Raw genomic sequence first — 128209 nt, 5'->3', positions numbered from 1 at the left:
CTATATTATGGCCAAAATTTCTTCCCCAGCTAATCATTGTCTCCTTTACCATCTCTTCCTCCATTTTATATCTTAAAAGAAAATTATATAATCTAGTAATCATTTTTCCTCCTGTTCCTAATAATATTTTATCTAATTCCATTTGTTTCTTGTGTATTCCATATTGTTCCTGATCATTTTTGGATCTTTTTTTAATTTGTAAATAGGGCCACCATTCTATATTTATTCCTTGTATTTTCAGATCTTGTACTGATTTTAGTTCTCCTTTTTCATCTAAGAGTTCTGCATAACTTACCATTTTGCTAAGATGTATAGATATGTCATTGCCTCCATTCTTGATAGCCAGATTGGAATTTTCACATAATGGTTATTTTTCCTCCAGACCTTAAACAGGGCATCCCTTATTATGTGTCTCTGGAAGTAGGAATGAAATTTATTCTTTCCCTCCCAGAGGAAGCCATGCCAGCCTAGTTGGAAGTCATGGCCTTCTAGCATAAGAACTCTTTCATTTTTTAGTTGACTCCAGTCTTTGAGACATGTCAGGGCTGCCATCTGATAGTAAAGTTCCCAGTCTGAGAGGCCAAAACCCCCTTTGTTTCTACTATCTTGTAGAAGTTTGTATTTAATACGCAGTTTTTTCCCTGACCAGATAAATTTGGATGCCATTTTATTTAGTTGTTTGAAAAAAAATATCTAATTTAATCGGTATTGTTTGGAAAAGATAAAGTAGTTTGGGTAATACATTCATTTTAATTGTTGAGATTCTGCCAATTAGTAATATCTGTACTTTAGTCCAATTATCCCAATCTTTTTGTATTTGTCATAGCAATTTATTGTAGTTATCTTCTTTTATTGTAATACATTTTGCTGATAACCATATTCTCAAATATTTAATTTTCTCAGCCAGAAAATTCCCAGTTTCTCCTCCAGTTCTTCATTTTGACTTTTGGTTAAATTCTTAGTTAATATTTTAGTTTTCTCTTTATTTATTTTAAGCCTTGTCACTTTACTGAATTGGTTTATGTCTTGTAATAATATTAATCCAGTTTCTAGGGGTTCCTCTATGATAAATGCTAGATTGTCCGCAAATGCCTGCACTTTATATTCCTGTGTTCTAATTTTCAATCCCTTTATGTCCTTATTCTGTCTAATTTGTAATATCAATGTCTCTATTGAGAGGATAAATAACAGGGGGGATAGAGGGAATCCCTGTCTTACCCCTTTGGTTATGCTGAAACTTTCTGTTGCTTCCCCATTTAGTATTATTTTTGCCCTCTGACTAGAATATATTGCTCTGATCATCCCGATAAATTTCTCTCCAAAGTTCATTACTGCTAGTTGGTTTATAAGAAAATCCCAATTCAGGTTATCAAATGCTTTTTGTGTATCAATCAATGCTGCTTGTTTTCCTGAGTGTATTGTAGTATTCGTATATTGTTTTTTATGTGTCTCTTTGGTAGAAATACATTTTGGTCTGGGTGTATGATTCCGTTTAGTATATTTTTAATTCTTTCGGCCATTATTGTGATAAATATTATATAATCAGCATTTAGCAACAAGATTGGCCTATAATTTTGGATCTACGGCCCCTCCGGGTCAGCGGCTCGCGGAGACCCCCTTGGTTCACCGAGGAGCTCCGCGAGATAAAGCGCCGGAGACGCCTAGAGCACCTGTGGAGGTCCGACAGGTCCGTATCGAGCCGAGCACTGTTGACAGCTTGCACCAAGGAGTATATTCAGGCATTGAGAACCGCCAAAAGATCACACATTGCCTCCTTGGTAGCGTCCGCCGAGTCCCGCCCAGCCGCCCTGTTCAGGATAACCCGCTCCCTCCTAAATAGGAGGGAGACGGGGAACCCCCTGCAGGGTAAGGCTGAGGAGTATGGTCAGTTCTTGGCGGACAAAGTTGCTCGGTTTCGATCGGAACTGGACTCCACTCCCGCAGATCCAGCCGAGACACAAGGGAATGACTTGGTAGACCATCTCTGGGTTGAGTTTCAGGATGTTGCCTCCGGGGATGTGGACAAGGCTATGCGAGCTGTGAGTTCCTCCACCTGCATACTGGACCCGTGTCCCTCTTGGCTGACTGCCAACAGCAGAGAGGTGACACGAGGCTGGATCCAGGTGGTTGTTACCGCCTCTCTTCGGGAGGGACACCTCCCCACCGCGCTTAAGGCGGTGGTGGTGAGGCCCCTCCTGAAGAAACCGTCCTTGGATCCAGCAGTTCTTAATAACTATCGTCCAGTCTCCAACCTCCCCTTTGTGGGGAAGGTTGTTGAGAAGGTGGTGGCCTTACAGCTTCAGCGTACCTTGGAGGAAGCTAACTATCTTGACCCCTTCCAGTCTGGCTTCAGGCCCGGTTACAGCACTGAAACCGCTTTGGTCGCATTGACCAATGATCTCTGGAGAGCCAGAGATGGAGGCTATGCGTCCATCCTGGTTCTCCTTGACCTCTCAGCGGCTTTCGATACCATCGACCATGGTATCCTTCTGCGACGACTGCGGGAGGTGGGGGTGGGCGGCACTGTTTTACAGTGGTTCTCCTCCTACCTCTCGGACAGGTCGCAGTCGGTGTTGGTGGGGAGGGAGAGATCGTCCCCGAGGCCCCTAACCTGTGGGGTGCCGCAGGGCTCGGTCCTGTCCCCCCTGCTATTTAACATATACATGAAACCGCTGGGCGAGATCATTCGGAGGCACGGGATTAAGTACCACCAATATGCGGACGATACACAGCTGTATCTGTCCGCCCCGTGCCAACTCAATGAAGCGGTGGACGTGATGAACCGGGGCCTTGAGGCTGTTAAAGACTGGATGAGAGCTAACAAACTGGTGCTCAACCCGGAAAAGACCGAGTGGCTGTTTTCCTCCCAAAAATTCGGCTAACGTTCCATCAATCAGGCTGGGGGGGCAAAATTTATACCCCTCAGACAGGGTCTGCAACTTGGGAGTCCTCCTGGATCCACAGCTGAGTTTTGACCACCATTTGTCGGCTGTGACCAGGGGGGCATTTGCCCAGGTTCGCCTGGTGCGCCAGTTGCGGCCCTACCTGAACCGGGAGGCTCTCACAACAGTCACTCGAGCCCTTGTGATCTCTAGGCTGGAATACTGCAATGTGCTCTACATGGGGCTGCCCTTGAAGAGCATCCGGCGACTTCAGCTAGTTCAGAACGCGGCCGCGCGAGTGATCATGGGCGCACCACGGTTCGCCCATATAACACCGATCCTCCGTGAGCTGCGCTGGCTACCTGTTGATCGTCGGGTGCACTTCAAGGTCTTACTTACCACCTATAAAGCGCTCCATGGTAGTGGATCTGGCTATCTGAGAGACCGCCTCCTGCCAATTACCTCCCTGCGTCCCATCAGATCGCACAGGGTAGGCCTCCTCCGAATTCCATCCGCCAGTCAGTGCCGACTGGCGACTACGCGGAGGAGAGCCTTCTCAGTTGCAGCTCCGACGCTATGGAACAACCTCCCCGTGGAGATCCGTACCCTCACCACAGTCCAGGCCTTCCGCACAGCCCTCAAGATCTGGCTATCCCGTCAGGCCTGGGGATAGGATTTATTCTCACCCCGCCCGAATGTTGAGTGAATGTTGTGTTTTTATGGTTAATTTTTTTTATTCACATTTTTTTTCTTTTAAGTCTTGTCTTGCACTCCCTTCCCCCCATTGTTGTAAGCTGCCCTGAGTCCCCTCAGGGAAAAGGGCGGCATATAAATGCTCATTAAAATCTAAAAAAATCTAAAAATCTTTTGTTTTTCAGTGTTATCTTTGGGAATTAATGTTATTAGTGTCTCCATCCAGGATTTTGGTGTCTTAGCTCGTTCTAGTACTTCATTATACATTTTTAATAATATGTTCTCTAATGGTTTTGCAATTCTTTATAAAATTCTGTTGGAATTCAATCCGGGCCGGGTTTTTTGTTATTTTCTTGTTTTTGATTTGCCCTTTTTAATTTTAGCAATAGCAATAGCAATAGCAGTTAGACTTATATACCGCTTCATAGGGCTTTCAGCCCTCTCTAAGCAATTTACAGAGTCAGCATATTGCCCCCACAGTCTGGGTCCTCATTTCACCCACCTCGAAAGGATGGAAGGTTGAGTCAACCTTGAGCCGGTGAGATTTGAACAGCCGAACTGCAGATAGCAGTCAGCTGAAGTGGCCTGCAATACTGCACTCTAACCACTGCGCCACCTCGGCTCTTTAAAGCCTTGTTATTCTCTCATTTAGTGTTTCCTTTGTTGTTTCTGGTAAGGTTGGAAGATTCCTCTTCTATAGGTATCTTTTAATATTCTCCTCTTCTATTTTCTCTCAGCTATACAGTGTTTGAAAGTATCTTACTGCTATTTTTTTTCTTCCTTTTGGTAGTGTATCACCCCTTATTCATCCTCTAGTTGCTGTATTAACTTCTTTTCTTTTTCTTTTTTAGTTTATAAGTTAACCATCTCCCTGGTTTGTTGGCATTTTCGAAGTAAAAGTCAGCAGCCATTTTTCAATCTCATTCCTTGGCTTCTTCTGAATTTGCATGTTTAAACATGCTGACCTTAAAGAGGAAGATTTTGGTTGCCTTATTAATCAATGGACCTATAAACGCCATGGACTGTTTAACCTTTATCCTTTATGAATGTATGTTTGATACTGAACCATTTACTTCACCTCAGAGGGTGAATTTGTTTATCCTGTGCAAGAAATGTAATGAAACTACATCATTTAATATGATAGGCACCACATCTCTTCTGGACCAATTTGGCCAGATCAAAACAATGTCAAGAGGGGAAGACAAGTCAGGACATATGCTTGGACTATGTCCTACCATTTGGGCGATTATGGATTTAACATAGCAGTCCTTGCCAGACGTGTCCTGGTGAACAGACAGAAGCACATCGCTCTCAAACATTGCAGGAAAATAATTTTCTACTGACACAATCCAAAAATACATTAAAAATCCACAGATGATCTCTTTACGTGTTACTTTTTAGAACATAGGTTACAACTTGGAGTGAAGGCTTTGCTAGGGAGGGATTGGCATTGAATTCAAAGTTATTATGATGTGGAGAGCCAATTTGGTATAGTGGTTAAGGCATCAGATGGGAGACTGCTTAGGCACAAAGCTAGCCTAGTGATTGGCCAATCAGTCTCTCTCAGCCCTAGGATAGAGGCAATGGCAATTCATTTCCAAAAAAAGCTTGCCAAGAAAACTGCATTGATGAGTCCAGGTAATCCCCAGGAGTCAAAAATGGACTCAAAGCAAGACACATGAATTTTTTAACCTTCTTTCTTGTTGGATCATTCTGTTGTGTGGTACACTTACCATTTTGACTTTTTAAAAACCGCTACCCTCCTTCAAATGATAGTGCCAAGCCTATGTCTACAATTTAGTTGGAAAAGCATGGCTGTGCTCCAGCCACGAAATCCTCTTACCTTTGCTACTGGTTCAGAACCAGGAGCATGCGCAAGGCACTTCTGCACATGTGCAGAGCTTCCGTGATGACGTCTGGGCAGGTGGGTGGAGCCTCCCACTGCCGCCACTACCGGTTAGCCTGAACCGGAACGAACTGACAGAATATCACCTCTGCTGTGCTCTCATTTAATAGTGATAGTTCCTGATATTATAAGTCAAATGCTTTGTAAACCAAACACATAATTTGCATGTTCAAACAAGAACCAGGATGATTCTGAATCAGGGAATTGTGTAGCAAGTGTCCACAAACTTGTAGCTTTATATAAATAAACATATTTTACATTTATATTTACAACAGACAAGATAGTTAGGAACCCGTGAACATCATGAGGTAAATCTAACAACATACAAAGCACACAGAAAAGAAGGTGGGAAACTCCCCCTTTATACCCACAGCAATCAATCATAGTGTAGATTGCCTCATGCGTGAGCCAGCACTCTCCAACCAATCAACTACAACTGTGTGTTCTGGCCCATTGTACATTTTACCGTTCCAGCTTCTAAATTAAACATCTTAACATTATGATAGTCAACATGCCCACTAATCAAACTTAACCTGAAATCCAAAAATTTTCAGCAGCTAGATCCTTTAGAGGATCTGGATCATACAAATGTGCCTTAAGTCCATGCAGGTTTTTTGTTTTGAGTAATATGGTCCCTTTTAAGCTTGTTTTCCCTTTATCAAAAAAAAATATTTATACCTATCCTTATATTAAAGGCTGAGATTCTAGATTGCTAGAACAAAGCTGATGGATATTTTGAGCTGCATGTAAATACAGATCTGTCTTTTGGGCTCTTGAGAAATGTAACTGACACCTCCTTATCTAATGAAGCAGACACATGTTACAGGAAAGCTGATGGCATAATGAAATTATGATGCTGTGAAATGCATTTCATTTTATGTAACTGGCTAACGTGATAACCTATGATTTGTATTTCTCTGAAAAGGAGAAAGCAGGCTTCACGCTTGCATTCTTCTTAGGAAGAGAAGAGGCCTTCAATTTCTATTTTATTAATTATACCATTTGACTCATATGCCATTCCTGGAACTAGGTGGAACATTCTTTCCAGTAATGATAAATGAAGTCACTTCCATTTTCAACATCTTTAGACAGTACCTGTGAATTTTATTTGGGGTCTCCATATGCCTGAATAAGAACATGTATTTAGTGAGGACATAATGGTAGGAATTTGGGACACTACTTAGCCAAATGAGCCAAACAGCCTCTAAAAGTGAAAATCTGGATTCCCATATTTTGGAGCAAAAGGTCTAGCATATTTATTAAGAACTAGCCAATAACCCGGCGTTGCTCAGGTATTTATTTATTTATAGGGGAAAATGTCGGGACCAAACCTAATTTCTAATGTTGGATTTTCCCCATACCAGAGGGAGCCCCCTTATGAAGTACTATGAAGCCATTACCATGGCAACTCCACTGCGCAGTGTAGTAGAAACCATTTTAAGGCACAACAGGCTGCATCTTAACAGAACACAAACCCCGAGGGGCTTTAGGGGTGTCTTACCCCCCATAGTATTTGTTTCCAGAGAGTAAGTCATTTGTGTACCAAGTTTGGTTCCCTGAATGTCCCATTTTCTCCCAGAAACATTCTGATTCAATCCTCTGGCAACATGTAATGCTCTAGAATAGACCAGTGTTTCTCAACCTTAGTCACGTTGAGATATGTGGACTTCAACTCCCAGAATTCCCCAGCCAACAGAATGTTAGCTTTATGATAAAAAGAGAGAATGGGGAAAAAAGGAATAGCCACACAGATAGTTGCATTATTATACATTATTTATATTTCTTTGCTGTTGCTTTAAATGAAATCTTTCTGGCATTCTCAGATTGCTAACATTTGGCTGAAGAAGCTAGTAGTTGTGTAATTAATTGCTGCTATTTTCTTTGAAATTAAAATGCAATGGCACTTTTGTCATTCTAACACAGGGGTGTCAAACTTGTGTTGTCACAGCGGCATCACGTGAAGTATCAGAATTTTTTCCCCTTCCCAAAGCTGGGCGGGGCAGAGCCAGCACGTGACACATCTGGCCCATGGGCCGCGAGTTTGACACCCCTGCTCTAACACATTTGAAAAAAATTCTTATTGCTTGTTATGCTCCCTCTTTTGTTCCCAATCATGTACTGCAACATACAAAAAAAATCCTATTATAATTAACTTACCGCAGAAAATAACCGGATTTTTTTTTTTACTTTCCAGATATTTACTCCAGGTTGATCAAATTCATGTGTATGTTCCAGCATAACTCTGGAACGCTTATGGCAATTTCAACAAAACTTGGTACACAGATGACTTACTCTCTGGGGGAAAAATACTGTGGGGGTAAGACACCCCTAAAACCTCTCAGGGTGTGTGTTCTGTTAAAATACAGCCTGTTGTGCCTTTAAATGGATTCTACTGTACTGCCGTAAAATAGTTTCTACTGTACAGTGCAGTGGAGTTGCCATGGTAACAGCTTCACAGTACTGCACAAGGGGGCTCCCTCTGGTAAGGGGGAAAATCCAACATTAGAAATTACGTTTGGTCCAGACATTTTCCCCTAATAAAAAAATACTCATTCAATGCTGGATTATCAATTAGTGTTCATTAAAATTTAGTTTCCCCATTTCAGTGTAGAGCTCTCTCAATTATGTACTGTATATGACAGAAACGTTTAAAAGATAATATGTGATGCTAGACAGTGGGGGGGATTCAAATAATTTAACAACCGGTTCTCTGCCCTAATGACCATCTGGGTAGGTGGGGCTCAGTGGTCATGTGACTGGGTGGGCGTGGTCAACTCAAGGTCACTCAGGTCGATGGATGATTCGCCTTAGCTGTTACAATGTAATAAGGGTTAACCGGAGAGGCACTTTCTGTAAGCAGGTCAATAAAGATTAGGCTAGAAACAACACTAGAATGTTTCCTTCCTGCCTTCCTTACAGGATTAGCCCTGTAAAGTGGACAAAAACAAAAGGAGATGTCTTCCAACAATCGGTTCTCTGAACTACTTGGAAAGTTACCAACCGGTTCTCCCGAATAGGTGCGAACTGGCTGAATCCCACCACTGATGCTAGATAACATGCTAATATACATCTAAGTTTAAAATATAATGTGATCAATTCATCAATTGTTTAAGAAACTCATTCTTGATGGATGTTATAAAATTGCTAGTAGTTTCAAGAAAGGAGAATATTTATAGCTTAGGGTTGAAATGAGGGGTCCTTGGTACTCTCTGACCTTGGTTGTTTCCTTACAGATGTTTTATTACACAAATTAGGTAACATCATCAGAGCTAGTTAATATCACTGCATTGCCCTCATTGATAGTTGTATGAAGTTAGGAGAGATGAGGTTATAAAATTTAGCTTTACCTATCATAAATCTCATATCATTCTTTCTTCAATATATGTCTACATATAATACTCACAGAGCTATTACTTTAAAGGGTTGCCATGCTGGGACATCAGCAATAGTCACCGACTTTTTTGGCCCTTCTCCTTATTGATGTGCCTGCATAGTGCAGTTTTTTTCGTGTCTACTTTCTTAGCAGATTTTTTCTTGGGGAGAGGTTAAGAAAAAAGAGAGAACAAGGAATAGAAAAATATAGCTTAGAAATGATATTTGTACAGCATATACCTAATTCAAACTATCCTTACTATTTGTACTTAATATATATCCTCTCATATTATATTTACAGTATTTTCATTTAAATAACTTTGACCAACTTAGGTGCTGCTTCCAGAAATCTTGCTAAGAATTTCTCAAACTCATCGATTCAAAGTTCTATGACCTCAGCAATTCGACTTTCTCCACTCATCCATCTGGAATTCTCACATCCTTCTGCCAAGTTAGTGAATCATTTCTTTGCTCTGAGCTGACGTTGCAATCATTTATATGCAAAGTGACCTCTATGAAAAAGTATGCTACAGAAATATTTGATCAGCTTACTAAAGAAAAGCTCCTTTGCTGATTGGTGGTTGAAGGTTGTTCTTTCAGGAGTTGCCCAGATCAACTAATAAGAAGTCAAACCAAGTTTCATATATTGTATCTCCTGGGACATGTTTCTTCTCATCTCTATCAAATTCATAGACTTATCAAGGCAGGTATTTGTATGTTTCATGTTATTGTTGTAATCCATAGTACCAGAAGCCAGGAAAAAAGATAATGGATACTTGGATAGAAATAAATATTTATCCAATCTCTTTTTTCCTTTAGAGCAGGGGTGTCAAACTCAAGGCCCACATGCTGGATCCAGCCTATGGGGTGCTTAGATTTGGTCCACGGGCCTACCCTGGAAACAGCGAAGGACCGGCCCGAGGTGCCTCTGCCAGTGAAAACAGAGGCCAGGCACTGTTTTTGGCTGCAACAGCCTCCTGCAGCCCTATGCCAGCAAAAATAGAGCCTGGGGAGGCCGCAAACTCTGTTTTCGCTGGCAAAGGGCTGCAGGAGACCGTTGCAGCCAAAAACAGAACCCGGGTGAGCCATGCACAGCCTCCCCGAGCTCCGTTTTTACTGGAAGAAGGCTGCAGGAGGCCATCATGGCTGAAAATGGAGCCTTGATGAGTGACATCAACTGGCTATGCCCACCCTGGCCACTACCCTGCCCCTCCCCGAAGTCAAACACAACCCTGATGTGGCCTTCAATGAAATCGAGTTTGACACTCCTGTTTTAGATTGACTTGTGAAGAATAGACTAAAATCTAGTGCTGGCCCAGGTCACTTAGCACCATAGCCTGGTAAAACTTTGAATCCAAGTCGATCCCTACTGATCTAGCACTCTATAACTAATCTGCACAATCTGAGTCTCAGGGCCACAGAAAAATCTTAATCCCCTCCCTCAACTCTCTCCAGAAGTCACAACCAAATTGTAACTTCTAATGTGATGTAAGAATAAAATTGTTGAATACGAGCAGAGCATTTCCTTTTGTCCTGCTCAGCCCTCGAGCTTGGTCCTGGCCTTCTCTATTTTTTAAAGAATGTCCCCTGACATACTACCCCGAAGCCAAGCATAATTGTCATACTGGAAAATGTTACATTCTCTTGCTTTACTTGGTCTCTTGCCAAGAGTGTGAACTGTATCTTTCCTTCTGTTGATAAGGAAAATCAGTGAGGTCTCCCCTGACTCCTGGTGACATCACGGATTTGACAATAGAAGAGGATTGCCACTTTCAAGAGTTAGATAGGTGACCTTGACAGAAATGCATAAAGAAGAGCGGGCTAAAGCATTCTTGATGCCCAGAATGACAAGATAACTTTAGGAAGCACCTGAGGCAGATGCTGCCCTAACTCCATAATTATAAGAAGGCAGAGGAAATATAACTCATCAGACTTGCAAAATTTTATAATTTTATATAACTAAAGCTTATTGGTTATGCTATTGACTTCCTGGTTAATCTAGTACTGAAGGCCTGGTGTGTTAACTTTGATCCAATGAAGGGACTGGTTAGTGAACACCAGTTATTGTAATATTTATTTATTTAACAAAGACTCTCAGTTTGAACTATGCTTTAAATTGCTCCATAAAAGCTTAAACTGGGACGTTCAACTTTGGTAACTTTAAGACTTGTGGACAATGGCTGGCTGGCTGGGGAATTCTGGGAGTTGATGTCTGCAAGTCTTAAAGTTACCAACCTTGGACAACCCTGGTTTAAACAGAAGCTTTTTGCAAAGATTCAGTAAGGCAATAATTTAGATTAGATAAATGGAAGCTTGCCAGCAGATGTTAAACCACAGTTAAGAATCACCTTTGGTGCTTGCTAGAAACTAGTGAAGGCAGAGAGGAGGCATTGCTTTAATGGAAAGATGTGGTCTGAAAACATTTTTTTAGTGTTGCAAGGGGTGCATTACTAAGAGAAAGATGACATATAGCTTACAGCTATGGGCATAAATCCAGGCAGAGTCAGGAGGTGAACAAATCTGGGAAGGATCTGGAGGTCATTAGCACACTAAAACACAAACCCTAAGTATTAAAATAAGCAAGTCAGAGTTTATTCTGATCATGCTAAGAATGTTCTGGAGAATATGTGAGTGTGTGTGCGCATCCTATACTCAGGAAGTGGTAAATAACCAATGAGTGAGATTGTAATGTTGGGCTTCTTTGTAAAAACAAGTAAAAAAAGCCAGTTAAAATTAGACCTGTGCACAGATTTGAAGGGCAAAATGAAATTTAGGGAAATGTAGGCAAGTGTATAGCATCTTGTAGGGACATGGTGGCACAGTGGCTAAGATGCTGAGCTTGTCGATCAGAAAGTTCAGCAGTTTGGCAGTTCGAATCCCTAGCACCACATAACGGAGTGAGCTCCTGTTACTTGTCCCAGCTTCTGCCAACCTAGCAGTTTGAAAGCATGTAAAAATGCAAGTAGAAAAATAGGGACCACCTTTGGTGGGAAGGTAACAGCCCTCCATGCACCTTCAGCATTTACTCATGCCTGCCACATGACCACGGAGACATCTTTGGACAGCACTGGCTCTTCGGCTTTGAAACGGAGATGAGCACTGCCTCCTAGAGTTGGGAACGACTAGCACATATGTGCAAGAGGAACCTTTACTTTATATAGCATCTAACAAGAGCATCTTAGAGAGGCTTCAAGGCCTGACAAACCTAGAAGTAGATGTTTCCAATGCGTTCGATGAACATGTTTACAATCATATTTTGTTCTTCAGACCTCCACATGGGTTAATATAGTTAATATATTAAAATTGTTAAGCAGAATTGTAACCTTATGCCAGGGGTGGGTTCCTGTCATTTCTAACCTCTTCTATAGAAGAGATTCCACAAATCTACAGTGCCGTTTAGAACTGGTTCCAGCCCCCTCCCCCCACCCATCTGCACATCATCAAGATGAAGAGCGAGAGGAGGAATTCTGGGAGTTGAAGTCCACAAGTCTTAAAGCTGTCAAGTTTGAACATCCCTGGGTTTTTTTTTTTCCCTAAAGGGTTAGGAGTGCAAGGGTCTTGTCACTTGACAGCTTTAAGACTTGCGTGCTTCAAATGCAGGAGTTTCTGAGGCAACATTTTGGTTGCTAAGCAAGAGCATTGTTAAGTGAGTTTCACCACATTTTACAAGTTGGCCACACCCACCCAGTCACATGGCTGGCAAGCCACTCCCACAAAGCAGGCCACACCTGCAGAAGAGGTTCTAAAAAAATCGAAACCCACCACTGCCTTATGAATACACTTCTTTTCAATGCCTAGCCTCACCAAAGCTGCCCTTGAAAAAATAAGTTTCAAAAAGGGATGCCAAAAGGAAATCACACACACACACAGAGGGAGGGAGGGAGGGAGGGAGAAAGAGAGAATGGAACATTATATATTATTAATATGATATGATATGATATATTAGAAAAAGACTGAGAATTGAAATATTGGTGACTTAAAATTAGGGTTTCCAGGACTGAGTGAGTGATTATGTGCCATCAAATTGGTGCTGACTGTTAGTAACCACATGAACAGACTTTCTTCAAGAAATATGTCCACAACCTGACCCTTTAGCTCTTCCTGAATAGTTCACCCATTGGTGCTGTAATCAAGTCCATCCATCTTACTACTGGTTTTCTTCTTTGTTTTCCTTTCATCTTATGAGAGCTTAGATTTAAGTAAGCAAAATATAATTTTCTGTCATTTGTGCCTCATGTGAAAACTTTGGGTTGATTTGTTTGTCGACGGATTTCTTTGTTTCCTTGGCTATCCATGGAACGCTTACCCATCTTCTCCAGCATCAACATTCAAACCCACCAGTACTCTTTTTATCCTGCCTCTTCAAAGTCCAATCTGTATTTCTGTAGAGTATCCGGGCAAAATCATTGCCTGCAAGTTGTATTCTTGAGAATCCTAATATATTTCCCAAAAATCTACCCACATTTTCCTTTGTAATGAATATCATAATCTATATCAATTCTTGTGTTGATGCCATCCCCCACCCCAAATCTATTGTTCTGGTTCTGGTTGTTGCTGTTGCTTCTACTCTTTCTTCATAATGCTGCTAACGTACCTGCCTCCCAACTGCGTTGCAGCATCCCTCCCCTCGCTCCTCGAGTCAGTAGCTGAGCTGGCAGTTGAGTTCCCCAGGCTTATAGTTCTGGGGGACTTCAATTTGCCATCGCTCGGTGAACGCTCTGATGGGGCGCAGGAGTTCATGGCTTCCATGACAGCCATGGGCTTGACCCAGGTAATTCGGGGCCCAACCCATGCAGCGGGTCACATGCTCGACCTCGTATTCCTCTCGGAGCAGTGGATGTGTGATCTTGGTCTGAGGGGTAATGAGATCATACCCCTGTCGTGGTCAGACCACTGCCTACTGAGGCTTGACTTCCCGAGGCCAAACCCCCACCGTAGGGAGGAGGAACCGACCAGGTGGTTCCGCCCCAGGCGACTTATGGACCCGTTGAGGTTCCAGACGGAGCTTGGGGTTATTCCTGATACTCTCGCCCACAGTTCGGCGGAGACTCTGGTTGCCGCCTGGCATTCGGCGGCGTCGGAGTCTCTTGATCGGATTGCGCCACTACGGCCCCTCCGGGTCAGTGGATCCCGGAGGCCTCCTTGGTTCACCGAGGAGCTCCGGGAGAAGAAACGCCGGAGGAGATGCCTAGAGCACCTGTGGAGGTCCGATAAGTCCGAGGCGAACCGAGCACTTCTGACCACCTGCACCAAGGACTACGTTAGGGCATTAAGAACTGCCAAAAGATCTTACATCTCTGCCTTGGTCGCGTCCGCCGAGTCACGCCCAGCCGCCCTGTTTAGGATAACCCGCTCCCTCCTTAATAGGAGGGATGCGGGAGACCCCTTGCAGGGTAGGGCTGAGGACTATGCTCAATTCTTGGCGGACAAAATAGCTCGGTTTCGATTGGACTTGGACTCCACCGCAGTAGATCCAGCCGAGACACAGGAGGACTACTTGGCAAATCACCTCTGGGTTGAGTTCCAGGATGTTGCCTCTGGGGATGTGGACAAGGCCATTCGAGCTGTAAGTGCCTCCACCTGCATTCTGGACCCGTGTCCCTCCTGGCTGGTTGCCAACAGCAGGGAGGTGACACATGGCTGGATCCAGGCGGTCGTGACCGCCTCCCTTCGGGAGGGGCACTTCCCCGCCGTACTTAAAACGGCGGTGGTGAGACCCCTCCTGAAGAAACCATCCTTGGATCCAGCCATTTTAAACAACTTTCGTCCTGTCTCCAACCTCCCCTTTATCGGGAAGGTTGTTGAGAAGGTGGTGGCCTTCCAGCTTCAACGGGCCTTGGAGGAAGCTAGTTATCTTGACCCCTTCCAGTCTGGCTTCAGACCTGGTTACAGCACAGACACCGCTTTGGTCGCATTGATCGATGATCTCTGGAGGGCCAGAGATGGAGGCTATGCGTCCATCCTGGTTCTCCTTGACCTCTCAGCGGCTTTCGATACCATCGACCATGGTATCCTTCTGCGACAACTGCGGGAGGTGGGAGTGGGAGGCACTGTTCTGCAGTGGTTCTCCTCCTACCTCTCGGACAGGTCGCAGTCGGTGTTGGTCGGGGGGCAGAGATCGTCCCTGAGGCCCCTAACATGTGGGGTGCCCCAGGGTTCGGTCTTATCCCCCCTACTATTTAACATATACATGAAACCGCTGGGCGAGATCATTCGGAGGCACGGGATAAAATACCACCAATATGCGGACGATACGCAACTGTATCTGTCCGCCCCGTGCCAACTCAATGAAGCAGTGGACGTGATGAACCAGGGTCTTGAGGCCGTTAAGAACTGGATGAGCGCTAACAAACTGGTACTCAACCCGGACAAGACCGAGTGGCTGTTGTGTTTCCCTCCCAACAATTTGGCTAATGTACCAACACTTAGGCTGGGGGGTCAAATTTTATACCCCTCAGATAGGGTCCGCAACTTAGGAGTCCTCCTGGACCCACAGCTGACTTTTGATTACCAGCTGTCAGCTGTGACCAGCGGGGCATTTGCCCAGGTTCGCCTGGTCCGCCAGTTGCGGCCCTACCTAGATCGGGAGGCTCTCGCAACAATCACTCGAGCCCTTGTGATCTCTAGGCTGGAATACTGCAATGGGCTCTACATGGGGTTGCCCTTGAAGTGCATCCGGCGACTACAGTTAATCCAGAATGCAGCCGCGCGAGTGATAGTGGGCGCACCGCGGTTCGCCCACGTTACACCCATCCTCCGCGAGCTGCACTGGCTACCTGTCGGTCTCCGGGTGCGCTTCAGGGTACTGATGACCACCTTTAAAGCACTCCATGGTAGTGGATCTGGGTAATTGAGAGACCGCCTCCTGCCGATTACCTCCCTTCGACCAACTAGATCGCACAGACTGGGCCTCCTCCGAATTCCATCTGCCAGTCAATGTCGACTGGCGACTACACGGAGGAGAGCCTTTTCTGTTGCAGCTCCGACCCTGTGGAACGATCTCCCCGTTGAGATTCGTACCCTCACCACCATCCAGACCTTCCGCGCAGCCCTCAAGATCTGGCTCTCCCAGCAGGCCTGGGGATAGGTTTCCAAGTTACCCGCCCGAGTGTTGATTGCTGAACGAAAGTTGTGTTTTATTTTTTTTTTCTTTGTTCACATTTTGTTTTGTCTTTTGATACTGCACCCCCTTCCCTTGTGATTGTAAGCCGCCCTGAGTCCCCTCAGGGAAAAGGGCGGCCTATAAATCTTAATAAATGATAAAAATGATAAATGATGATAATGTACTAAGATTGCCAGATAAGGTCCTTGGTTGAGTCTACATGTCCAGATTAGATCTATAATTGTGTGCTCAAAATTCAGTCCCTTTTTATGTGCGGCATGCATGTTAAAACGAGGCATAGTTGTGGACTCAATCTTAGCTTTTTCACACACACACCACACACACACACACACACACACACACACACGATAGACACTCCTGGTTGGTGTTACTGAGGGCAAGCAAAACTAATTCAAAATGCACGGCAATATCTTCAAGCTTGAACTGATGGTTCTGCTAGGGTTGACTGCCAGATGGTGGTCCAAGGCTCCTCAGCCTGAAAGTGCCCTGCAAAGTGGTCCCCCAAATCAGACCTGCATGTATCTTTCTTTTCTTTGTTTTTCCTTTCTTCCTCTTCTCTTCCCAGAAGTTATTTGAAGACATGATTGTGTTGTGACAGAATCTTGCTCCATAGCAATATTAACCCTTCAAAAGATGCATACTTCTTTCATGGGGTAAGACTGGAAAGTATATGTACAAGCTTGTAAAGTTAAGAAAGACTCCTGTTTGTGCCTTTTAATTAGCTTCATGAATCAAATTGGTTTCCTAATGTCTAAAGTATGGGCTGACTCACAGGCATTGAGCAAAACAAGGTAAGTCACAGCATTTAAAATATAGTCTCCTGTGATAAAGTGTGTGTTAATGCAAACATTTTAAGACTAGTTAGCACATTAGTTCTCTAGGAAAAAAAGACTACATGTTAAGCTATGAAAGTTCCTTTCCTCCCAGTAAGGCTTGCCTAATTTCTTTCGTCCAACAAGGAAGAACATTAGAGTAAACTGGGCTCCAGAATGAATCAAGGAAACAAACAAAAGATATTTGGGTAAGTCTTTGCAATTTTTATGATGCTGTCAGAATTCTTTCTTTTTTTGTAAATACAGATTACCATATTTAACATTATTTACCATTTACCATTAATAGAAAAATATTTCTTGGAAAATGTAGCCTGCTGTGTGATCAAGGGTTTTTTTGTGCATGAAAAGTAGTAATAATTTGGCAATAGTGCAAAAGAAAACAGAAAATACTAAGATTGTGTGAAGAAAAGTAAAAAAAAAACTAGCTTGGAAGAGATAGATAGATAGATAGATAGATAGATAGATAGATAGATAGATAGATAGATAGATAGATAGATAACATTTATTGTCATTTTTAGTTAAAAAAAGGATATGCACTAGGTTCAAATTCATCATTCTGTGTTGATTATGGGCATTATTTTTTGAATGTAAGCTATTCTGAGAAATTATTTTTAAATATTTAGCATAACATTTATATACTCCTCTTTGGGGTAGTGGGGAAATGGTTAAGTTTCTTATTTTAAACTGGAAGATGTTCAACTATTCCCTTTGTAGTATTTGTATTAGAAGAAGAAAAAAAAGGAAGTATTAGTTTGTTAGACTGCCAGTTTTGTGCTCATATGATGTCTTTCTATTGTTAGATACCCATAGTGACAGTTGCATGCATTCACATCTTTCCTGTCGCTGAATACTTCTTTTGATTTCTTTTTATAAAAGCACCAGTTGGTGGCCAATAGTTCTTTTTGTTCAAATTACTTCTTCTTACACTAAAACTTGTTGGGAGGAGTTTATAGAGAAAAGACACTGCATGTGAAAGATACAGCAGAAGTTTTCCCTTGTATGCTTCGTTGGGGGTGGGGGGGATGCAGCACTAATGAACTTAATAAGGAAAATCTCCAATATTTCTTCATTGCTATTGTCTTCTGCTCTTGTGCATTACTAAAACCTGAGGTTGTTAGCTAACTCAAACAGGGATGCATCCTTACAAAGGATATGCCTTCTCCAATCTTGGGCTCTCCAGTCATGGGGACTACAAATCCCAGGATACTGGAGAATAATAATTTGGGACTAATTGGAATATATGGTGCTAAATAGTTACCTTAAAGAAAGGCTTTTTATTCATTTCAAGAATAGACCACCAGCTGATGGTTTGGGATCATCTAAGCTTTATGGCATAGAAGTATGCCCACAAGAATAGAAAAAAGGGCAATTTACATTTAAAACTATAATGGAAATAAAAGCACTGAACCTGTATCTGTTATTGAAGGAAACCAAAGGATCGTGGAAAAAGATTCCACTTTCCCATCCCTAATCCATATTTTCTAAAATTCTCTCCCAGGGGGATAGAATCAAAATCATGTGAAGTGTTAATACCACTTTAAAATTCCTTGGTAAGGCCACACTTCAAATACTGCATCCAGTTTTGGTCACTACGATGTAAAAAAGATGTTGAGACTCTAGAAAGAGTGCAGAGAAGGGCAACAAAGATTATTAGCAGACTGGAGGCCAAAACATATAAAGAACGGTTGCAGGAACTGGGTATGTCTGGCTTAATGAAAAGAAGGACTAGGGGAGACATGATAGCAGTGTTCCAATATCTCAGAGGCTGCCACAAAGAAGGAGGGAGTCAAGCTATTCTCCAAAGCACCTGAGGGTAGGACAAGAAGCAATGGGTGGAAACTAATCAAGGAGAGAAAAAACTTAGAACTAAGGAGAAATTTCCTGACAGTTAGAACAATTAATCAGTGGAACAACTTGCCTCCAGAAGTTGTGAATGCCCCAATACTGGAAGTCTTTAAGAAGATGTTGGATAATCATTTATCTGAAGTGGTGTAGGGTTTCCTGCCTAAGCAGTGGGTTGGACTAGAAGACCTCCAAGGTCCCTTCCAGCCCCTGTTATTCTATTCTATTTTAAAAGACCACCAAAAATAAAGACTTGATTCTAGGAAAAATTGTGACATTGTTTATGATTCACTTAGGAGTATTCTTAGTTCTTAAATCTCTGCTTTCTGCCAGACATTGTAGCCTAAGAAACAGCATAGCATCTTTTTCAACACTGATACCCCAATTAAATATATTCTTCTTGCACATGGATCTTTGCCTTAGGACCACATATCACTCCTAGCTTAATTTCTTATGAAATAATATGCTTTCGAGAAGAAAGCATGAAATTGCCTTGCTACCAGGAATATGAATAAGGAAGGTTATTGTGAAATAGCCTTCCTTACTAATATATGGCTGACAAACCGTACTCAATGAGTAGTCCTTAACAATACTACATCTACATGGAAGGAAGGAAGCAGTGGGGTACTACAAGGTTTCGTCTTAGGCCCAGTACTTTTCAATATCTTCATAAACAACTTAGATGAGGGAATAGAAGGGGAACGTATAAAATTTGCAGATGATACTAAGCTGGCAGGAATAGCCAACACCCCAGATGTTAAGCTCAAGATCCAGATGGATCTTGACAGACTTGAACACTGGGCCCTAACTAAAAAATGAAATTCAATGTAGAGAAAAGTAATGTCTTACACTAAGACAAGAAAAACGAAAAGTATACATACAGATTGGGAGAAACCAGGCTTAATAGGGGTGAGAAGGATTTTGGAGTCTTAGTGGACAACCAATTAAATATGCGCCAACAGTGTGCAATGGCAGCCAAAAAACCAATGCAATCCTAAATTTCATTAACAGAAGGATTCAATCAAGATCAAGGGAGGTACTAATACCACTCTATAAAGCCTTAGTAAGACCACACCTAGAATACTGCATACAATTTTGGTCATCTCACTATCAAACAGATGTTGACACTCTAGAAAGAGTGCAGAGGAGAGCAATCAGGATGGTTAGGGGACTGGAGGCTAAAACATATGAAGAATTGTTACAGGAACTGGACATGGCTAGTATAGTGAAAACAAGGACCAGGGGAATCATGATAGGAATGTTCCAATATTTGAGAGGTGACCCCAGAGAGGAGGGGGTCACGTTATTTTCCAAGGCACCTGAAAAACAGACAAGGAATAATGGGTGGAAACTGATCAAGGAGAGATTAAACCTAGAAATAAGAGAAATTTTCTGCCAGTGAGAGCGATCAACCCATGGAACAGCAGTTGCCTTCAGAAGTTGTGGGAGCTTCATCACTGGAGATTTTTAAGAAGAGATTGGACTGCCATCTGTTATAAATGGTCGCCTGCTTGGTCTGGGGGTTGGACTAGATGACCTACAAGGTCCCTTCCAACTCTGTTATTCTGTTCTGAAATGTCAATGCATTTTAAGATGTAGATGCTATAACTGATAATGTTTTGATAGATGCCAAAAGTATCTTCTTTTTCTAAATTCCCACACAATTTTCATGGTCAGCTCAGGCTATCCATTTGATAGCGCTGTTCATTTGTGATACAGAAATATTTATGTTATTCAGAACATACTTATACCTTAGCAACATCTTCTATTTAGATGCCTACCGCTTTTGTGCACGTATGATACCTTTTTATTGATAATGTACATAACTCAGACATATTTCTTTGTGCATAGAATATAAATACCTATGAAGTGTCCAGGCCAGATTATCTGACACATTTTTGTATTACATGAAGACAGACCTGTGCTTTAAAATATAAGAGAAGATCCAACCCCATTTCAGGAAACAGATTCAGATTAGGTATCCCTTCCATGCTTTCAAAAGTATGCAGATCAAAAATGCAATGAATGCCGGCATTGCCCGGTTATTTCTTTATAGAGGAAAAATGTCTGGACCAAACACAATTCTAATGTTGGATTCTCCCCCTTACCAGAGGGAGCCCACTTGTGGAGTACTGTAAAGCTGTTACCATGGCAACTCCCATGTACAGTAGAAGCCATTTTGCGGCAGTGCAGTAGAAGCCATTTTAAGGAACAACAGGCTGTATCTTAACAACACCACCCCCCAAGGGATTAGGGGTGTCTTACCCCCACAGTATTTGTTTCCAGAGAGTAAGTCATCTGTGTACCAAATTTGGTTGAAATTGCTCAAGGCGTTCCAGAGTTATGCTGGAACATACGCACACACAGCCATTTATATATATATAGATCATCTTCCCCATCCAAATTGTCCTGATCCTGCATCTTCCTTCGCTAATAGGCTCACACTCTTGATGGGCTACCACATCATTATTTGATAGGCTATTTGAAGTGTGGTTGAGTCAACAAAAGATGCATAAGAATCTGTTCCCCCAACATAACTGGGCTACCAAAAGCCCATCAAAACAATGATGCATATTTCAGAATATAATTGGAAGATTTGGGCAAATGGAATTCTGAAAACATAAAAGTGGAGAATGGACCTACTGTACATGTTCTTTCTTTTCTTCTGTTCATTTGTTTAGAAACAATAGCCAGCCAAAGATTTGAGATTTGTTTTTAGGCAAGGTATAGTCAAAGAAAATGAATATCTGTTCTTGCACTTAAGTAAGCTAAGGCAGAAATCCTATTCCTATTACATATACTGTACATAGGTAACTTGGGACTGAAATACAACAGAAATCCCATTTCTCTGATGAGAATGAAGAAAAACCAGGCAGGCATGCTGGTCTCCAAACTTTTGGTTATAGACTGTTAAAGATATAGACTGTTTCTTTCTATCAAGTCAATAAGTCAATTTTGAAGTGCTTAAGGGTTGCAGAGAAGACTATGGGGTTAGATCTGGGCCCCAAGAAAAGAATTCTTATGCATGCTCAGAGTCCAGGATAAAGTCTAGAAGAGTTCCAGAAGTGTAATTATGCTCTATGTCTCTATACTGCATCAATCCACAATTATGACTGCCACATTATAAGCATGGCATTCATCCTATCAAATAAGGATATTTCTTCCTTTTCAATATTTTTGAAACATTCAAAATATCTACTTACATCTATTTTCTTTTCTATTAAATCTATTCAAAGCTGCTAGTAGCAGAAGTAAAACACCATCACAAAAACCAATAAAATCTCGTAACTGAAATCTGGCTAAATAGAGATTGTCTCAATTCCAAGTTCAGGTGCAGGTGTCCTTCACGTATGACCATAATGGAGCCTGCTCAAAATGGTTGTAAATTGTGACAGTCTCAAAGTGGGTCATGACCATGTAGCCAATCCAATTTTATGATCTTTTTTTTTTTGCAGCAATCATTAAGTGAATGCTGCAGTTATTAAATGAACTCAGTGTTCTCTTTGGAACATCTCCCCCCCCCCTCAAAAAAACTGGAAATAATTTCTAGTTTTCAGCAAAAGCATTTAAATCATAGTCACGTGACTGCAGGACACTGCAAACTGCCATAAAAGTGGGCCAATAGACAGGCACCCAAAATAGTCATGTGGGCAGCCGTTGAAACTGTAACCAGGTTGTAAGCAGTGGTGGGATTCAGCCAGTTCGCACCTATTCAGGAGAACTGGTTGTTAACTTTTTAAGCAGTTGGGAGAACTGGTTGTTGGAAGAAATCTCCTTTTGTTTTTTTTCTACTTATAGGGCTAATCCTGTAAGGAAGACAGGAAGGAAACATTCTAATCTTTATTGCTTTGCTTACAGAAACTGCCTCTCTGGTTAACCCTTATTACATTGTAACAGCTAAGGAGAAGCATCCATCGATGTGAGTGATGTTGAGTTGGCTATGCCCACCCAGTCACATGACCACCAAGCCACCTACCCAGCTGGTCATTAGGGCAGAGAACTGGTTTTTAAGCTATTTGAATCCCACTACTGGTGGTACTTTTTGAGTGGGGTCTGCCATAACTTCAAATGGTTGCTAAGCAACCCTATGGGTCATTGTGGATTACCTTTATATTAGAATCCTCTTGAGAATTCAAATATGGTATTTAGGATTAATCACCCCAAAAAACCACTTGGTGATTCATTTATTCACTCCCTGTCCCAACAATCTCCCTCTGTTATTGTGCAATTCAAATAACATTAACACAACCTCTGAGAAAATGTGGCATTTTGTACTGTTGCACATTCAAAGGACACTTGCTATTCTGCTACTTCCTTCCAAAGAGGTAGAATAATTTATAAGCACTCACCAGTTTTCCACTGTTGGTCAACTGTGAAATAAGATGTTGGATTGGTTACCACTCCGTCCTGGATTTGAGGACACAAATACATACAAAAAAGTGAATCCTGTTTCTTTTGATAATGGTTATGACTTTATTATTTCAACATATAAATGACCTTCCTAGACTATTAGTTATATTCACATGATGAAAAAAACACAATTTTCTATACAATTTAGAAACCAAACAGGGAAATGCTGATTTCTTGGTGAACCTCAGAATAGTATGATACAGAACTCAATAATATTATGTGTGTAGAAAGAAATTAAAGGATGATCTTAAAGTTAAAGGATGTCCTTTCTTCCATTATAGCTTTAAAGTTTTAAAAAGTAAATAATTTAGGTGGCTAGATTCTGCTTCATTATCTAGCTGTTCAGCTGTTGTCTTGTTCCAACATTCCTGACACTGGTGTCTCCTACAACAGCACATTGATGATGGGAGTTGTAGTCTAATAACCCTGGAGCTGTAAAATGAGGGATGGTATCCCTACATGTATCCTCTCACCTTTTTATGAATCAATAGTCATCTGACTTTGCCCTCCACCTCCATATAAAAGTATTTCTTCTTTCTATCAGGGATTTCCTAACCTAATCATCTACTGGAAAGCCGATTGTCCAGAATGGTATAGAGCAGTGATGGTTAGCTTTTTCGGCACCGAGTGCTAAAACTGGAGAGCATGCACACTGGAGTACCAGAACCTGGAAGAAAGCATGCGTGTGTCAGCCAGCTGCATTTCCAAGTTCCAGCACATGTATGTGCACCAGCCAGCTTATCCAGTGCACCTGCACACTGGCCAGCTGCTCTCTTCCAGCTTGCTGGAACCCGGAAGAGAACAACTGGCCAGCATGCATGCATGCAATGGAACCCGGAAGAGCAACTGGTGATGGTGCACATGCCCACAGAGAGGCCTCTGCGTGTCACCTCTGGCATGTGTGCCATAGGTTCGCCATCAAGGGTATAATCTTTTGTTTTAGCAAAGGGTTGGATGGCAAGACTTCCAAGGTTCCTTCCAACCCTACTATTCTACAATCTATCTTCACTGTCATCCAAACAGTCCTCCTATCCTATATTTGATTCTCAAGAAATTTTCAGAAAGAAAGATTGGTTGGGGGGGCGTATATAAAAAAGTTATATGTAGCAAACGAACGGCAAGTTCTAGGTTTTACATAACCAAGCATCTGTTCAAACAGTGACACTTGGAAAATTACTTGTGTTTAAAGAAAACGGATTACATGCAAAAAAAATTTCCAAATTATCTGAAATTCTGCATAGACAACATACTCCAGACAGGGAACAAGCATGGCATCTAAATCTATCAAACGAAAGCAATACCAATTAGAACCATTCATTTCATGTTTCTATTGCCGCTGTTAAAAGACCATGAGGGAGGGAATTAGATTCCTAGCCTGATGCCCACTTGATATGCAGAATTACTATGTGGGTCATCTCCAAACAATGAGAGCATTGCCTGGGAATAATTGACTCATATTGCAGCCCAACCTAATTCATTTGAAGGGGACCAGGTTGAGGGAAGCAGGATTAAAAGTAAGAAAAGAAATGTGAAGTTAGAGTTGAGGATACTCAATTAACAATTAAGTAGTCTATCAAATTAGTGTAGCCTTAATTGACTCGCTGCCTAAACCAACTTCATTTTTCTGCCTCTGTTTTTAGTTGAAATTATTTCCTTCTTTTTGTATCACGTGTTCTTGCCCACCATGGGCACAACACTGCTGCATTTGGACCACTCTCTCGCCTGTCCGCCCATTACAGCAAATCTGAAATGTCCATCTCCCCTTTCTCTGGGATGCCTAGTTGCCTATCCCCAGCCTTCCCACCTCAAAAGACCTTCTCCCCACATTTCTGCTTCCTTTCCTCAATCCTTCCCAGATCACTGCAGCACAGTGCCTTGCACCTAAATGGTAAAAATCTGGAAATCTGAACAGAAGCCAGATGAGCTCACCGTGAAGTGGCAGGATCTGCTTGCGCGTGAGCCTGTCCCAGATCTTTCCTCCACGTTACCTCTTTGCAATTCCTCTCAGCAAACTGCATGCTTCCTGGCGTGCAGTCTTGACAAACTAGTAAGGAGGCTAATTTTAGGTTACTTCATCACAGGGCCGTGAAAAGATAAGGTGTCCTTTCCAAACCAGTGGTGTTGGCACTGCTGTTTTTCAGAAGACCTGGGGCCCCACCTTGATCTGCCATTGGACGGCGGTTGATTTTTTTTCCCCAGAACACCATCACTCTGCTAAACAAATAATTCCCTCAACACTGTCAAACTATTTACCCTGTTACTATTACTATTTGTCTTCTCATCGTTCCTATCACTCATCTCCTTCCACTTATGACTGTATGACTATAACCTTGTTGCTTGTATCCTTACGATTTGTACTGTTTCCTAGTATGATTTGATTGCTTATTTGTACCCTATGACTATCATTAAGTGTTGTACCTTATGATTCATGATGAATGTATCTTTTCTTTACTGTGCACTGAGAGCATATGCACCTAAGACAAATTCCTTGTGTGTCCAATTACATTTGGCCAATAAAGAATTCTATTCTATTCCATTCCAATTTATTCTTGTTCTATATTCTATTCCATTCCATTCCATTGATAATTCATAGAAATATGCCTAAGCATACAGTACTTGTCATCTGCCTTAGAGGAAAATGGTCAGGAAATAAGGGAACTACTTTGGTCCTTATAGAGACTTTATGCCCAGTTTCAGTATGCTTACTTTCATAACTAGATGGCCATAGTTTGATCTTCCTTCAGGAGTGTCCTCACCATATGATCAGACATTCAAGATGGGGACCATGATGGTGGGATTGTGACCACCATATTGTCTTATTTGATCACATACACATACACACATCCTGATATGCTCTTATGCATTACAGGAAGTCCTTGACTTACAACCATTTGTTTAGTGACCGTTCAAAGTTACAACGGCACTGAAAAAAGTGACTTTGCTCAGTTTTTCAGACTTGCAGCATCCCTGTGGTCATGTGAACAAAATTGGGACACTTGGCAACTGGGTCAATTTATGGCAGTTGCAGTATCCCAGGGTCATATGATCACCTTTTGTGACCTTCTGATAAGCAATGTGAAGCCAGAGTCACTTAACAATCATGTTACTAACTTAACAACTATTGTGATTCACTTAATGACTGTGGCAGGAAAGCCAATAAAATGGGGCAAAACTAACTTATCAACTGCCTTGCTTAACAACATAAAATTTGGGCTCAATTGTAGTTGTAAGTCAAGGACTACCTGTATAAACCATGCCTGTGTTCCGTATATCTCTGTGTTTATATTTATGTGTGTTTAAGGATGTGTACTTATTCGTGAAATTTCCAAATCAGGTTGGGTGGTTTCACAATATTAAAAGACAACATTTGAATAAAACAAAATATTATATAAAAGTACAACAAGGATAGGAAAGGAACAAAAAAAAATGACAGAACCTATCATTGCATCACTCCATCTTAAAGGGATGTGCCCAAACAACTTCAGCTAAATCTTGGGGAGAGAACAAACTTTTTGAAGGTAGGCAAGAGGGCAGGGGAAGAATCTGGATCCAGGGATTAGTGCAGTAACAGTAACATCACTATGACCAAAATAAACAAACAACAGCAACATATGCATATACATCAGGCATGGCGGAAAATCCACATACCGTATTTTCACAACCATAAGGCGCACTGAAAATCCTAAAATTTGATCAAAAACCGGCAGTGCGGCTTATAACCCAGTGCGCTTTATATATGAAAAAAGTTTGAAAATTTACCGTTTATATGAACCTTGAGTATTGAAGGGATCTCAAAACAATTTGTTTCACATTGCGCAGCAACAAACTTGAAGCTCGCAATCGAATGACCGCGAGCAGGCACGCACACGTCCCTCGGGTCTGTCCCTCCCGATTTTACGCTATTATCATGACCTTTACCTCCTTTTCCCGCCGTAAGGACAAGCAAGACGGTAGTGTTTCAGTTGAATTCCACCCTTCACCTTCCTAAAAGGTTTCACATTCCCCTTCCATTCGGGAAATTCTTATCTCATTGCTTCCGAGTTTTACTTAGCGTGCGCGCGAATACGCCTTTGTCCGGCTTCTAGAACCGCTATTTCTCAAGGGGAACCCCGGCTTCCCCTTGAGAAATAGCGCACTGCTGGCGCGCGCGCCTTTCCAAAGTGACTTCGAAATGGCTCCACAAAGGAGACTTGCTTACGAGGCAGATTTTAAATTGAAAGCAATCAACCATGCAAAAGAACATGGAAATAGATCTGCAGCTAGAGAATTCAACATTAATGAGTCCATGGTGCGCAAGTGGAGAAAGCAAGAAGATGACCTACGTCTTGCAAAGAAGACGAAGAAAAGTTTCCGCGGCAATAAAGCTAGATGGCCGCAACTAGAAGACAGACTTGACCGATGGATTTCGGAACAAAGAGCAGGTGGCAGAAGCATCTCAACTGTCGCCATTCGGCTAAAAGCCAAAGCGATGGCAAATGAAATGGATATCAATGCCTTTAAAGGAGGGCCTTCTTGGTGCTTCCGTTTCATGAAAGGACGGCAGCTCTCTATCCGTACAAGGACGACGGTGTCTCAGCAGTTGCCGGCGGATTACGAGGAAAAGTTGGCCAACTTCCGGAGTTACTGCAAAAGCAAGATCTCTGAAAAAAATATACAGGCCGACCACATCATCAACATGGACGAAGTCTCCCTCACCTTTGATATTCCGGTGAACCGAACTGTAGAGAGAACCGGAACATCAACGGTATCAATTCGCACCACAGGAAACGAAAAGGTATTGTTTACTGTAGTTCTCGGTATTTTGTCAAATGGGCAGAAATTACCCCCAATGGTAATTTTTAAAAGAAAAACGTTGCCTAAAGAAACATTTCCAGCAGGAATAATTGTTGAAGTGAATCCTAAAGGCTGGATGGATGAAGAGATAATGAAGAATTGGCTATCAGAAGTTTACGTTCGGAGACCGGATGGATTTTTTCGTGCGTCGCCGGCATTGTTGGTGTACGACTCCATGCGTGCCCACAAAACAGAAAATGTGAAAGCCCTGGTGAAAAAGACCAACTCGGAGCTTGCTGTAATACCGGGTGGTCTGACCAAAGAAGTGCAACCACTGGACATAAGTGTCAATCATTCCTTCAAGGCGAAACTGCAAATCATGTGGGAAAACTGGATGATGGAAGGAGAGCACTCCTTCATGAAGACCGGGAGGCAACGCCGGGCCAGTTATGCCACTGTGTGCCAGTGGATAGCGGATGCCTGGCATGAAGTATCCGCCAGAACTGTCATCCGAGGGTTCGCGAAGGCCGACATCATTCCTGGACTGACCAGCGACGGCATCGAGAGTATCGAAACTGATGACTCTGACGATGAAGATACGGGCCATACGGATTCGGGTTTGCTGGATGCCACCATCGCCCAATTGATGATCTCCGATACGGAGGACGAAGAGTTCGAAGGTTTCATGGAAGATGAATAGAGCCGACTATAAAAGTTTAAAAGTTTTAAAAGTTTAAAAGCTGTTTAAAAGTTTAATAAAAGTGACTGATTTTTCTCTGTATTTTTTTAGTGTTTTAATTCTTTTTAGGCTGCGTTTAAAGGCTACGCCGATCCGTGAAAAATGTTTGCAAATTGAGCACCTGCCAGTAAACCTCGCGATCGCGCGATTTCGTTAGTAATTTGTTTGTTTGCGAAAGTTGTGCGCGGATGAATGTTGCAAAAAAAACGTGCGGCTTATAATCCGGTGCGCCTTATATATGAAAAAAGTTTGTAAATTTACCATTAACTGATAGTGCGCCTTATAATCCGGTGCGCCTTATGGTCGTGAAAATACGGTACAATTTTTACAGCTCCAAAATGGTTTATTTAGAAATGCATGTATTGCATATACATTTGCTAAAAAATCATGTTTAGCATCTTGCATTCAAAAATATAGTTATTTTTATAATAATTATAGTTTTTTCAGCAGGTGGCAGCAATAGGCAACTTCACCTGGCTTTCTAAGTTAAGCAGAGTTGGACTGGGATTAGTATTTGGATGACAGACCTCTAGGGCAGTGTTTCTCAACTTTAACAACTTTTAAGATCTGTGGTCTTCAAGTCCCAGAATCCCCCAGTCAGCCATGGAATTCTGGGAATTGGAGTTCCCACATCTTATAGTTGAAAAGGTTGAGGGACACTGCTCTAGGGCAGGGGAGTCAAACTCGCAAGGTCATGGCATCATCGCATAACGTATTGAGATGTTCCCCTCTTTGCTAAACTGGATGTGGGTGTGGCCAGCGCATGACGCATCCAGCCTCTGGGCCGCAAGTTTGACAGCCCTGCTCTAGGGAATTCCATGACTGTGGACCAGACTGGGAAGGTTAAAAATATTCCTGAAATCAGAAATAAATCGCTTTTTGTGTATTGTTCCTTGTGTCCCTATAGTTCCCAGGAACCAAACTCGTCGAGGTTTTTCTGACATGAAGAAATAAATAAATATCTATGGAGATTCTCAGTCATAGACATTTATCATAGATATTTATCTACATCCTCCATGTCAGAAAATGTGTCAGAAAAATTTCAATGGTCGTGTGAAAAATAGTCATGTTACTTTTTTTTCAGTACGATTGTAACTTCAAACAATCACTAAATGAACTATTGTGTCGAGGATTACCAGTATACCTCTACCAATTTTCACAACGTTAAAACTCAAGAGTTTATATTGTTTCTGAAATGTGATTTTGAGCATTAAATCTGAAAATAAAATTTGAAAGGAAATGGCAAGCAAGTTCGTCAGTGACAAAGAATGTTATCACAATGTATTGGTCCTTAAAAATGAAAAATAAATTGTGTTCACATCTACCCTTAGTGATGGAATCTCATAGGGCAGTGATCCCCAACCCCCGGTCCGCGGACCGGTGCCGGGCCGCGGAGTACCTGGCACCGGGCCGCGCAGCGGCCGGGGGCCATGATCGCTGCAGCGGCCGGGGACCATGATCGCTGCAGCGGCCGGGGGCCATAGTTTCTTTCTGTATGCAAATTAGGGCTAACTGGCACAAGGGGTGTTACTGGACCGCTGGTGGCACTCTGACGTCACCAGCGGCCCACCGCCCCCCTGTGTCCAGTGCCGCCCTTCTCATTCCTTTTCAGCGCTTCAGCGCTGGCCGATTCCTGAAAAAAACCTAAGAGCGCCTGCGCAGCTACGTAGGGCTAGCGTAGACAGCGCTAGTAGCGTAGCCTTGCACTTTATATTTATGTAATTGTATTTTATTTTGTAAAGCATGTTTAAATACAATAAAATAAAAGTTGTTTAATCAAAACAATCTGATATATAAACAATCAATGTGTCGTCGCGAACAACGCCCCCCCACCCCTGCGTGCGCTCAGCGGGCCACGGTAAAATTATCAAAGGCTGACTGGTCCGCGGCGATAAAAAGGTTGGGGACCACTGCATTACAATACTGGACAAGTGGCTGTCCAGTCTCTTCTTAAAAGCCTTCAGGGATGAAGTACCCACAACTTCTGAAGATAAGCTGTTCCACTGGTTTATTATTCTCAGGGTCAAAAAATGTCTTAGTTCTAGACTCTCTTTGATTAGTTTCCATCCATTGCTTTTTGTCTTGCCCTCTGGTGCTTTGGAAAATAAGTTGACCCCCTCTTCTTTGTGATAGCTCCTCAAATATTGAAACATTGCTCTCCTGTCATCCCTGGTCCTTCTTTTCACTAGACTAGTCATATCCAATTCCTGCAACTGTTCTTTATATGTTTTTAGCCTCCACTCCCCTAATCATCTTTTTTGCTCTTCTCTGCAGTTTCCAGATTCTCAATGTCTTTTTTATATTGTGGTGACCAAAATTGGATGCAGTATTCCAAGAGTGGTCTTACCAGTGCCTCATAAAGCAGTATTAACATGTCACATGATTTTGATTCTATCCCTCTGTTAATGCAGCCTAGGATTGCATTGGCTTTTTTGGCAGCTGCTGCAATCATTGTAGCATCCCTATGATCACATGAACAAAATTCTGACGTTTGGCAACTGACTCGAATTTATGACAGTTGCAGTGTCCTGGAGCCATGTGATCATTTTTTGCAACCTTCTGACGAGAAAAGTCAATGGGGAAGTCAGATTCACTTAACAACCATGTTACTAACTTAAGAACTGCAGTGATTCACTTAACAACTGTGGTGAGAAAAGTTGTAAAATGGAGCAAAATTCACTTAACTGTCTCACTTAGCAACAGAAATTTTGGGCTCAATTGTAGTTGTTAAATCAAGGATTACCTCTACAGCTGACTATCAACACGTTATCATGCCTAGGGTGTAAGCACATTTCTCTTAGTCTATGTTAAGTCAGGGAAAGAACTCAATTGGCAAAAGGTATTGTGCACTGACTGTTACCCAAATATGTTTCCCCATGCACACAAGAAAGAGGAGCCTTTAGGACAGGGGTCTCCAATCTTGGTAACTTTAAGAGTTGTGGACTTCAACTTCTAGAATTCCTCAGAGGAATTCTGAAAGTTGAAGTCCACAAGTCTTAAAGTTGCCAAGGTTGGAGACCCCTGTTTAGGGTGCTTTATGATGGTCCAAATGATCCCCACCCAGTTTAAGAGATCTGAAGATTAGGGCCATACTTCAGTTAGAAGCAAAATTGTTCTTGCTATTATGATGCCCTCCGATGAGTCCCCATATCCAATACACAAGAGTAGGATTACAATAGATAGGTTGATCATTGGAAGGAAACATCTCTTCAAAATCATGCTTCTAGCTTACAACTTATGCTTGCAAGATACCATTTTCATCTGATGCAAACCTTTCTCAAATTTGGCCACCTTAAGTTGGCTGGCTGGAGAATTCTGGGAGTTGAAGTCCACACATAGCTTTTTATGGCCAAGTTTGAGAAACACTTTTAACAAATGTAGAGATGTTTTATCGCTTGCTTGCAGTCACCCTGGAATCAATCATATCTCCTTCCAAATGAGGTTGACTTCCAAGTGAATTTTTTAAATCCTATGTAGAAAGTCAGTACCTGCCCCTCCCAGAATGGAATAAATAAATAAATGTAAATAAATAAATGAAACCTAAATGGAACACCACTATCATTGGTTGAGTTTGGGGTGACAATATTCTCCTGGAGTATTCCCCATGTTCAACTCCAGTGGGAAACCAACTTTGCTCAGCAGTCGGCCCCATCTGAAGCTACATTTATTTATTTTTATTTTTGTTTTGTCAAAAATGTAAAAGGTAACAGTTATAAGTATAAACATAAATATGAGCACAGTAAATGGGTATGAATAGAGACAGTAGGACAGTGAAGATAGGCACGCTGGTGCGCTTATGAAAAACCCTTACAGACCTCTTAGGAATGGGGTGAGGTCAACAGTAGAAAGTTTAAGGTTAAATTTATGGGGGTCCAGGCATTGACCACTCTGTTGCTGAAGTCGTATTTTCTGCAATCGAGTTTGGAGTGGTTTACATTGAGTTTGTACCTATTGTTTACCTGTGTATTATTGAGCTTGAAGCTGAAGTAGTCATTGACAGGTAGGACGTTGTAGCAGAAAATTTTGTGTATTACACTTAGGTCAGACCGAAGGCGGCGTAGTTCTAGGTCAGTGATGGGAAATCTTTTCGGGACTGAGTGCCCAAACTGGAACATGCGTGCATGTGTGTGTGCCGGAGCACTGGAAAATCGAACACCAGTTGGCCAACGTGTGCATGCGTGGTCTTTGCTTGATTTTAAGGACGTTTTCAGGCAGGTTGTTTGGGCTGTTTTCACGGCCATTTTCAGACGTTTTAGGCCATTTTCAGGCTGTTTTCTGGGCCATATTCAGCCTGAAAAACAGCCTGGATTTCAAGCTGTTTTCCAGCGCTCCAGCACCCACAAAGACTAGCTGGTGGGCATGCTGGAAACCAGAAGAGCAGTGTGCCCACAGAGAGGGCTCTGCGTGCCACCTCTGGTATGCGTACCATAGGTTCGCCATCAGGTTCTAGGTTCTCCAAGGCCAAAATTTCTAGCCTGGTGGCATAAGGGATTCTATTGTGAGCAGAGGAGTACTCTTCTCGTGAAATACCTCTCGACTCTCTCAATTGTATTAATATCCGATATACAGTGCGGATTCCAGGCAGACGGAGGCCCGAGTGTTCCCTCCACACAAGCCACCTCCGTAGCGGGGTGGGCGAGACCAGCGGACCGCATGACAGTTCGTCCCCCACTGGGATAATCCGGTAAAATCCGGCGCACGGCCACGAACCGGATAAACCCTAGAGGGCAGCGAAGAGCCAGCTGGCTGCTTCTCTGGACCGGCACCGGGCGATTGGAAGGGCAGTCCGGTTGGGCAAGAGCTGGCTTCCCGAAGGCCGGCTTGGGGGCTCGCTGGGGCTGCCCGGCCCTCAGCGGAACCCAGGCGGCGCCCGAGATCCTCGCCGAGCGAGCCCCGCGGCCAGAACCACCGAGAATTGCCCCGGTAGAAGCGGAGAGAGACGGCGCCCCATGCCGCCTCTCCTTCTGGCGAGCTAGGAAGGTCGGCCTGCCCCGCGCAGCGCCTCCCGTCCTATCGGGGCCCTCCGCGAACGGGCAAGGGCGCTTGCGCGTTATACGCGCCGAGCCGGCGCTTCTGGGGCCTATTTCCCGCCCGCCCTCCCGCATTTCTAAGCCTGGCCCGGAAAGCAACCTCGCCGCGGTCACTCCTGAGAAAAGGGAGGGACGCGTAGCGGCCACGGTGAGTCCAGCCCGGGAGGGGTGCTTCCCAGCGCGGAGAGGAGAGCAGGCCGCGGTCTGCGAGGGAAGGAGGCGCGGGTGGAGCTGGAGAGGCCGTTTGGGAGGACGGCTCGGCGGGGCGTCTCTCCTTCTAGCGGGTTCGGAGGGGCAGTTCGGGGACAGCTCATCGCCGGGTGCTCCCCTCCTTTCCGCCCGGCGGGGAGGCCTTCTGGGCAGAGGGCAGGTCGAGCCCAGGATTTCAGGCAGCTCCACTCCTTCCTCCCTTTTGATTTCAAAGGGGAAGGAAAGAGCCCCTTGCCTAAACATTTTGCAGGCCCCGTTGGAATGCAGGGCTGTGGGCGAAGAAGGGAGCCAGGAAAGCTTAAAACTTGGCTCTCCCCCTCCCTCCAATTAAAATTATTTATGTTTATTTTATTTATTTATTTTGTCAAACATGTATTAAATAATATATATAAGTATAAACATGATTTTGGATACATGGAATGGATAGGAATAAAAAGAAACAAATAGGACAGGGACGATGCATGCCCCTTACAGACCTCTTAGGAATGGGGCGAGGTAGACAGTCTTAAGATTAAAGTTTGGGGGGTTTGCTCCTAGCCATGTTGTAAGGTCGCCCAAAATTCAAAATAGCAGCCTCCAGTGACTAAAGGAAGTGAGGGGGCGTATGCTCATGCATTTACCTTCTTGGACATGTTTTTCCCCCCACAGGTCTCCCAGTTTGGCTACTGGGAGAAACGAAGGACTTGGGATGGATGGGCCTTTCCTTTCATTGAAAACTGTCCTGCTTGTGATTGTCTTCCTCCCAAGGGGCCAAAAATCCAGGCTGCCTGGTTTATGGGCAAAGCCCTGCATGTTGTTTTTTGTTTTGGTTTTGTTTTCCTTCCACACAAAAAATGGCTGCAGGGGTTTGTTTTGGAGGGAGGGTGAAAAGTGAAAGCTGAAGAAAAAGTGTAAAATATCATTGAGGGGGCAGTATCTCATAATGATGTGAAAGCCTGTTGTTTGATCAATCTGGTTGCCCAACTTTTTTTTATTGAGAAGTAGGTCATGTTGCTTTTAGCAAAGCTTGCTTTTAAGAAAAGGAACATTGGATTGCAGTTCAATCTTTCCTTCTCTTATATTTCATCAGTCTCACCTGAAACTTTTGCTTGGGACCTGGGTTGTTATGAAAGATACGAAAGGTGCAGTCTAATATTTCTTCTTGCATTGGCATTCTTCTAAAGTATACAAAACTGTTTTGTATATTATATTACTCAGATGTCCCATTCCTAAATCCCATTATGCTTGAAAACATACTTGCACAAAAGTGTGTATAGTTGTATAATCTCAGAACTCACTAATCTAATGCTCTTTTTATCATAGAGCTTTCCATTAATATGTAATAATTGAAACCATAGAAATTTCCCATCAAAGTATTTCTCTTTTTTCTTTCTAGACAGGTGTTTAATATACTAAATATTAATATATTGTTCAGAGTGGCTTTGTAATTCTCAGCTACCAACATTAAAAAAGAAATAAATTTGGTATAGGGTTAGGACTTGTAAATTGAGATAGGAAGATCAGGTGTGCTCTAGGTCTTAACCATTCTTGGTATTCACTGTTTGATTAGAGTGTAGATAATTCAAAAGAAATTGCAGAAATGATATAGTCCTTGCAAAAGTAATGTGAGAACATATCTTTTATTTATGTGCCTATGTTAGGAACATTAAAACATATATGCATATTGGCTGCATAGTCATCAGAAAATGCTGACTATAATATTTTTCTGATTCTGTGGAAATGAAACGCAAAGCTGCTACCATTAAATCCATGTCTGCAGTTGCACCTAGTAGTCACATCAACAATCCCAGAGATCTGTTTTCTTGAGTAGATACTCCTATTTTTCTGTGTCAAGAACACATATGATATCCCCCATATTTATATGGAGGGTGGGTTATATAGCACAATGACACATTTACATAAGTAATGAGAACTATTACTCATATAAGGGCAGTATTAATTGATGAAATATGCAGAGCATATCTGTTGCACTAAAGCTGAGGGATATTTGAAGTAGAAATGAGGGAAAGATTTTTGAACAAGGAGCAGTAATTTTAAAATAAACAACATTGCGACTTTTAAAGTAGACATTTCAGAATCTGTCTCTGCTGGTTTTATCCCAAAGCTGACAATTATTTGTTGACTCTCTTACCAACACTTTTGCTTCTCAAATTGCCTCTAGTTACCAAGATTATATTAATGCTTTGAAAAAGAAAGAAAATGTGTAATTTTTTAATGTAACAATAAACTTAAAATAAACTTAAAATATCAATGCGTATCTTTTTAAAAGGTGATAGAATGAAGGTGTTTTCATTTTAATTTTGATCTTGCATAATAAATGAAGATTATATTCTTCATCTTGAATAAAGTGATGTTGCAATAATGATTCATCATACATGGTATGCTTCTGGAAAGCTCTAGGTTTATGCAGAAGATCTTTTCAGAATCTTTAGGTGCATGAATAAAATAAATCTGTAATCCCTGGAAATGGAATAGAACTGTTATCAGATTTATTCTACCTATTACTCTTTTTGGTAAGAGATTTTTGTAAATGTTTAGCAAAAGCAAAAAATATTTACATTGCATTTATAGAGGTTAATTCAGGGAGGGCCCTTGTTTTCAGCATTTTGAACTGCGTATCATAAGAGAGTTCAAAACTTCTTAAGAGAGCATATTCTCTCTGGTACGTAGATATGTTGTTTTTTTTAAAGCGACTATTTTCTACACCAGTGTTTCTCAACTGTAGCAGTTTTAAGGTGTGTTGCCTTCAATTCCCAGAATCCTGGGAGTTAATATGTACACATCTTAAAATTGCCAAATAATGTTGAGAAATAATATTCTACACTACGCTATATTATAATCCTTTCATAATCTGTAAGGGACCAGTGATATTGATAGATTTTTTTAGAAACTGTAAAATCTTTAAAAATATAGGAATATATTTTTATAGGCATTATGACGTAGAATTTTAAATAATTTTATGTAAATCCCAATTTACCTAAAACTTCTGTTTTTCAAGAATCCATATATTATTTTTCAACAGGATTATATCTTGTCACTTTTCTTGTTTTTATATGTTTGCTATTGCTTCTTAAATGAACTTTGCACTGTATGTAGTCGTCATACTGCAAACTTACCCCTTGCTAAGTAGTTTGAAAGTGATGAGTTTTTAAAAATAATTCACATGCTATGAGTTGCAAAATGGATTTTTTTTACTATATTGGATTATTCCTGGAGCTGTGGCACAGAAATATTACAGGGAGGGAAAAACTTTGTCCATTGCAGTACAGAATACATCTTGGTTTTTTAAATTAGTAGTTTTATCTTTTCTAATAAGTTTCTTGCTAATTAAATGAAAGTTTTAAATTTAACATTTCTTTTCATTGAGAAAATGTTTTTTTTTTCAATTCTCTGTTAATCAAAAAGTTAATTTCTGGATTATTTACTTAGGGTTGGACAAATTTGGATTTAATTAATGTGTATCTGTTTATTTTCTTGCAGGAGATTAAAATTTCACATGAAGTTGTTGACTTGAATGCATAAATACTGCTATGCACTCCTCAAGGCAACATCATCTTAAATGCCTCCTAAATGTGGTAGGATTGAATTAAATACTTTCTGTGTTCCAGTCTGAAGCAATATTTGAATCATGTTTAGCTAGGAATAAATATATAAGGTTCTAGGTTTGAGCTGAAAGTCTTATTTGGAATTGGCTCAGATAGGAGAAATACATGTTGTAGGATAGGATAATATTTCCATGTGTCCAAAATACCTTGTTATTTCCGGCATGTTCCCATACCCATTTCTGATTCTAAACTGTTAACGCTAGTCTATTTTCTATTAGCCTGTGCAATATGTAGCATTTCAGATTTAAAATGTAAAAAAAAAATGGATAATTTTTTTTGAATTATCCATTTGAGAGATGAGAAACTCTTGGAAGATTTTTAGGTGAGACTATCCCATGAACTGCAGTTACACCATAGATGCTATAACCTTTTGATTCAGGCTTTATTTTTAATTTTGAACGTGCCTAAAACAATCATTGCAACAGAATTTCTTTTATAAACAGTTTTAAATTTAGGAAAACTAGTTCATAGCACCACTGTGCCCAGAGTATGTCCAGGAACACTTCAAAAGTTGTACTGTCTTTCCCAAATACTGCTTAGCAGTTAGGTGGACTCCTTTGTGAATGTTCAGTTGTGTATATAATTAATACATTAGGGGGGAAATCTATGAATGTTTAATATTATAAATGTATTTGATTTATATTTTTCCTTTCTGTCTGAAAGAACATTCAAGGCAACTTGTAGTTAAAACAATGTAAACGAATGCATCCATGTGTATGTGTGGTATGTGTAATCACATACTCATGCATAAACATAGATTAAATCATAAACAATTGTGTTTAAAGGCCAGCTGTTCCTAAAGAAGATTGAATGTCAAACATAGCTTCTGAGAAAGTACATTTCCCAGATTGGAATCAATGCAGAAAAGGGCTTTCTTGACCATGCTAGATAAATAAGCTTTGGAGTAGAGGAACTTTAGAAGGCTACACCTGGAGATTAGTGCCCAAGCGGTTTGATTATGGCAGAGGTGATCCCTCTTATAATCAATCCTAAGCGGTTTATGGCTTTAAAAGTTAATAATGGAAAACATTTGGCTATTTGGAACAATCTTCCAGTATAGGCATTTCCCTATGCAATTATTTTCAGAGCTTTAACACCAGTCCTCCCCCAAAATTGGATTACATAATTTGAAAATCCTTCCACAGCATTATTCAAGCTTTGCTTTAACTTAATTTGTGTTGACTGCCCTATATTTTTATGTTACATTCTTTTTGTGTTCCAAAAGTTTGCTTAGATATTTTAATAGTTAATATACGTATATAATTAGAAGTTGTAGAATCTAACTTCATGAGTTAATAAACTGGTTTAGACTCACTATTAAATGTTCTGTTTGTGGTTTCCTATAATACTTTTGAATTCTCTGGGGGTTTGGGGGGTGGGGGGAAGCAGAACAATTGATGCTATATTGTTCTAGAAAGATATTTAGTGCATGCATAACATTTTTGGAAACTGCTTTGAAAAAGGCCTTTAGAAAAATATTGCATCACTTCCAAATAGCTATTATTTGAAAGCAGGAATTACCCTTTACCACAAAGATGCAACTCCAGAGACTACTTCATCTTTCTGAAAGGACAAGTTGTGGTCTTTGGAACTTCTAAAATTGTTTTTACCTTTTAATGCGGTACAAAGATAAATCATTATATATGTGAGGAGCAGGCATACAAAACACATTCAGTTTGTGAAAGGTAAAATGCAGTTAAACAAATTACCCTTTGGCTTGATCATACCTAGGTTTTCTGACTTATCCTCTAAAAAATCAATTTACTGTAGCAATAAAATAGCAACCACACACTTAGGATAATTGTGAGAGCAAAAATTTTCAAATCACATAATTATTTGAAATAGTTAAATACTTTAAGTCATTGTTGACTCCTGGCCACTGTCCTTATAGTGATTGGCCCAAGGCACACAGTGTTCTGACCTAGGCTTCCTTAACAAGCATGAAGCGGAGTCTTGGTCCCGACAAAACCTCTTTTATTTACAAGACTGTAAATTCCTTTCATTCACAGTCAGCAAGGCTTGGCAAACAGTCTTTCAGAGGGTTATTTATCAACGCGAACCTTATCTCGCTTGGCGAGCTGCCAGATAACTAGTTTCCAAACGCAGGGCAAGACAACACTTGGCACAGAGTCTCTTATAGTCACAAACAGAACTTTCCACTCTTGAAACGGCCAAAGGAACGAATTGCTTCCTGCAAAAGCCCACTCCCCGTTCGCTCCTCTTTTGTTTCTTATGGGAGGGGCCAATCACCTCCAAGGTGTGGCTTTACTCCCAAGTCTATCCTGCTTTCTTACTTGTTCTTGTCTTCTGGCCTCTGCACATGGGCACACTGGGAACAGGCTCCAGCTGTTCCTCTACCTCACTGCTGTCTAGCTCCCTCTCTGCCTCCAACACAGAGCCCTCGTCTGAGCTTTACTCAGCTCCCAGGACTGGCCCATGTTCCTCCCCAACCTCCTCATTGTCTGATCTGCTACCAGCTCTGCTGGCCGCCAGCGGGCCACAACACCCACCTGGCTTTGTACTTAAGGTGAGACTAGAACTCTCATTCTATTTACTAGGCAGATACCTTAACTACAACACCAAACTGGATCTCTATTAGATACCAGTACATACAACAATCATATTTAAAGTTACACGTTTTTCTATCATTCTGAAGATATAAATTCAAAAATTCTCAGTGCTTTTATTTGGGTCAATCGTAAAATTGAGGGGTGAAAATAGTGTACTTTGATATAAATGCTAACCTTATTGTCTAACCTTTGTTCTGTGACAGTAATGCTGGTGGAACGCTTTTGCAGATTGAAATTGGCAGACTATTGAAAGGACTTGCAACATGTTATGTTGGGGAAATGCATCTTTTGGACAACTTGGATTGGGCGGCATTGACGAAGAGATTGTCCTGGAACCCAGAAGATGCAGCTTCTTTGTGAACAAAAAAGTTCAAGATGTCGGCTGTGGACTGAGGCATACTGTGTTTGTATTGGATGATGGGACTGTGTATACTTGTGGATGTAATGATTTAGGACAGTTAGGCCATGAAAAATCTAGAAAACGACCAGGTAAGATAACAAATAATGTTGGTTGGATCCTGCGCGGTTTTGATTCTAAATTTTGTTACCATAATAGGTTCTGCTGCCTATTCTTTCCCTCTCCTTTCTCGCTTGGTTGTCCTGCGCCCTCTCTCCATCGCTGACCACCCCTCCAAGGCCTGAGGGACCCAGGACTGCCTTTTCCTGCTCCCCCAGTCACTCCTCGGGTCAGAGAGGCTGTGCCATCTTCCATCAGCTCCATCGTGTCCTCCCCAGACTATGGTCCGACAGGGCCATGCCATCCAGTTTTGCAGCCCAATGAATGGTAACACCCCCCCGCCCAGTGGGGGGGAAAGGGAGGGAAAATCCTTTGCGACACTGCAGGACCAGAGCTAAAATCTCCAGGATTTTAACACTGCTCCTGTAGACTAGTGACGGGGAATGGGAGAGGAAGTCTTTTGTTGGGCTACAGGAATGGAACTAAAATCTTCAAGATTTGAACTCTGTTCCTGCAGCCCAGTGAAGGATTCCACACACACACACCCATGGACCCTCCCATGTCCTCCCCGTCCCCTAGACAACTTGGGCTTCTTACCTGGGATTCCATCTGCTTAACATGCAGAGAGATTGCTTAATAACCGCAACTAAGAGTGCCGGGATTGCATTCATTGGGCAAAGCAGTTACACGAGTGTCTTGTTTAATTACCATGTCACACAACAACTGAGATGCCAGTCCCAACTATGGTCATAAAGTTGAGTATGTGGGCAATGGTAGTGTGATATTCAGGGTTACATTTTGTGATTATATTAGCTATTTATGTCCAAGGTTTTAGTGCAGAAATTCAGAAATTATAGTCTCTAGAAACAACTCAGATCTTGGCTTTTAATTGTATGAAAATCAGTTCCAGATATAGTTAGAAGTCATGTCTTCCCCAGATGCTAGCTCAGACGATGAGGGGGAGCTGGCTTTAGGGACTCCAGAGGGGGATGTGGAGGAGGTTGTGGAAGAGTGCTGAGGGCTCCAACCAGGAGTGGAGGGGCCAGGCACATCAGAGAGGTTGCTGGAGGAGCGACCGGATGAATGGTTGGCTAAAGAAGGAAAAGGAGGGGGTGCAGGTGCAGCTGGCCAGCGAGGATGAGGAGGAATTGCCTCCACCTGTTTTACAGATGCATAGGGCTAAGAGAAGGAGGCAGAATGGAGGTTGGCAAGACTACTTGAGAGGCAGCAGCCTCATCTCTCTTGATGAGCTACACAAGCAAGCACCTCTTTAATTGGATGAATGGATGGAAACAACTGGCCATCACTTGCTGCGTGCATGCTTCACACTCATGCTGTTGGTTTTCTCAACTCTGGGTTGTGTTATGATTGACCGTGTGTTTGGCCCTTGATTTGTTTGTGGATTTTGCATCTCTGCCTTGGATTTCAAACTGGACTGTGGACTGTGGACTCTGGATTTTGAATTTGCCTTTGCCCTTGGATTTGGTTGCTTTTTACCTTGATAGAGCAGTGTTGGACTTCCTAGGACTTTATAGTGGATCTAAGTGGGTCTTGGGGATTCATATTAGGAGCTTGAACTTTCAGTAAAGCTTTTTAACACCTTTGTGTGTATCATGCTTGTGGACTGAAACAGGACACTAGATAAATTCAAGAAGATCCGTGTTTAGGATGTCTTTTTAAAATTAGTAATAGCTTCAGTGCTCCCCTAATTAATCCAAATTGCTGTTTCTAGAATGAGTGAAAATATTTAGGGTTCTGAAACTTGTTCCTTGGGGATAAAAATTCAGACCTTGCTGGGTGCAATTATCAATAAGTAGACTTAGAGTTCTCAGACTGTGATGTCTTAGGCCAGAAATACCGTATTTTTTGGAGTGTAAGACACACCATTTTCCCCTAAAGAGGCTGAAAATCTGGGTATGTCTTATACACTGAATACAACATGTTTTGCCTTTCGAAGCCCCGTTCCTTCACCAAAATGACCACGCATAGCCTATAGAAGGCTTTCAGAGAGCTCCTGGGGACTGGGGAGAGCAGAAATAAGTTAAAAAGGGGCCGGTTTTTGCTCAATTTTGCCCCACCCCAGCCCCAAGGAGCTATAAGCCTTCTATGCATTTTTATTTGACGAAAAACGGACCCGTTTTTGTGAAAAACGGGCTGTGTTTTGCTCATTTGGGGGGGGGGGGGCATCCCCAAGGAGCACTCTGCAAGCTCCCTAAAGGCTACACATGCCTCTTTTTTTTGAAAAATACAGGCCCGAAAAATACGGTAGTATAAAATTGACTAGATTTGTTTGTAAAGACACATTTTTTTGCTATTTCTGCTGCTTAATAAAAGCCACTTTTTTGTGTAATTACAGAGCAAGTTGGCGCCTTGGATGCTCAAAACATTGTCACTGTTTCTTGTGGAGAAGCCCACACGTTAGCATTAAATGACAAGGGTCAAGTCTATGCCTGGGGTTTTGCTGCGGAAGGGCAGCTGGGCTTATCTGGCACTGAGGAATATATCAGAGTTCCCAGGTAAAACAAAATAATCAAACAATGTTCCAAAAATTCATTAGGAAAATGCTTGCTTTTGGATTATTTTAATTGCTTCATCTATGTACATTTGGGGCATGGTGGCTCAGCAGTTAAAGACACAGAGCTTCAAGACCAGAGTGCCCTGTGACGGGAGGGAACTCATTACTTATTACTTGCCCCAGATCCTGCGCACTTAGCAGTTCAAAAGCATGGTATACGTGAGGAGATAAATGACCATGTGTCTTCAGACCATGCTCTCTCCCTCCCTTAAGAAACGGAGTTAGCATGCCCCCTGGAGTTGGAAATGACTGGACAAGGGAAGCCTTTATATTTAACTTTATATACATTTAGAATTTTTCATATTCAGTTTTCTATAAAATAATTTGCATCAATATACTCTTGAAAGCCGCTGTACTGTATTGAAGCAACCACTAGAATTTCCTGAACATTTCCGGTTCAGTTTTTCCTTAGCTATATATTCAAGGGTACACAGCATACAACTTTTTGTAATAAGTAAATACGATATTTATAATACTGGTATTCTTTATGAGATTCTAATTGGGAATTTAATGTAAATTAAGTAGCATGATAATTCATTCATGTATGTGGACAGAGCCAAAATGCAATGTATATTTGATTTAATTAAAATGAAATAAAATGCTGATAATGTTGATTTAAATGTTGATTTAAAGATTTCCCTCCTTGGTCACATTCAGATTTATCCATGGCTTTTGGGAGGTTTCTATAAGTCACATCCAAGAAATACTATACTTTTGCTAAAACTGGCTTGTTTTCATTATTGGTAGATGCACTTTTAAGGATGAGAATGGGATAATATTATGAAGTCAATTTCATTTTAGCAGTTGCAAAAAAAAGCAAGTGGGTATTTTTGCAGTTTTAATGATTTTGTAGAACATTTGGAAATTTATTTTGATTTATTAAAGTGCCATCCTTAAACTGTATAAGTAGCATATTTTTCAACACATAGCCTTAACGCTCATGCGGCATTTTAATTCTGAATATAGTAGATATGCTATGGAACTTAACATTTCATTTATTTAAAAATATTTATAGGCCCTTATTGGTATCAAAAATTATTTTTAATTGAATAATTTGAAGCCCCAACGTAAGAGCTGCATGATTAGAAAAATTATATGTATTTGCGTTAATATCCATCATGCTTTCTTCTCAAAAGTTCCCTCTCCTTCTAAGAATTAGGGTCAATTAAAAAATAGTATGAGGATTTACAGTTTGGACCTGCAGGAACATAAAAGGTTGGATGGTATCCAGTATCCAGAGCACAAAGATTTTTGTATTGCAGTTGGTAACTGCTTTCTAGAATAATAGGTAATTTCTAGTAGTTAATAGAGTTTTAGGGTGCCTTAGTTTAATAGCATCGCTGCATTATGTCCTGTGTGTTAAACTTGGAGCAGGTTCAAAACTTCACATATAACTGAACTACAAAGCTATGCTGGGGCTGCAAAAATAGGGAAGGCCAGTGTGATTTAAATGTACTAATTTGTACTGCATGAAGCAAAATATTTTGGATGATGTGAATATTTGCTTACATTTGATCTTAATCGACAGTTTGAAAAGCTATAAGAGTAGTACTACTTTAATCTAAAAATAAAGTGTTTTCTTCCATATTTAAACTGGTTTTAGCCATATAGATATGTACGAGTGTGGTAAATTTTAAGTTCTGTATTTAGATTTAGAACCTTTCCCTCCCTGTTCTTTTACATTTAATAGAAAGGGATCAGCCTTCACTTTGGATTTTAAATTTCATGCTCTGTCCAAATGTACTCTGATGGGATTTGTTTAAATTCTAGTTATTTAAAATAAAATGGTTAAAGTGTGTTTTCATATTCTAGTTCAAGGGTGTCAAACTCAAGGCCCATGGGCTGTGTCCAGCCTGCAGGGTGTTTAGATCTGGCCCGCCGAGCCAGCCTGGAAATATCAAAAGATTGCCCTGCAGTGCTTCTGTCATCCAAAACGGGCCCCGGAGCCCCTGCACAAAGCCTGTTTTTGGCCTCCATGGGCTCCTATAGCACTCTGCCAGCCAAAAACCCGCCCAATTTTGGCTGGTAGAGTGTTACAGGAGGTAGCACCTTCTTCACCTTCTCTTTAGCAGCATCTGCCAACTACAACTAGGTACTCTTCAAGATCTAAATGGCTGTTCAGAAGAGCCAAAACCATCTGGCTCTTCAGCTAGGTCTTTGATTAGAGTGAGCCCCCTCGTATGAGTTTGCCATCTTTTGTATTAATTTCTTACCTGTGATTGATTTAATTGTAAATTTTATGCTTATTGTGAGGGTCATTGAGAATTGGGTGGTATATCAATTTTGTAAATTATTACTAATATTAAGTCTTCATCTAGGGCTGTGTCAGAGGTACAAAGATTGATAGACTTTTGGACAGTCAGTTTTTAGAGACAACTGGAGAAATTGTCAGTTCATTTATGCTCTGCTTCTATACAAAAGAGTCAAGGCCCATAAGCACCTGGGGACTCTACATGTCTTTAATCTCTACATTATGGAATTGAGACTATTTGTCCCAGAAAGTAAGTCTGGCTGTTTTGAATGTAAAGGGGAAAAATTGTGTCTTGAGCCTGTGTCAAATGCCCACCATGGCTCCACCCACCCCCCCAGCCACGCCCTAACCCCCCACCCCCGGCCCTCTGAGCTCAAACACAATCCTGATGTGGCCCTCAATGAAATTGAGTTTGACACCCCTGCTCTAGTTTCTTCTCTAGCCTGAACAAACTTTGGCTGTTTAAATTGGGGTATTGTAGGAATAGGAATTTACTGTAGCTTCAGAACTGGAAATTTGTCATACCTCTTATTTATCTATTGAGAAATCATGTTCTGTGGTTGCTCTTTTTAAGTATTTAATATATACTTTTAAATTTTTCTGAAAATATTTTTAACTTTTCTGTATTTTTAAATGATATTCATTTAATATTTTCTTATTTCTCAAAGGAATATTAAAAGCTTATCAGACATTCAAATTGTACAAGTGGCCTGTGGCTACTGCCATTCCCTTGCACTTTCTAAAGGTAAACCCTGCTCTTAGCTGCATTTATATCTCTCTGTTTAATTTCAAAATACTTTCACAGCCACTAAGATCTTAGAAAAGTTTTTTGTATAGTAAGATCTGATCATTTGTTAGGAAAGGGCTTCTCGACCTCAGCAACTTGAACTTTAATGGGAATACTGGGAGTTGGAGTCCATACAGCTTAAAGTTGTTGGGGCTGAGAAATACTGGGTTAGGGAAAAGAAATATATTAAAGAGTATTTATTTTCTATGCTCAACTGCACTTACTGTCTTCCATGCCTCTTTTTTCCCCTAAAGTATGACTTCCAGTCCACATTTTATTGGCCAGTGCAATATTCCATACTCCAGATTTAAAAATAAGTTCTTTGAATATGATCTCTTTGAGAAGGGCCTTGTGGAAGTGGCCCAATCTGTTTTGATTTCATTTTTCTTTTTAATATAATTTTGAATGGGCTTCTCTTTCTACTGAATCCTCTCTGTTTTGTTTGAATTTTGCCCTGAAAGAAATAATCTGATTCTTTAATTTGATTCTTACAGTGATTTTTAACCACTATTTATCTTTGTTTCTTTTCAACAGGAAGTGAAGTTTTTTCCTGGGGTCAGAACAAGTATGGACAATTAGGATTAGGTTATGAATATAAAAAACAAACATCTCCACAAGTAATCAAATCTTTATTAGGCATCCCTTTTGCCCAAATAACAGCTGGCGGTGCCCATAGCTTTGTACTTACTCTTTCTGGAGCAGTCTTTGGATGGGGGCGGAACAAATTTGGACAACTTGGTCTTAATGATGAAAATGGTAAGTTCTAAAATGCAGATTTTCAAATGAACTTTTATGATAAAAATGTTCCATTTGCTCAATGCTCAAATTGTTTATGTTATAGGCTGGAGCTCTCTGAATTACAAAACCTTGCTGAAATTGGTTGTGACTCTTATTTAACTACATGACTCGGCAATGGTTTGCATTCCTTAATTGTTAGAACAATAGCACTTTCAAAACAATGGATGAATTGTGTTAAATATCATTTTGAAATGTTGCTTCCTGATGCCCTGCAATGTTGTTTGAACTTTTAAGTTGTTTCAAACTTCCTATCGGAGGCAGTGATTTGTCAAATGAGATTGTTTCTTGTATTTGTGTGCGTGTGTAATTTGCCACAATTTATAATTTACCAAATTATTGCAATTTTTAGATAGATACGTCCCCAATCTTCTGAAGTCACTAAGATCCCAAAAAATTGTTTATATCTCCTGTGGAGAAGATCATACTGCAGCTCTTACAAAGGTATGTTCAATCTGTCTTTGATTTCAGATTTGAATTGAGATGTGATGTAAAAGACTTAATAGTTCTTGGTGGCCTTATCCCATACAATTGGGTTGCATCAATAACTTAGCCAGAAATACCATGTCTGCCTGTGAAATCTATTAAGCCTATTCCTGGTACTCTGATGTTAGAAAATGGTAACCTTTTAATTACCATGGGAACTATATTTAAGGCACTGTGCCCCCAATGTTCTGCATTTTCTAATTCCATAGCCAGGGGAGAGGATAGAGTCATGGGCACCCCTTCTTTCTCTCCTTTCTCCACATATCTGCCCTGATCATAGGGTCAATTCATATACAAAACTTGTATTACTCTTTTTGAACCGTGTGTGTGTGTGTGTGTGTGTGTATCAGAATTTTTCCAAGGTATGATTTAAAATCTAGCTTGACTGTTTATTATTAGTTTCACTTGCTGCAAAGCAGAATTTGATCTACAGATAGTCCACACTTACTGACCATTTGTTTAGTGTGTTGAAAATTATGACAGATCTAAAAAATAACTACATTTATGATCTTTGCAATGTCCCCCAGTCACGTGATTGCCATTACAATCAGTATGTGGTGTTCTTTTCTTGACCTATTTTTTTCTTTTTTCTTTGCCTCCCTTTGCAAAGCAAAGATTGGGGAGAGGATTTGCAAGAGAGTACACTGTTAGCTCTTTTGCACATTGAAAACAATGCGATTGCACCAGCAGCAGACTGGGAACCACAGGTATCCAATGCAAACAGCTTATAGCACCCTCTTGAAATCTCCTCTCAGTCCCTCCACTCTGCATAGGAATCTGGGAGAGAGAGAGAGAAAGCAAGTGGTTTCTGTAGGCAATCTTTTCCTTTGCCTGACTATTCCCCCCTCCCCCCTTGCAGAGCAAAGAGTATGAAGAGGGATTTCCAGAGAGTAAGCAATTTGCACTTCTATAAATTGAGAAGGAGTCAATTGCATAGGCAGCAGGAAAGGGGCAGCCAAAGAAGAGACTGCATACATAAATTGCTTCCTTTTTCTCTCTCCTACCCCATTCAGAGCAGAGAGATTGGAGAGGAAAAGACTAGTGTGTAAGCTATTAGTATAGTGCACTTGCAACTTCAGGCCTGGACTGCTGGCATGATCACACTGCTCTTGATGTGTAAAAAGGCAAATAGCTTATCATCTTGCAATCTTTTTCTCTCCAATCTCTGCTTTAAGATTGGGTCCCTTTTGTCTGAATATTCTGATAAATTGTAATAAAATGATCTTCCTGTCTCAGTTTGTCTCATTGGAAAATATACATGTCGAGGCACGAGCCTAAAAAGAGCCATATTTGGCCTTCAGGAGGAAGAAGGCAATTTTTGTAGACAATCTCTCCTTGGCCTGTCCCACCCAGTAGAGAAATTGGAGGGGAAGAGATTTCAAGAGAATAAGCTGATTGTTCTCCTACACATTGAAAGTAGTGTGAACACACTGGCAGTGGGAAAGGACCAAGCAAAGAAGAGCTTGACTAGAGAAATCATTTGCTCCTCCCAACCCCTTTGCAGAGCAGAGAGATTGAAGACAAAGAAATTCCAAGAGAGCAAGCTGTTTGCATTGTGTGCTTATGTCTCCCATCTCCAGGGCTGCAGTACAATCACATTGCTTTTGATGTGTACAAGACAGTAAGTGGGCACTTCAGAATTCCAAAGAGTAGAGGAGTAATTATTAGGCAAACAAATGCAGAAGGTGTAAAATTGAATACAATAGTCATCTCTTTCAAGCTGGAAAAAACAGCCTTGATCACATGATTTCCTACTTGGTGACAGCTTAGTGGTGGAGTTACAATTAGGGTCATTAAGCAAGGACTACCTATACAATTAGCTTTGGGGACAATCCAGTCTCTATGTTGGGAATTGATAGTGAAGAACTCTGCCTAAACTGCATTTTTGCAGTTCACACCTTTGATTTATATTTGTTCAGAAGTGTTTGATTTGCAAATTACTCAGAATCTTTAAAGTTTAAAGCAGGGGTGTCACACTCATGTCATCATAGCGGTGTCACGTGACATATCAGGACTCTCCCCCCTGCCCTTTGCTAAACCGGGCGTGGGCAGTGTGTGACACATCCGATTCATGGTTCGGGAGTTTGACAGCCCTGGTTTAAAGCAATGCAACCATTTTATTCCTTTTAAATTTATATTATATGCCTCAATGGCTTAGAATAGGCAATTTTATTGTTCCTTTATACATCTTGGGCAGGTATTTGTATATATAAAAAATAGTGAAGACATTGACAGATTACATTCCAATTTGAAATATTTTTAGGAAGGTGGAGTGTTTACCTTTGGAGCTGGAGGCTATGGACAGTTAGGTCATAACTCTACTGCGCATGAGATAAACCCCAGAAAAGTTTTCGAACTTATGGGAAACATTGTCGCACAAATTGCCTGTGGAAGGTAAGTGTGTTGTTAGAAGGGAACTGTTTTTTAACTTTCCCCCCCCCCCCAAAGTGAGCTTTTCTAGCCTAGCTGAAGTATTAATTACTTCAGCAGCTTTTTAAAAAGCTTTAATATTCAAAATTGTTCTTGAAAAGCAGTCAGATGTGGTGAGCATCCTGTTTCAAGTTAAAGTCCATAAAGAAAGAGATTACTAATTTTTCCTTGTTTGTTTAATATAGGATTTATTCGATAGTTATTTGAAACTGGTTTAAGTTTACTTTAAAAGTTTTAATTAGAATGTGCAGTTCTTTATTCAGTGTGTACTGCAATTCTGATCATAATTCAGAATTACGGTCATTTGGCAATTGCATCTGTTTTCCATCGACAGCCATGAAATGATTATAGCTGCAGAGATTAGACTATATTAGGCAAGAATGCTCTGCCCAGGACCTCCTATTCTACAGTGTTGGTTCTCATCTCTCTCTGCCTTTATAAGGTGGTGTCCATCAAGCCACTGGGAGGTTACAAAACAAAGATGTAGGATTGTTGGAACTAACAAGATGGCTTCAAAATGACTTAGTGGGAAATACAGTGTAATATCTCCAAATTATAGCCCCTGAATGATATTTTTAAGAGGGTTGGTTACAACTTTTGTTTGAAGTAAATTAAATTATGTCAGATTAAACTGACTTCTAAAGGATCCAGATATGCTTTTTGTAGCACTCTTCTAACAGGCATAATAAATTAATAACCACTTGCTCTTAATTGGGAAATCTGGTTGGGAGTTCCAGCGATGTGCTGTTACAGAGAAAAGGCTGCTATGATTTAGACAATACAATAATTCATAAGACCCAAGGGATGAGTTAATTGCCTTGGCACAATATTGTTCCATAGGCATAATAAACTTCTGTTCACTGGATTACAAGCTTTGTGCTTTTTTGGGCATCTTTATTTTCCTAGCCATGTGGAGCAGCTGAATCCAAATATTTAGTCTTCTAGTATACATTACAGGTAATTCTTCACTTACAATAGTTTGTTTAGTGACCGTTCTAAGTTACAATGGTATTGAAAAAAGTAATTTATGACCGTTTTTCACACTTATGACCATTGCAGCATTCCTAGGGTCATGTGATAAAAATTCAGATGCTTGGCAACTGACTCAAATTTATGATGGTTGCACTGTCCCAGGGTAATATGACCATCTTTTGCAACCTTCTGACATTTGTAAATATGATCATCTTTTGTAACCTGACAAGCAAAGTCATTGGGGAAATCAGATTCACTTAACCATGTTACCGACTTAACTGCAATGATTCACTTAACAACTGTGGCAAGAAAAGTCGTAAAATGGGGCAAACTCACTTAACAAATACCTCACTTATCAACAGAACTTTTGGGGCTCAGTTGTGGTTGTCAATTGAGGACTACCTGTAGTACCTGAAACTGGGGACACTTGGGTTAGCTAAACTGCAATAAATAAATAAATTTATATTTTGAATGTCATTTTTGAAAAGTCTGGAATTTCCTCCTTTCTTGCTTCCTAGACGTTTCTTTCCTCTTTGTTACAGGCAACACACATCTGCATTTGTTCCCTCAACTGGAAGAATTTACTCTTTTGGTCTTGGAGGAAATGGACAGTTAGGCATGGGAACAACCAGTAATAGGAAAAGTCCCTTTCCAGTAAAAGGAAATTGGCTTCCATACAGTGGCCAAATTCCACTGAATTTAGGTGATTATATCTATTCTTTGTTTGCCTGAGGTGTTATTGGACTGAAGTACTATTGGAGCTACTGGCTGGGTTCACGCATTATTCTACAGTATCATATGATTGATTGATTTCTTGGTTTAATCTTTTGCATTTATTATAAGCAATGGTTTGTGTGTTGTGCACACTCAGCCAGTTGCAGTTTAGTGAACAAATTTTGATTAGACCATGACTTGGTGGTATATTCAAGATGTCCCATTGTGATAAATTTAGTTCTTGGTAATATAACTTATGTCTCATGAAAAAAAATTGTATTAAGTCTATATTAGTTGCAATACATTGCAACACAAGTGTTAAATCATTTCTATGCAAGGAAAATCCAATCTTTAGGAAACTGCCAGCACCAATTTATTCTATAAGATTATTTTTAAAATTGCAAATATAATACAGAATAGAAATTGTTCTTGTTGTTAAACCATGGAATAAAACATGTTAACTGAAGTACCTGTTAAGTTAGCAAATGTGCTAGAGTTACAATAGTTACATTTCTTAAATTAATTTCACTTACAACTAAAATAGCTAGTCCATTGAAGATATTCTTATTTTAATTATAGATGATGAAGATTATTATTGTGTAAAGAGGATTTTTTCTGGTGGAGACCAAAGTTTTTCACATTATGTTACTCCACAGGTACGTTATTTATTTTGATTGATGAGCTTGCTTCTGTTTGACTAAAAATAATGACTAAGTTTGATAATGGAAACAGATGCTAGTGGGCTTTTTTTCCATTTCAGGAGCATAATTGGTGTACCTGTTGTATATTAGCTTGCTTAATCTTTTTTCCAAAAAGATTTTCCTAGAATTTAAATTATTAGATAAGTGTATGATTTGTTGCTTAGTATCTGTGTAATTATTGATTATGTGCCATCAATCTGTTTTTGATTCCTGATGACTCATAAAGATAGATTTTCTCTCCAGTCTGGCCCTTCAGCTGCAACATTGCTACTCTTATTGATTCCACCCATGTTGCTGCCGGTCACCCTCCTCTTCTCTTTCTTTCCATCTTTTCCAGCATTAGAGCTTTCTCTAGGGAATGGTGCCATAATGTTTCCAATATAAGATAATTTGAACTTGAATTATTGTTGTGTAACTATTACATAACTTTTTGCTTTCAAACTTGGTAGATTAATCTGACACTACCAGTTTCATGTTTGAACAAGTCTCCCTACCTGAATTGAACAGAAGCAAATAATAGTCTATATTTTACTTTTAAAACAATTTCAAAAAATAATTCAGCAGATTTTATCAAATATGTGAACATATAAAAAAGTAGCCAGGAATGAAGTGACTTAGAAATAAAAATAGGACAAGTTATTAAAACCTATTATAAAGATTATAATAGGACAACTTAAAAAGGGATTGTGCATGGTTTTGATTGCTGTTCATTACTGTAAATTGTTTTCATAGTATTAATGGTTTTATTATTTAGTGTTGTGTTATAAAACATGGCTGGCTTTAATGCAGGTATAAATAAGAGAATGAATAATTTTCTTTCAGCTGTCAGCCTAGGCATTTGACACAATTTCTTGTGTACATCATTTACCACTTAAATGCAGGATTTGGTACCAGCAGATGACTTCAGATATCCAAATACTTCAAAACAGATATGGACTGTGAACGAAGCTTTCATTCAGAAATTAATAAACTATTCATCTTCAGGTGCAGGGAGGCTCCCTGTGGAGATAGCAAAGTAAGAATTATTCCTACTTTTTTATAAATCTTATAAACCAGTCTTTCCCAACCTTGGGAACTTTAAGATGTGTGGACTAAGTTCCGGAAATACCCAGCCAATAATAAAGCTTTGTGCTTTATCTGATATTACATAATCAGTTCTTATGTTGGAATAAAACTATCTTTCCTCATCATCTGGAGCCATAACATAAAAACTCTGGAAATGAACTGCTAATTCTCCGGTGCACTACTTGGAGTGTCCAAGCAAGGGTTAAATTCTGTCCCACTGCCCAAGGACGCCATCTTTATTTGTCAGGCATTACAAACTGGACAAATACGGCTCTGCAGATGCTGTCTTTGGAAGACGTATCTTGCAGACCGTGGTTTCTGCCGAATCTTAACATGGATTGTGGACCTAATTGAGGGCACCCACCCTAGTGACATTTTGCTTGGGCATGTCCCTTGCTTGGATACTCCAAGCAGTGCACCGGAAAATGACTATTGGCTTACCTGAAGGTCGTTCTCAGTGCACCTGCAGGAGTGTCCAACCCCACCCTGCGGTATTATTTCCAAGATATTCTGCTTTGCCATGTGAAGATCTATTGCCAGGTGGACATCCGTCTCAGATGGACCATGCCTTCATTGAAAAACTGAGGATGGAAGGAGCCAGAGGGCGTGGCCAAAGATTTTCAATCCAGTCCTTGGGCAATGGGACAGAATTTGACCCTTGCTTGGACACTCCAGCAGTACACCAAGAATGACCCTTCAGATAAGCCAATGGTCAATCTACTTGTCAGGGCAGTTTGTTTGAGTGTCACCAACCCAGGAGATGCAAAAATATTATTGGTGATTTCATTGTTTAGAGAGATAACTGGGGTATGTATGCCACAAATCATGTGACTGAGGGGGAGGGAGGACCATCTGAACACTGAATATGAGTCATAAGCACCCCCCTAGGTCGGTCCCTCAGAACTTTGAATGGTTGCTAAGTAATCGGACATAAGTCAAGGACTACCAATGATAATTTATTAAATGTAGGTTCCACTTGCACATATGTGTTAGTCGTTCCCGACTCTAGGGTACGGTGCTCATCTCCATTTCAAAGCCGAAGAGCCAGCTCTGTCCGAAGACGTTTCTGTGGTCATATGGCTGTCATGACTAAACGCCAAAAGTGCATGGGACACTGCTACCTTCGTACCAAAGGTGGTCCCCATTTTTCTACTTGCATTTTTACATGTTTTCAAACTGCTATGTTGGCAGAAGCTGGGACAAGTAACAGGAGCTCACTCCATTACATAGCACTAGGGATTTGAACTGCCAAACTACCAATCTTTCTGATCGACAAGCTCAGCTTCTTAGCCACCGAGCCACTGTGTCCCTTTACTAAATGTAGATAATGTTACATGCTTTTTACAAATTGTTAAAAAAAAAATTAAAAATGAAACAAAAAGGAACTAAAATGTCAGATACAACAAACCTAGATGAGAACACACACACAAAAAAGAAGAAGAAACGTGTGTTAGTCACACTCACTAATGGACCTGTCTTTTTCTTTTTTCTTTTTTTGTAATAGTGAAATAGATGGAATGTTTTCTTCTGCTGGCTGCCTAAATGGAAGCTTTTTAGCTGTCAGGTCAGTGGATAATGAATACATAACTGAATGAAAATGTTAACATACGTTTATATATATATATAAAAAATGGCTGCATAACTATGTAACACCTTGAGCAATTTCAACCAAACTTGGTACACAGATGACTTACTCTCTGGAAACAAATACTGTGGGGGTAAGACACCCGTAAAACTTCTCAGAGTGTGTTTTCTGTTAAGATACAGCCTGTTGTGCCTTAAAATGGCTTCTACTGTACTGCTGTAAAGTGGCTTCTACTGTACAGAACAGTGGAGTTGCCATGGTAATGGCTTCACAGTTCTTCAAAAGGGTGTTCCCTCTAGTAAAGGGAAAATCCAACATTAGAAATTAAGTTTGGTCAGGACATTTTTCCCCTATAAATAAATACCCGGGGAATGCCGGGTTATCGGTTAGTTTAAAATATAGAAAAATGTGTACAAAGTAACATTTACCTTTCTTCTTTTTGTAGCAATGATGATCATTACAGAACAAGTGCCAGATTCTCAGGAGTGGATATGACTGCTGCCAGGCTTTTATTTCACAAACTTATACAGCCTGAACACCCACACATATCTCAGCAGGTTGGCCTTAAAAATCTCTTCCAAGTTCATTTCAATTCCATTGCATGCTATTCTGTGTTAACGTCTGTACCATATTCTTTTTGTTCCGCCATGCATGGGGAAATTTGAATTGTGAATATATTTGAATTTAATATTTTATTTCTGAATTGTCAAAAAGTATGAATTTCATTAAGGTGCTTTACACAACAAGATGGAATGATAAATAATGTATCAGAGATTTGGTTTGTTTATACTTTTTATTTAGGCTTGTGTAAGAAACTATGACAAGTGTTCTTTGTCTCATTTTAACCAAGTGAAGACTTATTTGCTAGTATTATTTGCTTTGCAAAAGTCCTTGGGGGTAACAGTAAAGACTTTTCAAAGCAAGGTGGCTGGATAGAGCAGCAAACAAATAAAAGGTGAAGCAAAATGCAACTTTCTTCAGATATGTAGTTTTTTATTTTATATTTAGATGTAACAAAGGGTATGATTAAAAAAGGCAAGAGGGTGGCCTCAACAAAGTGACACGCAAAAACAGACAGAGCTTTGATTGCTCTGACGATGCCATCTTGCCTTTATATATATATCTATCCCGCCTTTATTATTTTTAAAATAAGGCAGTGAAAATATCTAATACTGCTTCCTCCTCCTATTTTCCCCACAACAACAATCCTGTGAGGTGAAGTGTTCTGACCTAGGCTTTCCCAGCAGCCCGAAGCCAAGTCCTTGTCCCGATAAACCCCTTTCATTTAATTTACAGTGAATTCCTCTCCAGCAAAGTCCTGGCCCACAGTCTTTCAAGATAGTTTACAATTACCGACCTTTATCAGACTTAGAGAATGGCCAGGCCGATATCTTTCAGACGTCGCAATACTTTGCAAGAATGCAGGAATGAACTAATTGTCTCCTGCAAACGCCCCACCCTTTCGCTCTTCCCTATGGGAGCGGCCACTCACCGTCTACCTGTGGCCTTACTCCCAACCCTTGTTCCTTAACTGTTCCCTTCGTCTGGTGACTCTGCACATGTGCACACTGGGAACAGTTAGTTTGCCTCGTTGATGTCTGACTCCAAAGGCACCTAAAAAGTGTCAGACGGTCCTAGCCCCATCTGTGCCTCTGATGCAGAGCACTCGCCAGAGCCTTCGTGAGACTCCAGGACTGGCCCTTGTTCTTCCCCAACCTTCTCACTGTCCGAATTTGCTGTCAGCTCTGCTAGCGGGCCATAACAGAGAGTGACTGGCTCATCGTTTCTTTTTCATGCCTAAAGTGCGACTAAAACCTCCTGATTTCTAACCCCATTTAGTCATGTTTGGAACAGAAATAAATGGCACAATTATGCTAGCTTTATTTAAAAATATGTACTTTTAAAAATGAGTTTTTTTTTTAAAAAAAATGCACAAATAATAATATGCGTCTTTTTCTATTCTTATTGGCTTATTCTCCCAGACCATGTTTTTAATTTAAAACTAGATTCTTGTCTTACACAACATCCCCAGGTGGCAGCCAGCTTGGAGAAGAACCTTATTCCTAAGCTGACCAGCTCCTTGCCTGATGTGGAAGCATTAAGATTATTTCTAACACTGCCAGAATGCCCCTTAATGAATGAAGCAAACAACTACATGACTTTGGCTATTCCGTTTGCAACTGCTATCGTGAATTTAGAAAAAGCTCCACTGAAAGTACTTGGTAAGGTTGGTTTGCTTAATGTCAATTATAAATACGTAAGTGTTACTCTGCTGCAAAACTCAAGTAGGTGTGTATGCAGTACCTGGGGCTTTTTCAATTCTTAAACTATTGAAGAGAAGTACAGTGGAACCTCAGGTCACGAATGCTTCTGACCACGACCAAATTGGGTGCCGACCAAAAAAATTCCACTAAAAGTTTCACTCTGTTCATGAACACATCCTCCGGTAGCGATCAATCACAGCTGCAACTATTTTACCTGCTGTAGCAATTTCCCCTTCTGCGCCTTTTTTTGTACGCACATGCGCAGTCAGTCTTTCTTTCAGTCATAACCAAATTGGGTGCTGACCGAAGTCCTGGAACAGATAACAGTTGTGACCCGAGATTCCACTGTATTGTTGTATGTTCACTTTCATACATCTGATATACGTCTGAGTAGCAAGCTGTGGTGGTTATTGGTGGTAAACCTATATAAAATAGAATTTATTTTTTTATTTCCCATATGGATCTCATTGTTAAAGATAGTTGCTAGTGAAGGACATATGTTAAGAACTACATAGATTCAGAAGAAGACACTAATGCATTTTGTCAATGACAGTTTATACCCCTCGGACCAATCCAATGTCCTTTTTGTCTGTTACAAGATTTTGAGCATACTTTTGCATTGGTGCTAGTTTGGTTGGTTGAGTGCTCTCAAGAGTTAAGGCAGGGGGATTTTATTAGCCATTGTGTTCCTAAGGATCAGTTTTATCCCATTTATTTTAAGGATGATGTGGACAATATCCAACTTTCTGTTTTTCAGCTAGTTCTCTATGCAATGTTTAGATATAATAATAGATGTCATTATTCAGACATTAGCTTCCCAAGAGCATGAAGCAAACTCCTTGTCCCGACAAAAATCCCCTTTTATTAATTTATTGTGAATTCTTCTTATTCACATCCAGCAAAATCTTTTAAGGGAGGATTTACAATCACAGACGTTATCTGGCTTGGAGAGCTGACAGGCCAATATCTGTAAAACCTGGCAACGAGTTTCGGAGAGTCACAAACCAATTAAGTGAACTAATTGTCTCCTGCAAATTCCACTCCCCTTTCGCTCCTCTTTTATTTCCTCAGGGAGGGGGCATTCATCGTCCACCTGTGGCCTCACTCCCAAGTCGACCCCTGTTCTTTAGCTGGCAACTCTGTGCATGCACACACTGGGAACAGGCTCCAGCTGTTCGTCTGCCTCACTGATGTCTGACTAAAGGCAGCTGATAACTGGCATATGACCTTGGCCCCTTCTCTACCTCCAATACAGAGCCCTAATCAGAGCCTTCCCCAGACTCCAGGACTGGCCCATGTTCCTCCCCAACCTCCTCACTGTCCGAATCTGCTGCCAGATCTGTTGGCCGCTGGCGGGCCACTACAGTCATGTAGACTAACAACTTTTAGATAAGATAAAATTGTAGGAATTGAATAAGATTCCAATCTGGCAGTGGAAGTACAATTTGTTTCAGGTGACATTGTGCTTTGACCAAAGGGCTAAGATCACATTTTGAGAGCACTTTCAGGATTTATTATTGCTTTCGGAAGACCCAATTTTTTCTGTCACTGAAAGGTTGGCGACCGCTGTTCTATATGATAATGAGCCTCCTCAAAGTTCTGCTTTGCTGGTCCTAAAACCTTGGCAGTCAGTTTTTTCTAAGAAACCCAACTGAGAAATTTCTAGAGAGCTTCTATTAATTCTTTACTTTTTTAAGCTGTCAGTTTCTACCTGCATTTTATAAATTCTGTTATATCTGCTCATTGTTTTTAAACATGTCAGGTTGTCTCCTGTTTTAATTGGTTCAATATGTTTGCTTGCTTTATATCTCATTATATCATATAAACTTTTCATGATTCAGAAGCAATTAAAAAGTTTTTAGTTAAAACATAATATGAGTAAATGGATGGGTTTTTTTTTTATGTAGAGTTAAACCGTTGGTGAAATAAGGTCATAGAGAATGTTAAATAGAAACTAATTCAGCCAGCTGTAGACTGCGTCAGTAACTCTCACCTTCTTGCCTGTCTGTAGAAAACTGGTGGTCTATATTGGAACCTCCATTGTTCCTCAGAATTGTGGAACTTTACAAAGATGTTGTAGTCCACCTTCTGAAACTGTACAAGTTGGGTATCCCTGCTTCAGAGCAAAGAATCTTTGCAAGCTGCCTACATGCTTCGCTCAAAGTTTTGGAAATATTACATAGGGTATGTCTTGGAAATCTGTATTATTTGCAAGTTAAGGTTCAGATTATATCTATCTTCAGTGTAATGGATACAAGTATTAATTTATAGGTTAGGTTCTTTTAGAGTGCCTTCTTATTTTGTAGACAATTTGGAATTTATTTGGCAACTGTAGTTGTCATTGGAAGGAACATTTATCTTCTAGTGAAGAGAACTGCTTTAATTTAATAAAGCATCTGAACTGTAAATCTAATCAAATGAATTTCATTTGATTAAATCAAATCAATTTCATAATATAATATATAATTTCATTATATATATATATATATATATATATATATATATATATACATACACACATACATATACACACACACACACACACACACACACACACACACACACACACACATATATATATATATATATATATATATATATATATATATATATATATATTTCGTAGATTTTTATGGGCACAGGTATGCAGGTTTTGGCATATTCGGGTCTTTTCCCGTGTAAGATTGAGATTGTCTTGGCAACGTTTCGGCGAGATCTCACTCACCATCTTCAGGCTGGTGTTTTTGTGAAAACAAAAGAAAACAATCTTACACGGGAAAAGACCTGAATACAACAAGCATACCTACACCCATGAAAATCTACGAAAACATATACATACATACATACATACATAGATCAAATGAATTTTTAATTCATTACATATATATATATATATATATATATATATATATATATATATATATATATATATATATATATATATATATATATATATATGTTATATTTATGCTGATAAATAAATAAAGGGAGACTAGTATAGATCTATTTCAAGCTATTTAGCTCTCATCAGCTAGCCATACCCACGTTTTTGGGAATCGAACCTGTGCTCTGTTGCCTCCCAGGCAGGGAGTTAACCATTTGAGCTACAGAGACCGACTCCTTTATCAGCCAGCCAGGGTGGGAGGTATATACTTAAAGTCACAACCCCTGGTATGCCCAAGTATGGGAGGAAGGTCACACTTCCACTCTCTGTCATTAGGCTCGTCACAAGAGTCCATCCAGACAGAAACCCAATATTTTTTACTGTTGCCTTTTTTGTTACATTTGTTATATTTATGCTGATAAATAAATAAAGGGTTATTCGATTCGATAGGTTCGATTCGACAGGTTCGATTCCCAAAAACTTGGGTATGGCTAGCTGATGAGAGCTAAATAGCTTGAAATAGATCTATACTAATCTCCCTTTATTTATTTATCAGCATAAATATAACAAATGTAACAAAAAAGGCAACAGTAAAAAATATTGGGTTTCTGTCTGGATGGACTCTTGTGACGAGCCTAATGACAGAGAGTGGAAGTGTGACCTTCCTCCCATACTTGGGCATACCAGGGGTTGTGACTTTAAGTATATATATATATATATATATATATATATATATATATATATATATATATATAAAAATAAATAAATAAATAAATAAATATATAATTTTGATATATATATATATGTAGATATAAAAATGTTATTATGTTATTGTTTTTTGTGTGCGTACGTACGTACGTACATACATAATTTTGCTTCAATATGCCAAACCAAAGCTGAGGTGATCAGGGTACAGTTCAAATCACACTTACAGACATTCAATTTTGATATTAATTCAAATTAGTGAATACCACTTTTTAAATCCACCGCAATGCCGCTACTATTACAAAAATTCAAGCATACCATATTTTTGGGAGTATAAGATGCACCAAGGTTTTGAAGAGGCAAATTTTTTTTAAAAAAGTTTTTGCACTCTGCAAACCTCCCAAAACGGCCCATTTTTCACAAAAACGGGCCCTTCCCCCCCCCCCCCCAAAAGGCATGAATAGCCTTTAGGGTGCATGCAGAGTGCTCCTGGGGGGTGGGAGCCCCCAAAACAAGCAAAAAACAGGCCCGTTTTTTGTCAAAAAAATTGCATGCATAGCCTTTAGGAGGCTTATAGAGTACTCCTGGGGGCTGGGGAGGGAGGCAAAATTGAGCAAAAGAAATGGCCCATTTTTCACTCATTTCTGCCCTCCCCAACCCCCAGGAGTTATCTGAAAGCTTTTTACAGGTTCTGCACGGCCCTTTTGGTGAAGGGTGGGGTTTCGGGAGGCAAAAAAATGCTGTGTTCAGTGTGTAAGATGCATCCAGATTTTCAGTCTCTTTTTTGAGGGAAAAAGGTGCGTCTTATACTCTATAAAATATGGTAATTTTACCACAGTTGCATTCTATAACCAGTTTTCTGTGATTAAACAAAAATGTTTATATCCCAATTACAGTGGTACTTCAGTACTCATCATTAATTGGTTCCAAGAGGCACAATGAGTACTTAAAAAGTACTCAATGAAATTGAGTTTGATACCCCTGCTGTATAGCAATCATTCTACTTCTGCTTCTCATTATAATAAGTTCTAAAAATTGTGATATTTTGCTATAGCTGCATATAGAAAATTAGCATCTTCTCAAGCATTAAATTCTTCTCACCAATTGTTCAATCATTTTATTAGTCAGAAGTAGTTTTACATTGTTATACCATGGAAAAGGAACATTGTTTATATCTGAAAATGAATATTTTCTAGCTTTTCTGTTCTTATTTATAAAGATAGCTAACATTTCATCTAGAAACAGACATTTCAGATAGTTTAGAAGTGAAATATGAAATACTTTTAGTGACAGATTCTCTTGTGTTTTTTTTAACTTAGGTGAATGAAAGAGGTGGACAGATAATACAGTATGATAGATTCTACATACATGAAATACAGGATTTGATTGATATAAGAAATGACTATTTCAACTGGATCCAGCAGCAGGCATATGGAATGGTAAATGTCTTAATTTTTGCTCCCACTGTATCTTTTAATACATGACCACATAGGTACATGACCATGTAGATAGTGCAGTTCTTCATTTTTATTACTTCCGACCATTAGGGAGCACGTTGCATGATTTTGGCCATATAAAATTTGGCTCTGGTGAAAAACATGGGTCATTTTTTGGCTGTGTTTTCTTGTAGGGATGTTCTGTCCTGTGGCAAAATATGTCTAAGACAGATTTATGTTGGGATAAAGCTGTATTACTATTATTCTTCCCTCCCTTTCTAGTACCAATCTCTTTCCTCTTATGACTGTAACCATGTTGCTTGTATCTTTAAAATGTATATTGTTTCATTTGTTTTCTAGTATAATTTGATTGCTTATTAGTAACCTATGACTACCACTAAGTGTTGTATCATGATTCTTGATGAATGTATTCTATTTTATTTTTCTTTATGTACAATCACACTTGGCCAATAAATAATTCTATTCATATGTCCGTATGTCTTTATCAGCATTAGAGAAGCTGATATATATGCTTTTAAAGTAGTTACGGGTCCTCTTTGCAGCATGGTGGTAAAGCACATTGTCCTGTTACTCTGCCAACTTCAGAGAGGAGTTTTAGCAGTCTCCATTGCTAAACAAACAGCACACAATCACAATGTCCCATCATCACCATTTGCAATCTTGAGCTGGCTTTCTCATTGGTTTTCCTTGTTGGAAGCCATCAATGAAGGTAACAAGTGGCAATCACGGGATGCTGCAGTGTTGTAATTGGGAGCTGGTTGCCAAGCGCCCGAATCCACAATATTGATTATGGGGATGTTGCAACAGCCACAAATCTGAGGCAGGTTGGAAGTCTCCTCTGTTCAAAACCATCCTAATTTCAAGCAGTCAGTGAATAAGTGGTCATTAAATGGGAACTGTCTGTATCAAGTATGTGGCGCTGAGTTTAGGCAGAACAGTAGAGGAAGTGACATAAACTGCAGTTAGAAGAGAAAAATAAGATGCAAAACTTGGCCTCGTTTGGACACTTGTAATTGCAAAGTAAGATTGTATCCAGTGAACCCCTTGGGCTACTTAAAGTGTCAGACGACAATAGCCAATTAAATTTTTAAAAGCCCATTTATTCTGGGTTTAAAAGGTTAAAGATGTCCTTGAATTAAGCTATAATTAGGAAATTAGCAGCAACAGCAGCACAAAAATAGTTTGCATTCTTCTACGATATTCTTACAATTTCTGCTATCCTAGAATTCCATGACAATTTTCCATTTGATTACTAGTGAAATTTTGATTGTGTTGACACTGAGCTTTCTGAATAGAGAACGTGGGGAGGGGAAGGAGAAAAATATGTAGCTTTTTTTAAAAGAATGGCTGCCCTAATGTCAGACTAATTTTGTTGAGACACTTCCTTATCTTCACAATTCATATCTAACTGTTTTCTGTATTAAGAAATCTTGCTGGTTGGTCCCTTAGAAAACTTGACAAGTATTAATTAGTGTTACAGGCATATTGTATTAAAATGTCAAGTACAAATCTGAATACTTTTCATACTGTTTATAATATGGGGACAAAATGATATATCTGTGTTGGAGATGTGACAGATTACCTGGGTTGTGAGTGTCTCTTGTTCAGAATTGTTTATCTCAAGCTTCTGGTGTGTTTCTCGTTTTGATGAATTGTCAAGCACTAATTGAGATAATAGCCAAGGTCAGAACATGGTCTCTTAGTTTATACTGAACGTTGTACTAAATCTGAGCTTCAAAATCAATGTTTTGGAACTGCAAAACTTTTGCATCACTAAATGACTTTAATCAAAATGCTGGGACCTTGTTAAAACGCCTTTCTGCCTTCAAGTATATCCATGATCTACCCAGATATGTTGCACTGTGTAGGCTATCCTTGTTTGACTTCACACGTCTCAGTGAGGCATGGCATCTGTTGTTTCTCCACTCCTGTGTATCTTAGGTCTGAAATATTTTTGGAATTGTTTTGGAGAGTAGCCGAGGGGCAATTTAGAATAAATGGAATAGAAATATTGATTGAGAAATCTTCTGCTGTTAATAACTCAAGAAATGGAAAGCTCTGTTTTGTTTGCCCATTAAGAGTGTTATTTTGTCAAAGCCTCTAAGAATGATTGAAGAGAATACTGGGAATAATTGTTTTAAGTGGCTGATACTGGAGATCCCTATTCTTCCGCAGCAAACTGATTTATTGGTTGACATGATCTTGTTAGAACTTAACTTTCTGTTTCTGTCTCATCCTTTCACTTAATGATTTACTGCAGGCTCAGCAGTTTCAGAGTAAAAACACTAGAACTTTAATATTAAGAGCTTGTAGTGTCCAAAGAACCATAAATAGGGCACAAAAAAGGACACTCCAGCATAGCACCCCCATTGAACTTTGGAGGTGACATAGTGATATACTCTGGGTAAGGTTGGAGCATGGAGGCAATATCCTTTGTCTTATCAGCTCCATTCCCTGTAAGCATAAAACAGTGTGGGCATTTTAGAGAAACGAATTTATTCTTGAGGTTTGGCACTGTAAGAAAATGGAAATTCACATGCCCAAATTAACTGTACTTTTTCCTCTTAATTACTGCTGCCTTTGGTGCATTGTGAATAGGATATCAGCCACGGATTAAATGAGGTAAGTGATTAATTATCAGAATAAAAGTTTAGGAACCAGACAGAACAAAATTAATTTTTTGGGTTTATTCATAGACCTTGAGTTTACACTGATAATATCCACTTGGAAACTACTTTGGTCAGATCTAGATTATCAAAGAAGAAACTGCATCTAATTAATGTATAAACAATAAAGATTTCTCAACTGCATCTATTGACTTGTACACTTAAACTTAGCTTCTTGTTGTAGTCAACCTTTAGTTCATAAATTAAACAATGTTTTTTTCATTTTTTTAAGTAATTCCCCCCCCCCTTTTTTTTAAGGTGTCAGAGGGACCAGTTACAATTTGCACCTATCCCTTCGTATTTGATGCCCAAGCAAAGACAACACTCTTGCAAACAGATGCTGTCCTGCAGATGCAGGTAAATTAATATGGCTTTACTATTTTTAAAATAATGTGCAGAGCAAGTATGATTATTCCTTGATTAATTTGACTAAAAAGTGTGTGCTTTGCCTTTTCAGAATAAGTAACTTTTCCTGCATCTTCATTATTTGAAATATGCTTTATAATCCAATTTCTTATAAAAGGGAAACTCTGGGCACTGGTTTTGGCTAAGAATCACCTTTGGCCTTGAGTAGTTGGCTGTGGCTTTTCACTTTTCAGAATGGGAAGAGATATTAGTGTAGTCAGAATCAAAGCTAAATATTACTTAATTCAATTGACATAAGTACATGCATACCAATCACACTGTTCCCTTTCTGGGATAAGGAACATTATACCAAGAAAAAGTAAAAAATTATAAGCCAAAGAAATTAAGGCAAGAGATTTGGGGGTGGGGGAGGAGAATTAATAACTCTAGGTTATACTGGCACTATATCCATCCATGTCTTTCCAGCCTTGCAACATCTTTCTTTCTACAAAGTCTGTAAACTGCTTTTTCACTGCCTTTTTGTATAAACTTTCCACCACTCTTTCTGAGGATCTCATTAACTGTGGTCATGATTTTTGGGCCTTCTTCTTAGCACATTCATTCCTCCTTCATGTATTTCTTTGCAGTTCAGGCCTTATGGATTCCCTCTATCTGACCAAACCATCTCAAGTCCACATTAATCCATCACTCATTTATTCTTGATTCCCTCTCTGTTCCTTAAAAAATTAATTTCTGCTGCATTCCACCCACTTTTATATTTCCCTCAATATTCTGCTTTTATAACCAAGCTATTTTATGTTTGACAGTCATTCTCTTCCTTACAGCAGATTAGATACTATCCACTATTTTCTGAAATGGTATAGGGTGTCCTGCTTGAGAAGGAGGCTGGACTAGAAGACTTCCAAGGTCCCTTTCACCTCTATTCTGATTCACTACATTTTTTAATCAGTATTCATACATTCTAGTTTGCCATTTATATGTAACTTTCAGCTGTTCAATTCATTTTCCTGTCCAATTCAACTATCTATATTTTATACATTAATTTTCAATTTAAATCACCAATTGCTATGTACAATCTTATATTCTTTAAATAATTAAGATTCTTAGTTTCCCACATACATCAGCCGCATTAAAAGTATAGCTTGTTCAGATTCCCAACAACACTTCCTAATATCACTGTGAGCATGTAGAGTATGTTGAAGTAATGCATTCAGGAGGTGACTAAGGTATGAGTGACTGAAAGCAATGCGTCCCAGTCCATAATGGGGCACAGCTGGTGCACAAAGTTGTGCAAAAGCCCTCCTATATCAGGCATGGAAGCCATCTTTTGCATTAGGCCTTCTGGCCTGCCACATTCAATGCTGTGGGAAATTGGGAGGGGGGATTATATGGAGTATGGGAGATATATAGTCATAATAACATTCCTTTCTCAGAGAACGACATCTTGCTCTGAATCTGGAATGGCATGACTAGAAGGCATCTCCAGTTTTGGACAGTGCCTGGTTGGACCATGTGATGGGCATGTGGGTGCTGGGCAGGAAGTTGGGTGGGGGAAAACCTGGAAACTTTCAGATTCGGGTTTTCCCAGATGTGCCAATGTGATATCTCTAATAAAATGGAACTTTGAGAAACTTCAAGCCTTGGAATCTTCTTTAATTGGGGGTGACATCCTGGTTAGGACTACCACCGGCTGTTTGAGTCCAGGAGGACCATAAGTTGCACATTAATTCCATTCATTGGATGGAAAATTCTTAGACCCAGGGAGCCCTAAAATCTACAGCCACTCGGTTTTGCCAGGGTTGAACTGATCCCTGTTTTTCCCCATTGAGCCCTGAATGGCATCCAGACACTGAGATAGTATCTTCAAAACATCACTTGATCAGTCTGGCATGGAAATGTAAAGCTAGGTATCAATGCTTGTTAAACAGAATGGGGAGAGTGTTAAGCCCTAAGGACCATGGTAGAGAAGGGACTTTGGGCTTGATCTCTTCCCCCCACCCCCACCCCAGTCAGCATCGCCTGGACCAAAATCTGGCTAATACCTTCCCCCAAAGTCATCTGATCTTGCTTTTCCATTATCACCATTCACCATCCACTCAAATATAAATTCCTAGATTTGTATGCATCCAGAGGAGCTTAAATTACACCAGTTTATACTTTCTGCTTTACATTTTAAACATTTCATTCACGATTACATCCATTCATTTACATTCTATATGGGTTTATCAGATGAATTCCACAAGAACAGTCCCATCTTCATTGCAAACTGTTATATTCTTCTCCTTTCTCTTAGTTTTACTTTGCTTGTTTATCTTAGTTTCACAAATACATAGGTATTTTATTTGTTTCTTCATTCGTTTCCTTCCTTCCTTCATCATTTATGCCCTTTACTATTTTACATTCCAATCATAATATCCCATATCATGTAAATTGCCAATAGATAGGCCCATAAGACTGAGCTCCATTGCCCATCATGGCTTGAATCACTTGAGTTTCCATGTACTTTTTTTTTTTAAGTAAAGATAGAAAAAGTGTACACAAGGGCACCAGGATAACTCCAAACATTCACAAGCTGTTCTGTGCAATCAGGTCTTCAACAGCAGAGTATTTTGTGTTCAGTGTTCTTGATGTCAGGGTTCCCAGTAACACCCCCAACGAAATAAGACTCTGAAACTTGAGTTTCCTCAAAGTTCCATTTTATTAGAGATGCCATATTGGCACATCTGGGAAAACCCGAATCTGAAAGTTTCCAGGTCTTCCCCAGCCAAATGAACATTCAAGTCCCTGCCCAGCACCCACATGTCCATCGCATAGTCCAAATAGGCACCGTCCAAAACTGGAGATGCCTCCCAGTCACGCCATCACAGCTGCAGGGCAAGGTGTCCTTGATTTGCAGAGAAAGGAATGTTATTTAGACTATATATCACCCATACTCCATATAATCCCTGCTCCCGTTTTCCCACAGCAGAAAATGTGGCAGCCTGAAGGCCCAACGTAAAAGATGACTTCCAGATCTGACAGTTAGCTTAATGCTACCAGCTCAGAGAAACACACAGTGTACTGAAACACATTCAATATCATGCAATTTAAATTTATAAAACGTAAGTTAATGAAATACAGCCTGTATGGTTTTTCTCAGAGTGCTCCTTTAGTCACGCTGAACATTGCAGTTTCATGAAAAAAAAATGTGGCTGGCACACTGATGGAGAATTGAGCCTTTGGGCTTCTGGCTGAGTTTCTGACATCCTGTGTTCCTGCAGTTGCCAAACAACCCCTAGAACATCATCATCATTATTGTTGAGCATTGATGAGGTCAGAGCAAGCTTTAGGCAGCAAGAAATTTCTTGGTTGGGAACAATGGGCTTGTTCATCTGGGGGGAAAGAAGATGGAGAAAAACTTTGCTCTAAGGGGCAAATGCTGGAAATCACCATTAATCTAATTTTACTAACAACTGATGCATTTTCTTGAATGTAAACTCTGTCTTCGTCCCATGTTCACGACTATAACTGCTATTCCTAAGGCTTTTACTTGGTTTTTCCCAGATGGCTGTTGACCAGGCTCACAGACAGAATTTCTCATCTATTTTTCTCCCAGTATTTGAATCTGTCAATCCATGTCTGATCTTAATTGTGCGCAGAGAAAATATTGTGGGGGATGCCATGGAAGTGCTAAGGAAAACAAAAAATCTAGATTACAAGAAGCCTCTCAAGGTAGGTCATGTTGGCATTTTTTAAATTCTTGATATACATCAACTTAACAATTGTGATTCTCCCTCCTCTGCTCTTTCCCTTCTAAAGGTCCATCTTGGGAATGGCCATTTTGGGAGGCCAACATTTTGAGCAGAAAAACAGCTGGCCCATAAAGGATTCTAGTAGTCCCAGCCATTCAAAAATGCTATCAGTGTTATTTATTTATTTTTAAAAAACTGGAATTTCATTAATTATTTGAATATCAAAATTAGGAGCAATTTGAAATCCATGACAAATTGTTTCTTAAAAAATACGTATATTCTGTTATCCATGCACCAAATCTGTACTTGAATATAACAATTATAACTTTGTATGCTAACTTCATTGCCAATGTTAGGTTATTTTTGTAGGCGAAGAAGCAGTTGATGCAGGTGGAGTCCGCAAAGAATTTTTCTTGCTTATTATGAGAGAACTGCTCGATCCCAAGTATGGAATGTTTATATATAATGACGTTTCGAGACTGATCTGGTTCTCAGATAAGGTATGTAATCTATATGATGGGGGTGTTTTTGCTAGTGGAATGGCAGTAAATAGATCTTGGTTTGCCTTGCAAACTGACCCTAAGTGTGCTTAAAAAAAGACTATTCTAATTATACCAGTTCACATCAACTGTTTTCTTGTGGTTCATGATGGGATTTCTGCATTTGGCCTTGTGCTTCAGCTTGGATGGATTACCTTCCCACCTTTCTATATATCTGGCAGCTATATCTGGTTATGAACTTTCTGGTAGAGGTCTGGTATTGATCATTTGTTGGGGAGAAGAACATTTGCAATGGGGTGCGAGGCAGGACTTAGATATGAGACTTCTGAGTTGTGGTTTGTTTTATTTTAGGAAAACATATGTGCTGCTTTTCCATTTGCAACGTTAAAATTAACATACAGTTAACAGCATTATATGAAAATCAATAGGATAAGCAAAAACAATTGAGGAACAAATAGACCTTTCAAAAAAAGCAAATAGTTGCATCAAACCTGGCACCAGATGAGCATCTAGAAAGATAATTTTTGCAATGGAAGAGCAATGTGGAAAAGGGCAATTTCCCTAATCATGATCTGTCCTGTTTCAGAAAATGTTTAGAGTTGAAGAATTGTCTGAGAGTATTATGTTGTCCCTTCAGCCAGATTGAGTGCAAAAGGGCACATAAACATTTGCTTTAAGCAGCTTTAAAGATTGAAATATCTCAATTTGTGCTCAAAGGTGCACAAAGGAAGTTAGGTGGACTAGTATCATATGCAGCATTTCTTTTCTCCAATTTTCTTTTGCAAATCAACAGTTCTCTGGGACACCTTGAGCTGAAAGAACAGCTATCTCATAGTCACCCAGTGAGATTTTGTGGCTGACTATGAACTTGAGTCTTTCCAGTACTAACCCACTACACCAGTGGGTTGTATATGACCTTTGAAAGCCATTTACATACCGTGTTTCCCCCAAAATAAGAAAGGGTCTTAAGCACTAGACCTTATTTTCAGGGAGGTCTTATTATTTTTGAGGTGCAGGAGGCAGTGAGCGGTTTCACCTCATGGCTGCTGCTGCATTGCAATAGATTCAGGGGGGGGTTATTTTTGGGACAGGCTTATTTTAGCGCATGCACTCAAAAGCCCGATTGGACTTACTATCCGGGGAGGTCGTATTTTCAGGGAAACATGGTAATCCACACAAGTCTTGCCTAGTCTCCCCTTCTCCTACTCCTAGGTAGGCTGCAAGGGACCATCATGTAGGAATAAAGGACTGAAATTCACTGTGTCCCTAAATTAAGAACTGTGTAGTACTTAGCACTTTCTCCCTCTTCCCCCTACCCCCCAGCTCTCTGAAAAAGAGAGAAAGAGAGAGCATGTGTTAATAAACATATGTGTGCGGGCCCTTGTGTATGTGCATGATCTATGTACAGGAGTGGCTCTTCAAACCTGAGCAGCAATTTCAGAGCCCAAGTGGTTCCTCAGCTCCGCATCTCGTAACACTGGCAGGATGTTGCTGGAGCCTAGAGATAATGGCCGAAGTATTTTAGCAGAGAAGAAGTTGCAAGAGTAAACCAATATAACTGATGAATTGTACACAGAGTTGTATTGACTTCTAAGGATGCCAATGGGAGCCTTAACTTGCTAATTTGATACTTCGGCAAAAAGGGGGTCCTATTTATTCTTTGAAGTTACCCTCTGATCTGGGGTAACAGAGTACACTCTCCATCTTCTTCCTTTGATCAACCTCATGTTGTGCCAGGCAACATTTGACTCCTACCCGAGTAGTAGCCAAAATCAGTTCAATTTATATAATATGGGAGGATTGTTAAAGTAGACAATTGTTCTTTTTTTCTGAGAGAAAGCTGATAGGGGTGTCAAACTCAAGGCCCACGGGATGGATCCAGCCTGCCAGTTGCTTAGATGTGGCCCGTGGGGCCGCCCTGGAAACAATGAAGGACCGGCCCACAGCAAAAACTGAGCTCGGGGGGGCTGCACATGGCCCTCCTGAGTTTCATTTTCACCGGCAGAGGGTTGCAGGAGGCAGTCACAGCTGAAAACAGAGCCTGCAAGGGCTGCATGTGACCTTCCCGTGCTCCATTTTTGTTGGCAGAGGGTTGCAGGAGGCCATGGTAGCCGAAAATGGAGCTCGGGAGCCCATTTTTGCTGGTTGAGTACTTGGGCTGACATGGGTGCCACTGGCATGAGAGATGTCAAAATGGCCATCCCCCCCCCCCCCCCGCCACCATCCCTGTCCCCCCAAAGTCAAGCACAACCCTGATGCGGCCTTCAATGAAATCAAGTTTGACACCCCTTGGTTAGAAGAATCTTTAATAATGTAGATTCCAGTCTGAAACAGATGAGTTAATTTTCAGTGTTTTGGCTTTCAAAAAGGTTCAAATTTTACTTGAGGTTTAACACTTATTAAACACACATTACTTGTAGAACTCAGATAATGTGAAGTTCTTCATGGAACAATGTAGCTTAACATTATTTGCTTTGCTTTCTGTTGAATTATTTTTCCTTTGTATTCACAGACCTTTGAAGACAGTGACTTGTTTCATCTGATCGGTGTTGTTTGCGGACTAGCAATATACAATTTTACTATTGTAGAACTTCACTTTCCATTGGCTTTATATAAGAAGCTCCTGAACAAGAAACCTTCCCTGGAAGACCTCAAAGAGTTAATGCCTGATGTTGGCAGGTGAACACAATTGTAGTTGATATTAGAAATTACATAGAAATTACATTATCTATTCTTTGGCTTGTTTCATCAGAGAAAAGAATTAAGTTCTGTATTGTTTTTTTTTTTTTAAATATATTTTATTCATTTTCACATTCCATTTTACAATCACTTATATACAGGGTATTTGCTATAAGAAAAAAAAAAAGGATAAAAAAAATAAAAATAAAACAAAATAAAAAAGAAAAGTTCTGTATTGTTAATCAGAAGATAACATATAAATGTTGCTTACTTTGCACTACTTAGACTGTTAATATAAACACATTTGTGGTTTAATTAATTTTGATTTCATGTTCTTGATTAAAAACACAAATCTAATGATAATGAGAAGCATTTGATGCAGTTGTGGGATTCAAACAATTTTACTACCAGTTCTGTGGGCGTGGCTTGGTGGGCGTGGCAGGGGAAGGATACTGCAAAATCCCCATTTCTTCTCGATCAGCTGGGACTTGGGAAGCAGAGAGTAGATGGGGCCGGGGCCAGTCAGAGGTGGTATTTACCGGTTCTTCGGACTACATGTTCTCCAGAACTGGTGAGAACCTGCTAAATGCCATCTCTAATTTGGTGGCTGTTCTAAGAAGTCAGTGCTATCAAATTTTGGATTTAAGATGATTTCTTCCCTCGGACCAGCCTGTTTTCTGGCTTCATATTTTTTCTGAAATCTGGGTAGAAGTAAAGGAGGGCACTTGTAGGAGAAAGAGCAAAAACTTTCTCCTCTGTTGTCAAGGGGAGACTTTGTAAGACAGAATACGGTGCTGAATGAACATACAAAATCTGCCTGGCATTTTAATTGCTTTTTCCTAGTTTTGAATTACAGTGCAACTCAATTAAAATTAAAACATCTTAAAAACAAGGAATTTGATTTGTGCATATTTAAAAACACATCCTTTAAAACTTTGGGATGAAGGTTATCAAAATTAAAAATAGGCAATGTAAGAGGGTTTGCCTTAAGATAGTGCCATCAAGATGAATTTTTGCATAGTTGAGAATTGTGCCATATGTTGGAATGTTAGAAAAAATTGCTGGCACATGCTATATAATGGTGCCTGGAATTAGAATAGGTACTATTGTAGTACTGTGAATGAAATATTTACATGCGGAGTGGTTTCAAGCATGCACTTGTGGAGAACTATGTAAGTTGGCAAAAGGAGAAAATATTTTGGGAAGGTGGGGGGAGGCATGAAGAGTTGGAAGGAGACCAGAAAAGGTACCGTTAGAGTTGAAATTCCTCAAGGAAGAACAAATGCTGGATAACTGAACTGAGGGTGCTTCCATTCTGCATTGCAATGTTTTGTGGATGTACTTCCTTGTTCTCAGTTTTTGGTAGAAAGATAGCAAAACCTTTCAAATTTGCAGAGTCTAACTAAATTCTTCTGTTGCTGAAATGAAAGATTAGCATATTTGATTTTCCAGGAGTATGCAACAATTGCTAGATTATCCAGAAGATGATGTGGAAGATACCTTCTGCCTCAACTTTACAGTAAGCATTATCTGTTAGCACATGCAGCAGTTCATTTCAAAGTGGAATTAATATTAATCTACAAATAGAATACTTTATTGATCAAGTGTGATTAAACACAAGGAATTTGTCTTTGGTGCATAAGTCCTCAGTGTACATGCCAAAACAGCAAAGTAATAATATTCATAATAACATAACAATATATAATTAAAACATAATTGCAAAGGGTAATCATAATAATGCTACCTATAGAGAAGGTAGTGGAACAGATGAGAAGGATAAAAGTAATATGGCCATACTACATGAGTATGTATGTTTCTGTCTTGAGTTAAAATTAGATATGATGCTCCTTACAAAGCAATTTTGAAATCTTCTGCAAGCAAACAATAAGATACTTGTTCTCTCCTGAACAGATCACGGTTGAAAACTTCGGTGCCACAGAAGTTAAAGAGCTAATTCCAAATGGTGCCGATATCTCTGTTGTCAAACAGAATAGGTAGGTTGTAATAGTATATTTCATTTAGCATTTTATCTTTCTACTTTTAATTCAAAATTAACTAAAAGGAACCAAGGCATCAACACACTAATGAAGATCAGATAGTCCTCTCTGATTTCATAAATTGTGGCTTATGAAGCTGGGAATGAGCACAGGCTTAAGTTTGCCTTCTGTTCTTAATTTTTGTCCTCCGTCCTGTGATGTGCGTGAAACCAATAAAGCAGCGAGTGTTATGTTTAGTTAACCTACTTTAAATCAGACATAAACAGGATGTTTGGGCTTTTAACGTATGCTATAAATGAAGTTTTAGAGTCAGGAGGAGAAACAGCACTTCCAAAACTATATCTGTCCATGATTTAGCTGAATTCAGCCTTTGCTTGACTGAATATTTTGTAGAATATTCCATTGAAGGAAGACAAAATGTTCATAAGAAAAGAAAAATTGCCGTTGCTAAATGGATTGTGTCCTGAATCTTTCTAAATGGCTTTTCTTTTAATCCGGTTTTAGGCAAGAGTTTGTGGATGCCTACGTGGACTATATCTTCAATAAATCAGTGGCTTCTCTCTATGATGCATTCCATGAAGGTTTTCACAAAGTGTGTGGCGGTAAAGTTCTTCAGCTGTTTGAGCCTAATGAACTGCAAGCAATGGTGATTGGGAACACCAACTACGACTGGAGAGAACTAGAGAAGGTGGGTGGCTCTGCCAGAAATTAGCTGCTGTTCAAGAATTTAGCCTTCGGATTGCCAAGATTATTTTCCAAGATTTCTTGTCCTTCCCTGGTAACAGAGAATGTGGTTACAAAAAGCAAAGAAAATTAACTCACTATAGACATCGAACCCTTATGGTTGGTGGTAAATGTTCAAATAGTGAGCTAGAAAATGAAAATTATGCATGCTGCAGTCCTTTTCATGTTTCCCCAAACACCCCACGATAAATATCATTTACGTTAATAGAAGATTACAGCTGAAGTTTTTAAATAGCTTATTTAAGCATGCATATTGCACAGTTCTTTACAGTGTCCTTGCCTGTACTTCAATGCTTCTTTGGTGGTCAACATAGTCTACCATTTGCAGGGGAGAAGGAAGAAAGAATCCCAGAGACAATGTTCTTTAATAGTGTGATTTTGATTTTTTTTTTCTCCTTAGAATACTCAATACAAAGGAGAATATTGGGCAGAACATCCAACAATTAAATTGTTCTGGGACGTTTTTCATGAGTTATCACTGGAAAAGAAGAAACAATTTTTGTGTAAGTATCTTCATAAAATCAATACATCTTGACCATGGAGTTCAGGGATGGTATTGACTTACCTTCCCTACCGGTTTGCAAATATGAGCGTGTGCATATCCACACATGTGCTTAGCATCTGCACATGCACTTTGGCTAAAAAAGGGGGGCTAAATGGGATGCCTTAGAGCTGGGGAGGGTAGGCGTGGCCACCCGCAATTTCTGCTACTGGTTCAGGTGAACCGGTCCGAACTGGCGTTCTGATTGGGATCCTATTTTGCATGTAATGCTAAATCTATAATGCTAAATCTATCCTCCTTCTTTCCAACATAAGCAAGAGCCACCCAGTTGTACTATTCAGTTCTACTTTTAACTATCCAGAAGGCAGGCATCTTACTTTGCTTTTTAACGGTTTTTAATTAATGGTTGAATTTTTTGTTCTTTTCTTGAGTACCCTACCCTGTGCAAAATTACATGCAAGTGAGATGGGCAGTTGTATAAATGGAATGAATGGAGTTGGGTTTTTTTTTCTTAATGAAAACCATTTCTGCTCTTAAATGCGAGAATCTCTTTTCCCTTAGCAGTCCCTGGTACAAGATATGCAGAAGTAAAGAGTGGGTAATCATACTGTAGAATTGGATGTCTGGTTATGTATTTTTGAAGTCTGTCTTATGTTTTATTCAAAGAAGCCTGGGTCAGTTTATTATGAAACTATAGTCCAAATAAAGCAGAACTCCAGTAATCTTGTAGAAAGGAGTTTTTGTTACCTCTTCATACTAGAGAAGAGAACATATCAGCCTGAAGCTTACAGCAAATATTGTGATGGTAGTACATACGGATCTGCCTTACAATTTGAGCAAATGTTTCCTATAAAATATAGAATGTATTGTGGGAAGCATAAGTAAATATATATTTTAAAAAGCTGAGAAGGGGAAAAATACAAGGTGAATATTTCAAACAAATACTATAGACCAGTGATGGTGAACCTTTTTCTTATGGCATGCCACAATTGTGTGCGCACATGCTATCGTGCACACACATGTGCCCACACCAATTCAATCCTCCCCACCCACCTGCACATATGCATGCAACCCCCTCCCCCCGTGCATGCATGCACAAACCCTCCCCAGGCTCCCGAGGCTTTCCTGAAGCTCGGGGAGGACAAAAAACAGCCCCAACGAGCCAACCAGAAGGGTGAAAATCAGCTGGCCGGCATGCGTACCAGAGTTGATGGCTGGCGTGCCAGCAAATATGGCTCTGCTTGCCACTTGTGGCATACATGCCATAGGTTCGCCATCACAGCTATATTTTAAGTTTTCTAGGAATCCTTAGTATTCTCTCATTTTATTAAACATAACTTTGTTAAACATTCCTTTTAACTGACAAACAATGCAACATTCTTTTTTTACTTAAGAAAAGTAAAAACATTTTTCCTCCCGAACGGAGGGGTGCATTTCTTTATCTTACTTTAGATCTAACACTGAGTTTTGAATATCTGGTGTGTAAGTGTTGGGGTGATGGGTGGCAGCACCATGATAATAAAATCTTCCCTGTGGTTAACCCAATTCACTCCCCGAACACTAAATTCTTGGTCTGCCCATTTCCTGATTAATATCGATTCCACAGAAGTAAATAATTCTGTGTTTAGCCAAAAGTACTTTAACATTGTATGTTAACAAAAACTCTTTATATCCTGTATATCATATACTGTTACTCTGTGATAAACGTTTGATATCTGACTTAATTATTCCATTTTCTTCCTTTTTAAGTGTTTTTGACAGGGAGCGATCGTATTCCTATACTTGGAATGAAGAGCCTTAGTCTTATTATCCAACCAACTGGAGGTGGAGACGGATATCTTCCAGTATCTCATACATGTTTTAATCTTCTCGATCTTCCAAAATATACCAACAAGGAAATACTGAGATCGAAGTTGATCCAAGCAATCGATCACTGTGAAGGCTTCAATTTAGTATAATGTAAAAACTCAGCACCATCCAATCATTTAATTGGGAACATTAAGCCAATACTTAGATCTGCAGTGTAAAATGGGTGATACCCAAGTGGTGGTGATTATAAGAAGCTTGTTCATAAACTATGTTCAGTGATCTGATTCTTTCACAGGAGCCAAAAATCCTTATATTAATGATTGTCTTGATGCGAACTGTGGAATTGCATTTTGCCATCTTAATAAAAATGCAATGTTGGAATAAACACAAGTTTCATAACTAAATTTTAGTATTTCACATATTGCGAAAATGTTGCTGTGTGTGTAAGATGTGCTTTTTTTTTTCAAATCACTGAAAGTCAAATTAGATTTTCATTTTGTTAAAAGTTTCATTTTTAAAATATGCTCCAGCAGCAGTAGAGTGTCTATTGCTTTATGGAATTGGGGCAGTTTTGTTAAAATAAACAAAGTTACAATAAATAGAAAGAGAAAGCAAGTACAACATATTTAGCCACATTTGGAGATGGGTTTGGTGAAGAGAGTAATTTATCATGAGGAACATTTATATAGCAACCATTTCATCTTGCAACTAGTTCATCTTCTTTTACAATGAAAGCAATCAAGAGAATGTCAATGCTGTTTTCATTGGCAGTTCCTTCACATGTCCATGGAGTTGTCATTTGCTAATTAAAACTATGAAAGAAAAATCCCTTTCTTAAAATTTTGAGATTTCATTCGTGGTAATCCAAATAAAACTTGGATGTTTGGCATGAGTGCACAATTATCAGCAAATTCTTTTTTCTCTTGGGCAGAACTAAGATTTTATCTTTCTTACTCTCAATTATTGGAGTAGTTTTAAAATTTTGGTTAAATTACTGGTTTTTTTAAGGACTTTGGTCATTGGAAGTGATACTTTGAACCAAGCAGATGAGTTATTGGGGGGATGGAGGGGAGAGATGTCAGGTTCCTGAATGTTTACATGTTATTAATAGTAATGACTTTCAGCTGTGAAATAAATATTTATTTTTTTTAGATTTATAAACTGCAGTGAGACAATTCAAGCATAAAATAAAAAAATATTTGAATGAAAATGTTGGATAATGTATACACGTAAAAGTCCCAGTTTTTTTGAACAACATGGAGAAAATTTTTTTAAGTCATGTGTCTAAATTATTTTAAGAGGGACATGTGTTCAAACTTCATTTGAATCCTGTCAGACATACTCAATTATATATTCAGGTCTGCTGAAGTAATGTGAAAAGGCATACTATCTTGAAGTGCCTGGAAGGAATAAGTTAAAAAGGACCTTGGTGGTCTTCTTCTCCAACACCCTGATCAAACAGATTACCATTTCAGACAACTGGTTGCCCGGTCTCTTCTTAAAAACTGATCAATTATTCTGCAGGAAATTTCTCCTTAGTTCTAAGTTGCTTCTCTCCTTCATTAGTTTCCATTGTTTGTCCTGCCCTCAGGTGCTTTGGAAAATAGCTTGACTCCCTCTTTGTGGCAGCCCCTGAGATATTGGAGCACTACTATCATGTCACCCCTAGTCCTTTTAATAAAACTAGACATAAACAGTTCTTCAACTGATAAACATGCATGTTTGTGTTTTATTCTTTGCTTTCCTGCTTTACAACAGAAGAACCCCAAACAAAATAGTCTGGTATGTGACATAATCAGGTTTATTTGACTAGCTAAATTTGTTCTAAAATGTTGCTGTTAGAAGACCCAAATAATAAAGGTGAATTGGTTTCATTAGTAATAGTGTAGCATATATATAGACAAAAGGAGATGGGCATTCTCTCATTTAATCAGAGAACTAATAGTGGAAAATTAAAGTGTTTAACAATAACTCAACAGGTAGTATAAAACAGTTTTATCTTTGGAGAGGATCATAAATGTTCTGAGTTCAGAGCAGCGGTCCCCAATCTCTTGGGTACCATGGACCAGTTCCGTGTGGAAAAAAAATTCCAGACATCGTAGGTTGGCTATGTGCTACCCAGAGCCCACACATGCACAGATGAAGCTTCGCTCACTTGTATGGCCCAGTTTCTAACTAGCCGTGGACTGGTACTGATCTGCAGCCTGGACGTTGGGGACCCCTGCTTTACAGGGTCTCACAAGGACTAACAACTACTTTGTCAGACCTGATTAGGAATCTGCAAAATGGTCCATGAGTGATCTTTTAGGTCCAAATATTAGTTTCATCTGTGTTGGGATCAAAGCATGTGAGGTTTTTTCTGGGGATGTAGAGAGCATTTGGAAAAAGCCTAAGAGTAGTAACTATAGGAAAGTAGAAAAAGGGAGGATATGGTACTTTTAAGTTATCTAAGTAAGAGAATCTGCAGCCTGCAAATATTTGCAAATCAGTGGCAGACTAGTTCACCTCAAGCATACAGTATCCAACCTGTCTCTTTCCCCACTACAAGAAACCACCATAGACTTACCCCCACCTTCTAAACCATCAGTGAGTGAGGTAGCTCACTTCAATAGGACCCAGAATTTGGAAGTCTGCTGCTCTCATCGTTCCTAGTACTTCGCTATTATCAAGACCATATATACCCATTGAAAGTAAGTGCATGATGTTATCAGATAGGAGCAAACCACTGGAGGTACAGAAAGCCCATATCCACCACTGGTAAACAGCATGTATACAATACACAGCAGGCTCAAGTGTCTTAGAACCAGAATCTGACCATTCAGTGAGGAAAGTAGCATAACTTAAATTCCCAATAATGATTTTTAAAAATTGACACAAAAGCCCCTGGAGGAGTATTCAATGTAAAAAAAAAATAGCTCACTACAAATAACTACAAATTTCCTCCCAGGTTGCTATGGTAATTTGACTAGATAGACCTGCCAGACGTGTCTCCTTACCCTGAGGGGTCAAAGCTTTTGGCCCAGCCTTTATTGCATCAGAGGTCCTGGTTTTAGAAAGATTGTTTTTAAAAAGTGACTGGAGTAATATGGGTGAAGCAGCATATTATTTCTCACCAACTATATCAATTTCCATACTTAATAACACTGCATGCAAGATGTGCACACATTGTAACAGCATCCAAAAGTTAACAATTTAATAGATTTAAATCAGACTGAGTATAAAACACTGGTTTTGTATTTCAAAAGTTGCAGGAAGAGAGCTAGGTCAATTTAAACAATCTTCTACAAAACATCTGCCAGTTGGTTACATAAAAGACACTATATACAATATAAAAGCAGAAAATAATTCACACTGTAAAAATAATTTAAAACAAAATATTTCCATTTAAAATATCTCCTATAGCACAAATACAGTTTGACATGCATGCCAAGCTAAACATATTGCATTCTTTTAAGTGTAATTGTTCAAGTTCTATTTATAACTTGGACAACAAGAAAACATGCCAACATTTCAAATGAACACAAAATGCCATTTTTAACACTTCATTATGCCGTGTTACAAATTGGATGTACTGTCTGTTTGAAAAGAACAACTCTATATATTTCAAAATGGAATATTAAAGAAATGCGAAAGAATTATTGGCAACTGGTTTTAACTACGGGGTTCAGCTGAAAAGTGTTTTCAAGAAGAAATTAAAAACCTACGATCAAACGAAGCACAAAGAATTGAGACAATCTACAGCTGAAACATTTGACACATCTATTTCAAGAGGCAGTTTTGAAGCAGCATTGGAACTCATTTCGGTTGCTGCTTTTTCTACATCAATCTATCAAGAAGTGGTAATGAGGTTCTCTAAACAGAGAAGCCTTTAAGCAGCATACTTTAAAGTTAAGGTAAAATTGAATTTTGTGTTTTACTGGATGCGTGAATAGCTCTCATTAAATGTTTGTATAAAAGTACTGAAAAGTATAGAAACACTTTTGTTCTTGGGCAAAAATTCCATCTATATCCTGAACATTATATATACACCTTCCAACACTTAAATATTCACATCTTGGCAGCATACACAAAGATTTTATACATTGTTTTATATACCAACTTCCTGCACTAAATACTCATGTTAACAGGATTAATGATTTATCTAATACTTTCTTCCTGTAATTTTGTAAGCCAATAAGCATTATTATGTATCTACAGAAAATTGCTTTATTTTAGCCTTTATTTTAAAAATAGCATTTTCATTTATTTAAATAGGTTTTTAAAATGCTATTTTCTGGTAACCTAAGGAATTTTCAGATGCTCACTGATGTCTAATTAACATCTAATATGATTGCATGCAAATATATCCAACATGAAGAGTTCAGAAAACATAGCTGCCATAGGTATTTGGGGAAAATCTTCATATTTAACAACATATTCTTGCAGCAGCAGACTAAGGAGACATAAATAAAATGAAATGTTGCAAAGCAAGAGAGGTATGAAAAATACCATTCTTTGGTCTAGATTAGCTGTTCCCTTTATATTATATTAATATTATGATGGCTTTTTAAATGGTTCAGAAATAACACAGGGTGAGATTTATAAAGCCAAAAATATTGTATATGTGCGAATACACACACTCACACAACACATATTAATAACAATGAATGTAGTGACAGTAAAAGATACTTAGTACCTTCCACAAAACTCAAAATGCAATAAAGATTAGTGTTGAGTGTGTCTTTATAGAATTCAATTGGAAAAGTTAGAAAACTATGCATGAAAATCTACTCTAATGTTTATAAACATCGTTGTTTGCCTTGTTCTGAATTCAGTATACATTCATTCCAACATGCCGAAATTGCTAATGCTGGTGGAAAAGTTCCTGAAATAAATCAGTAATTATCTTACAACTTGTCTGATGAACTGTCAAATTCTACTGTCTGATTTATAGAAATTGATTCGTCAACAGATTCTGGAAGATCAGTTCCATCTTCCTCAAATCCATTCTCCTCTTCTCTGTCAGGAGTGTCGGCCTCTTCCTCCTCCTCCTCCTCTTCTTCTTCTATGCCATTGTAATAGTCTTCCAATTCACTCTCCTCTTCTACATCTAAGCTTGGGCTCCGACATGATCCACTACCGCTGCTACTTCCACAAGAGCTGGAGGAGATGACATCATCTTCAGAGTCTGAATAAACTTCAGCGCCATGGAAAATATAGCGATTTGGTGGTGAAAACAAATATTGAGTACCTGAAACAGGTTTGATCAACAACAAAAAGGGAAAAGAAGAAGGCATCATCACTAAGAATACAATCATACATAAATGCATGACACTTATAGTTCTGAACTCTCCATATCTTATATTTTTTATAAGGAAACATTTATTTGTGTCAGTAGGACCAAGGGAAAACTATTATAATGCAGCACTAAATTACCGTATTTTACAGAGTATAAGACGCACCGAAGTATAAAACAGACCAAGATTTTGAAACAGTACATTTAAAAAAAAGTTTTTGCACTCTGCAGACCTCCCAAAAACGGGCCGTTTTTCGTGAAAACAGGCCCAGTTTTTTTAAAGGGCATGAATAGCTTTTAGGAGGTTTATAAAGTGTTCCTGGGGGAGGGGGCAAAAATGAGCAAAAAACAGGCCATTTTTTTCAAAAACGGGCCCGTTTTTTGTCAAACAAAGGGCATGGATAGCCTTTAGGTGGCTTATAGACTGCTCCTGGAGGCTGGGGGGGGAGGCAAAGTTGAGCAAAAAAATGGCCCGTTTTTTGCTCATTTCTGCCCTTTCCAGCACCCAGGAGCACTCTGAAAGACTCCTAAAGGCTCTTCAGGGCCTTTTTGGTGAAGGGGCGGGGTTTCGGGAGGCACAAAATGTTGTATTCAGTGTATAAGACACACCCATATTTTCAGTCTCTTTTTTGAGGGGAAAAAGTGTGTCTTATACTCCAAAAAATGCGGTAACTTGCTTTTCTCTCTCTCTGCTTTCCCTCTTGCGTTTTATAGCTACTTAATAGTATGTTGATGTTTATTGCCATTTAGTTTCAAATGCTTCAAAAACACACCTTGTCCCATTTTAATGATTCATAGCCTTTCTAAATTAACTTTAATTAGACCAGTCCAAACTTTTCACTATACATTAACATGTACATTACGTCCCTTTAAAATGGCTCTGACATATTCTGTTCATGGGAGACCAGTTTCTAAGACTTTTAAAGCAAGGCAAATATAAAGAGTTATTTATTTGTTAAATTTATTTGCTGCCCATCTCTGTACACTGATGTATCCGTACCTCAGTATGATAACCAAAAAGATGGATGGGTGAAGAAGAGCAGAGAGCACGGAGGAGGAGAAGTGGAGTCTGCCATCAATCTAGCATCTACCCCCAGCGTGGAATTCCCCCATCTGGTCCCCAGGCCAATCACTAGAGCCAGGTCTTCTTCGAGTTGTTGTGGAAGGATAGGAGGTTGGGGGGCGGATCTTACTGTAGAGGGTAAGATGTTCCACAGGGTGGGCGCTGCAGCAGAGAAGGGCTCTTCTTCTGGATCCCGACAGTCGGAATTCTTTGACCAACAGGATCTGAATTAAGCCCTTTCTACCAGCATGAAAAGGACAACCTTGCCTTAGCCTAGTGGTAAAAAGTGGTTCCTCAGATAGCCTGGACCTATGCTATTAATGGCTTTAAAGGTCATAAGCAACTCCCTGAACTGCACTTGAAAGTGGATCATATGTAATTTATGTAATTCTTATGTAATATGAATGCAATTATCTAATTGCCAAGATGTGTTTTAAGTCCAGATTAAGTCCAATTATTTTTTTATTTATTAAAATCAGCTTCTTCTCTAAAAGACTCACCTAAATCAGGAATTGTGTCAATCCAGTCTAATGACGTAAATAAATATGGCCCTAAGCTTCAGATCTCACCATCAAAAAAATCTATTCAAAACCAGCACCATAGACTGTACAACAGGACTGCAATAGGACTAAGATTACCACAAAGGGTTTGTGCTACAAATATTCTCTCACAAACTAAGCAAGGGATATGACAAAAAAAACCACATTTTTAAAAAAAAAAAACAGGATTTTATCTTTAGTATAACTGACATTCTGAAATGGAAGAAAAAAAAACAAAGCAAACAAATATTAACAAAATGGGTAATGTAAGAAATACAAAACACATTCCCACATTACAACTTGTAGGCAAAAACAAAAGCTTGTGAATAGTATGCCTGCAGCAATACTATTCAGCACTAAGTACAAATACCATACCAGCTTCTACCTAATGCTGTAGAAAAAATTATGAAGAAAAACTATACAATTCACTTTTTCACATAAACTAATATACACTTATATTTACAGCCTAAAGAAAAGATTACTTCCAAATTCTTTTTCTATTTATCTTACAAGAGTTGTTCTAAAGATGGTAACGTTTTTCATTCATTTAGACCAGAGGTGTCAAACTCGCAGCCCAGATGTGTCACATGCTGGCCCCGCCCCCACCTGGTTTAGCAAAACGGAAAAGTCCCAATACTTCACGTGATGTCGCCATGACGACGTGAATTTGACACTCCTGATTTAGATTGTAAGTCTGTTGACAGGGTTATACTTATTGAATGCATATTGGTCGGAGATTCTTTTTTTAACTTAAAGTTTCTGACACAGCTCCTGCCCATTGGAACATCTTGCCACAGGAGATAAGATCTGCTCCCTCTCTTTTAACCTTCAGGGAAAGTCTTAAAACTTGGTTGTGCCAGCTGGCATGGGTTCCTGAAGGAGAAGCTAGCTGGAGGTGCTTGGTGCACTAAAAAAATAAGGCACCCCCACCTCTCCCCTCCTCCTAATCCTTGTTCTTTAGCTTGTTTACTTTTGTAACTTTAATCAGTTTTTATATTTATTACTATTGAATTTTTGGATTTTATTCACTCAGTTACCTTGAACCTTGAGGTGGGCAGCAAATCATTTTGATAAATAAATACACTATAGCAAGGTTTTAAGTAAACATGAGCTAAAACTTTCACTGCCTCAATTTCAAATCCTTCTATAAAAGCGAGAAAATGGCATTTTTCTTTGGGGAGGTGTTGCAATGAAATGTACATTTATGCAGACCAAACATAGTAGTGACTTTTCTATTCCTAGCTTTCTAGACGTGTCCTAGGAATTGTGCTGGTAGAAAACAGAATGGGATCTCTTGAACTAGATGATCTAATAGTGAAAACTAAGCAGCATGTTTCTCTCTCAATATTCTGCAAAATATTTATTTCTCCTCCCCGCTTTCTAAATTGGGCTACAAGGATAGAATAAAGTTTGAAGGAATAGATTTTTCTGGAGTTCTGAAGATTCCTTGAGACAAGGGTCTGCAACCTTGGCAACTTTTAAGACTTGTGGATATCTGGGAGTTGAAGTCCACAAGCCTTAAAGTTGCCAAGGTTGCAGACCCCTGCTTTTAAAGGAATCTTGGGCCTTAATCCTAATATCCCATGATCATAAAGAATATTACTGCACCTGTTGATGAATATGAATGAAGTACATCTTGCAAACCTGAAATCTGATCACTTCACCCATACTTAACTAACTATTCAGAACCAAAGCCTCTTGTCTCATAGAAATGACTACAGGGATTCCTGCTCCTCTAAACCAACACTGATTAAAAACAAAACCCATTAATTTCGAATACTATCCAGAATATGTTATATACAATATAGTTAATTTGTTCCCAGTTTTTAATATTATCTAACAATAGTTTAAAAATGAACATTTCTAATAGATTAGCTCTTTGGCTATAATCCGTTTATTTTAGATTTTCTGTCCTGTATCAGCGTTTCTCAAAGTGTAATTGGTCCAAGGATCTCTGCCCCCCCCCAAAAAAACCCTCTCAAGGATCTGTAAAATTAAATTATTTGCCAGCCTGTGTTGAACAATAATATTAGAACCCTATCAAACCATTATGAGAAACAGTAATGGCAGCAAATTAATCACTATTAATTTTAGCATGGTAAATATTGATAAATATAACCCCTACAAAATTGGGGGGGGGGTAAAATTGGGAAGGGTTCCTGAGGGGAACACAATTTAAGAGACACTGCTATAACATGGTAGTAGGCTAGGCTAGGCTGTTTTTTTACCAATGCCTGACTGAATGTTTCAATGTTACATTGAAGCATTCAAGGAAGAATTATATTTGAATACTCCAAAGTTATTCTAAAACATAATATGAAATAATAACCAATTCTGTTGTATTTAAGTACAATGACAATAAAGATTATACTTAAAGAAAACATTCAAAGCAGTGCTTTTACAATAGACTTAGCACTTACCATCAAGCCGCTTGCTAATTTGCTCTTTTGCACATCTATTCAAGCAATATTTTCTCACTGTTTCAACAGAGATTTTTTCACTTGTTTCTTTGTTTTCTTCTTGATTAGATCCAGGTTCCTTCACATGTTCTGTAGTTTTTAACTGACCATGAGTACCTTCTGAATTTTCTAAAGAGTTATGGACTTCTAGTGGTCTTTCTTCTATAGAGTTTTCCTTAGATTCCAAAGCAACATCAGAATTTCCTGCTTTATATTGATCAGAATGCTCTGAATGTATCACTTGAGAATCTTGTGATGGAATTCTGACAGATGAACTAGAAGATTCAGAAATGTTTAAAGGAGTGGGTGGTAACTCTGTTAAATGTTTTTCAAACGCTCTGTGAGGCCGTGGAGGTTTCTCTGTTATTTCTGAAAGCTGAATGGAACTATTACAAAGTTTTGAATATTCTCCACCCAATCTATGACATAATTCATTGATAATAACATCACAGTCACCAAGAAGCTCGACATCAAAGTGTAGATGAGGCAATGGTTCCCTATTAATTAGAATCTGAGGCACTTCATGTGGGATGGAACCTACATATTTAAGAAAAAAATAAAGTGAGCTATTAACAACTGGATAATTTTATGGAATATATGTAACTATATAAATGTCTGAATCCTGCCTAATTCTATGGTATTTAAGATAGACAGAAAGACACATTTATACACACACACACACCCCTAGTATATTAGACTTATAGTGCTTTACAGCCCTCTCTAAGCGGTTTACAGAATCAGCCTATTGCACCCAACAATCTGGGGGACATTCATTTTTATCCACCTTGGAAGGATGGAAGGCTGAGTAAACTTTGAGCCTGGTGAGATTTGAACTGCCAAATTGCAGGCAGCTGACAGTCAGCAGAAGTAGCCTGCAGTACTGCACTCTAACCACTGCGCCACTGAGGCTTATATATATATGTATGTATGTATGTATGTATGTATGTATGTATGTATGTATGTATGTATATATGTATATGTATATGTATATGTATATGTATATGTATGTTTTTTATTTGTGCTGATAAATAAATAAAGGGAGACTAGTATAGATCTATTTCAAGCTATGTAGCTCTCATCAGCTAGCCATACCCTTACTGGGATTCAAACCTGTGCTGTATTGCATCTTAGGCAAACGTCTTAGCCATTATGCCACAGGTCTCCTCCTTATCAGCTGAAGCCAGGGAAGAAGGTATATATTTAGTGTCACAACCCCTGGTAAGCCCCAATTATGGGAGGAAGCTAACTGCTTCCATCATCTGTCAATCGGCTCGTCACAAGAGTCCATCACGACAGAAACCCAATATTTTTACTGTTGCCTTTGTTATATTTGTGTTTTTTATTTGTGCTGATATATAATATTTATTTTTCCTACCATGCTTCCACATCTATGAAGTTTTCTACTTTGTATGGTTTCTAGCACCATTTGTCATGATCACTAATTAATTTAAACTGTACTCTCTGTTGTTCTCAATAAATACATAATCAATACTCACTTGGAATCAATGCTACTGGTCTTACTTTAAGTGAAGACCCAATAACAATCAGAAGATCAACTTCATCTTTGTCATATTTCATGGCCCTGTGAAACTGCTCTGGTAGATTTTCACCAAAGAATACTATTTCTGGCTTCATGATAGCAAGGGGTTCATCAGGTGAACATCTGGGACATCTAGGAACAACCTGATTAAAGAATTTGCATTAGCACTGTTCATTTTATACAAGTAGCACTCATAACTGATAAACCTTTAATAAAAGAATGAAGCACAACCTACAATTTTTCGGAGTATGAGACGCACCTTTTTCCCTCAAAAAAGAGGCTGAAAATCTAGGTGTGTCTTATACACTGAATACAGCATTTTTTTGCCTCCCAAAACTCTGCCCCTTTCATCAAAATGGCCGTGCATAGCTTTTAGAAGGCTTTCAGAGAGCTCCTGGGGGCTGGGGAGGGCAGAAATGAGCGAAAACAGCCCTGTTTGCCCCACCCCCACCCCCCAGCAGCACTCTTCTAAGCTTCCTAAAGGCTATCCATGCACTTTTTTGACAAAAAACAGGCCCTGTTTTTGCGAAAAATGGGCCATTTTTTGTTCATTTTTGCCCCACCCTCACCCCCCCAGGAGCACTGTACAAGCTCCTAAGGACTATTCATGCCTTTTTTTAAAAAAAAAAATACAGACCCGTTTTTACGAAAAAGAGGCCATTTTGGGGAGGTTTGCAGTGCAAAAAAATTTTTTTAAAAAAAATTCTCTTCAAACCTTTGCTCCGTCTTATACTCCAAAAAATACGCTAGGTTGCATATTGGTGTGAATTTCTGCCAAGGACTATAAAGAGAAAAGATATATGTTTGCAGCTAAGGAACTGACTAATGAAATCATATCTTAAGAATCTGCCAGATCTGAAATTGCCTATAAAACCTTTAAAATTACAGCAATTATGTCAGATTATAGGGCAGCCAGCCATCTTATTGTCTTCAACCTTCTAAACTTTATTTTGCAAGATTCTTCTCTTATTTTAGCTTTGTTATTTGTTTGGATACTATATGTGAGTTTATTTCATTTTGTCATGTTATCCCATACCTCCCCCCCATCCCCCGGATTAATTATGTCCTTGTAAAAGATTGCTATTGTCTTTGGTGCTCCTTGAACTTGGTTTTTTGCTTGCAGACATTTTACTACCGTACTAGGTAAGCATTATCAGTGCTCCAATGCTTTGTTCAATTAGTCTATCATTACAATGGTTCTACTGAGAGGTTGAGACGTTTTATTCTAGCCTAAGTGAAAATTTCCATAGGAAAAGGACAAATGCAAACTACTTTCATTTCCCTGTCATTAGAATATTACTGAAAATCAAAATGAACTCTAGCACAGCTACCGTAATATTTCCCAGACCTATTATAAATTTGGTGTCAGACCTGCTGCCTCAGCTTGAATTTCTAAGTAAAAACAATCCTTAACACTATCGGGTGGAGAAAGGTATAGTTTACTAGAAACCATGTGAAATACAGTGGTGTAAAGCCAGAACTGAAATTCATACACGAAATTCTGACACTTGGCAAATTTTACATTTGTGATGTGGTAAATTTTGTAATAATATGCAATTTGCAATTGTATCCTAGGCCATCTAGTCCAACCCTATATGATACATGAAGATCAAGATTAACAGCACCATCATCAAACTGCTAGCAGTCTAACTTGAAAAGCTTTAATAAAGGAGAGATTGCATTTAGCTTTCATTGACTTTATTAAAAAGTAATGTTCAACTTAAGTGTACCCCTCTTGTCATTTAAAGGATTGGTGACAGTGCTTTAGGTTTTTAAAGAATGCTATCATGTCCTGGTCAAGCATACACACTTTCTTCAATCCTTCTTAAATGTATGTTTGACTGCAACATGAACTCTAAGGGGCAATTGCAAAATTATTTCAATTGATCCTTTTTTAAAATGCAGTACTTTGTACTAGATGGCATTACTCAGTATCACTATTAAGCAATGAACTATTCTTTGCATTTAATTTCCATTTTCTTTTTCAAATGGAGAACTGATAAGATGCAAATATAATTACATAAATAATTATATATAATGCAACTGTGGAGCCTCCAACAGGTTCTTTATAAAGAAAAGTAATCACAATAATTACTGTGTATGTAGCTACGATTCACATATTTAGTTTCAGAGAATGCTATATTTTAAGTTGTACTGGATCAATTTTAACGAAAAGATTTTGCATGCTTACAGTTATATTTTCAATGTATTTAATAACATTCCTAATACCGTGTTTCCCTGAAAATAAGACAGGGTCTTATTTTCTTTTGACCCCCAAAATAAACATTTTTTCACTGTTTATTTTCAGGGAGGTCTTATTATTTTTGAGGTGCAGGAGGTGGCAAGCGTGATCACCTCATGGCTGCTGCTGTGTTGGAATATTTTCTGGGAGGGCTTATTTTAACGCATGCGCTCAAAAGCTCAATTGGGCTTATTATCTGAGGATGTCTTATTTGGGGGGAAACAGGGCATATAGTTCTTTTTCACCAGTCAATTCTTAACTAATAATTACCTGATTAAAAATATCTCCTCGTACAACTTCACAATCAACCTTGTATTTACAGATGAGGCAAGAAGCCGTTGCAAAGGAACCTGAAATACATATACCAGCAAATAAAGGAACATACCAGTTGTCAAGGTTTTTTTCCCCACTCAGAGATTTTATTAGTAATACACGTACTTTCAATATATTCATTGTATGCAGTACACGAAACCGAGCAAGTGGCTGGATATTGTAATGGTTAGTGTTGCCTCTGACAGAGGAATATGGCCCTCAAATTTGAGGATTAGAGAGAGAGCACATCTGAAAGGTTTTAATTAGAAAGTTGATATATATGTTTAAAAAATGGTGCTAGGATACATTGTTTCACCCTCTTGCCAGTTTGAATAAAGTTGGAAAGATCTCTGATTGCATGTAAGGCTAGATTTTATTGCATAGTTTATTGAGTAGGAACATGTTGGAAAACGTCTGTGCCTGACAAAGCAGGACTTTTTTGTCTATAGAGGATCTGCTTAGACTGTCTCAAAATCTTACCCTTGAAATATCATCAAAAACTGTCTTAAAATCAATAAAAGGGCTGCATAAATATTCAAGTCAAGAGTCGTTGGTATATTTTTGATGTTGAAGCACTACTAGTCTGTAGCAGATTGTCCCAGTTGAAACTCTACTTGCTCAGAATTGATTATTCACTTTTTTATTACCCACATTTGGAGTTTGCTAAATAGGTACTGTACCTGGCTTATAGTTTACTATAGTACTCGACCTAGGACAGTAATTGCGCCTGAGGTTATGGATGTAAATTATGCTGGTCATTAAGTGCTTCATCAACATAGCAGACCCAATTTTATGTCATTTTGCTTAGCACATCACTATGGCATTAAATCTATGGTTATTAAGTGACTGCCGGGTCATAAGTGAATGCATTGTTCACAATGGGCAGTTTTTTTGCCAGAAACATAAGTAAACCTTTTTGGGGGAAGGCGGTCAATACTAAATTCAAACAGTCACTAAGTAACCCATTGTAAGTTGAGAACTACCTGTAGTGATGCAATAGGCGTATAAGTAGCTATAAATTATTTAATTAATAATTAAATTACTATCACCCTTTTATACAAGGGGACGATTATGGCTTCTTTCCATTCCTCTGGGATCTTAGTTGTGTGATTAATGTGTGAGGCTAATACAGGAATCTGCCAATATGAAATTGATTTAATTAGTCAGGGGCAGGGGATAGGAAATACAGTCACTGCCATGGACTTTATCACACTTATTCTAGTTAATGCGAGTTCTGACTTCCTTGCATATGACTAGGGGCCACTGTAATGGTGAAGATAATGGTATATCCATCACACGTGCTAAAGGTGTTAGCATGCAGACCACAAAAGGCTTGGAAATAGTATACTTGAGGAGATACAACAATGGAATTGTGTAAAGTTGTTATGCGGACAGTTTGTTATAGAATGCCAGAACAAGGAAGGATTTTTAGACTGTGTGGCTTTGATTAGTTGTTATCATTTTCTCCTCATCTTTATTATAAGTATGTATCAAGGATAGAAAAGAATGTATATTTCACTTACCATGGCACTGGATTATCCTTTGAATTCCTGCAACTTGTTCCAGTGTATCTATGTTCTGAGTATAATTGCGAAGGAGTTTTCTTTGTTTATCCATTAAATCAATAAATTTATGACAAAGAGATGGCTGAAACTGTCCAGGATATATTTCCTGAAAAAGAAAGCAAACAAGATATTGTCAATAATGTCTGCAATTGTTACATAGACCACATATACAAGTTCAACATACAATAAAAACTACTAATGGAAAATGTAGCAAATGCTTGCTGTTACATATCTACTACTTGGTAAGGGAAATGAATTGTTGGGAAGCATAATTTAGAAATCATATCTTGCTGCAGCTTCCCATAGTTATTGGGAACAGAATACTAAAAGAGCAATCCTGCACATTTAATAGAGCTCACTTTGGAGTAGATATAAATAGGATACCAAATATATAATCCAAATCTCAGAATTTCAATTAATCATTAAGTAATTTCACAAACTTGAAATATTACTGAAAGACAACAGAAGTTTCCCAACAAATATTACTGACCTGTGAATATACTAAATACAACTTAATTATAGAAAATCACGCCCTTGACATTGCAAATTGCATAAATGCTGATTGGGAAGGATAGAAAACTGCTGAATCTACTTTGCTAAAGGCAAAATAGTCCAGAGCACAATCTATATTAGCACTAAATACGTTAATGCAGTTTCTACATCAAAATGTCATATTGGATCTAGAAAATGTGTCTTTACTGTCATAGCACCCCCTCCCATCACCATTACAGCATCCCTACAGATACAGACTGCAGCCTCTCATCTAGTGTTTCAAAAAGCCCTTCAAATCTAGCTGTTATCAAGCCAGGGAATATTATGTTGAAGATGGAAACTGTCATGCTTCGTTTTAATGACTGTTTTTAATCTGGCCATTTGTTTTGTGTCTTTTTTAAAATATATTTTGTAAGCAGTTCAGAGTCCGCCCGAGGAGGTGGGCCTTCTCCAGGTGCTGTCGACTAGACAATGTCGTCTGGCGGCCCCTCGGGGGAGGGCCTTCTCTGTAGCTGCCCCGGCCCTATGGAGCGATCTACCCCGAGAGATCTAGACCCTGCCCACTCTCTCGGCCTTCCGTAAGTTTACTATGACGTGGCTATTCCGGCAGGCCTGGGGCTGTTGACCTCATGACTGAGGTCCAGCCCCACTAAGACTGAGTGCATGATGTGTTTTTTAACTTGTTTTTCTCTATTTCATTCTTTGTTTTTGTATTATTTTGTAGCTGTTTTTATGTAAGCCGCCCGGAGTCCTTCGGGATTGGGCGACATATAAATTTATTAAATTTACAATTTACATAATAAATTTAATGAAATAAATAGCTTGGTACTACAATTATATCCTAAATCATCTATCATCTAACTTCAATGACCTCTAAGTCATGCATTATGCTGGGAAGAAAACCTAGTTTCCCAAATCTAAGGATTTTAGTCTATTACTGTCCTTATTCAGACTGAACCTCAAGTTGAGGTTGATTGGGTATAGGTGGGTTTGTGAAAATAGTAAGATACACTCCATAAATAGGTGCAGTATCAAATTACTACATCTCTCCTTTGTCTCTCCTCTATGTCTCAAGTTTGTTCCAAATCCCCTCCTCATCCAGGGCAGATTTATGATGCAAGCAGATATATGGGGGGGGGGGGGGGGGGGGGAGAATCGATTTTGCTGGTGGATCTACAGTATTTCACCAAGACAACTTCACTGGATCTTTCCCAATGTGACCTAATTGGGGTGTTCAAATAAAAAGATTTAGATGTACGAAATCTGTTGGAAGTTTTTAAATGATTATCTTTCAAAGATTAAAAAAAATCAAAGAGACAATTAGCACCTTGGCAAATTTGAAAAATGGCCTTGGATCTTTTCGGAAGTATTCTATGTCAAACATTGCTTGAGGATCAGGAAGATCTGGGAAATCAACTGCTAGGCGGGCATATATACCATCTCTTGATCGGAAGTCAGGAATACCACAAGAAACTGATACCTAAAATGGATGGCAAAATATAGAATATATAGCAGACAGTTGCTAATATTGTTGCAATTAACAAAGATTCTTTTATCAAAAATGACCTGTGAAATACTCACTGGTATTCTTAAAAAAACCTACATGTGAGGAAAGTCTAACTGCAAAAGAAACAGTGTATTTCTTTACATCTATATGAAAAAAATTACCATGCGAGGAAATGCCAATATAACTGTAGCCAGAGCACCTAAGAGAATCAAGCATATTAGACTTGTAAATTAATAATACTTGCTTTATTTTATTGATGTTATTACCAGTCCACAAAAACGAAAACAGGGACAGCCTGACTCTATTAGCAGTAGTAGCATGATGCTCTGTCATGTTTCCTGAAACTCAGACTAGTAATACTAGCGTATATAGTCATATAAGCAAAGAATATCAGGTGCCAACATACACCCCCCAAACTGTTCATGGACTTATCTTAGTATACATTGTACACTTTTTAAGTACCGTATTTCTCAATATACTTGTGAATAAGCCCATCTGCTGATAATCCGACCATCAATTTTTGACATCCACAAATGACACATTTTTAATGGTATTTTCATTAAAAATTTGAGGGTAAGCATATCCACAGATGGATTTATATGAGAATATATGCAGTACTATTTTCAGATCATAGTGGTACACTTTTTCTTATTTATGAGTCACCAGCAAATAACTTGAACTACAACACTAAGGGTTGCTGCTATTTCAAAAAGTTAGAGAAACTATTACCAATAACAAGATGACAAAATAAGAACTGCACCATACGCTGCACTGTTTCATATGTGGAATCACAACTATTTGCTCAGGGGTAACAATTACATGGCACAGAGCAATTATTCACATAGCATTTATACTCATTGAGCATATTAAAACATCAAACATGTATTCCATTCGTGAATACATACCCCAGCTCCAGTCAATACAATTATTTTTTTGCATTCTTGCAGGAGTTTCACTGCATCCTCTATAGTATTAATATCTTTTCTCTTTTTTCTTTTAGGTGGTTCTGAGAGAATATTAACGACAATTTGCCATAATGTCATATTATCCAATTCAGGAGGAGGAATTGTTTCTGGCAATAGGTCTTTCAGAATTGCACGTGGATCTGTGCCTATCATGAGATGTTGTTGGACAAAAGTGTATGGACCTATTATGGAAAATAAAATAAAATAATTATGAGTACAAGATAATATAGACAGATTAAATGAGAATATGAGCCCCTCACTACTTTTCGGGTGCTTCTGGACTGAAAGGATTAACCAGCTATAAGGTATTGCCCAGGAGACGCCCGCATGTATTTATGGCACACATTTTTCAGGGAAGCTTTTAACTTCTACATATTTTAATCTTGTATTTTATATTTTAAATTTTATGCCATATAGTATGACTTATTTTACTTGTGAAGTTTCTGACAGAATAAACAAATGAGAAAATTGTGTAATTTCATCTGCTGTATTTGGAATAGGAAAACGCATTGCACTTCATGCCATAAAAAAGCAGAGGCAGTGATATTATGAGTAACTTCTATTTCAGCAACCCTAAGGCTTCTTCACCTACTAACATCTTATCGGTAGTTAGGAACACGCAACACCCAGAATCACCTTATTCAAAGCCCTGTCATTCTTGCTCTGGAAATTTTCTCCCACCCAGTTGTCCTTTTGATATTGTTTACCTCCTCAAATTTATCTATAACATCCCTTCATTACTTCCACAAGATAAAAAAAAAATGCCTTAATAAAATACTATAAAACTGCCCTAATAAAGTACCAACTTTTACACTTTTTTAAAGAAGTGTGTTTTATAAAGATGGGACCATTTATAGGTAGTCCTTGAAATATAACCATAATGGAGCCTGCCTATTATAGTTGTTATCCTATGAGAATCATAAATCAGGTTGGTCATGTGAGCGACACTATTTTACAATCTTTTAATGCAGCAGTCATTCAGTGAGTACCACAGTTATTAAGCAAAGCATTGTTTGCTATGACTATTCTTGCCAATAACCAACAATAAATTATGTTTTTTTTTTACCAAACTGCTGCAAATGGCATCATGTGACCATATGCAGCTGTATTGCTGAGCACCGAAAATGTGAGTCAGAACTTCAGAACCAGGTCAACTTGCTTGCCTCAGGTAGGTCGTAACACTGAATGGTTGCTAAGTGACCAGTCATAAGGTGAGGACTACCTGTATAACATCTTTTCATATGTATACATGGAGATAAGTATGTAAAAAAGTAGATGAGGAAAACAATTTGGGAAGCTTCTTCTTTTATAAAAAGAATCAAAGATCGAAGTACATTATACATTTCTGCCCACAACTCTTAATCATGCATTTAAAGTGCCATAGGAAGAATCTCTGAGAACACTATAGTTCCATGCTTCTATGAAGGTGGCATTCTTTTCAGCTGTTAACTTAAGATCAAGTGCTATTAAACTCAGGGGAATGGAAATTACACACATTTCACAAGCAGCAAGTGGCAGACTGTATAAAACGAATAAAGTATCCCAATGTTCTCAACGTTAATAGGAAAATAAATGAAGAACTGAGGTGATTTTAGTCCAGAAGATGCTGGCTAGGAAATTTTGAGAATTGAACTCCATACATCTTAAAGTTGTCACAATTGAGTACTGCCTTAGATTAACAACTAAATTTTACCTATCCGTGGCCTTGGAGTCCAATCACTGGAACTTGCATGAGAGGTTCTATCATCTTCATCACTGTCACAAGAATGGAAGCCATTTGCAATAATTTCATCACTAAAAAATACATCTGTAAAATGATGATAAAGTTATTACACAAAAGTAGTGCCATCATATTTCTAATATACTATATTGTTTTGCACACATATAAGGAAGCAAAAATATTATTGAGGTATGGTTTAAGTAATAGTATTGGGTAGATAAAAATCAGTAAACTTAAGTTTTATTATGTATAGAAATAAATCTATGATAAATGTAGTTTTAATTTTGGCATCTTCAACATATTTTTAAAAAATATTTTATGAGCCTTCTTAAAATTTTCTACACCTTTAGAATGTAAGTGCAGCTTACATTTATGCTTATATTTCTACAATTAAATATACAAGGAGACAAGGAGAAACAAATTTCCAATACATACACATATGCAATTATTAATATATGCAATATAAACTGCAAGTGTTAAAAATAAGTCATGAGACTCATTTAGAATGTTGTTATTTCTGCTTTATACTACTGTGTATAATTTCTATATAATGTGTTGTCAAAAATGATCTTAAGGTGTCAATATATTTTCAATCTTTTAAACTATTCCAGCAATTCTTGCTTTTGGAAAAAACATTCTCTTAATTTCAAAAGAAAGTTGCATCCAACTTCCATCCCTATTCAGATGTATTCATAGATTTAAACTCACTAAAGTTGCAATCTTGTATTTGCTTAAAAATATATTCCAATTATATAACACAATGGCTTTCAAGCAAACATTTATAGAACAAGATACTGAAGCAATTGATCTATAACCTATATGCGTGTGTGTGCAAATATGTGCATACACACACACAGAAGTGATACTGAACTGATTTAATATTCTGACAAATCCATACAGCATTGCAGTCTAATATTAAACAATTACTGTCTATGCATGTCCATTTTGTTAATGGGAAAAATTACCAATCCGTCTAGTACAATTTATCTTAGAGTTAAGCCAATTTTAATAAAAAAAATACACTTGCAAAAGAAACTTCACACATTCAGCACTAACAGTTTTATAACAATTAGTATTTTCTTTCATGCCTCCCTAAAAAGAGCTAACATTTTCCTTGGCAATCTTGAAGTCCTTATCCATCCTTAGGGTAAATCCTCATGAATCCAGTGAAGATTATCGCATTGCCATAAGGACAGGATGCACATTTTGAAAAAACTGTTCAGTTGTAAGAATGAGAATAAACTCACTCTTCAACCATGTGTATCATAAACAAGAAATAAAAGAGTTAAAAAAAGACCAAAGAGCCTGGGATTGCAGGCTCTACCGATAGAACCACCAGAAAGCCCTGACAAGGAGAGGTACCGTTTTGGAGTGAACCGAATTAGTTTTTGAGTAAACTTGTCAAGGGCTGGGAGGGAGACTCTCCTAACTCTAACCCTCAAAACCACACTACAGGGCCCTGCATACAACTAGACACAAGGACAGCACCCCCCCCATACCTTCACTCTGCTTAACAACTAATTCCCACAACACTGTCAAATTATTTACTAAAACTGTATTACTATTATTCTTCTCATCCTTCCTATTACCTATCTATTCCCACTTATGACTATAACCATGTTGCTTGTATCTTTCAATTTATATTGTTTCTGTTTCCTAGTACAATTTGATAGTTTATTAGTAACCTTGACTATCACTAAGTGTTGTATCTTTTCATTCTCGATGAATGTATTTTCTTGTCCTTATGTACCGTGAGAGCATATGCACCAAATTCCTTGTGCGTCCAAACACACTTGGCCAATAAAGAATTCTATTCTATTCTATTTCCAATTCTATTATTCTATTTTATTCTATTCTATAATCTTATTCTATTCTATGCTCCCGATCCCCAGTTTTAAAGAGAGGGCAGCCCCTACCGGGCTCCTGGCGCCAAGCGGTCTCGCTGTCAAGGCTGACGGGCCGCCTCTGCGCCGCTGCTCCCTCCGTCCCCGGCGGCTTCTCACCAGTTTGCGGCGCCCTCTCCGCCTCAGCCGCGCCGTTCGAAGACTGCGCCGGGCCGCAGCCAATGGCCGTCTCCGCTGTTTCTCCGGCGGGCGCCGCCTCCGCGCCCTCCCCTTGGCTCTGCCCCCGCGGCAGTTGCCGTTGGTGCGGCGGCGTCTCCTCTCGGACCAGGCCCCACCACCGGGCCCCGTTTTCCGCACAGCTCCAGCCTTCTCCTGCTGCCCCCGCCGGCGCGGCAGCCTCGCCCGGCTGGCCGCTGACACAGGCGGCGGGGACCGCCCTGTCCCCCTTCAGGGCCTCTTCGACAGCCCTTCCTGGCGGAGGCGCCGCGTCTACCTCTCCGCCGGCTCCCGCCGCGGCCGCGCAGCTCCGCTCAACCGAAGCCTGGCGCGGACGCTTGAGAGCGGGCTCGGGGCTCTCGGCCTCAGTGGCCGCCGCGGCACCGTAGTTGCTGCTGTTGCTGTTGCCGCGGCGGCCGCCGCTCCGGGAATGGAGGAGTGGCATCTCCTCGTCGGCCATCTTGGAGCAGGAGCAACTGCTCCCTCCGCCTCCTCCTGTTTCCCCCCCCCCCCCGCCCTTTCAGTCAGTCGCGGCGGCCGCTCATAGTGGCGCAGCAGATAGAAGCAGCGGCCCCCACCTCAGAGAGAGAGGAGATGAGATTTAAACGCAGCACGTGACCCGGCCGACGCCCACGCGGGCCGAAACCCTGCGTAGCACCGCAACAACAACAAACGGGTCACATGACTAAGCGAGATTTCAATTTTTTTAAAAAAAAAGCCAGCAGCGGCGCAGGAGGAAAAAGTGGAGGCGGCTTTCGTTGCGGAGGCGTCGGTCACGTGACGCCGCCCTCGTCGATCGTTTGCCGAGGCTCCCCTTTTCGGCGCTGATCGTAGCAGATTCGGGGCTGCCTCATGTGTGGGTCCCTCTTACGCTCGTAGCTGAATCCCTTTCATTCTTTTTTTTTTTTTGCCCCTGAAAGCCTTCTTTAGGTGGCCTTTCCTGGTTCGGGTCCACCAGCGGGGCTGTTAAGGAGCGAGGGGGGAAAGAAGATCGTGGGGTAAACCAAAGCATCAAAAGTCTTAAAGGCTGGCTGAGGAATTCTGGGAGTTGAAGTCCACAAGTTGCCTAGGTTGGAGACCCCTGCCATAGAGGCACAACACATCGCTATAGTATAGGAACTTAATAGTCTTCCTTTTATAAACTTCCTTGGACAGCGACCAAGGCGACGAAAACATAACTTTGCGACCAACACTTGCCACCTTTGTTATTCTCGGGAGGAAAGCTGAATAAGATAGTAAACACAGTTGAGGTTTCACTTAGTGACCACTTCGCTGAAGGACTGAGTTGCCATCCCAGTTGTGGTTGCTGAAAGAGGACTACCTGTAACTACAAGTCATGCTGGCTCAGGAATTCTGGGAGTTGAAATCCACAGGTCGTAAAGGGGCCATAGTTGCCTACTCCTGCCCTTCTTGTGCCATATCCGTCATTGGATGTTGGCGATCCTATTTTTATCAATAGCTACGTGAAAAAGTGATGCCGAGTTTTATCCAAACCAGTCCTTTTTTGAAGCCACGATGTTCTTCAGCCTGGTCCACATTTGCCTTCAATCTTTCCTTGGAGGCTTAAGTGAAATATGCTGTATTTTTCTGGGTGTCACACCACATGTTACACCCCTGCCCTAAAGACTAAATAGAGAAATGAGACTGAGTCAAAGAAATAACTGGCTGGAAGGTGAGAAGTCACATCACTTCCCACAAGAGAATAAGAATGGATGGTGACAGTAGTGAAGATGGCAAAATTGACTTTTAATTAAAGACAGGATGTGTCTACTTTTGTTTTCACCTGGAAACAAGCTCAAATTGGGTGGGAGGGGTATTAAATTTTGATTTTAGGTTTTGTTGACTAGTTCAACTTTGTTATTATAGAAATGTTTCAATCAATTAGAAATGTAAAGCAAAAGATTGAAGTTTTAATTTTATTTGCACTTTATTGCACTGAAAAAAATCAGAAATTGCTATTTTTTCCTTCATTCTTCGTATCTTTTCTCTTTCTTGACTATTGTTTCTATTTGTATTTTATTTGATAATAAACTTCAATACATTTTGTGAAAAAAGGCATTCTGGTGATTCATTTTCTCCTTTGGAGTATTTCAGTCAATTCTATAGGCACTCATAAGCCTGTCTGGTCTGATCATTGAGGAAAGCTAGTCTGACAATGGGATGCTAGAGGAATTTGTAGGTATTTCCTTATCTGTGACTAGTCATTTAATGCTGGTTCAAAATTGCAGTGGACTTAAAAAAAAAAGTACTTACGACCTGTCCTCAAAGTCACAGCTGCCACCCTGTCTCCATAATCACGTGATTACATTTTGGTCACTTGTCAACCAGCTCACAACTATGACCAGTTGCAGCATTCCTCAGTTACATGACCATGATTTGTGACTTTTTGTCAGTTTCCAGGATGCTTTGCTGGATTTGCTTAATGATGAGGTGGTTGGCTTATTGACCTTGTGGTTTGTCTAATGATTGTGGTGACTTGCATTATAAAAACAGTTGTAAAATTGAATTGGGTCATGTGGTGTCTTGATTTATGACAATTTATGACCAAAATCCCAGGCTCTATTGAGAACTACCTGTATACTCTCTCACTTCCACCGTACTTGCCTTGGTGAGATGACCACCTGCCCTCTTCCATTTTCCCCTCCCAACCCTTCGGTGTCATTGTGTCCTCATTTACTCCAGCCATCAGGTTGTGCACTGATTTTTCAGGTCAACATTTCTCAGAATTTCTATGGAGATTCTCAAATCATCTAGGTCAGTGGTTCCCAAACTTGGCAACTTTAAGACTTGGGGACTTCAATTCCCAGAATTCTCCAGCTAGCTCTTCTGGCTGGAGAACTCTGGGAGTTAAAGTCCACAAGTCTTAAAGTTGCCAAGTTTGGGAACCACTGATCTAGGTCATGGTTATCCCAAAGGTGCTTTTCCAAAAGTTCTGCTGAGAAACTTCTTGGATGAGAAACAAAACGTTTTCAAGAGGGGGGGGGGGGAAAAAGTCCACGTTCCTTTTGGAAAAGGACCTTTGGGATTTCTCAGAATTAAAAGCAACCAGGTAGTGGTCACCCTATGGGATTCCACAAGCATTTCAGCCAGTGCTGATATGGTGTTGAGTAACTCTTTAACTAAACCACAGCAACAAGAGGGATTTCTGTGTCCTGTCTTATTTATTTATTTATTTTTAATGTATTAGATTTTTATCCCACCTTCATTATTTTATAAGTAACTCAAGGCAGCAAACTTACCTAATGCTCCTTCTTCCTATTTTCTCCACAACGACAACCCTGTGAGGTGGATTCAGCTGAGAGAGAGTGACTGCTCCAAAGTCACCCATCCAGTTTTCCTGTCTGAAGCAGGAGAAGAACTCAGAGTCTCCTGATTCCTAGGCCAGAACCTTAACCAAACTGGCTCTCCAGTTTTCATTGCAAATATTTACATTTCCACTCTGCTCCCATCAGTATACAACTACACAGCTACTGGGGTTACACACTGCATTAACTCAGGGAGACAGCTGAACTGGTTCCATTATGTTGGACAGAAGTAAATTGCATTCTGTTACACCCAGCAAAGCTTTAATTTCTTATTCTAATTTAAGAATACAAAAAGATTGTTTACAGATACTACTACATATGTCCATTCTGACTTCTATTAAATTAGTCTGCTTGGTATTACTTAGTTTACAAATACTGCCCTGTGAACATAAATTTTAAACATAGGTGATCTTTTTTTTTGTAACAAACATGGTGCAAAACATGTTGTCCATATCTAAATGGAACAGATTTCATCATCACTCATGTAATACTAGTACCCTAAAGTTGTGAAAACCGCTGGGCAAACAGAATTGTAAGTAATTATTTGTAACTATGTGAACAATCGATAGGATAAATACTCATGTAGGTATTTTCCTATGCTCTGTTACAGTGAAATCCTTTATATAAACAATAATAATGTTTCACACTCAGAGGTAACATCAGAATTTTATATAATTTTGCAAAAAACACTGTTTGCTTACGCATACTTTGGTTTAGAATCTGAAACCAGCAATAGAATAAACATGGGGGGGGTCAGTTTAGTGAGGGGAAAGATTCTGTCATCATACATATGCATACATTAATTCAAAAGATTTTAAAGATTAAAATATAATTGAAATGAGAGATTTGGGGATTAAGCAGCTAGACAAGAATTCAAGGAACTTTCTTTTTACAAATGATAACGTCAGTGATGCTACTACAGTCTGAAAAGCAGAAAGGTTCAGCAATACCCACAATGGAGGAATGATTGGTGAATATGATGGAATCTGCGAAGATGACTAAATAATTTTCTTGGTTTAGAGAAAAATACCCAATATATTTATAATTGACTGGAAACCTCTAACAGATTTTTTTATATACTGTAAAATGGAAAAAAAATGTACATATGATTTGTGGTTAAAACCTGGATAATAGAAAAGAGCAGAAATTATTGGAAATTCCTTCTATCCAGGACATAGCATATAAGCAATGCTGGGCCACGGTCCACAGTATTGTCTAGGATGCTACACATCCTGATAGATAGATAGATAGATAGATAGATAGATAGATAGATAGATAGATAGATAGATAGATAGATAGATAGATAGATAGATAGATAGATAGATAGATAGATAGATAGATAGATAGGGATGGATGGATGGATGGATGGATGGATGGATGGATAATATATCTATATCATATTTATCTATCTATCCATATCTCTCTCTCTCTTTCTCTCTCTCTCTCTCTCTCTCTCTCTCTATATATATATATATATATATATATATATATATATATATATATATATATATATATATATATATATATATATATATATATATATACTTAAAGTCACAACCCCTGGTATGCCCAAGTATGGGAGGAAGGTCACACTTCCACTCTCTGTCATTAGGCTCGTCACAAGAGTCCATCCAGACAGAAACCCAATATTTTTTTTACTGTTGCCTTTTTTGTTACATTTGTTATATTTATGCTGATAAATAAATAAAGGGAGACTAGTATAGATCTATTTCAAGGCTAGCTGTGGCTAGCTGATGAGAGCTAAATAGCTTGAAATAGATCTATACTAGTCTCCCTTTATTTATTTATCAGCATAAATATAACATATATATATATATATATATATATATATATATATGTATGTATGTATGTATGTATGTATGTGTATGTATGTGTGTATATATATATATATACATATATATATACATATACATATACATATACATATACATATACATATACATATACATATACATATACATATACATATACATATACATATATATATATATATATATATATATATATATAATATACCGCTTCATAGGTCTTTTTCAGCCATCTCTAAGAGGTTACAGTTCTGGGTCCTCATTTTACCCACCTCGGAAGGATGGAAGGCTGAGTCAGTCTTGAGCCTAGTGAGATTCCATCTGCCAAACTGCTGGCAGCCAGTGATCAGCAGAAGTAGCTTGCAGTACTGCACTCTAACCACTGCGCCACCGTAGATTGATCTCTCTCTATATCTATCTAGCTATCTAGCTATCTAGCTATCTAGCTATCTAGCTATTTATTTATCATCTCCATACCTATACATGCATATACATGTAAATGCTATGTAAATATGTATGGCATATACATATACATAAACAATACAGTATTTATAAAAAATACATTAATTGTAAATATGTGACCATAGAGGATAAAAAATGTCACAATAATGCAATTACATAAATCAGATCACTGAACGTTATGCATGTCAAGCAATTATTGTGTTAATGGACCACTTTGGTTCCATATGAGCGTTTGTAGCAAAATATCTGTGCAAGGTTTATGCTCTCTTGCTGGTTTATAATCAAATATATTGGTTGCCCAACTTATAGTCAGTCTTAGCTTCCTCTTTTCATTTTTTGAATTATTTATACCTATTTAACTCCTAGACAATTAGTTAATTCCATTTATTCATTGACTTAGCGTTGATTAAATCGGACTGTCTCAAGGCTCTCACTTTTATGTTAGGTGAATTTATTATAAAGGCTACATCAATGGGAAGCAAGTAATGGGGTTCATACTGAGTTATGGTTTCTTTATTTGTAGTTTATTGAATAAATCACCACAGGCTTGATGCATGCCACATGCAGTGTCTTAAATGATTGGTTACAGTTCACAAACTTTTGCTTTGGTGAACCAAGTCATTATCTCTTGGAACAATTCTTGTATATCCAATTTAATAGTGCAGTCATAAACACGTCAAAGTGGAGAGAGTCTACCTAGAAAATAAGAAATATTTCAGAAACTTTTGCAACTAAGTGTCAGGGTTCCCAGTAACAGCCTCAACAAAAGAAGACTCTGAGGCTTGAAGTTCCTCAAAGTTATATTTTATTAGAGATCTCACATTAGCACATCTGGGAAAACCTGAATCTCAAAGTTTCCATGTTTTTCCCAACCAAATGAAAATCCAAGTCCTTGCCCAGCACCCTCATGTCCATCACATGATCCAATCAGGCACCATCCCAACTGGAGATGCCTCCCAGTCACACCATCGCAGCTGTAGGGGCAAGGTGTCCTTGACTCTCTGAGAAAGGAATGTTACTTAGACTATATATCACCCATACTCCATATAATCCACCCTCCCATTTTTCCACAGCAGAAAATGTCCCAATTGAAGGCCCAATGTAAAAGATGGCTTCCAGGTCTAATACCAAGTGTGAAGCTAGAATTACTGAAGAAAATCAAGGACAAATTCAATTTCTTATCGTCTTAATGGTAAAGGCGTATATTTTTTTAGTAACTTTAGTTTGCAATGCATCATTAAAGAGAGTTCTTTATTCAGTTACAAATATGCCACATAAAAAATATAATCATTCATATACTGTATATATAAAAAACCAACTCTGAAGAACCCCACCTCCACTCATTGCAAGTGCTTGAAAATAGCTGGATTACTTTTAATATGACATGGAAAACTACCTCTCCCATGAAGCTTTGCAGCTGCAGTTTCTCCTTTGTTTTCACCAATAAAAGCAGGCTTATTCAGGGGTGTAACTTCAGAGTCTCCGGTGACATTTGTTCTGTGTATAAAGCCAACTGAGGTTGAGCTTTAGCATTACTATTACATCTGTGGATTCTCGTGTAAATATTTTAAATAAACCTTGGCTCTTTAGACTCCCTGTTTCTGAAAAAGCAGTGTGTGTTTAAAAAATGGATGCAATATTCAGCTGCAGGCTGGAGGATATGGAAGATTATTACAGCTTGCTGGGATGTGATGAATTATCTACAGTAAGCTAACTTTTAAATGTATATATTCGCTTTCCACCTTTGCAATTCCTTTGAACTTTGTGTATAATAAGACTGCTGACTTTTTTTCATTTTTCTATAATGTTCCCAAACCTGTCCCTACTATAGTAATTAATCTGTTTAGTCTTTTTCTTTAGCCATCTTCTGTAATACTGCTGGAAAAGTTTCTTTTGAATTCTGCATTGTTTATTTATATAGCCGAACCATTGTGTCATGTAAGTGTGAAGTCATCTTCAAAGAAAACTTGTGGATTTCTAGAAAGCTAATCATAAGGCAAACAGCTAAAGGGATGTCTAGAAAATAGTTCCTATGATGCTTAATAAGATTTATATCAAGTAAGGGGGGAAAAGAATAATGAATCATTCATAGGAGACGAATTGTGAAATATTAACAAATCTTTTAGACATTTAAGAATGTTTAAAATCTTGGATACATTACAAAACATTCAGTCGATTATATGTGATAAACACCCTTTAATTATTAGCTAACAGGGATGTGCTGTGCTAAAGGCTGATGTTCACAAAATTTGACAGCAATGGTATAATTTGTTGGCAATGCTTTTTCCAATGAAATAGTAATTATCAGGGTCTGTAGTATGCTTTTTAAAAATGTTCCCTTTTATGATGCAACTCTAGAGTACTTCTTTATATCAATCGTTCCTCTCAGTGACTAGCCATGACTGAATTTCAGACTGCAGAGGCCAAAAATTGAACCGCAAATATTTATCAGCTGTTCTACTACTGAGCAATGATCCTTTTTTGAGGTTGCAACTTATTGGAAATGGAAATACCTGTTTACTTGAATGAATGTTGTAATCTCTTGTAGTTAAAGTATGTGATTTTTGGAGTGGAGTAGGACGTAACACTTTCATTGTGAAATTTCGTGTTGCTTGTACTTTGTACATTATTCATTTTATGATCCTGTAAACACTGAAGCTTTAGTCAATATTGTTGATGGAAGTGGTTAAGGAAGAATGTAATTTTAGCTCCTCTACTAAAAATATTTTTCACTTCACTTAAACAGCAACCAGGTGTTATGAAATATTTTGATTCTTAAAAATGTGTGATCTCAACTAGGGATTTTGAATTAAGATTTCTAGATTTCCTGTTATGATAATGGGATACAGCCAAAAAGTTGCTTCTTTTATTGGCTTTCACCTGGTTATTTCTAATTTGCACCAAGAGTCAATAATTGACAAGGTATCAATTTGTTTTTTTATAAGTATAGAAAAGAATTTCAAATGTTTGATAAATTCATTTATTTTAAGAGGAAATATAAATAATAGTTGATTTGGCCACAAAGAATGTTAAACTGAAACTACCTTACTTTCCACAAACACAAGTATATAAGATGCCAGATGCTAATCAAAATATTTAATTTTAATTAGATTAATTTGTACAAGAGTACAAGGTTTTATAAGATAAGAAAATGTGGAAATTTTCTGAAAACAGAATAATACAATGTACTTTTGTTATTTTCAGTATGACAATTTAAAATTCATATTGAAACTAATCAGCTACTATAACATGTAGCATATGGATTCACATTTTTAATATTACATTTAAGTGGTGATCTGCTACTGTATATCCTATTGTGGCCAGCACAATTTTTACTGGGAATTCTGATCTTCATTCAAACCTTTGAGTTAAAATGAAGATTATGTCAACTCTAAACTAAGTTTCTGTAGCAATTCTCAGTCATCCAGGTCATGGTTGTCCCAAAGTGTTTTTTTAGGAGGCAATTGGACTTTCTTGGTTTTTCTTTGAGGACATTTCGCTTCTCATCCAAGAAGCTTCTTCAGCTCTGACAAGATGCTACTATCCCCACTATCCTGAGTTGAAGAAGCTTCTTGGATGAGAAGCAAAACATCCTCAAAGAAAAAACTAAAAAGTCCAGTTGCCTCTTAAGAAAACATCTTTGGGTCTAAGCTAAGTTCCATATTTTACTAGGTAGTAAGGATTTTAGCTTCAGTTTTTAGCATAGAAATAACTCTTTTAAGTCCTCAAGTTAATGCTCTCTAGTCTGTTGGGAGTGGAGGTTTTGAGACTGGTAAATTCCATACATGGCTGTTAAATGAATCACTGCAGTTGTTAAATGAATCACACGGTTGTGACTTTGCTTGCTGGAAACTGGCTGGGAAGGTTCAAATGAAGGCTAAAATAAATTGAATTTTGATCAGGGGACTATGGGGATGCTGAGACTGTCATAAGTACGAGGACCAATCCTTTTTCAGTGCTGTTGTAACTTCAAACAGTCACTAAACAATTGGTTGTAAATTGAGGACTACCTGTAAATAATTTCATAATCTTAAATAGATAGATTTCTGTGGTCATAGAAGTCCACAATTTCACATATATAATGGTGTGCTAATATTTTACTTTCTCGTCCTTCCCTTGCATACAGTGAGGATGTGAGCAATTCTTAAAAGATGCTCAGAAAAAGAAAAACATTAAAAAGAAGTTGGACTCAACTTTTATGAATTGTTTTGGCTGTTTTTGCTTAGGTCGAACAAATTGTTGCAGAGTTTAAAGTTAGAGCTCTTGAATGTCATCCAGACAAGCATCCCGGAACCCCTCAAGCTGGTATGTCTTTCTCTTTTTCTTTCTGTAAACCACCATGAGGTGGAAATGGATGCTCTTGGGCGAAGCAAGCATCCTCATTAGCACCCAATGAACTAGAAAAAGGGAGTGATATTCAAAGGTGTAATTCCCTCGTCATGCAAATTTGGGTATCCTGTCTAAAATAAAGTTAGTCACCTTGTTGGTCGGCTGTTTAATTGCAAGTGTTCAGCTCTTAGATCCTGCTATCCTGTGACCTAATCTATTTATTTATCTGATCCCCTTCTTTGAGGCTCTGGATAGAATATCTAATCATGATGACTAGGGACATGACTCTGGATCTGGATTAATGCTGGGCTACCAATATTAGGTGAAGGGGCCCTTCCAGTGGTGAAATTCAATTTTTTTTATTACTGGTTCTATAGGCGTGGTTTGGTGGGTGTGGTTTGGCTTGGTAGGCATGGGTTGGTGGGCCTGGTAGGGAAAGGATACTGCAAAATCTCCATTCCCACCCCACTCTGGGGACGGCCAGAGGTGGCATTTGCCAGTTGTCCAAACTACTCAATATGTTCGCTACCAGTACTCAAAACCTGCTGGATTTCACCCCTGGGCTCTTCCCCACTTGTACTTAACCACAGCACAAATGCAGCTTAGTTTTCATGTTGTGGCTCACTTTCATCTAATCCTCAGGCTGTGACTGTGAGGGGCTTAAGCCTTCCTTAATTATATAAACACCTTTTAAAAAAAAACAGTCCCCAGTCATATGCACCCATTTCATCAGAGAGAAGTTAAGGGACTACCATGGGTTGAAAGGAAGCCAACAGAGGCAAGATTAGCGAGGAAGGAAGCACATTTCCTGTTAATATAGTTTTCAGATAATTCAAGGCTGGCTGGAGAGCACTTGAGATACACTGGTGTGATTTTATTGGCATCACCTAGTGCAGTGATGGGCAACCTTTTTGGCGTGGTGTGTCAAAAATCGGCAAAAAATTGAGCATAACTCGCGTTGTGTGTCACTTCGACAAAAACATAATTTTGCGCAATTTATAGTTTAAACTACTTCCCTGCTGTGGTGCGGTCGTAACCGACAGTCCCAGGAGTAGACTCTCTGTGCCGGCCTGACTGGAGAGAGGCGCGCACTGTTCCCGCGCTCCTCTCCTGCGGGTCCTCCCTCGCCACGCTGATGACGTGTGTGCGCACGGCACGCACGCCTTACCAGCAGCCCCTGCGCTCAGAAAGGGGTGGCGGCGATACAGTAAGTGAGTGTGGGCGGGGGAGATCACACGTCACGCGCCTCCTCCCGTTCCTCCAGCACAGATTCTTTCATCCTCGGTGGCCGTGCAGGAGCCGAGGATGAATCGCATGAAATCCTGTGCATGTCACCCCAAATGGCTACGCGTGTCAGCACTGACACGCGTGTCATAGGTTCGCCATCACTGACCTAGTGCCTAATTGGTGATATGTGCAAAGGGGTTCCTCTTCCTGCTTGTTTATTAACATAAAAGCTTGGAAAGGGGGCTATTTTCAGCAGTGGAAAACCACTGAAACTATTACATGCCTGCAGTAAATTGATCCCAAGTGAATCACACATCTTGAGCCTCCAGGGGAAATCCACTGCAACACTATACAAGCCTATCATCCTGCCCATTAATCTCAATTTATTTCAAAGCTATTCCTCTTTATTAAAAAAAAAAACATTTATTAACACAAATCAGTGCAGATGCACAAAGACTGTCTCAGTCTCAAAGGTGTTTTTTTCTTCAAAAGGTAACTGGACTGTGGAGGATGTGTAGATAAATAAGAGCTAGGGAAAATACTGCATATTAATTAAAATGAATGGTGTGTGTACTTCCTCAAAAAAACCCATTAAATCATTTATGATTCCCGTGTGTGTGTGTGTCACAAAATTTGCGTCACTAAAAAGAAAAGCTACCACCTTCCTTTTGTCTTCATCGCTTCCTGGACAAGCACTTTCAGACTGCAAAATGGAAAGAAGCCATTTAATCAGAAAAGCAATCTCGACGATGTTTGTATTCGTCAGTCCTTGTTAGCATTTGAATTTCATGTATTTCCAAACAAATATCCGTTTTAGTAAACCTGCATAAATGAAGGATCATTGTTGGTGCCACAGAACAGAAAGGTGACTCATAGTTAAATACATATTTTCATCATCTGTACAGATGCTATTTCTGTTACTAGGAGGAGGAGTAGAAAGATTTAAATCCCCTAGAGAGAAAATACAAAGAGCTCACCACCACAATGCAAACCAGCAGATTGGTAATCTGTTACTTGACCTTGACCTCTAGAAGATGGGTGGACTTCAAAGTTGGCTGGGGAATTCTGGGAATTGAAGTCCACCCATCTTCAAGAGGTCAAGGTTGAGAAACACTGGCCTGACTCTGTCTGTTGCAGAGGCATTGAAGATTCAGCAAGTAAATTCCATTTTATCTATTTATATTTATTTATTTGTATCCCACTTTTATTATTTTTATAAATAATTCAAGGTGGTGAATACTTCCTATTCCTCCTATTTTCCTCACAACAACGACCCTGTGAGGTGGGTTGGGCTCAGTGGTGGGTTTCAAATTTTTTAGAACGTCTTCTGTAGGTGTGGCCTGCTTTGTGGGAGTGGCTTGCCGGCCATGTGATAGTGGGCATGGCCAACTTGTAAAATGTGGTAAACTCTTAACAAGGCTCTTGCTTAGCAACAAAAATGTTGGCTCAGAAACTCTAGCATTTGAAGCACGCAAGTCTTAAAGTTGTCAAGTTACAAGACCCTTGCACCCCTAACCCTTTAGAAAAAAACCTCCAGGGGTGTTCAAACTTCGCAGCTTTAAGACTTGTGGACTTCAACTCCCAGAATTCCTCCTCTCGCTCTTCATCTTGATGATGTGCGGACAGACAGAGGGAGGGAGCTGGAACCGGTTCTAAACAGCACTGTAGATTTGTGGACTCTCTTCTATAGAAGAGGTTAGAACTGGCAGGAACCCACCCCTGTTTGGGCTGAGAGAAAGTGACTGGCCCAAAGACACACCAGCTAGTTTCATACCTAAGGCATTTTGTTGTTGTTTTGTGCATGTGGGTGTGCATAATGTAACAAGTCAAAAGCAGCATGCCACTGATCAGACCTGGGATGTCCAACCTTGGCACCTTTTAAGACTTGTGGACTTCAATTTCCAGAATTCCCATGCTGGCTGGGATATTCTGGGAATTCAAGTCCACAAGTCTTAAAGTTGCCAAGGTTGGATACCCCTGAATCAGATTCCTTCAAAAAATGAATCTGATCATATGCTAGAAAAATGTGTGACTACTGTCCTCCATAAAACATCTTTCTGTTTCTCTGTTGTAGTGGAGAATTTTCAGAAGTTACAACATGCAAAAGAGATTCTTTCCAATGAAGACAGCCGAGCCCGTTATGACTACTGGCGAAGGAGCAAAATTGCTATTCCATTCCAGAAGTGGGAAGCCCTGAGCAACTCAATGAAAGCAGTTAGTTTTGTCTTGTGCAGTCACATATCTCGGAGAAATGAACCATTATACCAGTTTGTGGGCAGGAACGTTGGGTGGCAGAGTTATGGATATTTTTTGTTCACTATTCTGCAAACTGCAGTCAGTCCCCTTAATCTTCCTGATACAACTCAAGAAGCTGATGATCACTTCAAATATCTTACCTGGCATAGGATCTGGTTATTTGTGGAACCACTTTCTTTTAAGGGTGTCTGATTGTCCCATATGCCCCAACAAGGAGAGAATGCTCTGTTTTCAGGGGTGGGCTGCTATGGCTTCAGCCAGTTTCGGGAGAACCCATAGCTAATGTTATGGTCGGTTCGGAGAACCTCCAAATCCCACCCCTGGCTGACCCCACCCACCCCTCTCCACCCTTCCCAGGAGTCTCCACGTGGCCCATTTTGCATGTGAGGTAAGTGCAGGGCCCGCGCGGAGGCTCGGGGAGGGGGGAAAATGGGACACCCAGAAGTTCTGGAAGGCCGAAAGCAGGCTAGTTTCCAGTCTCCAGAGAGACTCCAGAGACTGGGGGGGGCAGTTTTTGCCCTCCCAGAACCTTGAGGAAAGCCTCCAGAGCCTAGGGAAGGTGAAAATCCCCCCTCCCCTCCCCCGCTGTTGTGCAGGAGTCTGACTAGGCCACGCCCACTGTGACCACGCCCACCCAGCAACCGGGCAGAGAACCCCTTGCTAAAATTTTTGAAGCCCATCCCTGTCTGTGTCCCCTCCTTGAAATAATGCCCTACCTTCTCGGTGGTGGCCCCTGCCTTTTGGAACTTCTCTCTGTCTACAGTTGGCCCTGATCCTGCAGATGTTTAGAAAGGCGGTCTGAACCTGTCTTTTTCTACAGGCTTTTGGGTCAGGATATATTCCCAATATGAGTTAGAGTGTATCTCACTCTGGTCACCATTTTATTTTATTTTTTAAAGAAGGCTTTAATGCTGTGTGGTGTTTTTGTATTGGTTGGTTTGATTGGTTGGTTTGATCCTATAAAGCATCTGGAGCCTGGGGAGGGGGAAAAAAGGACGCCAAAAATGGGGGGGAGCGCTGGTCGTGTGTGCATGCGTGCTGGGGTTGTGCGCATAGCATTATGGGTGTGGCACGCTCGCACACAACCCCCCTGTGCTCCCTGTGCTTTTGGCATGCGAGCAAAAAAAGGCTCGCCATCACAGTCCTATATAATAAACTGGCATTTTGATAGTAAAGAATATCTATAGCGCTGAACTGTCCTTGGTGTTCTCTGAGCTTTGAGGTTTTCTTGCAGATGTTTCATTAGCAAACTAGGTAACATCAATGCTACCAATATCAATGCTACATCAAAGAAAATAACCAGCTCAGAGAGCACCCAAGGAGCCCAACAGGCACTTTGCACAACAACTTCAATAATCTATTGACCATGATGTCTGAGACTTATGGGAACTGTAATTGAAAAGATCAGGTGGCAGGAATTTTTCAGGAACTATGTGGTGCCCTTTTCAGCCTTCCTGTGAGGCCAGATGGATGGAATCTTCAGCTTGCATGAAGGCATAGATTCCACCATGAATATACGACTGTTCTTTCCCAATAGAAAAACAATTCTGTGCAAAAGGGGTCATTGACTTTGAGGCAAACCTTTGAGGCAAAACTGGCCTGTGATAGTAACAATACTCCTTCCCTCTATGATGGTGAACCTATCGCATGGAGCCATCTCCCTGGGCACGTGAGCCATCGCCCGTTGCTCTTCCTAGTTCTCCAGTTTCTGGCACACCAGCGCACACAAAGACCAGCTGGCCAATGCACATTGTGCCCCGGAAACCAGAAAATCATTTTCCCGGCGTGCGCATGCACACTGGATGGTTGCTCTTCCAGTTTCCAGCACACTCGTGCACTCCCATTTTGGCACTTGGTGCCGAAAAGGTTCGCCAGCACTGCTCTACGTGAAAACTAAGAATAACTTTTTTTAATTAAGCCTCTGTTTGAAAATTGCTACAACCACTATCAGTACCATTATCACTACCACAATCAATTGATTTGGTCAAGTAAACAAAATAATTTATTAATGACTCCCTTGAGTTCTTTATCTACAAACATACACAAACACACACACACACACACACACAACATTCATTCTTCAAAGTACCACTGGAAATTACCAATAATACCAACATCATTTATTTTAGTCATTGACTAACAAAATTAAAACTATCCCATTGTGTCAATTGTTAAATCTAAATACACTGCTACAAGAATAATTAAAATTTAAGGGGTTGGCAGAGATATTAACCCATACTATACCATTGTTAATCTACAATATCATCCTGAAACTTTTCTGCTCATTCACTGTGTGTAAATATGCTTGTTTTGTAATAGATCTTTATTTTGGCAATTAAATTATATATATTTTTCTTGTTCTAGTCAATGCATTGGGCTGTCAGAGATAAAAAAGAGCCAATGTTGGATGCTCCTGATTCAAATCATAATGACAAGATGGCTGATAATTTTTCACTGAAGACAGAAATCAACAGGGATGATTTATTCACTGATGGAAAGGAAATGGAGGATTTTCAAATCTTTGATGGGAAACCGATGTCACCAAAAAGCCCAGATTCGCCAGGTAAACCTGATTATAGCACATTCTATAATATAGAACACCACCACCATCACAAACCCACTTAACAACATGTAATTGTATGCACAAATCCTCTTAACCGTCACACTATTTCTAGTCTTATAAATAATTCATTTTCTTTTCATTACATAATTTTTCAGATCCAAATTGCTGGCACTTGCGCTTCCGTTGGTCGGGTGACACTCCATCTGAACTTCTGCGGAAGTTTAGAAATTATGAAATATGAAGCAGAACATGAAATATGTATGGAGGATGAAACGTGTTGAATGTGGTTTTCGCTGTTTCAATATTTGTGTATATGTTTATTATAGAGTGGCTGCTTGTATGTGTGTATACTTTATGTTAGGGATGTGCCTACTTTGTAAATGTTTCAAAAGAGCTGCTTCAGAACGTAAGCAAGGAAACCATGCAGCTGTCTGTCTTTTTTCAGGCGAACTAGAGAAAAGATGTAGCTCTTTTAAAACTTGCATTTAGAATTGGATCCTTAAAGCAGCAGCAGCAACATTTTTCAAGCTCGGATTTATGCCTGAATGGGGGGACAAAAACAAGCTGCTGTAATGAATAGCAGAGAGGTGCTGTGTTTATGTAAAGTTTGAAGCATCACTTCTGAACAATTTTTGAAATTTGTGTGGCTTCAGAAATATGTATAACTTGTGCAGTTATGTATAGTATTTTAAATTTTGTAATATTATTCTTATATAAATTATAGTGTAAAACGTTGTTTCTGAACTAAATTCATTCATTGCATGGATAATATGTTTGTGTATTTAGTCCTGTTTCCAAAACTGTATCCTTAACAAAATTTGTTTCCTATAACTGTAGAACCATTAAGAAAATTATCTGCAGTGACAGTCACCTTAACATTCTTTATTTCTAACTTCTATTTCCAGCTATATTGCATCCTATGGAAATGAATTCACAGATTTTAGCCCTTCAACTCTGTCATTCCCATTTCCTAAAAGCCTACTTATAATGTCTCCTTTTTTCCCCCTTGCTATATTCTGTTGCTTGCGAAACCTTCCAAATTATATTGATAATACTATCTCCATATCACTCTTCAATGTCCACCTTTTCTAAGAAACATTTTATCTAATTCTTTACATCCTTCACCCCAGTAAAAATTGTATACTTGCTGTTCTTAATATTCAGGGTTGAAATACACACCATGTTAGAATTACATGTATTTTTACTACACGTAAAAATAGCTACAACCTTGAGGTTCTCCAATGTTAATCAGGGCTTTGCTACATGGTGTTGGAAGAAATGTCCTTCTGGGTTCAGTTCCAAGTGGGGAGAAAGACACTGGAAACATGGAGACTGCTTGAAAAGATGATTTTAATGGTGGTGGGCAGGATTGAGATTTGAGATCCTGGGCAAAAAGAGCAGAGATGCTGAGAGTACCTGGGTTTTCTGCCCTCTCTGGGCTTTTGAATTTGAACTTGTATTCTGATTGCTTGTCAGACTCCCATGGGGCCATGCAGGGGCAACTCTGTAGGCAGTATTGAGTCCCAAGCATGGTTGGCTCTTGTTGGGTGATGATGTACTGAAAGGGCTTTGGGATTCCTATTATGGCTCTGCCTGAAGGAGGTAGATCTTTGTTATGTAGAAGAGACTGGCTCAGACCTTAAGGCCCATTGACAAAGGTGGGAGGATGAGTGTCTGTCTCCCTTTTAGGGGAAATATTCTGTTCTTTTAATATTTCCTAAAATATTTAATTTTTCTAGGAGAGGGATGGGTGCTAACTTCCTACAATGGAATACAGTATCCAGAATAATAAAGTTGGAAAGGATCTTGGGGATCTTCTAATATACCCCCTGCTCAAGCAGGAGTTCCTATGCCATTTCAAACAAATGGCTGTTTAATCTCTACTCAAAAACTTCCAGGGATGGAGCACCCACAACTTCTGAAAATGGAAATGAATGGAACGAAATGAAAATGGACAAAGAGGCTAATGGGCCTCATGGTGATTTTAATAAAAAGAGAATTATACTGAAAGCTTTGCTGTTTTAACACAATTTTCTGTAATGTGACATTTTCCTTTCTTCTGTCTCTTGCTTCTCTCATTGCCAGCATTTAATAAATAATTTATGAATGTGACTTGCCTTTTTTAAAATAATAGATAATGATACCTTGTAAATATGTATTTGGATGTCACTAAATAAACATCATATAAGCAAAAGTCTATCCCACTTCAGAAACTGAAGAATTATTAATCTTGTACAGAATCAACTCTAGAGGTTTGGGTGAAATTTACATATGCTTCAGTTGAACGTATTTTATTCTTTATTCTTCCACTAGCCGATAACCCGGCATTATAGGGGGGAAATGTCCGGACCAAATGTAATTTCTAATGTTGGATTTTCCCCCTGACCAGAGGGAGCCTCCTTGTGGAGTACTGCAAAGTCATTACCATGGCAACTCCACTGCGCTACACAGTAGAATCCATTTTATGGTATAGTAGAAGCCATTTTAAGGCACAACAGGCTGCATCTTAATAGAAAACACACCCCAAGGGGTTTTAGAGATGTCTTACCCCCACAGTATTTGTTTCCAGAGAGGAAGTCATCTGTGTACCAAGTTTGGTTGAAATTGCTCAAGGCGTTCCAGAGTTATGCTGGAACATACGCACAAACAGCCGTTTTTATATATATAGATGGATGCTCATGTTGTATATTGTTCAGTATTCAATAAACTGTTTGTTGAAATTATTCAGGCAGCAAGGTGGACATCTTATCAGTTTAGAATCCTGACATAAGGAAAGGAGAAGCTACCCTTTTTTTGTTAAATGGAAATGTCAGGGTTTTGAAGGGATAATACAAGATCCTCTTTTAAGAGGAGGAAAAGAATATCACTATTTGCTGAAGAGACCGGATCAGCTTTGTGACTCTTGCAATCACAGGCAATCACTCTGAACACATCACTGTAGGGCTGTGTTACTCCTGTGGGTGGAGCCACAAGTTCTCAAATGGGGTAGACCGCTGTTTAAATATGAATCTATGATCTGATGAAAAATGGAATATACTTCTATAATTTGCAGCTGAAAAGGAACTGGGAGCTCGTTTCATCTTTTTCTCTTTAAGCCTGCCTGTATTTCTCAGCATCATTTATCAAAATAAGATCCTTATATATATATTGTATCTTTCAGACTATAAGATGCACCTTTTTATCTCACAGAAAGGGGTGAAAATATCTATGCGTCTTATAGACCAAATATTGCTGAAGCCCCACCCACCCGCCGGCCATTTTTTTTTTGCCTCTGCAAGGCCCTATTTTAGGCCATTTTTGAGGCTTTTCTTGGCCCATTTTTGAGACTATTTGGGGGCCATTTTCTAGGCTTTTTTGGCCCATTTTTCCAAAAAAATGGGCCAAAAAAGCCTCAAAAACGGGAAGAAGAAAGACTGAAAAAGGCCAAGAAAAGGCCCCAAAAAGGAAAGGGCTGAAAATGAGATGCGCAGAGGCCAAAAACCTTTTTTGTTGTTGTTTTTGACTTCGAAATTTAGGTGCGTCTTATAGTCAGTTGTGTCTTATAATCCAAAAAATATGGTATATTCTGCCTAGCAGGTGGCAGCATCTACCTCGCCCCTCTCAGAAACCAAGCTGGGTTGGATAGGGTTAGTATTTGAATGGGAAATGAAATACCTTGACTTGGAATTTTTTGGAAGAAGACAATTGCTGTTGCCTTCTGTATTGCTCCCAAGAAACATGCACGTTCATAAAATATGCCAGCCAGAGTTCATGAAGGTATTCTTGCAGTCCAAGAAAAATAATCGGTGGATGAAATAAAATCATTTTCTATGCAGTTGAAAATTTTGGAAGAAACATTCATTAAGAGCTTCTTATGATAGTTTCATAACTAACATTGTTAACAAAACACTACCATAGAGCTATCAGACAATGGCCTCCTGGAATTGTGGGTGCTCCATCCCTAGATGTTTTCAAGAAACAGTTGGACAATGATTTGTCCAGGATGAAAGAAGGATTCTTGCCTTGGGCAGAGGTTGGACTAGAAGATCTCCAAGGTCCATTCCAACCTGTGACTGTATTTCCATTTCCTAAAAAAACTGGGATTATCAGTAGATACAGTAGAAAAAAGAAATCTCTGTATCTTTGCTGCCATCTAGTAATCATCTTGATTTTTGGGAGGAGAGGGAGGAGTCTACCTTTCCCTATCTCTTAGATATCACATTTCTGATTGCAATAGATGCAAATTCTATTCACTGGGCAGGCATTCATCAAAAATAGGTCCAACGAATAACCCAGTGCCAAAACATTTAGAATTCATACATAGCACCAATTGAAATAAGAAAACTCAAGGAAGACAATTCTTGTAGGCATGACAATGTACTTTGCAATCTAGAAACAAACTGGAGTTGCAAAACTGTCCAAAATTCAAAGCACCTAGAAGCAGGAGGTCAGTCAAAAAAGTCAAGATGGACTGCCATCTTAACTTTTGTGATGTCCATCATCTCCCGATAATTTGCCTTGAGTTATGGCAAATCATAGGGATAATTTGCCTTGAGTTATGGCAAATCAAGGCTCTCCCATCCAATTCCTATGGATGAAATTTCTGCAATTTTGTTCACCGGGTCCATATATAGATGGGATGTTGTAGAGAGCAGCCACATACTGCATCATCATTGTTAGTTCAGGCCTTATAAAACTGTATGGCAGCTCTACAGTCATCTACAAATAGCAGGTCCCAGATTTAATGGATACCACTCTTTCAAAAGATCTTTTGGGAGCCGTGGCAACACCAGTTCTCTAACCTGATACAATGCAAAAATTTATTTTTTCAGATGTTAATTATTCTATTCCGAGGTGGCGCAGTGGTTAGGGTGCAGTACTGCAGGCCACTTCAGCTGACTGTTATCTGCAGTTCAGCGGTTCTAATCTCACCAGCTCAAGGTTGACTCAGCCTTCCATCCTTCCGAGGTGGGTGAAATGAGGACCCAGACTGTGAGGGCAATATGCTGACTCTGTAAACTGCTTAGAGAGGGCTGAAAGCCCTATGAAGTGGTATATAAGTCTAACTGCTACTGCTATTGCTATTTATTTTTTTATAAATGTATCAAATCAATGTGTGAACAGTGTGATCTGGGTGTCATACATTCTAATACAAATAAAATTAACAAAGTTAATCATAATTATTACGTTCAATCAATATATATATTTCTAGTAAATAATATGCATTCACATTTTCTCCTTATTGCTTTCATTTTATAATATAAAAATGTATACATTGATATTCCCGCTTCTCTTATTTCTATCACCTATTCTAGCTTTTAATCATATCATCCTTTTTCTTTCTTTCCTTTCTAACTTCTAATAATGTCATCTACCTAAAAAGAAAAGAAAGAGAGAGAGAGAGAGAAAGAAAGAAAGAAAGAAAGAAAGAAAGAAAGAAAGAAAGAAAAAAGGGAGAAGCAAGTCAGAACAACAACATAAAAGAAATCATCCCTCCATTGTCTTTTGTCCACTTCAAAATCATCATCATCATCATCATCATCATCTATCCTTCATCTCTTGCCAGTTCTTGAGGATGTAACAGAACTAATCAGTCATTGGACTATGTCACTGGAATTCTGGAAAGCTATTTTTCTGATTGGTTCTTTCTCCATGTAAATTTATAATTCTTCTGAGTTGAAAAAGAGATTATAATTCCACATTCTGAATTAAAAATGACCCGAGGTTATATCTGGGCTATAAACCTCTCAAGGATTTAAAGCCTTCCAGATTTTGGCAACCCAATATGGTATCCCATATTCCAACTATAATCCATCTGTCCTAAGTGGAAATATTTTTTGCCGGGCAATCAAGCTATCATTCAAAACGCTTACCTTACTCTTATGACTAAACAGTGTTGCTGTCTTTTACTCCCAGACATGGGACAATAGAATCTGCATTCAGCAAGTTGATGAATAACATTATTGGTTTCTTTTTTTCTTTTTTTAATTTCCTGAGGCAGTCTCCATCCTTGGCTAAATTCATAAGAAATGAGTGGCAGCAGAATTTCGTCCGACGTGCTTGCCAGTGAAAGCAACGTAATAAATGGATGTAATTGCAAAGCAAGTAATAAATCTGTCTTCATGAGAGCAGGCATTTTGTATTTTCAGATTCGGATACTGTGATATCCATCAGCTGGCGTTATTAGTTTTTTGGCATCTGCTTGATCTATTGCTATCAGACAGGCTGCTGAGGCGGCACATCAGGGGGGTGGTATTGATGTTTGGGTAGTCACTTTGTGCTCTTCTTCAATTTCCTTTACCTCCAGCTACCTCAGCAGTTGCCTGTATATTTGTCATGCTTCAAGGGCTGATATATGGAATTAAAGAGTAGTCGTGCATATTATTTGCAACCAAACTCCAAAAAACTCCTGCCCCTGTGTTGGAATTTTCTTCCAACACATTTTGTCCATCTGGGTTCAGAGAAAGACACTGGAAACATGGAGGCTGCTTGGAAGGATGGTTTAATGGTGAACAGGACTACATGGGTTTGAAGTCCTAGGTAACTGAATGAGCTTTATTTGTACCTTTTCTTGGGCTTTGACCTTGAGCTTCCTGTTCCTGTGGCAAGGGCATGTATCCTATTTGTGCAGACTCCCATGTGGAGTCATGATGTGCCAGTGCCTGGAAGCTGTCAGGGTCTGGATGGGGGTAAACAAAATCGCACTCAATCCTGACAAGACCGAGTGGCTATGGATGTTGCCTCCCAAGGACAGCCCAGTTAGTCCATCCTTATGCCTGGGGGGTGAAAATTTACTCCCCTCAGAGAGGGTCCGCAACTTGGGAGTCCTCCTGGACCCGCAGCTGACGTTAGAACATCACCTGTCGGCTGTGACCAGGGGGGCCTTCGCCCAGGTTCGCCTGGTGTACCAGTTGCGGCCCTATTTGGATCGGGAGGCACTTCACACGGTCACTCACGGCCTCGTCACCTCAAGGCTTGACTACTGTAATGCACTCTACATGGGGCTGCCCCTGAAAAGTGTTCGGAGACTACAACTAGTCCAGAATGCAGCCGCGCGAGCGATATTGGGTGTACCAATTACACCTATCCTCCGTGAGCTGCACTGGCTCCCTATTGGTCTCCGAGCACAATTCAAGGTGCTGGTCATTATCTTTAAAGCCCTACATGGCCTAGGACCCGGATATCTGCGAGACCGTCTTCTGCCACATACTTCCCAACGACCGATAAGATCGCACAGGGTGGGCCTTCTCTGGGCGCCGTCAGCCAGACAATGTCGGCTGGCAACCACCCGGGGGAGGGCCTTCTCTGTAGCTGCTCGAACCCTATGGAATGAACTGCCCCCAGAGATCCGGACCCTACCCACTCTCATGGCCTTCCAAAAGGCTATTAAAACCTGGCTATTCCGGCAGGCCCTGGGCTGTTGACGTCATGACTGAGGTCCAGCCCCGATTGGACTGGGTGTATGATGTGGGTTTTTTTAATCTATGTTTCTCTGTTTTAACCTTTCTATTTTTTAAATGTAGTTGTTGTAAGCCGCCCGGAGTCCTTCGGGATTGGGCGGCCTATAAATTCATTAAATCTAATCTAATCTAAATCTAATGTTTGTCTCAATCAAGTTTGGTTGAACCTTGCTGGGTGATGTTATTAAGAGGCTTGGTTGTACCATGTGTTGAGCTAGATAATCCTATTATGTCCCGGAGGGTCATGCCTTTTGTTTTGTAGATAAGCTGGCACCAAAATCTCTCTCTGGGGGCAGGGAGCTGGGGCTGAATTTCTGTTTCCTTTAAGATTGTTATTTCTCTTTTAGGGGAAATATTCTGTCTTTTTAATATTTCCGAGAATATTTCATTTTTCTACGAGGGGAATGGTTGCTAACTTTCTACAAAGTTAGCAGTTGAATTGTTCTTTTCTTGCAAAATTGGATTGCTGCTTAATGCTCCAAAGTGCATTTGTGTTTCTATCCTTAGGCCAGCCTTGCTTCTTAGCCTTAACAATGTTGAGTGGACTAACTTCCAGAATTCCCAAGCCCTTCCATTTCAGGAGTTGAAGTCTACTCATCTTAAAGTTGCTAAGATTGAGAAACGCTGCCTTAGGCCATACACTTGCTCAGAAGTGACCAGATCTTCAGTGCAATGAAGACCTAGAAGAAATCATGAACTGATTCACCCATCTATTCTAAATACAAGTAGTCCTTGACTTATGACGGTAATGGAGCTGGAATTTCTTTCATAAGTTATGAAGGTCGTAAGTTGAGGCACCCACATGACCGACCCAATTTTATTATTTTTTCACAGCGGTCACTAAGTGAACACCATGGTCATAAAGTGAGTCAATGCATTCCTATGAGTATATTTTTCCTAGCAAAACATCATAAATCACATCATGTGAATGTCCCATAAAGACACCCAGAAAAAGGGATTCATGAGCAAACATATGCAGAGATTTTTCTGCTTTTATATCAATTTGATTTCTGGAAATTTACTACTTTGCCATTGATCATTTTGTTCCACAAATTCATGAAATCAGGCTTGCGAGTTACGTTTTTGCTGCGATGGCCTACTGCAATTCTCTGCCAGTGAAAATGGAGCTCAGGAGGGCCCATGCTTCATTTTTGCTGACGGAAGCACCGCCGATCAGCCCTTTACTGTGGGCCAGATGTAAGCACCCCACGGGCCGGATGTGGCCCGTGGGCCTTAGGTTTTACACCCCTGTACTAGACCAAACTAACTGTCTAACAAAGTTTAATGTATTTGAGGAAGAGCTTTTAACTTCGCTGTATCTACTGTGTAGGGCATCACAAAGACTGCTAGTAACTTTTGAAATACAGCGATGCAGTCTACCTCTGTCTGCACACGTTAGCAATCTAGCTGTATAAAGATGACAAAAATGCTTTCACCATACAGAGTACACAAGGCTAGGATAAAACAAGTTTGAATAGTGTCGTACTTAAGAATAAGCCTCTAAATTTTATGGGTTAAAAAAATTGACACCATGTTCCTTGCATCCTCTACATGAAGATGAAAAATAGGGCGATATTGTAGGAATAATGGAATTGAATATGTTGTGCAATTGCTATAAAGACATTGTGTGTTGTACAAGTTTTACTGAACTATCCAAAGTTTAAACAATGAAAAAAACCGGGGGATTATTTCCTTGTATAAATATTAAATGCTGGTAAAAAATTCCAAAACAAAGTACTGAATGCAGCAAAACCATGGAATGTTGTTGTGGTTTTTTAAATTAAGATATAATGACCTGTTTTACTTGTTTTAATAAAAGTCAGTTTTGGAACATTAAAACCAATAGCACATGCTTTGATGATGTGGAAGCCTTTTTAATTAAACCATGGTGCCATATTAAATATTGCTTAATTTTTACAAATAGGTCTGTACTGCATGTAAGCATTTAATGAACCCATGTCATCAAACTTATGCAATTTTGTTATTGCTGTCAATAGGGAGCAATTGGTTTCAATTAAAGGATCGCTTAACTAAAAGATCTGCTTTGTACATGTACCTAGAAAAGAAAATGCATTAAAGCTTCAGATACTTGATGTGTGTCAGGGAGTGTGCACAGAGTAATGCAGATGAAGACAACTGCACTTCAATTGATCAAAACTTTTGGGAGGAATAAATATATTTTTCCTTAAGAAACTGTAGGACCTACAGTTAGCTAGCACCCACCCCTCTCCTAGGAAAATGAAATATTTTAGGAAATATTAAAAGGGGGAATATTTCCCCTAAAAGTGAGACAGAAACTCAACAACCCCCGCCCTCTTTGTTAATGGGCCTTTAAGGCCTGGGCCAGTCTATTCTAAATAACAAAGATATGTCTCCTTCAGGCAGAACATAATAGGAATTGCCAAAAGCCATTTCATTACATTACCCAACAAGAGTCAACCAAGCTTGGGACTCAGTACAGCCTACAGAGTTGCCCCTGCATGGCCCCATGGGAGTCTGACAACCAATTAGAATACAAGCTCAAATTTAAAAGCCCAGAGAGGGTATAAAACTCAGGCACCTTCAGCATCTCTCCTCCTTTTTTCTTCACCCAACATGTTCAAGGCAGTTGATCCTGTCCACCATCAAACCATCTTTCCAAACAGCCACTATGTTTCCAGTGACTTTCTTCCCACTTGGAACTGAACCCAGAAGAATATTTCTTCCAACAAAAGCAAGCTACTTTGTAGAATCTCAGGGCTTTTTTAATCTCTGTAATAGGAACGATGAAGTCATATACACTGCAATTAATTCCCAATAAGCAGGGCATGAGATGAGTTTTGCTTTGGATGGGGTTGTGTTTAACCAAAGAAGTGCACTCACCATTTGGGACACCTTTTTATAATGGGGAGCTATCACAGGATCTGCAAGTGACAGCTATGACAATGCATGTCTTTCCTCAATTATGGAGAGTGAACCAACGCTGTCACTTCCTGAAGTACCTGAGCTTAGCAACAGTTTCTTATGCCTTTTGTTGCAGTTAACCTTGCTTTCTGCAATGCATTGTGGGGGGTGGGGGCTTCTCTTGAGAAGCCTTCAGAAGGCGCATCTGGGCAAAAAAAAAATAGCAGGTAGGTTGCTGATTGGCACAAAAGGAAACGCTTCTGTGTCTCATTTGCACTGACTACCAACAATCCTCTGGACAGAATAGAATCATAGGGCTGGAAGGTCTTCCTGCCCAACCCCCTGCTCAAGGCAGGAGATATTATACCACCCCAGTCTATTTTTGAAACTCTCCAATGATGCAACACCCACAACTCTGGGAGGCAAACTATTCCATTAATTAATTGCTTTTCTGTCAGGAAATTTCTCCTTACTTCCAAGTTTGATCTCTCTTTATTCTATTGACATAAAAATGGCTGTGTGTGTCTTTATGTCTGTGTGTGTGTGTTCCAGCATAACTCTGGAACGCCTCGAGCAATTTCAACCAAACTTGGTACACAGATGGCTTACACTCTGGAAACAAATACTGTGGGGGTAAGACACCCCTAACACCCCTTGGGGTGTGTGTTCTGTTACGATACAGCCTGTTGTGCCTTAAAATGGCTTCCACTGCACTGCCGTAAAATGGCTTCTACTGTACAGTGGAGTTGCCATGGTAACGGCTTCACAGTACTCCACAAGGGGGCTCCCTCTGGTAAGGGGGAAAATCCAACATTGGAAATTATGTTTGGTCTGGATATTTCCCCCCTATAAATAAATACCCGAGCAACGCCGGGTTATCGGCTAGTTTATTTATATTTCATATTTCCGAACCACCCATCCTCCTCAATGATGGATTCTTTAATAAGTTTCCACACATTATTTCTTTTCCTGCCCTCTAGTGCTTTAGAGAATCCTCTGTTCTCTATTACAGCCCCTCAAGTACTGGAACACAGTTATTATGTACCTCCTGATCCTTTTCGATAGACTAGACCCAGGATGGCGAACCTATGGCATGTGTGCCACAGGTGGCACGTGAAGCCATTTGTCAGGGCACGTGAAGCATTGCCCTGTCAGCTGGCCAGCGTGCATACAAGCGCTGGCCAGCTGACTTTAGCCTTTTTTTTAGGCCATTTTTCGCCCTCCCCAGGCTCCAGAGTCTTTATAAGAGCCTGTGGAGGGCAAAAACTGTCTCCCCTGCCCCCCCCCCCCGAGTTCCTCTGGTGCCTTCAGGGAAGCCTCTGGAAGGCCCCTGAATGCCCTGGAGAGCTTAAACTGGCCCTATGAGCACACTGGAAATCTGTTCCCGAACTTCCAGTTTGCCCATAGGGTTGGTTTTTTGCGCTCTGGAGGCTTCATGATAGCTCCTCAAGCCTCCGGAGGGCCTCTGGGAGGGGTGTGGAGGCTCTTTTTGCCCTCCCCAGGCTCCTATAAAGCCTCTGGAGCCTGGGGAGGGCAAAAAAAAGCAAAAATGGGGGGTTGCGCCTGTCATGTGCGCATGCACGCTGGGGGGGTCGTGCATTGCATTATGGGTGTGGCACGCCTGCACACGAACCCCCTGCACTCCCCCCGCTTATGGCACGAGCTAAAAAAGGTTTGCCATCGCTGGACTAGACTGACCTAGCTCCCTCAGTTGATTTAGCCTCCTGAACATTTATCATGTTTGCTGCTCTTTTCTACACATTTTCTAGGATCTTAGCGTATAGTTTTTGGTATCTTGGTGACCAGAACTGGACACAGTGTTCCAAGTATGACCTCAATATTATCACATTTTGTCTGTTGATGCAGCCCAGGATTGCATAGGCTTTTTGGGCAGAGCCAGCGTACAATACAATACAATAGCAGAGTTGGAAGGAACCTTGGAGGTCTTCTAGTCCAACCCCCTGCCTAGGCAGGAAACCCTATATACCGTTTCAGACAAATGGCTATCCAATATCTTCTTAAAGACTTCCAGTATTGGGGCATTCACAACTTCTGGAGGCAAGCTGATTAATTGTTCTAACTGTCAGGAAATTTCTCCTCAGTTTTAAGTTGTTCCTCTCCTTGATTAGTTTCTACTCATTGCTTCTTGTCCTGCCCTCAGGTGCTTTGGAGAATAGCTTGACTCCCTCTTTTTTGTGGCAACCCCTGAGATATTGGAACACTGCTATCATGTCTCCCCTAGTCCTTCTTCTCATTAAACTAGATATAACCCAGTTCCTGCAACTGTTCTTCATATGTTTTAGCCTCCAGTCCCCTAATCATTTTGGTTGCTTTTCTCTGCACTCTTTCTAGAGTCTCCACATCTTTTTTACATCGTGGCAACCAAAACTGGATGCAGTATTCCAAGTGTGGCCTTACCAAGGCATTATAAAGTAGTATTAACACTTCATGTGATCTTGATTCTATTCCTCTGTTTATGCAGCCTAGAACTGTGATGGCTTTTTTTGGCAGCTGCTGCACACTGCTGGCTCATATTCAAATGGTTGTCCACTAGGATTCCAAGATCCCTCTCACAGTTACTACTATTGAGCGGGATCTTGCTCCTGCTCAATAGTAGTAAGTCATACTGCTGGCTCATAAACGATAGTCCACTACAACACCTAGATTCATCATTAGATTTACCAGACAGAAAGTTACACCACCTTGAGACTTAGATATCCCCTGCAATGAACCTGCTTAACTACTTTAGCAGGAAAAGACCTCAGATGACACTCCCTGCCCCGCCCTGCCCCATGCCTGAAGCTTGAGTTATCTGATCTCTGGGAAAGCACCTTTTCTAGTGTGGCTTCCAGGCTATGGAATGTGCTCCCTTGGAGTTTTATATATCTCCCAAACTTTAGGAAAATGATATAAAACCACATCTTTTCCATCAAGTATTGTTAACTTGTGTTTAATTTCAGTTACTGTTTTTTAAAATTTATATAGTTGATATATAGTTTATATCATGGTTATAGTTGATAACCAGGCGCTGCCCGGGTATTTATTTATCCCAAACCTCCTTCCATGA

At 39.5% G+C, this 128209-nt stretch overlaps 3 protein-coding genes and 1 long non-coding RNA gene across 12 annotated transcripts; 2 read left to right on the top strand and 2 right to left on the bottom strand.

Moving 5' to 3' along the window:
- The first annotated feature begins 33352 nt into the window (after nucleotides 1-33352).
- On the top strand, nucleotides 33353-77495 carry HERC4 (HECT and RLD domain containing E3 ubiquitin protein ligase 4). Of its 6 annotated transcripts, XM_032231950.1 has the most exons (26): nucleotides 33762-33887; nucleotides 34883-34934; nucleotides 37294-37388; nucleotides 40192-40477; nucleotides 42802-42961; nucleotides 45940-46016; nucleotides 46593-46814; nucleotides 47206-47297; nucleotides 49603-49733; nucleotides 51284-51444; nucleotides 52035-52111; nucleotides 53038-53171; nucleotides 54726-54785; nucleotides 55252-55363; nucleotides 56839-57028; nucleotides 59082-59254; nucleotides 61979-62098; nucleotides 65041-65139; nucleotides 68692-68859; nucleotides 69236-69379; nucleotides 71892-72058; nucleotides 73511-73577; nucleotides 73970-74052; nucleotides 74560-74743; nucleotides 75200-75302; nucleotides 77051-77495. In XM_032231950.1, exons 4-26 carry the CDS (start codon nucleotides 40252-40254, stop codon nucleotides 77257-77259), a joined length of 3159 nt encoding a protein of 1052 aa, XP_032087841.1. In that variant the 5' UTR covers nucleotides 33762-33887; nucleotides 34883-34934; nucleotides 37294-37388; nucleotides 40192-40251; the 3' UTR covers nucleotides 77260-77495. The 6 variants fall into 6 exon arrangements, with proteins under 6 accessions (XP_032087844.1, XP_032087843.1, XP_032087839.1 ...); XM_032231948.1 differs by lacking the exons at nucleotides 33762-33887; nucleotides 34883-34934 and adding an exon at nucleotides 33366-33751; XM_032231951.1 differs by lacking the exon at nucleotides 34883-34934.
- A 2794-nt stretch (nucleotides 77496-80289) lies between these two features.
- SIRT1 (sirtuin 1) lies at nucleotides 80290-100217 on the bottom strand. 4 transcript variants are annotated; one of them, XM_032231957.1, is made up of 10 exons: nucleotides 98706-100217; nucleotides 96763-96876; nucleotides 95010-95251; nucleotides 93925-94077; nucleotides 92064-92211; nucleotides 90499-90578; nucleotides 87943-88129; nucleotides 86408-86983; nucleotides 83386-83577; nucleotides 82255-82340 (listed from the first exon to the last, which is right to left on the bottom strand). In XM_032231957.1, the coding sequence occupies exons 1-9, from the start codon at nucleotides 99307-99309 to the stop codon at nucleotides 83387-83389; spliced, it is 2295 nt and encodes a 764-aa protein (XP_032087848.1). In that variant the 5' UTR covers nucleotides 99310-100217; the 3' UTR covers nucleotides 82255-82340; nucleotide 83386. The 4 variants fall into 4 exon arrangements, with proteins under 4 accessions (XP_032087845.1, XP_032087847.1, XP_032087848.1 ...); XM_032231954.1 differs by lacking the exon at nucleotides 83386-83577 and having other exon boundaries at nucleotides 80290-82340; XM_032231956.1 differs by lacking the exon at nucleotides 83386-83577 and having other exon boundaries at nucleotides 80290-82340; nucleotides 98793-99366.
- A 5700-nt stretch (nucleotides 100218-105917) lies between these two features.
- DNAJC12 (DnaJ heat shock protein family (Hsp40) member C12) lies at nucleotides 105918-116025 on the top strand. The gene is made up of 5 exons (XM_032231959.1): nucleotides 105918-106150; nucleotides 108672-108750; nucleotides 112076-112215; nucleotides 114622-114820; nucleotides 114976-116025. The coding sequence occupies exons 1-5, from the start codon at nucleotides 106073-106075 to the stop codon at nucleotides 115059-115061; spliced, it is 582 nt and encodes a 193-aa protein (XP_032087850.1). The 5' UTR covers nucleotides 105918-106072; the 3' UTR covers nucleotides 115062-116025.
- Nucleotides 109601-111233, bottom strand: LOC116518504. Its single transcript, XR_004256562.1, has 2 exons — nucleotides 110168-111233; nucleotides 109601-109661 (listed from the first exon to the last, which is right to left on the bottom strand). It is a non-coding gene; the product is annotated as an uncharacterized LOC116518504 (long non-coding RNA).
- Nucleotides 116026-128209: the final 12184 nt, after the last annotated feature.

The sequence above is a fragment of the Thamnophis elegans genome, chromosome 15, assembly GCF_009769535.1.
Source record: "Thamnophis elegans isolate rThaEle1 chromosome 15, rThaEle1.pri, whole genome shotgun sequence".
In the NCBI taxonomy this organism is placed as follows: Eukaryota; Metazoa; Chordata; class Lepidosauria; order Squamata; family Colubridae; genus Thamnophis; species Thamnophis elegans.
The sequence above is the reverse complement of the archived record's forward strand: the minus strand, read 5'-3'. Positions and strand labels throughout refer to the sequence as shown.

Excerpts from the sequence above, each read along its gene's own strand:
- HERC4 (XM_032231948.1), top strand. The coding sequence starts at position 40,252 with ATGTTATGTTGGGGAAATGCATCTTTTGGACAACTTGGATTGGGCGGC. Across the intron at positions 57,029-59,081 it reads AGCTCCACTGAAAGTACTTG|AAAACTGGTGGTCTATATTG; the intron begins GTAAGGTTGGTT and ends GCCTGTCTGTAG. Across the intron at positions 75,303-77,050 it reads AAAGAAGAAACAATTTTTGT|TGTTTTTGACAGGGAGCGAT; the intron begins GTAAGTATCTTC and ends TTCCTTTTTAAG.
- SIRT1 (XM_032231954.1), bottom strand. The coding sequence starts at position 99,309 with ATGGCCGACGAGGAGATGCCACTCCTCCATTCCCGGAGCGGCGGCCGC. Across the intron at positions 92,212-93,924 it reads CATTTTTCAAATTTGCCAAG|GAAATATATCCTGGACAGTT; the intron begins GTGCTAATTGTC and ends TTTCTTTTTCAG. Across the intron at positions 88,130-90,498 it reads GAGGAGATATTTTTAATCAG|GTTGTTCCTAGATGTCCCAG; the intron begins GTAATTATTAGT and ends TTCTTTAATCAG.
- DNAJC12 (XM_032231959.1), top strand. The coding sequence starts at position 106,073 with ATGGATGCAATATTCAGCTGCAGGCTGGAGGATATGGAAGATTATTAC. Across the intron at positions 106,151-108,671 it reads GATGTGATGAATTATCTACA|GTCGAACAAATTGTTGCAGA; the intron begins GTAAGCTAACTT and ends GTTTTTGCTTAG. Across the intron at positions 112,216-114,621 it reads TGAGCAACTCAATGAAAGCA|TCAATGCATTGGGCTGTCAG; the intron begins GTTAGTTTTGTC and ends TTCTTGTTCTAG.